This window comes from Azolla caroliniana, unplaced genomic scaffold, assembly GCF_043228905.1.
Source record: "Azolla caroliniana isolate FFs.n. ecotype wild unplaced genomic scaffold, voAzoCaro1.0.p SCAF_1, whole genome shotgun sequence".
In the NCBI taxonomy this organism is placed as follows: Eukaryota; Viridiplantae; Streptophyta; class Polypodiopsida; order Salviniales; family Salviniaceae; genus Azolla; species Azolla caroliniana.
In genome coordinates this window covers 1669621-1812135 of record NW_028230436.1, presented here as the reverse complement: position 1 = coordinate 1812135, position 142515 = coordinate 1669621, and the positions used below count along the sequence as shown (strand labels likewise).

Sequence of the window (142515 nt, the reverse complement as noted above, 5' to 3'; positions counted from 1 at the left end):
TATTTATAGCGATACCCAAGGCCCCCATACCCAAGGCCCCCATGCAAGTTCACACTTGGCCTAATGGGTTGTCTCAATCCTGAGGATTTAAAAGTAATCATCCCCTTCTTTACACTCTCGTTTAACCCTCACACTTATCCGCGTGTATAGAATACTACGGTAAATTCTCACCACGGGATATTATATGGTCATGCCCGTAACAAAGATATTCCTTAGATAGAAACCAATGTAGTTGCATCCTGAGACCAGCCCTCACAGCTCCTACCTTTGAACCATTTCAATCCTTCTTCAGCATGCCCATAGTAAGCAACACAAATGACCTGCTACCAAATGTATACATCCTAATACAACACATTTTGACAGTTTACTCCACTCATCCTCACCAGAAAAATGAGGAAAACCACTCCCCAATTTTGAAAAGTAAATGAAAACATAATCAAGCCTCCCTATCACTCCCTAGAACTACTTCATCGTCCATTAACATCATCCATCTCTACGACAAACTTAGACTAAAAAGATTTTCCTATAAGGACAGCTTCCCAGTAGCATACAATTAGTGTATCCAACGTCCCTGTCACCCCATAAAAAATGCTTCCTCCTCCCATATCATCATCCTTCTATAGAGCAAACATTTCTATAGAGTGACAGAGAGGTTTATTTCATATATTTTTATTACAAGTTACTTCATAGAGGTTATACTTTTTGATAGATTTAATTGTGGAGCTGATGGACTAGGGTGCACTACCGTTGGGCGGTTACCATGGACAAATGTTGATGGTGGAATCTAAAGAATTTACTAGTATTATAGAATATATTGAGGGGGTTTAAGGATTGGCTTTGCTTGGATGAAGTCATCCATAGAGTTGAACAACATAATAATAATTTTTTGTCAGAGAAGGATGTGATATGGGAGGAGGAAACATTTTATCTATTTCTATTAGACTAGCCATTGAGGGGGTTTAAAGATCGACTTTTCTTGGGGAAGTCATCCATATACCTGAAAAGCATAATAATGGCGCTTTGTTGGAGAAGGATGAGGTTATGGGAGGAGGAAGTATTTATATTGAGTGACATGGAGGTTTATTTTATATGTTTCATAACTTACTTCATTTTGGTTGACAGATTTTATTGTGTAGCCGATGGACTACAATGCACTGCCGTTGTACAATTACCATAGACAAATGTTGATGGTGGATGAAGCATTTACTAGTACTATTTGACTAGATATTGAGGGGGGTTTAAGGATTGACTTTGCTTGGGGAAGTCATCCACAAACTTGAACAACATAAAAATAATTTTGTGTTGGAGAAGGATAATTGGGACATTATCTAATGTATATGATGGTGGCATAGAGTGTTGGACACAAGATGACAATCTCATCTTCCATTCCATGCAAAAGTGTTTCTTTAATGTTGGTTTTAGAACAAGAATACATTTTAGGATGGTACATGTTCATTCTGTTCAATAGTTTGGAGGATGCCATGCACAAATTCCTTTGATGCTATTTGGCATCTCGAATGTGGCTAAGCATGTGGTCGCGGACACATGTTGCCAAGCAATACATGACTCGACACACCGCTTGCTCCCATGTTGAGTAGTCTGCATTCTTTGGGTCGAGTTGATTTTCTTGAGCGTCGTTGATGTCGCTCCAATACCCTTGGCCGACTAGGTATTGGTTCATCTTGTACTCCCAAGATGAATAATTGCTCTGGTCTAGCTTTTCACTAGGGAGCGAGCTACCCATTTGTGTGTTCATTTTGATGTAGTGACTTCTCTTCTTTTGCTTTTCTTCCTTCGATCACGTACATGTCCTACGTAGCGGCACTACGGTAGCCGATAGCTGGATTTTGTCGTCGGCATCTCGAACACACAATCACGGAGTCGGGTGGGCTTAGTGGATGTGCAAAGGAGCACATATGTGAGTAGAATATAGGTACTAAGGTGTAAGTTCTATATTAAATGTACTTAGGAGTGATGGAGGATCTAGAATATCCCACTTAAGTACAAGGTTCTATTTAAGGCGTTATAGTCAACACTCCTAACTAGATCCTATCTAGGTAACTACGAAGTTACATGGTTGACTAAATATCTAAACTAAGTTGAGCTTGATCTGTCAACATGCCGACATCCGCTTTGGCTTTCGTCAGCTTCGTGTGCTTCCGTCTGGCCTTCGGCTTTCTTCGTCGTGGCAATCTCGGTTCCTCCCCCTCAAGCCGGTGACGAAGGCTTGTAGTGTGTGGGCGAAGGTGAACTACTTCCACCCATCATGGGTTACGAGCCACTTCGATGGAGCACTTGGGCTCTTGTTCAGCCGCTACCTTCATCATGAAGGCATAGTGATGGGCCATGTACTCGTTGTAGCCGAGTCGAGTGACGAGGTTCTTAGCTCTAGATGAGTGTCAAAGTTTTTTGCTCGCCGATGTGAGCGCCTTCTTTGCTCTGGGTGTTTGCATGATGGGTACACCAAACTCACTGTCTAGTGAGCAAGCTGACATTTACATCTGAATCACTGTTGTTGGGGTGGTAGACTTCATATTCCGGCATCTTACCTTTGCCTTTGTCCAAGTGCAAACTTGGCCGCGATGTTCTTGGGTCGCGTGGGGGCTCTTGTGGCCCACTAAGCCTTGTTGTAATCGGACTTTCTTCGAACATGTGTTCGAAGCGATCTCCATCTTCTACCTCTTGTTCAGTAGATTCCGAGTCGAGCGGAGTCGGAGTCGAAGTTGTCTCTCGTGCATACCAGGATGCAGACTCGTTTGAAGACTAAGTCTCGACTTACCCGAACTGCTTGGGTAGAAGGGTTGTAGTACTTGTATGCCTTCTTCTTGGACGAGTATCCTACGAGGATACATTTCTCCAACTTCGCGTCCGACTTCTGTCGGTTTTCGTTCGAGATGCGTACATTCGCAATGCTTCCGAACACCTTGAGGTACGACAGGATCGGCTTCCTTCCGAGGAGGAGCTCATATGGAGTTAGCTCATTCACTCCATTAATGGTGCACCGGTTCATGAGATAGACGGTCGTGGATGCCACGTTGGCCCACTAGAAGTTCGGCATGTGCTTCTCATGTAACGTGGCCCGTGCTACCTCGAGTATTTGCCGATTCGTCCTTTCAACGACTCCATTTTGTTGGGGTGTGTGTCAGCATGATAATTCTCTCCAAATACCTTTACTTTGGAGATAGGAGGTGAATTTATCAGAGAAGTACTCCTTTCCTCCATTCAATCGTAGGCATCAAATGTGCCGACCGGTTTCTTTTTCAACTTGGCCTTTGAGCTTTTGGAAGTGGGAGAGCACTTCGCTCTTCTTCTTCATTGGAAAGATCCACGTGTGGCGGGAGTAGTCATCGATCCAAGGGGAATTATGCATGAGAGAGAGAGAGAGAGAGAGAAACAAATAAGAAAAGACACCAAAATGAGAGGGGAAAAAGTTATTTTTCATTATGCCCCATGGGTGGGGTTTATATAGTACAAGAGGTAACCGTTACAAATAAAGAATGAGACAAGTAGGGAGTTACATTACTTACCCACTTTCTCACCTTTGTACACATGCACACAAATGTGCATGTGTTCATCCTCACACACTCATTCATATTATACACATCATTACACATACCCTTATGCCTCCCCATATAATCTTACGGGTAACACATGTCACGCTTGTGGGACAGTGCTTTGCACAGTGAACCCACTCGCCATAGCAACTCTTCTCGACCGAAACTCCATCGGTCGTCTCAACAGGCAAAAATCCCTCGATCGGATCACTTCTCTATGATCGATAACTTTGATCGGAGCTTTGCTTGACTCGAACCTTCTCATTCGATCAACGCAAGTCACGATTAGATCATACACCAATCAGCTAGTTCAATGTGGCATGGGTCGTGAAATCGTGTTTTACGTTTGTGTATTCTTTCTTTTATCATGTGAGTTGTGTTTTCGAAATTTCATGATTTGTACACCCTTAATTTTTAATTTTTTAATTTTTACCCTCACGTTTTTAGAATTTTATTAGGTACCCTCTGGTTTTGGAAATCTTCTCTACTACCCTCGAGCTTCTAAAAAGCGATAGCGTGCCCTTGAGTTCTTACAAATTTTCTTTGCGTACCCTTCTCTTCTTTCGTTTCCTCTCTTCACCCTTCTTTCCCTTGTCCTCTTTTCTTCTTCTCTGCGTTTGTCTTCTTCGTTTTCCTACGTCCTCTTTTCCCCTTCCTTTCCCCTGATGTCTGTAGCAGCTACGAGTGGTTGTCTTCTTCTTCTGAGGAGGGAGAGGTGGAATGGGTGCGCCGAGTAGAGGATGTCAATATTTTCGTAAGGGAAGACAATGTCCCTCTCTATGGCGTAGCAATCTCCTTCCTCCATGTCCATCGCTTGGAGCTCGTTCCCATCAATCCATGAGAACCGGCCTCTTCCTTTGTAGACCACAAATAGTGGATTTGTGTCTGTGTATTGGGCTAAGCGGAAGTGCACGCATTTCTCCTGCCTATGTCTTGATGACTAGGAGACATAGCTTCGGTTGAGTAGGTATTGATCGAAACTCCTGAAGACCTGATGCGCATCTGAGATTTGGGATTTGAACGACTGCCATGGAAGCTCTCGCTGTTGTTGTGTCGGCTTCCTCTCATGGATTTAATTAAAGTCTCAACAGAAACAATGTCATCTTCAATGGTCATCATGATCTGCAGCTTTTTTATTCAACTGCAGCTTCCTTTTCCTCTTCAGTTTCTTCCTAGAGAGATCCAAATCATCATCATCAGCTTCGTTGGCAGCCTCTGCAGCTGGGGCAGCATCACAAACAGGGGCAAGCACTCCCGTAATGTTAACATCAACAGGGGCTCCCAGTAGAGATTCTTTAGTAATGCAAAGATGTGGTTGTACCAACGTGATACATTCACTAAATCACTCTTGGGTGGCTGAGGAAAAGCAAGATATACCAGCAAGTTGTCTTTTGAGGCCTAATACCCGGAGCTCTTCTCATCTACAACGTTGCCTGGGTGGCCACCTCTATTTGCATCGCACAAACAGACTTTTAGGAGACAATTTTAGGGTTGTCATAGAGGGGCTCTCATAGGAAATGGGTGATGAAATGTATTGTTTCCTATTGTGGGTTTTAGCAAAGATTAGGGTTTGTTGCGGTGGGTTTTAATAAGGATTGGAGTTTATACAGAGAATCTGGGGGCTTGATGAAGTGAGCTACAAGCATAAATAAAGATTTCAAGTAGAAATTATAGTTTCCTTGTGATGTGGGTGATCATAGGGGATCTGCATGAGAGAAAATGCAGAGAATCATCTTATATCATGCACCCTTCACACACATACACAACACATACATGTAGACGTAGAGAGGGAGAGATAGAGATTAGTGATGGAGAGGGAGAGGGAGAGGCTTCTTCTCTAAGGGAGGGTGGGCCGTTCAAATGGGTGGGGTTTATATAGTACAAGAGGTAACCGTTACAAATAAAGAATGAAACAAGTAGGGAGTTACATTACTTACCCACTTTCTCACCTTTGTACACATGCACACAAATGTGCACGTGTTCATCCTCACACACTCATTTATATTATACACATCAACCACATCATTACACATACCCTTATGCCTCCTCGTATATTCTTACGGGTAACAATCACCATCAATTCTTTACATGGTATCAGAGCGATTTGGTAGCTTGATCTAGCCCACTTGCCTCATAGTAACTATGTGTTGTGTCTACGCCAATGATTCAAAGAAATCCGGCTCATCGCTATGGTAGTGCCGCTACATAGCTCATATTCAAGAGAGAAGAAGAAGGAAGACATCTACATCGAACACCATGAATACTCAAATGGGGAGTGCTCTCCCTAGCGAGAAGTTGGACCGAAACAACTTCTCATGTTGGGAGTACAAGATGCACCAATACCTTGTCGGTCAAGGTTATTAGGGCTATATCAAAGGAGCACAAGAAAACCGACTCGACCCAAAGGACGCTGACTACTCAACATGGGAGCAAGCGGCGAGTCGAGTAATGTATTGCTTGGCGACATGTGTTCATGACAACATGCTCGGCTACATTCGAGAAGCCACGGCACCAAAGGAAGCATGGGAGAATCCGAGGAAGATATTTGCTGCCAATACGACGGCACGAAAACTTCAACTCCGCCAAGAGTTGAACAACATCCAACAACGGGACATGTCCATTAGAAGCTACACCTTGAAGATCAAGGAGCTTTGTGACTCATTCAACTCGATAAGCGTCAACGTGGATGATGATGAGATGGTGCAAATATGCCTCGGCGGCCTTGCACCACGGTTCGGCACGATGAGGATCGTCGTACTAGCAAGGGAGAATCCTCCCTCTTTCTTTGATCTTCAATCCATGTTATTGGTTGAAGAAAATCATGTTCGAACAAGGAGCAACACCTCAAAAGGCCACATTCTCTACACGCATTCGAACGGAGGAAGAGGACGCGGTCGAGCAAGAGGCTGATTCGGCCAAGGACGATGCGGATGAGGTTCGACTTACGACAACAACTTCCAATTTCAGCAACAAGACGGAAGTCATCGAGGAACCTTTGGAAGAAGGGGGAGCTTCCATTCCGGTCTGGGCTGACAAACCTCGATTGGATGAGGTTATTGCGGAAAAATCGGCCACCATGAAGAAGAGTGTCGAAAGAAGAAGCGCGAGTTTGCTTCCACTAGCCGACAACTCACAAATTACGCCACCAACACCGACTATGAAGATCATGGCGGAATGTTCGTAATGAGACAGAGAAAATTCTATGTCGGCCTCTACTTCGACTAATGCCTCCAATCTAGAAGATGTATGGTTTGTCGACTCCGGTGCTTCGAACCATATGACGTCCCATCAAGAATGGTTCAAAGACCTTCGAGAGCCGGACCAACCCGGTTATGTCGAGACCGGAGACGACACCACTCATCTGATTTGGCATCTTGGCACTGTCCCATTCGGGAAAGACAACGAACAAACTTGCATAAAAAATGTCTTACATGTACCCACCATAACGAAGAATTTGATCTCGGTCGGCCAATTTAATTGTGGAGCAAGGGATGCAAGTTTGCAAAGGGCCTCAAACCCGACACCGACATAGAGCTATGACATAATAGAATTGGCCATATCAATCTCAACAAACTCAAGGCGATGCAATCGAAAGGAGTCGTCATCGGGTTCCCAACCTTCAAAGAGAAAGAGATTGAAGAAGTATGTGAAGCATGCCAATTCGGCAAGCAACATCGACACCCGTTCCCGACGGAGAGGAACGTGAGCAAAGGCCTATTGGACGTAGTCCACTCGGATGTGTGGGGACCGGCATAGACGGCCACAGTCGAAGGATGTGGGTACTATGTTACCTTCATCGATGACTTCTCTAGATACACATGGATCTTTCCCATGAGGATGAAGGGCGAAGTGTTTACACACTTCCAAAAATTCAAAACCGAAGTCGAGAAGACAACTAGCCACCATGTACAAGAAGGAAAGGAATACTTCTCTGATGTGTTCATGGCATACCTTCGACAAGAAGGAATTCAGCGAGAATTCACTTGCCGACACACACCGCAATAGAACGGTGTAGCCGAACGCAAGAATCGGCACATCCTCAAAGTAGCAAGGGCCATGCTAAATGAGAAGCATATGCCCAAGTCATATTGGGCAGAAGCTGCAAATACCGTCGTCTACCTCATGAACCGGTGCACAACATCTGGAGTGCATGAGGTCACCCCGCACGAGAAATACTATGGGAAGAAGCCGGATCTATTCCATGTAAGGATATTCGGCTCCATTGCATACATGCACATTCTCGATGAGAAGCGGGAGAAGCTTGACCCAAAATCAGAGAAGTGCATCCTCGTGGGGTACTCATTGGAGCAAAAGGGGTACAAGTGCTTCAACCCCTCTACTTGGGATGTGGTCTTTGACGAATCGACATTATGGTACAAACCCAAGCCGACTCCTCCCGAACCAGCTATGAACAACCTCGACAACACAAAAGACGATGATCAACTAAGGTCAATACTTGAAGAGAGTCCAATCTCAACCAGATTGAGCGGATCACAAGAACCTCCGAGCAACCAAAGCATATCTCGATCAAGTCCAAAGATGGATGATCACTTGGATGGCAACGAATCGACTCACTCACTCGATAGTGAGTTCGATAGCTTGGATGTGCCTCTTATGAGGTTGCCCGGAGTTAAGAAAGCACTCACATCAGCAAATGAGAAGCTCCATCACTCCACCCAAGAGAAGATTCTAGTTAGCCGATTCGGCTACAACAACTATATGGCATATTACTATGCCTTTATGATGAAGGTGGCGGTAGTTCGAGAACCAGAGAGCTTTGCCGAAGCCGCTAAAGATCTGTGATGGGTCAAAGCGATGAACGAGGAGATGCAAGCTCTCAGCAAGAACGAGACATGGGATCTCGTCCCTCACTCACCGCACAAGAAGGCAATCGGTTGTAGATGGATATACAAAGTGAAGTATAATGTCAACTGCTACAAAGCTCGACTCGTAGCAAAGGGCTACGCACAAACAAAGGGAGTTGACTATGAAGAGACCTTTGCCCCGGTGGCAAAGATGACATCCGTGCGGACCGTGATAGCGCTTGCTGCACCGAAAGGGTGCCATCTCCACCAGATGGATTGTCGAATACATGTGTATAATGGACGTATTCACACTATCCCGTTTTGGCCATTTATGTAATTAGCATAAAGGGTAGTTGCCCTAAGTCGGTCACTATATATAGTGACCTTGTAACCTTTTTGTAAGGTTGGGTGTTGTATTATTGCTTTATGGAATGAGAAAGTCTTTGTGCCTCTCTGTCTCTCTCTCTCTCTCTGTGCAACGACCTACAAACTGTCATACGCAGGTACTCAACAGCAATCGAATGCTTCTTGATCTTCCGCATAGACGACCTGGTTTCCCAACATCTGGTATCAGAGCCTGCACAGTAGTCGGTCCTTCAATCCGCTGTCGGCCGTCGTCTCAGCATTCGGTTTCCTGCGTCATTCGAAGAAGAGAGAAGAAGAAGAAAAACGAGGCCTGCATCTCATCGCGTTAGATCATCTTTGTTTGGAGTAAGCCAGCAGGTTGTACTCCGTTCCTTGTGATCGTAACCGCTCGAGGTGAAATCCCCTTGTGCAACTTTGACACGATCATGCTCCATTCGGTTAAACGGCATCCGAAGAGGTCATCAAATGCTGCTCGCCGCTCATTGTAACCACTCGGTGCAGATCGGTCTCAAGACAACAACCCCAATTCGCGCTTCATCCGGCTGATCGACATTCGGGAGGATCAGTTGGATCTGTCTCTCTCGTCGCTGCAGCCACCCGAAGCAGAATCGGTCCAGATAATCGGTTTCAATAATCGGTATTCGGCATATATATCCGAAGCGAACCGGGCTCACTCCGACTCGGCAACATTCGGGAAGACCAGTCGGTTCTGTCCCTCAAGTTACCGGAGTCAATTCGAGCAAGTTCCGAAGCCGAACCGACTCGGGTTCAAATCCGACTAGAACGATATCGGGTGAGCCAACTGGCTGCACTCCAACAAGGTCCGTAGTCAACTCCGAACCGAGCTTCGTCAACCAAAACCGAACTTGATGGCATCAACATCCGGCTCATCAGAAATGAGTCTACGTAAGTTCGATGGATCGAACTTCAACTTCTGGAAGGAACAAATGCAGGACTATCTCATAGTCAAGGGGCAAATCGATCCCATCGAAAATGAAGAACCTCCAGAAGGATACAAACCAATTGAGTGGCAGAAGCTGGACAGAATTGTCCGCGCCACGATTCGGATGCACCTATCGGAATCGGTATACTTTACGGTGCAATCGTGTACGACAGCATTCGAACTGTGGAAAACACTGTCGGACACTTACGAAAAGAAGGTCGCCGCAACGAAGATGTTTCTGATCCGGCGCCTCTACAACTTGCGGATGAAAGAATCCGATTCGGTTCAAGCACACCTCAATGAGTACGAAAGCATAAGCTCCCAAATCTCGTCACAGGGGACGGCAATCGAGGATGAACTCAGAGCAATGATACTCATGAGCAGCCTTCCCTCATCATGGGAAACTTTCGTCACAACCGTGTGCAACGCGTCAACCACGGCTGTTAAATACTCCGAAGTCACGAGCGCAATCCTGACCGAAGCAGCTCGGAGAAAGTCTTTCGCCAAAGACTCAACAGACGACGCTTACGTAGTACAAGGTTCGACAGACCGATCGAACATACGAGGAAGAGATTCCTCACGACCGCCGAACAATCAGCGAAGACGGAGCCAGTCATGGGATAACCGAATCTGCAACTATTGCAAGAAACCCGGACACATCAAAGCAGACTGCCGCGCACTCAAGAACAAGAACAACAAGAAGAGTGGCCGGCATGAGGAGATCAATTACGTCAGCTTCTCAGCTGATGTACTACCGGACGACCCGAATATACTATCAATCGAAAATCCAGTCGGATCAGAAGTTCTACTCACGACTGAAGAATCGAGCACATGGCTCTTAGACTCGGGCGCGTCATTTCACGTGACTCCTCATCGATCCCAATTCCGGCAATATACGATCCGTCACTCCGACTCAGTTCGAGTCGGCAACTCACAACACTGTGACATCATCGGAATCGGCACAGTAGAGCTCAACCTTGCAGGTGGCTCTACACTTGTACTCCACAATGTCCGACATGTACCCGAGCTCTCAAGGCCATTGATCTCAGTCGGACAACTAGATGAAGACGGCATTCGTGCCGGTTTTTCTTCGGGAGGGTGGACACTCCACAGGGGGAACCTCCTGCTTGCTAGAGGACCCAAGATACACTCCCTGTATCCGTTACATGTTACGCTCAGAGAGGGTAACCTGTTTTTGGTGGATATTCCTGTGTCATCACTATGGCACCGAAGATTAGGACACCTCAGCAAGGCCGGCATCACGCACCTATCTAGAGCCGGATACATCCCCAAACTCTCCTTCTCCGACCATCAATTTTGCGAGCATTGCCAGTATGGCAAACAAGCAGCCGCATCACACCCGACATCAGCACCAAGAGAAACGAGACCTCTCGATTTGGTCCACTCGGACGTCTGTGGCCCAATGCCGCATCAGTCTCTCGGCGGTGCCTCTTACTTCGTCACTTTTATTGACGACTCGACTCGAAAGGTGTGGGCTTATCCAATTCGCACCAAAGATCGGGTCTTCTCGATCTTCACCGATTGGCTCGTTATGGTAGAAAATCAAACCGACCGAAAGCTGAAATGCTTTCGGACAGACAATGGGGGAGAGTTTAAATCCGAAGAATTCGTCAAATTCTGCCGACAACGCGGCATCCGACGTGAATTTACGGCACCACACAGTCCGGAGCAAAACGGGATTGCCGAACGCATGAATCGGACAATCCAAGAACGGACAGTTTCCATGCTCCAACACTCCGGACTGTCGGATGGCTTCTGGGCAGAGGCTCTACTCACGGCAGTACACATAATCAATATGTCGCCAAGTAGACCTCTAGGACTTCAAATTCCTCAGGAACTATGGATCGGCAGTAAGCCGAATTACGACAAGCTGAGGATCTTCGGATGCGAGGCGTACGCCCTTATTCCGAAAGATGATCGCCGAAAACTTGCACCTCGGTCCAGGAAATGCATTTTCCTTGGATATGGATCCGACGGCGAAATGGGATACCGACTTTGGGACCCCGAACGCAGACAAATCGTTCGAAGTTCGGACGTTGTGTTCAACGAGTCGGCTATGAATCCATCAGTCGAAAAACCGATCGAAGTCCGAAGGGTAACATTTTCCGATGTGCCGACCCTTCAAGAAGGCCCCGCTCTCAACACACGGTCAGCTTCACGGGTAGCTGAACCTTACACTACCGACTCGGACAACCCCGACTCGGCACAGCAGAACAATCCGCTTTCGGACCATCCGACCTTGATACCCGATGCGACCAGTCCAATCTTACCTCGCCGATCCGAGAGACTGTCGCAACCTCCGGAGAGGTATTCTCCTGGAATTTTCTTCACCGACGCCGGCGAACCGACGTCTTACGAAGAAGCATCGACATCTGTCGATTCATCCACCTGGCATCTGGCGATGGAGTCGGAAATGCACTCCATTCGGGCAAACAAGACTTGGGATCTGGTTGAATTACCTAGGAACCGACGTGCTCTTCCTTGCAAGTGGGTTTATCGACTAAAAGAGACGTCTGATTCGACCAACCCAAAGTACAAGGCCAGATTAGTTGCGAAGGGCTTCCGACAAGAATATGGCGTCGACTTCGACGAGATTTTTTCACCAGTGGTGAAAATGACAACCCTTCGTTTCCTACTCGGCGTAGTGGCAGCCGACAACTTGGAGCTGATTCAGCTAGATGTCAAAACAGCCTTCCTCCATGGTGATCTTGACGAGGAAATTTATATGGAGCAGCCAAAAGGCTTCGTGGCGACTGGCCAAGAACATCTAGTCTGCCGACTCAGGAAGAGTCTATACGGCCTCAAACAGGCACCGCGACAATGGTACAAGAAGTTCGACGACTTCATCCAATCGATCGGCTTCTCAAAAAGCGATGAGGACCATTGTCTTTTCACCAACACAGCTCAAGATGGATCACCCATCTTCCTCATCATTTACGTGGACGACATGCTAATTTCTGGACGCCACGCGGGCGAACTTGCCGATCTCATTCGGCAACTGCGGTTGAAGTTTGCCATGAAGGACCTCGGTCCGGCACGACACATCCTTGGCATGAAGATTAGTCGGCATCGCGATAAACGACATCTTTTTTTGTCTCAGACCGACTATATCCGACGTGTCTTAGAACGCTTCAACATGCAATCAGCCAAATCTGCTTCAACCCCGCTCCCCATGAATCTTCGGCTCTCTCAGCGAGACTGCCCGACATCCGGTCCGGAGGGGGAAGATATGAAGTCGGTACCGTATGCACCGGCAGTCGGCTCCCTTATGTACCTGATGGTCGCGACACGGCCTGATATTTCTCACGCCGTAGGAGTCGTTAGCAGATTTATGCACAATCCCGGCCGATCGCATTGGAACGCAGTCAAGCATGTGTTCAGATATCTGGCTGGCACAAAAGACCACGGCATTCTTTTCGGTCCGAACCGAACCTCAGGCGTAGTCGGTTACACCGACTCGGACTTCGCCGGCTGTATAGACAGTCGGAAATCAACAACCGGATACTGCTTCAAATTCGGCAATGGAGCAATCTCGTGGAAGTCGAAACTTCAGGAGTGCACAGCGACCTCAACGACCGAAGCAGAATATGTAGCTGCGTCCGACGCAGCAAAAGAAGCTTTGTGGCTCGGTCGGCTGGCGCACACGTTTCGACAAGTCGACCATGACTCAGCCCCAGTTGTCTACAGCGACAGTCAAGGTGCTGTTGCCTTGTCGAAAAATCCGGTTCACCACAACACCTCCAAACATATCGACGTTCGATATCACTTCGTTCGGGACTGCGTCATTTCAGGGAAAATCGGTCTAGAGAAAATATCCACAACCGACAATGTCGCAGATGGAATGACCAAGTGTCTTTCGGCAGACCGCTTTCGGTCTCTTCGGCATCAGATGGGCGTAACGACAAACCAGTCCGGTTAGAGCCGGACACAGAGCAGGATGGTTCCCGACAACCGACATCAGTTCCTTAATGATCGGCTTCAACTGTACAGACCCGACCAGTTCGGTCTTCTGCCTTCGGACCCTGCCGACTCGAACAAAGCTGATATGTCCGAGAACCTAAGTCTATACCTGTAATCTTAGATAACCCATGTATACGCCCATTACGGGGGAGTGTCGAATACATGTGTATAATGGACGTATTCACACTATCCCGTTTTGGCCATTTATGTAATTAGCATAAAGGGTAGTTGCCCTAAGTCGGTCACTATATATAGTGACCTTGTAACCTTTTTGTAAGGTTGGGTGTTGTATTATTGCTTTATGGAATGAGAAAGTCTTTGTGCCTCTCTGTCTCTCTCTCTCTCTCTGTGCAACGACCTACAAACTGTCATACGCAGGTACTCAACAGCAATCGAATGCTTCTTGATCTTCCGCATAGACGACCTGGTTTCCCAACATGGATGTCAAGAACGCCTTTCTTCAAGACGAATTAGAAGAGGAGGTGTACATGGTACAACCACCCGGCTTTGAATCCAATATTCATGTGAAAGCCGTATGCTGACTCAAGAAGCCTCTCCACGGCTTTAATCAAGCACCACGTGCTTCACACTCAAAGATAACACAATATCTTCACCGAATCGGCTTCCGAATGTCAAAATCCGACAATTCTCTCTATGTAGAAGCAATTCCGAAAGTTTGATTGTCATCATCCTATACGTGGATGATTTGGTCATTGGAGGTGATAAACAAGTCGACATCAACAAGGTCAAGTCCCTCCTCTCCAGCAAATTCGAGATGACGGACATGAAAGAACTCCATTACTTCCTTGGCATTGAGGTAATCTAGACTCCACTGGGGTAATGATCTCTCAACGGCACTACATCCTCAACTTGTTATATAAGTTCGGGATGACTAAGTGCAAATCTGTGACAACCCCTCTCGATCGAAACCTGAAACTGGATGTTGACTCCGGCACCACAGAGTGTGAGCCGACTTAGTATCGACAACTGATTGGGAGCCTCATCTACCTCACGATCACTCAACCCAACTTGAGCTATCCGATCGGCCTCCTTAGCCAATTCATGCAAACTCCACGAGATATCCATTCGGATTGTGCTAAGCGAGTGCTACGATACGTGAGTGGAATGATGGACTATGGCATTATCTATAAGTCGATCACACCAATTCAACTCGAAGGGTACACAAATGCCGATTGGGCTGGCTACAAAGCCGATCGACGATCAACCTCTGGTTTCGTCTTCTCCCTCGGAAGTGGAGTCATCTCATGGAGTAGCAAGAAGCAACCAACCGTCGCTCTTTCGAGCACAAAGGCCGAATATAGGGGCGCGCGGTGGCTGCATGTGAAGCCGTATGGCTCAAGAGGATATTAAAGGATCTGGGTGTTCCCATCAAAGATCTGATTCCCCTTTATTGCGACAACATGAGTAGTATTCATCTGGCTTCGAACCCGGTGTTCCATGCATGCACGAAGCATATTGAAGTGTACTATCACTTCACTCGAGAGCGCATTCAGGCTGGAGATGTCAACCTTCAACACATCAGCACGAATCTTCACTCTACTGACATCTTCACCAAAGCCCTAGGAACCGACAAGCTTCGGCAATTCATGTCAGACCTTGGATTGATGATCCCTGACTTGCCAAGCTTGAGGGGGAGTAAGTCTGAATCGGGTATCAGCTGAAGCGAACACCAAATAAGAGAGAACCGAATACCATCTGACCAAATAAGAGAGAAGCAAACAAGCTGACCAAATTTGAGCTTGAGGGGGCGTGTTGAGAATCAAGCTCAACCTAGCCTAGTGTGTGAACACACCCTTGAGAGTGTATGAACACTCAAAGGTCAAAAGTCACACCACTACTCTTTACACATTAACTATGTGTCATAGAAGCATATTCTATGACACATAACTAATGAGTTTCCACATTCCCCATGACTCATGAGCTTCGGTAGTTAATGAAGAGAGAGAGTGACTATATAAAGCACTCTTCTCCTACTTTGTAACGTGTCGGTTAATCTCTTTTGTAATATACAATCTTCTTGAGTATTTTCTATTATCTATCTTGTGTTTCTCTCCTCTCTCTCTCTCTCTCTCTCTCTCTCTCTCTCTCTCTCTCTCTCACACACACACACACACACTCACACATAATACACATCTTTAACCTATTCCGCTGCACAAGAATCACCATCGATTTCTTACACCAAGCAATACATGACTCGACTCGCCGCTTGCTCCCATGTTGAGTAGTCGGCATTCTTTGGGTCGAATCGATTTTCTTGAGCGTTGTTGATGTAGCTCCAATACCCTTGGCCGACTAGATATTGGTTCATCTTGTACTCCCAAGATGAATAATTGCTCAGTCTAGCTTTTCACTAGGGAGCGAGCTACCCATTTGTGTGTTCATTTTGATGTAGTGTCTTCTCTTCTTTTGCTTTTCTTCCTTCGATCACGTACATGTGCTACGTAGCGGCACTACAGTAGCCGATAGCCGGATTTTGTCGTCGGCATCTCGAACACACAATCACGGGGTCGGGTGGGCTTAGTGGATGTGCTAAACCACACGCTCTGATACCATGTTAAGAATTAGGTGATTAACTACGGGTTAATTAGTACCTAATTATGTGATTAGTTTATAAGCGGAAGATTAAGTGATATGTGTGTGTATGTGTGTGAGAGGGAGAGAGAGAGGGAGAGAGGGAGAGAGGAAGTTAACACTTATGAACAACACAAGATGGGGGATGATTAACTCTATATTAAATTAGCATTATCATCGTCAAATACAAAAATACCCACAATGAGGTATATATACATCTCATGTGCAACGGTGCACATGTGTGAGTAGAATATCGGTACTAAGGTGTAAGTCCTATATTAAATGTACTTAGGAGTGGAGGATCTAGAATGTCCCACTTAAGTACAAGGTTCTATTTAAGGCATTATAGTCAACACTCCTAACTAGATTCTATCTAGGTAACTACGAAGTTACATGGTTGACTAAATAACTAAACTACGTCGAGCTTGATCTCTCAACAGCTTCATTAATTAGAAAACGTGTTTCACCCTATCAATGGGCTTTGGTTGAAGGAACCAAAGCTTTACCATAGATAATCATACACTAAAAAACAATTGGTAAGTCTTAGATGGCATGGCCAAATATTACAATAAGGTAGTGTTTTGGTGCCACTTAGATTACCTATTAGTACTGATTTCTCACCCTCTTGTTTGATTCGGATAACGTGTACAATCTAAGATTGACTTGTTCATTCGACGTTTCCAACTTTGGATTTATTTAAGCGTATTAAATTTGTAAGATCATATGGTTGCTCAAATATTTAGCTTTTTAAAGGGTATATGTGTAGGAACACAATCCGGGACGAAGATATTTTGCAAAAAACGTTAGTCTCTACCATAAGAAAATGAGATTTGGATCTTCAATGACATGTAGTTAAAAGTGTTATCCTACCATCACCAAAGTCTAGAAATAGAAATTACAAGAATTCTCTCCTAACATAAGTACGTACTTGCATCCTTACAACTCTTGCATTGGGATGGAAAAGAAAATCTCAATTCTAGATTCGATCATATGGTGAATCTTGTCTTGGTAATTATGCAACGTGTTATTGTAGTGGTATGTAGGTATATCATGTTTTTCAATACGATAATGGGATGGAAAAGATAATCTCAATTCTAGATTGAATCGTAGAGTGAATCTTGGCTTGGTATCTAAGCATGTCATGGTTTTCAAGATTATGCAAACTAGACTCCATACACCTCATGGATATGATCATATGTGGCAATCATGATCCACTTTGCCCATTCATATGGCCCTTGCACCTTAAATAGTGTTATTTGTGAAAAGATTTGTATTTACGAATAGCAAAAAATTAACTCTTGAAATGTATACTACTTGGCACATTACTTGACGTATACATGATGACATTGAGTGATGCAAGCAACTATGAAAGTGTTTCTTTCACAATGGTTTTAAAAGAAAGACATTTTCAATATTGGACATGGTTCTTTTTGCATAGTTATTATTGAGGAGGAAGTTAGACACAAATTCCATAGATGTCATTTGGCGATTGTATAATAACTTTGGGCTTTGTTAACTTGAACATGTTTATTAGGAATCAGCGACGGTTCGGTTTCGGCTTAACCGGTTTGGCCTTGTCCAAACCAACCCCATTTAGTAGTATTAAGGGGGTTTATAAAAGTTTTATCAAACGCACATGATATGGACTCCATATATATACATATATAGTTGAGCCCCATGATCTTTAAAATCATTTTTAAATTCTTCAAATATATTACCATCAATTTATCATACTACACAATTTTCACATCCGTTACATTGCATAGTAATATCTTGATGAGTAATCGTAATGTAAATACATTCATTTGATAGAAAAAATGATCAAACCACAACATTGTGACATGTATAAATATGTAAAGGAGTTCATTAGCAACGTTAGACAACGACAGTGCAAGGGTGCACATAGTTAAGATGGTAATCCCAAAGATATAGGCTAGTGACAATTGATAGTTTTATGAGAACATAAGATTGGCATTTGCCTGTATATTAATAATGAAAGTTTGGCTACTCTAATTTTTGGTCGAAATTTCAGACTATAAACTCTATTACATGTTTCTTAACAAAATGTTAATGACGTTGTGATGAAGGAAAGGTTAATGTCTTTACAATAGAATCTCAATTCTATGTCATAATTGTCATTTGTCACATGTGGAACTTGGTCTAATGGTAGTACTCCTTATCACCTGAGAAACAAGAAGAAATCTTTTTTAAAAAAATCTTCAGAGAACCATACATGACTCATTCCCTTGTCCATTATTTATCCATGTCTTGACATGCTTATCATTTTTTGTTATTGTGTATTATACTTGATCCCATGGTATAATAAGCTTCCAACTTCAAGATTTTACCATTCAACTTGATGAACCAACAATGATGACAGTGAAAGAATTAATTATAATGTCTAAGTTTCAAATAACATACAAAACAATGATCTATAATACCTTACGTAGCATGACATTTTCTTGTTGCAAAGTAGAGACCTTTTCTTCAAGCTCGACATTTTTTTGTTCCAATTCTTTGGTTCGTGCCTCCAAATCACTCAGATATGCTTTCTTTCTTTCTCTCGCTTGTTGTGCAGAAACACGATTCCTCAACAATCTAAACAAAAACAATGATTTGCATGCTTGTTTCATTTACTTCATGTTTTACTCTTGTAACATGAAATTAGTTGAATAATCTAAGCTTTGGATTTGCACATTATTCTTATTCTTTTAAACAAACATAATTTCAGAGACTTAAGGATTATACTAGCATATTATTATGGCAAGGGGCCTAATTTAGAATTATGACTTTTCCTTTTAAAAATTGTGTATTTTTAAATTTTACATTTAATTTCAACAAGTTCCACAAGGTGTCATAAGCTAATTCAACGAATAGGGTACTTTCTCCTTGGTATGCCATATGAGTATATGGAAAAAATGTCACCAAAATGGGGGTGATTTTGATAGTGTTTGATACATCACTCATTATTAGATCACGTAAAACATTAAGAGTGTGAACTCACTAGAATGTTGAGGAATGTTGTATTCATTCTAGACTTGTCTATTGACAAAACTTTTAGAGTCCAATATCTCTAGTGAATAAAAGAACCACGAACTATAGTGATATTAACAAGGGATAGCAATGAGATGGTCATCGTTTATGCTAGTTAATTTTGATGAAGTTAACCAAATATGAGGTGATTCTATATGTTTACTCTCAATGATATCTATCGCGCGCACACACTCACACTCACACAATATAGAGTAACATCCTTGTGAAGCACGCGTTCACAATAGCCATTATAACCATGTTCCTGTTAATAACAACCAATGACTAACCCCAAAATTTGAGCTAGCCCCAAATTCAATACATATATCCATACCCATATGTCATATGCATTATAATTATAATGTGTGTATGATCCATCTAAAAAGGCATGGATCATGCATATATGAAGGAGAAGTGGTACATAATCTACATAGATTTGAATCAATGATTCATGAGGACAATGCAAAATTGTGTGTCCTATGTATGTACTGACATGGAGATGTGGACTCACCTCTTTATCCTCTTATGTTCTTTCTCAGCTGGTAACGCCTTCCTCTTTTGTCTGCCTTTCTTCAACTCCCCCGGACCTGGTGGTGGTGGTGGTGGTGGTGGTACTCTGGAAGTGGAGACTGATGATCTACCCACCAATATCTCAGGTACCTTCCTTTCATCACAATCGCTATGATTCTGATCACCTCCTCCCCCTGCATCGAATGAAATGGATTAAAGATTCTTGAAACATGTTTAATACTCCAGAGCCAAATTGGCGTATGCCAATGATTCAGATACAGTTGTGTCGGCGAGTGAAAATCTGATAAATTTCGAGAGAGGCACCGATCGATGTACGCATAAAAACCAGACTCAACACATGGATGTACAAACCAAAAGAATCTGTCTACCTCATTGATTCAGTACTTACCCAATAATGTGATCCTGGTTTGGGGGGTTATGATCACAGGCTTCACATCATCATCAGCGAAGATTTGGGAGCAGGAATTGCCAATCATGCCTTGCATTGTTTGAACTTTGGTTGAATCTGGTTTTCAAACTTTACGGCTTGCTTACCTCCAGAGATCACTAGAAAAACTGGCGGTTTCACAAAACCGCTCTCTGCATAGTATTATTATTTTCAGATGATCAAGCGATCATCAAAATCCCCCATTGTCGTATTCCGCACATATATATACATATATGTACATAATAGTAAATACATACATATATAATATATGTATGTATGTATGTGTGTGAGATGTGCGTTTTGGATTGTGCCACGTGGAGCATTTCTAGCCCTATATTTTTGCTTTCCTCATAAACTCTCTCTCTCAAATTTCAATAGTCTTTAAAACTCTCTCTCAATAATGTATCTCTCTCTCTCTCTCTCTCTCTCTCTCTCTCTCTCTCTCTCTCTCTCTCTCTCTTATAGTTCATTGGTCGCGTATCGTGTGTGTCCCCCACCCCCAACCACATTAGAAGAGCGTTGCGTTTTCTGCATCTATTTGTCGTCCCCCAACTCCATCATCGGGTCCTCCACCCCGACGTCCATCTCCATCCATACACCCTGCGTTTCATCCCACATACATACATACGATGGGTATCCGATGCAAATTGTTGAATCCACTCTTGAAACACACCTGAGGACAGAATGATGGAAACAAACATCGCTTGACGTACACAAGAAAAAGGAAAGTTGAATATCGTGGACAATCCGACTGAAGAACCGTCTCCCATCAACTTTACTAATTCATGACGGATCCTTGGGCATTAATACAAAAAGTCTCCATGGACCTTCATGTGCTCCAAATGCTTTTGAACAACCACCGAAATCCCCGCTTCCAACTCCTAAGGGGATTGGTCCTACTCCTACCAAGAACTCCTAACAATTTTATTAAGTTTTATCGAAAAAGTCACTGCAACCTTTTCATGTTATATTGCACCTTACTATAGATGTGTGGATTCCTTCTTGCTTGGGTCTTTTAGTGAGAATGAAGAAAAAACTACTTTCTACATTGGATATTAAAATGTCTTTTCTCTCAATCAAATGAAAACATGCTTTTATGGGGAAATTTTTAGAGTTTATTTGCGGAGATAACCCCCTCACCATAAGTCAACTAAATAAGGTGTTCCTTGGTGCATTATAACCCCCCAGTTTGATCTTTCCAATGATACTAATTCAAAATTGTCATGGTAAATCTACTAAAATATTTAAACCTCTAGCCAACGAGTCACTTTCATATTAATGGTAGGTACAAATAGAATGCAAACTTGCTTAACAAACTATTGTGAAAATGTGGGCCCTTGCCCTCTAAGCAATCATTACGAGAGTTCAACTTGCATGCCCACCTTTGGTCACAATAAATGATCTTCCAAAGAGTGATAACGATTGATCACTTTTTTGCAAGAGTGTTATGTCTCAAAAAAATATCTAATCGCGGTGTGAGTTTACCAGTTGGTCATAACCCCTCATTAAAATTAAACAATGAGCACAAATAAAGACGTCAAAATAAAAGTATAACAAGCAATAGATATATGTGTATGCACTATCCAAATTGCACCCAAAGTTAAAAACTTATAATAACACATCCTTCTCTCAAACAATATGCATTAAAACAATGTTGGTAGTTTCTGACACTAGATTTACCATGGGTGTACAACACTCTTTCGTGCAATGTTTGTGATCATGTTCATTTTCTGAAATCGATGTTATATTTTATTGTGGGAGATTTTAATGGTAGAGTTCGAACTTACCAAAATGTGGAAGTCGACGATAATGTAATGGTTTATGCATGAGTCAAACGTCAAAAGATTGTACTATATCAAAGTATGGTAGGCTTCTCATACACAGCATAAATGCACAAACTTGGATATTCTCAATGGTACCCATGTATTCGCGATGACAAATGCTTTGACATGTCTTCCAGCCTCAAGAGTAGGAAATGTAGTTGACTATGTATTAATGAAAGAATGGGATGCATCCATAGTGAATACATTTAGTATTGACTGTGACCTGACTCAAATCACAAGCCCTTACACTTGTGCATTGAACCAAAAGCTCACAATTTGAGCAATGCATTAGAGTACAAAAGGAAAGAGGTAAATTATGCGACCTCGATATGGCAAAGATCATCTATATGAAAAAGAGGTTGAGAATTATGTCATGAACCTCCCCATCAATAAAGATGTGAAAACCAATTAGGAGAAATCAAAGGATATCATTCGCAAGGTAAGGGTATCAATATTTTAGCGTACATGTCAGTAGACATTGGATTCTTGGTTTCCCATGCAATGCTTGGTTTAATGAGGAATGCAAGGCTCATCTCAAAATGTTCAATCTTGCAAAAGATAAAAATTAGAAAGCTCTAATATCGAAGAATGATGGGGAGGAAGAAGAGCCAATACTATCAAATGCAAGAGAAGAAGAAAACACAAATGTTTACACTCCAATGAAAGCCAACATGAATGAAGAGACGAAAAACTATGTACATAAATAAAGATATAATTGGCAAATTCACCAATGAAGAGATCAAACACTATGTGCATAAACTTTATTTGCATGATGCGATAATGCCTATGAATTGAGATGGAAACACCATATATGGCATGCGTATCTATTGAAGATGTTAATAGAGGGGCAAAAAAATGTCTAACGGACAAGTGTTGGTTGCGAGAGATTTTCATGCCTGAGTTCAAAATTGTCAAAATATGGAAGTCGATCAACGATAATTGATGATGTTGGGTTTTACTCATGACTCAAATAATCATAGGATTTTATAAGCCTTCTCGTGCTTCCACATATTTATAACACTAAAGCAAAGGTATTGACATAAGATGAAATACCCTTCATTTGCACTGTATCTAAAGCGTTAAAGTAAAATACCATATTAGATCCATTACATATATAAACAATTGACCTTTTGAAAAGTTTGCATTTCCAAAATTTGGCAAAGAAACACCTGTCTCAAAGTGCTTGTAGGAAAAAATGAACATGAGTGTGATGCTCATCCAAAGTATGGTTGTCATGAGAATATCGTCCAACCAAATGATCAAGTTGATCCTAGAAAGGTTAATTCATTCTTGTTGAAACAATCATCAATATATTAGTCAACCCAAAAAGCATGGCTAAATATATTTAATAGCAATAATGCATACATAATGCGATTTTAAGATTATCTTTTTTAATAATTCAGAGTTCCGCCTTATGTTTGTGTTCATGTAGTCAACCAACAAAGTGCCCTATGATTGTTTGTAAGGAAGACCTTTCATGCGAGTCAATTGGTTGCCAATGGTTCTAGACATGATGTAATTTACATGCAAAAAACGTAATAAGACTTACCACACGCAAGTCCATATTCAAAAGGTGCATAACCAAGAAGGTAGTCCACTCATGGGTGACTAGCCAGGCATGGCCAAACTTGAATCACAGTTGCTAGCTTCCAATGCTAATAATGATTGGGAATTCAACTAAGTTAGAAAATAGCTCAAGCGTTAAAGAAGAACATGGTCCACCTCATCAAAGAAGAACTAGATTTAATGCAAAATGATGGTCTCTTTTTGGATGTAATCACCTTTATAAGTTTGCTAAAGGCAGGTGGTAGTGTAGGAGTGGTTGACAGGCATAGAAAGTCATAATGAAATCATGAGTAAGACAAACAATATTGAGCTTGGAAATGCTTTGGTGGACATGTATGTTATATGTGGCAAGCTTGGAAAAAAAAAGGAAAAAGAAAGAAAGAAAAAAAAACAGTCAATGATATTGAGCTTGGCAGGCTTGGTCGGATGATGTGTTGTGGTAACGACAAGTGGCTTTTAAGAACCGATGGCAAGGACTCCAATTATTTTCAGAGACAACTGCTGGTCCAAAGTGGAATTATGCCATACCTTCTTTTATGTTGGATAGTGGATAGTAAGTACTGTTCTACTTGTTCATATATGACATCATCTGTTTGATCAGATGTACTAGCTTTTGTATCTTACAAAAAGAAGTGAGATGAAATGTCTCCTTCTATTTTTCCTATGTAGACTTTTCAAGTAATATACTAAGGTGCATCTTCTTTTAAAAAAGAAAAAGATTATGGAAGTTGGGAATGCTCACAACACACACAGGATGTATTCAATGTGGCCAAGCTTATGATGATATAAAATAGATTATTTTAGTCCACCTTATGTGTTGCTCAAGTAGGTTTTTGGACCATGTTCCGCTTCCATTTGTAGTCTCTTGGAGTGCATTGTTTGACAACCTAGCTCATAACTAGCTATACTGAACTTTACAATGCGATAAGGTTTGTGTTTATTTCAAGTTCATGATCAGATTGTTAGAAGGGGATTGGTGAGAAGGATGTTATGTGGGGCAAGGTGTGGGTAGATATGTATGTGAATTGTGTGTTAGAAATTGACGCTTTCAACCTTCACCTCTCGGCCACAACCGAGGACACACGAGTCAATGCAGCAGTAAATCGAAAACACAGAGAGAGACTCGAATGCACAGGGTTTAGCGTGGAAAACCCTAGACGGGAAAAACCACGGGAGTGCAAGACTCCAACTATCTCTATACGCAGGGAATGTACAATGGCGAGCTGCAAGGCGACGACCTTGAGCTCGTTGTCCTCGCCACAGGCGGCGGTATTACACAGAGGCGTCGACCTCTTCCTTTCTCTCTCTCTCACTCTCTCTCTCGGCTGCTCTCACTTCGCTCCCTCTAAGTGGAAAACAGAAAAATGAGCAACAACAACAAAACTGTTTGCCCTAAGTCATATTTATACACATATGACTTTCGGGCTATTTACAAATATAGCCTAGAGGGCCCTTGGCAAACATATTCACAAATATGTCCCCGCATCCGGATCCGAAACCGGGTCTTCATCATCCGGTTCCGATACCGGGTACTCCTCATTCGGGTCTTCATTCCCGATTCCCGGACATCTGACCATCCCATCCGGAGGGACCGTAATCCCAACAAACTCCCCCTTCACTTCGGCATGGGATGTCTTTCCAGTCCGACCCTCTTCCGGCACGCTTCCAGCTTGTCGGGTGTGAGCACTTTGGTCAGCATATCTGACCCGTTCTCGTCCATGTGGATCTTCGTCAGCACGAACTCCTGGTCTTCTATCCTTTCCCGGATCCAGTGATATCTTCGCTGGATGTGCTTTGTCCGGGAGTGATAGGCCGCATTCTTCGCAAGGTGGATGGCACTCTGACTGTCGCAGTAGAGTCGGTACTCCTCCTGCCGGATACCGAGCTCTCTAATGAAGTCCTTCATCCATATTATTTCCTTGCCGGCTTCAACAGCCGCCATGTACTCCGCCTCCGTGGTTGACAACGCAACCGTCTTCTGCAGCCTCGACTGCCACGAAACAGCTCCCCCTGCATACATCATCACATACCCTGATGTGGACCGGCTGGTATCTGCATCAGCCGACATATCCGAATCGGTAAAGCCGTCGAGTTCGGGCTTACCGGAGCCGAATCGGAGGCACACGTTTGTCGTGCCCTTCAGGTATCGGAGTATCCACTTGGCCGCGTTCCAGTGCTCTTTGCCGGGATTGCTCATGTACCGGCTCACCACTCCGACTGCATATCCTATGTCCGGTCTTGTACACACCATTGCGTACATCAAGCTTCCGACGGCAGAGGCATATGGTACTTTCATCATGTCCTCCTTCTCAGCCTTTGTCTTGGGGCTTTGCTTGCTGGACAACTTGCAGTTTGCCGGGAGGGTTGACCCGACCGGTCTTGCTTCCGACATGTTGAACCGGTGAAGCACCTTTGTCACGTACTTCTCCTGTGACAGCCACAACTGCTTCTTCTTCCGGTCCCGGATGATGTGCATCCCTAGTATTTGCCTCGCCGGACCCAGGTCCTTCATTGAGAAGGTTCGGTGAAGCGCTTTCTTCAGCATCCGTATCTTGACCTGGTCCCGTCCGACGATCAACATGTCGTCCACGTACAGGAGGAGTATTAGAAAGTCTCCTCCTTCGAACTTCTTCACAAACACGCAGTGATCGGACTGCGTTTTGTGGTACCCTTCGTCGGTCATGAAAGAGTCGAACTTCCGGTACCATTGCCGGGGAGCCTGCTTCAGTCCGTAAAGGCTCTTCTTCAACGGGCATACCAGGTGCTCCTTCCCTTTCTTCTCGAATCCTTCCGGTTGCTGCATGTAGATCTCTTCTTCGAGGTCACCGTGAAGGAATGCCGTCTTCACGTCCATCTGTTCTACCTCGAGGTCCATGCTTGCCGCTATGCTCAGCACCGTCCGGATGGAGGTCATCTTCACTACCGGGGCAAATATCTCGTCGAAGTCGACGCCCTTCTTCTGCTGGAACCCCTTCACCACGATCCTGGCTTTGTATCTCGAGGGGTTTCCGGCATCTCCCGGTTTCAGCTTGAACACCCACTTGTTTCGAAGTGCCCGCTTTCCTTTCGGCAACTCCACAAGTTCATATGTGTGGTTCTCATGCAGGGAATCCATCTCCTCCTGCATGGCACTTAACCACCTGCGGCTATGGGTGTCAAGCTTTGCTTCTTCAAAACTCTCCGGCTCCCCCTCGTCGGTTAGCAGCACGTGCTCTGGTTCCGGAAATCTCCGGGGGGCCCTTCTCTCTCTTAGAGGATATCTCCGTTCCGGAGCTTCGGTAACCGGCTCCTCCGTTTCCTCTTCATTCGAATCCATTTCGGGATCGGGGCCGGTTCCGGTATCAGTTTCATCTTCCTCGGCCGGTTCTGTTTCTTCACCATCTTCGGCCGGATCCTCGAGTGCTAACCGGTCCCTTGCCGGTCGGGACTGCTCCTCGTAGAGTTTATCCTCACCGGTCGACTTGGAGCTCTTCATCTTCTTCTCCGACTCCCAGTCGGCGAGTGTCTTGTCCTCCATGAAGATGATATCACGACTCCGGAATATCTTTTTGTCGACCGGGTCCCATACTCGGTAGCCGAACTCGTCATCGCCGTAACCGAGGAATATGCATGGCCGGATCTTTGGATCTAGCTTTCCTCTCCGGTCCTTTGCCACATGCACATATGCGAGACACCCGAACACCTTCAGATGCTGGTAGGATACTTCCCTTCCGGTCCACACTCTCTGCGGCGTGTCTCCGTCCAAAGGTACTGAGGGTGATCTGTTTATCACGTATGTCGCCGTCGACATTGCCTCAGCCCAAAACCCCTTGGGTAATTTCGCATGCGCCAGCATACTCCGGACCCTCTCCATTATGGTCCGGTTCATCCTCTCGGCCAGCCCGTTCAGTTCCGACGTCTTCGGCACAGTAAACTCGAGCCGGATTCCCTTCGAGCGACAGTACTCCTTGAACTGCCCCCGGTATTCCCCTCCGTTATCCGCTCGTATCGCTTTCAGCTTCTTGCCGGATTCCCTTTCCACTCTCGCGTGGAGTTCTTTGAAGACGCACAACACTCGGTCCTTTGTCTTCAACGGTGCCGTCCACAGCTTCCGGCTGTGGTCATCAATGAATGTCACGAAGTACTGGGCTCCGCCATGTGACTTCGTTTCTACTTGACACACGTCAGTGTGCACCAACTCCAATGGTGCGCTACGTCTCGTCGGTGGCCTTGAGTGGAAGGAGGTTCGGTTCTGCTTACCGGCCAGGCAATCAGTGCACTTCTCCAGGTGCACATGCTTCACTGGAATAAGGTTGTCTTCTGCAAGCCTCTTCATCCCCTTCTCACTCATGTGGCACAGTCTCTTGTGCCACAGCTCACCGGCAGTGTCGGTTGCCACGTTCAACTCCTCCGGACACAACCAGGCATTCATAAGGTACAGTGTGTTGACTTTCCGGGCTCGAGCCACTATCAGGCTCCCCTTGCTGAACTTCATTACGCAGTTCCGGATGCTACCTGTGTAGCCTTCATCGTCTAGCCTCCCGGCCGAAATCAGGTTCAATCGAACCTCCGGAACGTGTCGGACATCCTTCAGCAACATTTTGCATCCGGTCGAGGTTGTCAACCACACGTCTCCTATGCCGGCAATCCGGCACGTACCTTCATTTCCCATCCGAACACAGCCATGCTCACCGGCTGTGTAGGATGAGAAGTATCTTCTTTCCGGGGTCAGGTGGAACGACGCTCCAGAATCGACCACCCAGGTAGTCTCATCGCCGGCAATGTTTAGTTCACCTTCTTCGGTGATGAGCATGATCTCCTCTTCACTTGTCGCGAGTGCCGTCGTTCCTTTCCGGTCCTGCCCTCGCCGATCCGAACCATTCCGGTCCGTGGCTCCCCGGTAAGCACCGTTCCGTTCCGAAGACTTCTTCGAATCGGTGTCGTCGGCTCCGTTGTCTTTTCGGTAATGCCGACAATTCTTTCGGAAGTGCCCCGGCTTCCCACAGTGGAAGCATGCGGGCCTTCCTCTTGACTGCGACCGGGTCCCCGACTTCTCCCGTCTTTACGGACTCCGGTTCCGTTGTCTTCCCCGATCCGATTCGGTAAGCAGCATCTTCGGATCGGAGGCCGGTTCTTTATCTCTCCGACGCGCTTCTTCGTTCAAAATGCTTGTCTTTACCGTTTGGAGGGACAAGTTATCTTCGGTGCAGGAGGTGCTGAGAGTCACCACCAAGTTCTCCCAGCTTTCCGGCAATGTACACATCAGCATGATGGCTTGCATTGCATCCTCCAACGGGAACTTGATCGCCGCAAGCTGGTTCACAAATCCCATGAACGTGCTTACGTGTTCCACCATACTCTCGCCGTCCCGGTACTTGAGGTTCACTATCTTCCTCATCAGGGAGGTCCGGTTCAACGCATTCTTCCTCTCGTAGAGGCCCGACAGCTTCTGCCACATCTCATATGCGTTGGTGTCATTCGCCACATGTTGTAGAACGCTCACGTCGACGTATTGCCGAATGGTTGCAACGGCTTTCCGGTTCAGAAGCCTCCATTCCGTCTCAAGTACCCCCTTGGGTATTTCCGACCTGTCGATCGGTTCATACAGGTCCCGAACAATGAGCAGATCCTCCATCTTTATCTTCCAGTCGGCGTAGTTCTGCGCATTCAGCACCATCATCCCCGGCTGCCCGCTGCTGCCGCCTTCCATTTTCTGCACTGCAGTCGCTCTGATACCAAATTGTTAGAAATTGACGCTTTCAACCTTCACCTCTCGGCCACAACCGAGGACACACGAGTCAATGCAGCAGTAAATCGAAAACACAGAGAGAGACTCGAATGCACAGGGTTTAGCGTGGAAAACCCTAGACGGGAAAAACCACGGGAGTGCAAGACTCCAACTATCTCTATACGCAGGGAATGTACAATGGCGAGCTGCAAGGCGACGACCTTGAGCTCGCTGTCCTCGCCACAGGCGACGGTATTACACAGAGGCGTCGACCTCTTCCTTTCTCTCTCTCTCTCTCTCTCTCTCAGCTGCTATCACTTCGCTCCCTCTAAGTGGAAAACAGAAAAATGAGCAACAACAACAAAACTGTTTGCCCTAAGTCATATTTATACACATATGACTTTCGGGCTATTTACAAATATAGCCTAGAGGGCCCTTGGCAAACATATTCACAAATATGTCCCCACATCCGGATCTCTCTCCGGGTACATTCGTCATCCGGCTCCGTAGCCGGAGTCTTCATCATCCGGATCCGAAACCGGGTCTTCATCATCCGGATCCGAAACCGGGTACTCCTCATTCGGGTCTTCATTCCCGATTCCCGGACATCTGACCATCCCATCCGGAGGGACCGTAATCCCAACATTGTGGTATGCTTGAAAAAGCACAAAAAGTGCAGAGTGAACTTCTTCTTAGGACTCTATACTCTTCGAATCACTCATTATTAGGTATGCTCAACACATAAAGGTTACGAAGCAATGAACAGTTTCCAGAAGATTCAAAGTGAGGCTCGCTCACCACATAGGATCACTTATATTTGCATTCTGAAGGCTTTTGGAAACATTGCATTTAGTGTAAAAGTGGAAAAGATTCATGATGAGAGATAAATAAAGGTCTCTTCAAGGAGGAAGATATCTTGCTTAACAATGCTTTGGTGATTACATAAGAAGGATTGGAAAAAGGTCCTTTTCTTGGTATCGTAAATATTGTTTTGACAGCCAGATAAAGGGATGGAAAACATAATATAACGTAAAATTTGGGGACAAATCCTACTTCCATTAGATGGACCTATTTCCATTGCTGGGATGCAGACCCATCTGACAAATGGAAGAAATCATATGAATTTAGATGGGTGACCCATTTGGAAGTGGACACAATGTGAGTTAACTTGCATGATGATCAATATTACGTGTGTCACTCCATCAATTGAGGGAAAACTAGAAGAAAAAACGAATGCTAGAAAACTATAGGAGATCATTTTGTTGATTATGAGCAAATTTTAGAACTGTCTAGAGGAAGTTGGGCTTAGTCCTTTCCCAAAAGAAAACAATGTTAGGGTTGATGAAACATGGTCATTTTGGCATGTGTGGGCCATTTGGGTGAAAAGCCGATGTTGATTAAGGTAAAGAAACCATCCAATAGATGATGCTTGAATATGCATTGTGATTTCTCGGGACCAATGTCTTCACCAAATCTAGATCCAACATTTCACCTATACAACTGAGTTCATGTACCCGTTGTTGTAGTGAGATAAAAAATTGCAGTGCAAAATGTAAGTCAATCAGACAAAAGGGAAATTGAAAAGACACTATAACTCACACTAGGCAAACCGTCCAACATGATAAAGAAAACAAGAAACAACATGCTTTGCACACTAGGCAAACAATCAACCTATTTGGGATGGAGCCAAAGTCTTGCACCCATGTCATGAAATTATCCAGTAAAAATACAGTTTTGCAGGATTGTTATCATCATAAAGACTAGCATCAAGTATTTAAATAGAATGATGGCAATAAAGACATTGGTTACATGTATAGGGGATCTTTGAGCATATGCAAATTCATGGTAGTATTTAACAAGCTTTCAGTCCAAGAATAGGTATCTTGGAATGATTTGATTGCAGGATATGATGAGAATGGGAAATTTGATGAAGTGCTCAATCAAGTCTATCAAATGATGGATTCATGGCTACCCATTGTCTTACACAAGACAGGCTTGGGATGGATAATCGCTTCCTTTCCATCAATTTGTATTTTGTAGCTGATATGCTTTTTAAAACTAATGGAAGAATATGTTTTTTTGAAAAAGATAAAAAAAACTAGATTCATGGATGTACCACTATAGATGTGTTGTGCCCGATTGGTACTAAGTGTTGTGATGAAGATTGGTTGATTGTGTCCTATTCCACCCTCAAGTACAATTGGAAGGGCTACTCTCTTTACAAAAATTCGAGAGGAAGTATCTCCATTTTTAAAATGATGCAAAACTTTCACAATGATAAGAGGAAAGCTTTAGAAAAGAGGCAAATATAGTACCCTATGTGGATGCTACACCATGATGCTGAACAAACATGTTATTATTGGGGGCAAGCATACAACGATTAATCAAGCACATTGTGGGAGTGGGCATTTTAGTGCTAGTTCCACCTCAAGGAAAACACTACTATGGTGGTTAAACTCTTTATGCACACTTGCAAGTGCATCAAACAATGTGAAGAGTGTCCCATTCAAGACAAACTTTAACCCCCCATTAACTAGTAGTTTTCTAGAAATCATTCAAACATTGGGGAATCGGCTTCGTTGGACCACGGTCCACAACTTCAAACAAAAAATAAGATATAAACATTGCCACTAATTATTCCATGAAGTGAGCTAAGGCTAAGGCATGTACAAAAGTGAGAGGGAAACTCCCTAATCCCTTGATTCAAAACCATGGAATAGCACATTAAGCTACACTTGCTAAAGTTCCAAACCTTTTTTATGGAGAAACCCCATAAAAAAATGTGGCATTACAAGTTACAACAAAATCAAGGTCAAGTATCTAGATGAAGTTGTTATGGCGGTTATGCTCTCATCCAAGCAACATGAAAAAAAAAAATCTTAGAGGTGAAGGCCCATACATCATCACTCACATCACAATAATTGATTTATGCAAAGATCACATATTTCATGTTCAACAACCATATTGAGCATGTAATTGGTGAAAGGAAGAGAAAAAGAATTGACATTTGGCATATACTTGGAGTTTCTTATTCTTCTTTGGTGCAGTCACGATTGGGTTAAGAGACTAGGTGCTTTTAATGAGCTAAATAAAACACACATAAGTGCTTATCAATCTCTTCTTGATGTGGGAGGGGGCAATTTTGTTAATTTCAAATTCATCACAAGGGTCACAAAATCTAAATGTTTTGCATTCATTTTGCAAATGCAAAGCTAGTGGCTTCAATAATGAACTAGTGTTCCATTAATTTTGAGCTACAACTTATGTTCATCAAATCTCAAATTCAATCCATGCATACCATTGCATGACCATGTGAAAACATTTTTGGGTCTAGGAACTATAACCATAAAGGTGAGGAAAAGCCTTCGGCGATTGGAATGTTCAATAAAGCATGGTTTTCCCACGAAAACCTAGTTGATTTCCTCTAGTTCGATGACCTACACATGGCTCAACTTTTGCATTTCATGGTCAAGGGCATCATGGTCCTTAGTGATCTATACAAGGGAGTCCCAATTGATTTATGGGAGAAGCTAACTTGGGGAGTCGATTGCTACTCCAAGGTTCAAGAGTAAGAGGGTGGTTGTGTTTGTGTTGGAGGCAATGACCATCATTACTATGTGGCCAGTTGAAGCACATTGATCTCAAATAGATTGATAACATGGGGGTGTTGGCCTAGGTACTCTATGAGCTTTGCTTCATCCATGTGAAGGCCATTGGCATGATAAGGTGTGATTGTCGAGCGCTTCATGGGGTCCTCATTGAGTGGATAGTTTGATTTTTTGTTTACCCTTGAAAAGGAAATAGTCAAGTATTGTCGATCATGTTTGATTTTGGCCATGAACATCCACAATTGGGCTAAAGGGAGAGGGTTGCAATTTTTGGAATGAATATTCGTAAGCATGAAAGGTAAGATGACGATAAGATCTCAATGTGTGACAATGCATACTAGACTTAACAAACACTTCGATTAGCTTAATTAAAATATGTGGCAAGCTTGAAAAAGCACAAAAAACTATCAATGATCTTTCAGTTCGAGATGTAGTCTCTTGGAATGCTTTGATATCGGGATATGCTGAAAAGGGTCATGCTGAAAAAGCACTAGATTCATTAAAGAAAATGTAATTGAAGGGTCAAATCTTGCCGGGTGTGGTCACGTTTTTGTGTGTGCTAAATGCATGTAGCCATTCAGGCTATGTGAACGAGGGTAAATATCATTTTGACGATATGAAGAAAAGTGTTGAGAATCAAGCTCAACTTGGTCTAGTGTGTGAACTCACCTTGAGAGTGAATAGACACTCCAACGGTCAAGAGTCACCATTATGTTACCACTTTGTATTCTAGCATTTAGTATGAGTCATAGAATCATATTCTATGACACATAACTTATGAGCTTTCACATTCCCCATGCTCCATGAGTCTTGTAGTTAATGAAGAGAGAGGGTGACTATATAAAGCACCCTCCTCCCACCTTGTATAATGTTGAGTCTTTCTCCTTTGTTAATATACTTTACCTTGCGTATTCTCTGTGTCTTACTCCTTATCTCTCTCTCACACACTCTCTCTCTCTCTCATACACACACATAGTTCATATCTATTCCGCTGCACAGAATCCATCTCGTGATTCTTTACAAAAAGGTATGGGATCACACCTGACATTCAACACTACACATGTAGGGTTCATCTTTTCTGTCAGATAGGACACTTTGATGAGGCGATGACATTGTCTAAAGAGATGCCAACTTCTAACTATCCATTCGGGTGGGCTAAACAATGGATGTGAAACCTATGAGCCGTTGACCAACCAATTGTTTAATGCATTTCGAGATTATTTAAAGCATTCATTTTGCATTATTCAAGCCCTTCAAATCAACATAATTGTTAATGCTTGCATTTGCTGAACAATAATTGATGCCCGAGAGCTTCTTGGTGAATTATTGTTGATTGGAGATGTGGTACAAGGGATTGCCATGTTATTGGGCTAAACTGAGCATGATAAGAATGAGGATGTTATACAATTTTATCCTCAAATGTGTTAGGAAACAGGTCCCTCCGGATGGGAAGTGAGAAGAACAGTACTGATGAGCAAACTCGGCCGAGGCTGAAACTGGATGACGAGTACCTGGCAACGGAAGACCTGGTGAGAACCGGATGAGTAGTACCCGGCAAGAGCCGGTGAGAACCAGATGAAGAGTACCTGGCAACGGAAGACCCGGTGAGAACCGGATGACAAGTGCCCGGCAAGAGCCGGATGATGCAGGCCCGGTGAGGAGTGCTCACCGGATGAAGGGACATATTCGTAAATATGTTTTCTGAGAGTCCATCGGGGCTATATTTGTAGATAGCCGAAAAGTCATATTAGTATAAATATGACTTAGGGCAAACTCTTTCTATATGTTGATGTTGTTGTTGTTGCCATTCTTGTTTTGTGCAAGATTTGAGCGTGTAACTGTGTACAGAGAGAGAGAGTGAGAGAGAGTGAGAGAGAAAGAGGTTGTTGCCTCTGTTGTAACCGCCGCTTGTGGCGAAGATCGTGAGCACGAGGTCGTTGCCTCCGTGAGCTCACTATTGTAATCATTGTGATATAGCGATAGTTTGGAATCTGTGGACTCCCGTGGTTTTTCCCTCTCAGGGTTTTCCACGTTAAACATCCTGTGTACTCTTCTCTCCTTTTGTGTCGTGTGTATTCATTCCCCGTTTTTTGTGTTTGATTCTAAGCTCGGTTGTGGCCGAGCGGTGTTCATCGGAGCGTCTAGTTCCTGTCAAAATGCTTGTGCAAGGCTTCCTCTTACCTAATATGATAACATTTTTTGGTACGTTGAAAGCATGTGGCGACATGGGAGAATTGATTGTACATACTAAAATGAAATTGGATTTTGTTATGGATGGAGGAGTTGTGGTATAGATTGGCTTCAATAGTTGCACAACCTCTACAGAAAGCATAACATTGTAGTTGATGTGCTAAGGCATTCCGAGATTATTTAAACATTCATTTTGGATTATTCAAGCCCTTCAAACCGACATCAACAGTCACTACTATGCTTGCTTTTGCTAAGCAATAATTGAAGCCCAAGAGCTTTTTGATTAATTATTGTTGGTTGGAGATGTGGTACAAGGGACTGCCATGTTATTGGGCTATACTGAGCAAGATAAGAATGAGGATGCTATACAATTTTATCCTCAAATGCTTGTGCAAAGGCTTCCTCTTACCTAATACGATAACATTTTTTGGTATGTTGAAATCATGTGGCAACATGGGAGAATTGGTTGTACATACTAAATGAAATTAGATTTTGTGATGGATGGAGGAGTTGCAATATAGATTGGCTTCATTAGTTGCACAATCTCTATGGAAAGAAGCATAGTGTTGTAGCTGATGTGCCCTTTTTTTAAACTAATGGAAGGATTTTTTTTTTATTAAAAAAAAAAAGAAGCAATACAATTAATCAAGCTTGAAATACTTAAGATTGAAAATTTAAGTATGTGGGTGCTTGACTACATTTGGGAAGAAAGAAAGCAAGAGGGACTAGAGTGAAAGAGACCTCTAGCTAAGTATTCAAGTGAAGGACTACAAAAAGTGACTTTTATAGGCTTTCACACTACAATGGCCACAAAACTTTATATCCCTATCTTTTTTTCTCTTTCCCTCTTTTCCTAGCATGTATGCTTGGTTCCAATTTCAATTGACTTGTTGTTAGAGACTGTGGGACTTAAAGCATATGACAAGTCATGTGCAAGTTTTGTTTAAATACATATGTTCATCTATGTTGCCCCTATGCTACCTCTTGTTGACTGCCACTCACAATTCTAATATCCTCCTTGTAAATTACATGCCCTTGGTATCACTCTAGCCCCTACCCTAGCCCTTTAATAAACCAACAATCACCAAAACAACAAAATGGACATACACTCTTTAGAAGTAATTATGTATACCAAAACGCACATGTCCTCTAAAGTGAGCACAACCTCCAAGACATACAACACCTTTGTTAGATATTTTTGGTTTTAGACTCCATCCCACAACTATTCTAGGGTCACACTATTCCCCTACACACTCAGCAAAATCTAGCCCCCCCCCCCCCCCACACACTCATGCAACAAGACCCCATTCTCCCGAGGTCTCCACACCTGTGCCAATAAGCACAACTAATCGTGCATAGAGACACAAAGACACGACCCTAAAACCCTAAACCACCCAGAGGATGCCTATGGTTCCATTCTTGGAGTCATTGGAGGTAGGCATTCTCGCTTCCAGTATAGGCAATGTACAGGAAATGGATGCTCAACTTGCGATGTTCAATGACGGCGCAGAAGTAATAAGTCTATCGGCACTACAACTAGTGGAATACAACTTCGGACCTAACGGGCACCGTGTATCTAGAGACACCACCCCCTCCCATGCAACACACGACAACATGTTAACAGTGGTTCGTAAATCATTTCGAGAATGATGTGCAAAATCACAAATGGTTTGCCATTGAATGGGGGAGGGGAGGCCAAGTCATTGTGTAGGATGTTGGTCATAGAGACGGACAAAATAGCAGCTTCCATGATGTATGTATGTATGTATGTATGTATGTAGGTACATAGTGGTAGGATATTGTATGTGAACCTATCCTATCCTTTTCCTCTTCTTCTTCATCTTTTTCTTTGTTCTTCTTGTGTGAGTGTGAGTGTGAGTGCGTGCGTGTGCGCGTGTGTTTGTTTTAGGGAAAGTGGTCTCCGTTTCATGGAAGGAAGGAAACAATGGATGAATAGGGGCCTCTCCTAGATCCCACAGAAAGAAAGAAGACAAAAAGGAAAGAGAAACAGGGGAGCTTTTTAGGGTTTCCTGTGCAACTGTCTGCAGAGGAAGAAGGAGAAGGAGAAGGAGGAGAAGAAGAAGAAATAGACTCTGTGTTATTTATCTACTTATCTGTTTTCTGTTCTGATTTCGATCTTATAGGGGTGAAGAGGAAAAAGAGGGATATGTCTTCTTCTCCGCAGAAATGGATGGCTTTCTTAGATGATGGTATTCTCGATGACCCTCCTCAGCCCAACTCTCTGTATTGGTGTGGATTCAATGAACAAGCTGATCTCAGGTGCTTTTCCTCTTTCTTTATTTGCGCTTGTGTTGCACCCAACTATGTCTATTATGCTATTTCGTCAAAATTTGCGTAAATCTTCCATTTATAGGGGTCTTTTAATCGATCGCAAGGTGATTTTCTTTTGGTTAATGTCAATCCTTTGTTTTTAGGGTTTTATTTCCGAATAATTAGCATTATCTGGCAAATTAAACCTTTGATTCAATATATTATCACGAGTGCTTTTTTCCACTAAATTATTAAATCATTACCAAAATCTATGATAGATAAAGTATTAGATTCATATATCGTTCTCAGTGAAAGCCAAATTCGAAAGATATATTAAGCATAAGATTCATATAATTGTCAACAAGAATAGGAAAATAGAGTTAAGCAGTAGATTAATATAATATGTCAATGAGAAGTGATACCTGAAAGATAGGTTAAGTGTTAGATTCAAATAATGTGTCACTAAGAATGCATCTTGAAGCATCAGATTCATTTATTATGTCAACGAGAAGCGATATTTTAAAGATAACCTAAGCATTGGGTTTATATAAATGTCATTAAGAAGAAATTTTGAAAGACTGGGTAAAATTGTAGATGCTTATAATATTTTCAATGCCAAGCCATTTTTGAAAGGTAGATTAAGAACTCGTTTCATATATTATTCTCATACAGGTAGATATGTGCCTCATTTTGTGAATGCATCTTGATCAACTCTAGCAATATAGGTTGCAACAAATTTTTAGTGTGAATGTAGGGGTGCAGAGAGTAGGAAGTTTTTATATGTATGCATTTGTATTGTGAGAAACTAAGAAGCTAAGCATTTTATAACTATCCAGTTTGTTTTTAAATGGTGCTTTGACAGTGTTGATAATAGCTCTTCCAAAGTCCATGTAGATGACCAAGAAAAATTAAGCTCGAAAAAAAGGTACAATATCTGCATTGTTTTAAGCCATATTTTTGAAAATTTCTATTACATCTATTCCATCACTGTTGTTGTGGTTAATGAAAGATCCCGAGATGAACCTGGTGGTGGAGTTTCAAGCAAGGCATGTCGAGAGAAATTGCGCCGGGATCGTCTTAATGATAGGTGAAGACGTATATCCATTTGCTTTTTGCTATATCGTTTTCCCTTTTGTGCCATATTTTTTTTCTACTTTGTGTTTTTCTTTGTTTGTCAATAGAAGTCACATCAATTGTAAAATATGATGAGGTTTTCATTGGGATGACAAAAAACCAGATTCTTGGAATTAAGCACCCTTTTGGAACCAGGAAGGACCCCGAAAACAGATAAAATTGTGATTCTTGCTGATGCACTGCGTACCCTCAAACAGTTGAAGGCGGAAGCTCAGGAACTAGGAGAATCAAATGAGAAGCTCCGTGACACTATCAAAAAGTTTAAGGTTTTTCATTCCCTTTTCTAGTCTTTCTTTTTTGGGAGAATTCACTCTTATTTAAAGAGATTTTAGTAGCATTGTTCAATGTTTAAAAACATTTGCTGAATATTTGGTTAAAATTCTAGGTTTCACTGTCAAAGAGTAATTTGGATTAAATAGTTAGTTCTATCCTTTTTTGCCCTACTGGTTAGATCCTCTTGAAATCCATAAATGCTCGTATTTGTTATCAAAGAACTTAAACATAAATGTATTAAAAACATTTAAAAATATGACACTGCAAAGTTATTGAAGAAATATAGTTAGGACCATGGATTTCAGATCTTGTACATATATATCAACTGGTTCTTTTTGTTGTTATCCAGATGGAGAAAAGTGAGCTTCGGGATGAAAAGCAAAGGTTGAAGGCAGAAAAGGAGAAGTTGGAGCAGCAGATCAAATTAACTTCGATATCCCCTCATGGGTACCCACCACATCCAGCAGCTCTGCATGCTGCGGCAATGATGGCCTTTTCACACTCCCAACCAACCAGTGTGAAGGGGGTCTCACTACCGAACTACCCAGGGATGGGAATGGGAATGGGGATGTGGCAATGGATGCCTCCAGCAGCCCTCGATACTTCCCAAGATCACAGGCTCAGGCCTCCTGTCGCGTAGCCAAGTGCAAATCCTCGTATTGGGCATTTTCAGATTCTGTTGTTTTGGGCTCTGTCATTTCGGTCTCAGACTGTGCCAGACTTTGTCTCAGACTCGGATTTGCTCTTTGGGTTGTGCCTTCACAAGGTAGTTGGGTAACAATGATAGATAGATCTATAAATCTATACTATTGATTTTTTTACCCTACTTACAAGGAAACAACCTTACCTACCAATGTTGTCAAGTACGCCTTCAAAAAACGTGCTGATGAATTTTCGGGCCTTTCAAATTGGGTCGGTTTCTTCATCTTCCTGTCTTAATGATGTGGTTGGTATCCTATGCATTTTTGTGAAAAAACACTCTTCTTGTATTCTCTCTTACCCCCCACCCCCCACCCCCAATCCCCCTCTACTAAAAACCATGTCTCATTCTTGTGCATTCTCTTGAAGCAATTTGTTTTTGGTCAATTAAAATTCCATGATGGATCATTCAGTACAGTTACGGGTAAAGTTCACATGCGTGCCTGGAAATATAGCCAAAAATAGGTCTTTTTAACTTGCAAAACAATAGAGGTGTTGAGGATGTCTTTGGAACTGTTGAGTGAGGTTTTAATGTGTAGAAGGCCATATTTTACATGTTGCCATGCCCTGAAAAAATATCTTCTAAAAGACGTCCTCTGCAGCAATGCCCTTAAATCTCAAGTATTTTGTGTCTTGTTTACTTGGAAAGAGTCCATTTCTTGGGGATATTTAGTTCAAGGCACCTATACATAATCATTGAATCTCATTGATTTGTGCTGTTTTTGTTGATGATAAAATTAACCATTTATGGTTTGGATGAAGCTATATTAAGTTATAGGAAGCCTTCACAATGAGGTGTGTACAACTTGTGTTCTTTTGTCATGTATGCAATAATATGTAGTCATTATTGATTTGGATTCTTTTGGTTTTTTTTTATCTACATCATTTGTAGTTTATTGTTATCATTGGAAGGCAAATTGGAGGAGTAACTTTCTGTATTATATTTCTCTTAGAAATGCATTCGTGGTGCTTTCAATATTAAAGTAACGAAACAACATTATCTCGAAAAGTTTGAATGTAGCGTATACATTGGAAAGCTTTTTCATACATGGCTAAAAATGCAAGATTAAATGTAATTGAATAGCGGGATTGAAGAGGGATTCATGCACATGCATATATACACACAACTATATGCCAATATAGCAATTTGAGTAAAGATTCAACCACATAATCATTCAACATTTTCGTTTTCATGCACAAACGAATGGAAAGTTCAGATATATAAAGTAATCAAACTCTCTAATGGTAGTAAACTAGCTCATTTGCATTTGATCAACATTTTATGTAGAAATCCCTTCATCCTTACATTAAAATTAGAGTTATTAGGACTTTGTATTACATAACTTCCTTCTTTGGCTACTCACAAAATTGTGAGTGCCCTAGTACATAATATACTCGAATGTATTGGACAACATTCGTTTTATACGAATGCGAAAGAACGGTATGCTATCAAAACATTCTTATGTTTTTTTGTTTTACCTTAATTTTCTTAGCTTTAAAAAACATTTACCTTATAATAAATAATGAATACAAAAGTATGGTATTTACCATACCTTGAGGGTGTTTACCATACTTGAATTATTGAAACATTCTCGAATGTGAATGCACGTATGGTTCATACTATGTTGTGTGCCTTTGTGAGGTTTCACTGAAATCGTTTTTAATCTGTTGAATTTGTGGTGTGGGTTATCCTTCCATGAACTTTGTGAAAGTGACTACTTATCTGTATTTACAAAGTCAACAATCTCATTTTGTATAAAAGGTGCACATAATTGATTTATAATAAAAAAGAAAAGAGAATTGGGAAAGTGAATCATGTGTTATCATGCTTACGAAGCTTAAGCATGTGCAAGACATGGTTGGGTGTGTTCTGTCATAACATTGAAGCCATATATTCTATCAAGGGAAAATGATCTTTATTGAGTTATACCCAAAGTAAACATGATGGTTGTGTCCAAAGTAGAATATCAATATATGTGAAATACATGAAAGATAAAGGTGAGTTACATTGGTATGGAAAATATGTCTGGTGCAACATTTATTTCCACAACGCAAAGTTAGATTCTTAGGACCTGATTGCTATTTATCAGTTATCTTACAAGAATTAATTTAGACAATGAATAGTTAATTTATGAATTTAGACAATAAATACAAGAATCAAGTAATAGAAAAATGATTAAGAAAATAATTTACATTGGCAAATATTTACCCATGAGGTAATGTCCACTTGTAATACGTGATTAATTGCATATACTAGACACTAATCAGCAATAACCCTTGTAATAAGTGAATCAATGGAGTGAGTCAAAGGAGTCATTTGTGGGATGAAGTGACTTGCATTAACCCCATCATTCTTTTCAATCATGTATCCTTTTTTAATCTAGGCCGATGATAACTGTGAACAATTTATTGTCGAATGTTTATGTAACCATGTTGAACAATCACAAATGCTTTTGACAAGTTTCTTGAATTACAAGGCAATGAAACTTACATTACGCATTTGACCAAATTGTTTGAGATGGTTTGTATGAAATGGAACTACAATGGTTAGGTAGAAAAAGGGTAAGTACTCATCTGAATAGTTTGCGGTTCACATCTCATGTGCCCACATCCTTGTGAAGTGTCCTTTAAGATAATTGTGGATTGAAAATAAAACCCTTCAAAGCTTGATTTATTTTGTGAATAAGTTCTCACCACACTATCCTCAAAACACTTTCTTCCACTCCTTGGGCCCAAACTAAATTGGCCTCCTTGGACAAGAGTTAGTTAGTTTTGGGTAAATATTACTCTTATCTGGGCATCAAGTAAACAAATAAGCCCAAATGCAAATCTATATTGACTTAGTGAGTTCTCATCTAGCACAAGGAAGGTAAGATAGACCCAAGCATATAGCTAGATCGATAGATTGTATGTTAGTATGCATCAAAAGAAATGTGTTTTCCCTATTTCACCCAAGGCCCTTGAGGGGGAGCTATATGTGCTATATGCACAAATACTAAGACGACCTTTTTCTTTCTCAAATTATATACTCAATAATTATATGGTCTCCTCTCTCTCTCTCTCTCTCATTAGTGATGTGTTAATTACGAAAGTCAAATTACAATCGATGGAATATCATATCTATCCTATTGGTTCACTAGAAAATCAATGAGGGTGCCTAAGAAATGCCTCATCTCTAATGCAAATAATGCACATGATGTTTTGCCAACCTACAAATCCCTAATTCCCCCTATGACAACCTCCCTGGAGTTTCCAGCAAGGAAAACAAAGTTGCACTTGTGTGCACATGTCTATCAACCAACCTAGTTGCAAGTTGTTAGACTACCCGCTCTTAAGGCCTTGGCTTCAAGGCTGAACTATCACGCCAAGTGTTTACTAGATGCCCCTATGGAATGTGTAGGGGTTGAATGCATGACCTTCTAGTCTCTGATGACAACATTACCAACAAAGCTACATCCAATTGGGCTCTCTCTCTCTCTCTCTCTTTGTCCGAGTTCGGGCAGGGGTTGAGTCACATATACTTCTTTATGGACAAGGGGAGCCCATTTGGGATGTTGATAAAGCCCGGGAAGGAACTTGGGCTCTATCAAACCAGCACTTCCAGATAGATATTCATATAAAGAAAACAGCAAGAGGGTTATTTCCAGAATTTTGGCCCCTCATTTTGTTGATATTTTTTACCTTCTTTCTATTCATCTGCCCAGGGCCGATGGATGGATGAGAGAGACTGTCTTGTCTGTCTGTGTATATGATGGAACTACTGCTAGCTACTACATAAAGAACTCGGGGTCATATGTTATGGAGGAACACGTTGAAGATAGTTTTTGAAGCGCTCTCGCTCTCTCGCTTTTGAAGAAGAAGATCAAGAGGCTGTGGAATAAGAACCCATGATTCTCTCAAACCCTAGAATGATTCAGAAAACTGAGATGAACCAAAACTTCTCTGAATCCTTGCTCACTTGCCAGAGCTTGATCCATGGGAGAGGTATTCATAGCTCCATCACATGCTTGGGTCTTGACCAAGATAGATATCTGCGGAACACATTGCTCATTATGTACTCCAGGTGCCATGGTTTCGAAGACGCTCGGCATACTTTTGGAACGATGCAGAGCATGAACATCATCTCGTGCAATGTCATGATCTCTTCTTTTGTTCAATATGGTCACCCTGCAGACGCTGTCAAGCTTTTCGAACACTTCCAGAATGAAGGCATAATTCAGCCCGATAAGGTAACTTTCCTAGGAATAACAAAGGCTTGTTCAGCCCTCAGCGACATTAACCGAGGTATATTGATCCATGCTTCTATCATCAGTAATGGTTATGGAAATGATTTGGTCTTAATGACATCATTAATCCATATGTATGGGAAATGTGGGGACACAATAAGTGCTCGTCGAGTTTTTGACAATATGAAGGGTATTGGACGAGATTTGGTCTCTTGGAACGCGATGATGGGTGTATATAATGATTCTGAAGAAGGTAAAGAAACCCTTATACTCTTTGGGAAACTAAAATTAGAAGCCCTTGAACCTAATAGGGTTACATTTATCCATGCCCTAGGCGGGTGCTCCTCCTTAGAATCAGGTAGATCTATTCATCAGTGCATTGTGGATAAAAATTTCGAACTTGCTTTCGATCTGGTTGTGGGGACTGAGCTCATTAGTATGTATAGCCGGTGTGGGAGCTTGAACCATGCGTGGTTAGTATTCGATCATTTGCCAACCCATGATATTATCTCTTGGAGTACCATGATCGCCGCCTGTGCCCAGCATGGCACTGGAAAAGAAGCTCTACAACTTATTGACCAAATGTTCAAGGAAGGTTTCGAGCCCAACGAGATCACATTCATTAGCATTTTGAATGCATGTAGCCATGCTGGGTATGTGAAGAAAGGGTGCTCCTTCTTTCTATCCATGATTACAAGCTATCAGATCCTGCCCACCATGAAGCATTATGGTTGTTTGATCGATCTCTTTGGGCGGTCAGGAAGGATAGACCATGCGGCAGATGTCATCAACACCATGCCATTTCCAGCAACTGCACTTCTTTGGGAAACTTTGCTTGCTTCTTGTCGGGTTTACGGAGACTTAATTCACGGACAACTGGCCGCCGAATCAGTGATCCAATTGACTCCGGAACGCTCCTCTCCATATGTACTATTATCCAACATTTATGCCGAAAAAGGTCGATGGGATGAGGTTGAGAAGATTAGAAAAATGATGATCGAAAGAGGAGTTAGGAAGGAATGGGGTTGGAGCAAAATCGATATCGACGATACCACACACGTGTATCATGTTAGGGATACATCACATCCACAAACTAAAGAGATTCATGAAAGCCTGGAACGGCGGAATGTGCAAATGAGAGATGCTGGCTATGTTCCCGACGCAGTTTGTGCTGCAAGATGTGGAGGATGAGAGAAAAGAACGATTGCTTCTTTATCATAGCGAGAAGCTAGCCGTTGCATATGGCCTAATGGTCACAATGCCCGGAACATCTCTCCATGTCGTTAAAAACCTTCGAATATGTCGAGATTGTTACACTGCAATGAAAATCATCACAAAAGTTGTTGAATGAGAGATTGTCATAAGGGATGGTTACCATTTTCATCATTTTCAGAAAGGTGTATGCTCGCGTGGAGACTATTGGTGAATCTCTACATTAGTATGGCTTTCCTCGTGTAATCCAGCTATAGTACTTGGGGCTATTTTACAAAGGGACCATTGGTAATTGCTTTGTCAGCTACCCCTAAGAGTAATATATAAACTCTATTCCAGCAATTCAAACAACTTCTTACATGGGGCTGAGATGGGGAGTTCGTGGGGGACACCTCAAAGAGTGAATGGGGGGGGATGAACCAATTCATATGTTCTAACGAAACATTTCTAAGATTGTTAGAAACGCATACACGTTTGATCCCGATAAATAATAGACTTTATTGACATCCACTTTTACAACTTTATAATTGTGATCCTCTAATCCAATGCCCTAGCCCCTACCACTTTCAAAACCTTGATGACAACTGTTTAATATGTTCCTTGTTACACAAATAAGTTGATGGTTGAGACTCTAGAGTTGTTGCAAACACAATAAAGTTAGATTTTGAGATAGTAAAACCACTTAGAGCAGAATATTGCCAGTATTTTCAGAATTCTTGATCAATGTAGTAGTGTTCATATTTTTAGCATTATTGGATTGAACCCTAATATGCAAAACGTTGGCATTATTAAGGTCCAAAGATGTCAAGATTATTATCCCTTGGAAACACTATTGTAACAATTGCTGAATTTCATATTTATTTAATGTTGGAAATACCTATTTTAAATTTGGGGCATTTGTGTAAATCCATAAACTTTGGTGTTAAAAAAGTGTTGATAATGGGCAAGGTCCATTTCAATGGTTTTCTTGACAAAATTTTAGTAGTGTTTTTAGAGTGAGATTTTCATCATTTTCAACCTCAAACAACCATATAACTATTGAAAAGAGCCTAGTTTGTAGCAATGTCTACAATGTAGAACACCCTAACTTGATATTGCCTCTCTTCCTAACCCTCCTATCTTGTTTGAACTTTGTGACAATTTTGTGAGCTCGATGGGACTCAAGCTCCACGGCACTCGGGTGACTGTGGTGGGACAGTCCCAATCTAAACTGCGACTCACCGGGGAAACCAGTTCCTACTGAGTCACCACCCTAGGTTGGGACAACCGGTCCCAACGGGTTACAGTCCAATCTAAATTGGGACTCGCCAGGGAACCCAATCCTAATCCATGTCCTTGTCCGAAAAGGGGGGCCACCCAATCCCAATAGACTACTCAATGGGCCACCTCTTGGCCTTATATAAAGAGGAGCTTGTCGACCTCATTGTTGCTCATTCTTGACCTTTGACTTCTATTCTCTCCTCTTGTAACCTTTGAGGCGCTCTAGTCCCTCAACATCTTTTTGGGAGGTTGTCCGGACTAGGCTTGGCTGAGTCCTCACTCGTCCCAACCTCGTTTTTGGTTTGTCCCTACTCGGGCCTATTGTAAGCTTGTATCTCTTTATATTATATATATAAATCACCTTTTGTCCCAAATTTCTTTGTTCCGGTCGTGTTTTCATGTGGTTTTGAGACTCCCATAAAATAGGGGCATGACCACTAACTTTAATTCCTAACTTTGATTATGGGGAGCTACATTTTGACTCTAAATCCTTCATATCCATGCATGGTTGTCCAATTGGGACATCTTGATCCTCAAACTATGCTTTTGATTAATTTATCACCCTTGTTTTTCGTTATCCTTTATACTTGGGGATGTTAGAGCCTTTGTTGGTGGGCATGTTTTTAACATTAAATGGTTCCCTTATGCTTATTTTAGGTGCCTTGTATTTCCTAATTTTAGACTTGTATTTCCTTTCCTTTTCCTATGCCTCTTAGTTTTCAATAATGTGTGCCTTCAAATAATCAAAGACTTAGTAACTTGATTTGAATGATCAAGTCATCGTTATCAAGATTGAGAAAGGAGTACGTTGTGCAAAGCTATGGTATTCGGTGATTGAGCAACAATAACAATAACATATACAACGAGACAATAAAACCAATTGAGGAACTTTGCCTCGTGATTACTATCAATTTTTTTGTGAAACTAGTCATTGAGGAATACATGCATGTAGAAACATATGTGTTTGATATATGCTTTAGTATACATGTGTTTATATCAACTAACCTATATGTTGCCTAGATAAAAAAACACACATATGGTGACAAAACTTTACAAGTTGCATATTTTAAGATGTTCTAGGCTCGTGGAACATTAGAATAAACACACAAATATGTTTGTTCTTGGTTAAATAAAATTTAGATAGAACACTTAAGCTTCCAACAAATCTAACATTTATTCTAAGCATAGAAACATTGATATTACAAATCAAAACTTCACAAATATGATATTCAAAAGGTGCAAATCATGTAAATTTAAATTTTACAACAAAAAAGAAATGCAAACTCTTGTATAAGAATTAATATGTATCATCACAAAGTGTCAGGTGTGTTAGGTGCTATTTTTCTCTTCTGAGTATTATGATGTTGGAACTTGATATTTTCCCATCGACCTTGTAAGAAATAGACTCCTGCCATTAATGCAATGGACACAGAGAATGCAATGTTGATGGATTTCACGCTTGTCAACGTCCTTTCTTCCCACATGTGAAGCCCAACATAGAAATCATAAACTCCTAAGATAACACTTGTTGTTCCCACCAACCAATGTGCTAGATACCATGCCGTCCTCGACTTTGTTCCCCTATAGCAAAATATTTTGATGGAATTAAAGTACCTTTAACCTAATTATGAAAAAACTACAACAGTTCATTTGCACATCTTCCTTTAATAGTTATATCATGCTCAAGTGTTATGGCTTAACATTACTATTTGATGTTCGCATTAGTCATGTGCTTACAATGAAGGCCTCATCGAAGTCAATGCTTGTAACCAAATTAGAAACCACAAACATAGCCCGAGGCGACCATGGGTGTGGATCATGTAGAATCCAAAGTCATAAAATGATAGAATAGCTCCAATTGTCATAATCGTGATTCCAAGCCACTGTTACACAATGAGAATAACATTAGAATGATTCACTGTCAATTAGTAGGTCGGGTGCATTCCATAGATGGCAAGAATATTACGAATAATATGTCAAAAAGGATTAGCAAAAGCATGACACAAGGAGTCGAGAACGTGTGCTTATGCATATTGTAATGAGAACATGAATCAAGTATAGCTAGTTATATTGTGTGAGGACTCGGGGGGTTGGGGGGTATATGTAGTGCCAAGTGAATGCACTATGTGTTAACCAAAATTGGTGTTGATTTGTGGTGGTAAGTATTGGGTTAGTACCTGAAGGGCAAGGTGGGTGTTGAAGAGGAAGGTGATGGTGGAGGGAGGGTGGCCATGTTTCCTGGCGTGTTGCATGAAGCGAGCGAGGATGATGCCAAGGGGGAAGAGGAGCCCGAAGGGGACGTACATGAGCCAGCCATGCACCACCAACTCATACCTCATTGCACTACTAGGATTAATCCCATCAACCCCTACAGCCATACTACTACTACTACTATTCACCACCTTCATGTAACTATGAGACTCATGCATTTTGCTTGGCTTGGTGTTCCTTCTCTATTGTCCCCAACACACCTACAACACACATACCCCATAGCCTTTGCTCGCCTATTTATAATCATTCTCCTCTTGCTGTTTTTTGCTTTTGTGCTTTTTTCTTTTCCGTTTTTGTCTGGATTGTTTTGTTTGTGTTGGGGGAGGAGGGGGATGTACTACGTTCTTTTTATTCTATTTACTTTCCTTTTTCCGTTAATCCAGGAAAAGGGAAATCTCGAGGGCTGCCTTTTTTCGGTCCACACACGACCCACATCCTCTCCTCCTTCCCTTTTTTTGCCTTCTCTTTCTTTACCTTCTTTGGGCGGGGCATGTGTTGGTGCCACTCCTTCTCCTTTATTTCTGGCTTCCTTTTGTTGCCTCCCATCAAAAGCTTCTCATGTGCTTTCTCTCTCTCCTTCTCTTTTTCTTGTTTTGTTTGTCCACCACACCTGCTCCCCTCCCCCCCCCCCCCTTTTCCAAAACAAATCTCTCTTTGTCCGAGAGAGGATATATACTCGCCTCAATGAGAAACCCCATCCCATCAACGAGAAGGATTTGGATCAACTACCCCACAGTTTTCTCTAAACAAAAGGGTTCCCAACCTATTGAAACTCTATATATATACACATGACGTTGTAGAATAAAGTAATTAGAGGACCAACTCATGGATTGCTTGGATTCGAAACTTCGCAACTGTATCTCCCTTTTTTCATAGTGTTTCATGCAAAACCTTATGTTGGGCATCGTTTTCTTTTGTGGCATGATCATTGGATGGTCAAGTTTACGTAACATAGTATGCAAACCTATGGATGATCTCTCAAGCCACCTACACCAAGTCTTTTCATCATAGCTATCTTCTTAGCTAGTTGGGACTGTGTTTTTATCACAAAAATATGAATTCTCCCCTCCCAAGTTCAAAACCCCACTAGAAGATCTTGAATGGGGTGAAATTTTGTAGAAACATTGTTCATTTTAGATAGTATAAGATCTTATCATTCCTCCAAGCACAAGACATTGGTTGGTAGTAAGCTTTTTACACCATACCATTCGCATGGAATGTATTATGGATCTAATATTTCCCTTTTGGACATCATTATTTCCATAAACAAATTCGCTTATCAACAAGAGTGCATTTCTAGTAGGAAAAAACAGTTTTACACAAAACATTCACATGCACATGCACATGCACATGGGTGGTAAACGGTATGGACAATTATGCCCTATCATCACATAAAAAATGTATTGTCTTCATTAAAGTTTTAGTCATGAAGAGAGAAATTGATTATAGGTCAAGACACTACCATGGAAGAAGGCTTGCCTATTTTCAATAAATAATTTAGTGCCTAAAGAGAGAAATTGCTCACGAGTCATCATTTTATCATTGAAGTAGGCTCCTCTAAGTAACTACCTCGCAACCAAATATCTCGCGCTAAAAAAAATTATGGCACCCCGCATCTCTAGAATTGGTCTACTATGGACATTAAAAAGATATATATCTTCTGCCTATAGGCTATCCTCGACTCGCTACTCTTCTAGATAAGTCATCTTTCTTTACTCTCACTAGCTGCCATTGCCATATTTACATCATTGTAGTTTACCTTTTCAATAATATGAAGCCACAATGGCAACCATGCCCAATATTTAGAATTTATTCTCAAGTTTAGGTTCCATACGGTTTAATCATTTATCAATTATAGGAAGTTTATGGAACGCACTAAATTATTAGTTTGAACACAAAAACACAAGAATCTAGCAAATTTCATCCATCCCTATAATCATCCTACTTTATCTCACTATGGAATTGCACAATTTGGATGTGATACACTATCAAGTTGGAAAGCTACATTGAGCGTTATCATAACTCTAACAAACTATTTCGTGCACATGGATTCATTCAACATGCCAACTATAGATTTAAAGGCAATAAAAGGTCAAGATATTGAAAAAGGATAATGCATGTGTGCTTGACCTATTTGGAGATAGACACAACACATCTATAGAACTTGTTTTCCTAGTGATCACAATGCAATGGGTTGTATCAAAATACAAACTTTTATGAGTACATACATCTAAGTCATGAATGATAGAAGTGCATTCCATACATATGCTTGGCTAAAGGTCTTATAGAGCATATCACTTCCCCATGTGAGATTGTTCTAGTACCACTCTTTGCTAAGTGGTTGGAGGATCACTCTTCAATGTGTAACCGTAGCACAGGGGGTCAACTCACATTATTGGAAAAGTGTGCTTCTTAATTATGAGAACAAGTAGGAAGTGCATTTTATTGGGATTCTACATTTGCATATCATGGTCCAATGTAGAATAATCTCTAAATGTGCATTAAATCCCTTCAACTTTGACAATAATATGGATTCATGTAAGCAAATTTCATGAAGAAGTTTTTGTAAAGGCAAATGAGTTTGTGATGACTTGTTATTGAGACTTGAGAATAATGTCCGTGATTTGCATGACGGATATGCATGCCAAATATGGCATATTGATTCATTTGACATGGTTTTACAAAAAATACGAATCTAGCCTTTCTATATATTTGAAAACCGTCTTTGTTCTAAACAACCCTTGATCATTTGGAATTGCCATGTCTCCTCACCAATAGATTCGTGTACATAACATACCTTACAAAATGTTTGTTTTTCAAAAACCTTGCATAGCTCATTCAAACAAGAGGTAAATGTTTTCAATCATGCGTCATTGGAAGCCAAATGTTTTGCTTCATCTCATTGTTGTTATAAAGCTTAAACAATTCTTATTCACATTCAATCAACCACCCGTATATTTTGCAAAGTGTTTTTTTTTTTCAGCTTTTGGACAAGATATTTGTGATTCAAACCAAATGTTAAATTGGTCTATGCTCAGTTTTCTTGCCCTGCTATAACTACCATATTCCTCCCAACAAATACTGCTCTTTTACCTCATTATACTTTCAACCACTTCCAAATTTACTACACTTCAACCACTACAGTTCTTAATCTTTTGATTTTTTTGCATTCAAAGGACCTGGTTTTGCAGAGGTAAATCTTCCCAACAAATACTTGCGCTTTTACCTCATTACACTTTCAACCACTACAGTTCTTAATCTTTTGATTTCCTTGCATACAAGGGAAGATTTTGCAGAGTGAAACTCAAATTCATATGATTGTACTGAAACAAGTCAAACAAACAAATAAATTCAAGACTCGTTCACAATGCAAACTAACATTTTCTGTATCTTTTTAAAGCAAAATTTCAACACAAATCAGATCATCATGCAAGCAAAAAATTTGATTCATTAACATTTTCTGTTTCTGCATTATCAAGTCTGATACCATTCTTTGAGCAGACAATAAAATAATCCCATTACACTGTTCTCATAACTGTACACAAAAACATTCGCCACAGGTTTCCTTTAATAGTATTCTTGGTCTCGTCAAAATGTACACAAATAAGATTGTCGAGGAACAGTAAGGTCTTAACAAGAACTACAAGAACCATGCCGAGAACAATCTTCACAATTATCAATTATTTCCCAATTCTGTGCAAGGATATCTCCTAGTGTACCATCACACCATCAACATTAAATCTGCAATAGCCTACCAATAATGTTCATTTTAGGTAGTAGCTTCATGATCACTCAGAATGACTCTTATAGACAGTTGCACATATAACATCTACATTACCAGATTTCAATTTGAAAATCGCATATTAAAATTCATATACCTAAATCATTTGGTTGCCTCGTATTAAATAATGAGAAATGGAAAAACTCGCCTAAATGAACAATTGAGTTTTTTATCATTAACAATCACATACAGGTTTTAATGGGAAAATTACTGATTTACTAAGTGAAGTTATGCAGCTAAATCATTTGGATTTAGCCTCATGTAGCTAAATCATGAAAATGGAAAAAGCACTCGGAATAATAATTGGGTTTTTCTACTTCCAGATCATTTCAAAAGGCAAGATAGACAAAGATTATATACTGTTTGCGTAAGAATTTTAGCACCTAAACAAGCACGCCCCACTTCAGATGTGGAGACTATTTTTCCATGATTTAAAATGATAATATCTACAAGATTCCCTCTCTCTCTCTCTCTCTCTCTCTCTCTCTCTCTCTTTCTCTCTCACTCTCTCACCCTATGTATCCCTGACAATGTACCTGTTTCAATTATAAAGGAGAAAAAAAAAAGAAAAAAATATGTCACCAGGAAAAACTCGAGTTCCCCAATTCTCCAAATAAAGGAAAACGGACAATATTACAAGGGAAATTAGTTTCTTCTTCATTAATTAACCCCAGAAATGACCATCAAATATCCTCTTTAGTGCCACCTCGGCTTGAACTACCTTCTGCAAGAGCAACAGCAGCAAGGGATGACGATGACCATCCAGGTACAGATAATAACACTTTACCAGTTTCTTGTGTTAAATCTTTTCTAGGGCTTTTCCCTTTAGCTCGTCTGGAAGATCCATTGGCTGTTTTTTCTTGCTCAAACCTTCGGAACACAACTCTCTCTAACAGATTCCTACGAACTCGTCTCGAAGCTCCCTCTCGAGTCAAATACTTCTTTAAAATGGCAAATAACTTCGGTAGTATGTGAAAGAAAGCCCTCAGTGTCAGGAAGACAACGGATAGACTTAGAAACATATCATCATGCAATCCTCTACTCTCTAGGAACGTCTTTGTTGACAAATCACCTTTTGAAGCTATTTCTAGATTCTTAACTCTTTTATTTAGTTCAAGAGGCTGCAAACCTGTGAAACAAATCCACAACATGATAAACAAGTTTGCTATGGGTCATGAGATTGTGAATGGTTTTGCACACAGAAATGATAAATGCTTGCTATGTAGAAATGATGCTCACCTGTGAACTCTTTGTAGAAGTCGCTCAAGGCTTCAATCGAGCGAGAACCATGGTACCGAACCCTTGCAGTCTTGTTGTGCAAGAAAAGCGCAGGAAAGCTATGAACTCCATAGTAAGAAAAACCACTGCAATTAAAAACCAACGTTAGGATAAACAAGCAGAAAAGCCCGGACATCAAGCATCTAAAAGATTCAGAACTTTACAGATTGTGTAATGAACTTAGGCAATAATCCAAAGCATGCAAACTGTTTAGGTTCATGGTAAAAACTGTTGCAATGTTGCACTCTGAAATAACTAGACACTTTTACGTCTTTAAAACATACGTAAAACTTACAATGTATAAAAACAATGAATTCTCAATGTGCCCGTAGAACATCTCATTTGAACCCATTCTTCATCTTGGCTAGTTATTTTTAAACTTCCATTAATTTTAGCTGGTTGATTTTACGCTTATGCTCCTAGAAATTAACGATTCATTATGTAGAGACAGGCCATTACACAATTATGTAGTCACAGAAATATGATCCACTGAAAGTATGAAAATACAAAGCTGTAGGGCAAACAACAGATAAAAGCAAAATATGCGGTCACATAGTTCAGCTATTTTCCAACTTCTATGTTGATTTCCCGAAGTATGTCCCACATATCTAAGGAAAAATGATATAACCAGCCAATTTTCCATTGAAATTCTTCATATACAAACAAGGTCAAGCTATCTCATGAACCTTTAAATACAGCTGAAGAAAAAATACTCATTTCCTGATGTGTCCCATGTGACTGCAGCTATAAAACAAACCATCACATTTCTCTTGATTGTTTTTCAAAAACAAAGATCTAAAAGGAAAGGGATATCATGATTCCAATTAACGAAAGTATAAACCAAAACACATTCAAATTGGTGACACAAATCTCCAAACTGAGAGCTTCACATATGAAAGGCAAAGGCATCAGTAAATCATACAAGCCCAAACATATATTTAAAAAACCAATTGAGGTTTCAAACTCGATCCCATTTATGCATCAGTAGGAAAGTTTATTGTAGGTCTTTCTTCACTCTTTATGCTTATTTCAGCATGTGCATCACTGCTTTATGCACGAACAAGGCAATGGTATTTATCCACTACTTTTCAGTCTCTTCAGGAAAAGAAAGTCGAAGAAGTTGCATCTACTTCCCAATACTTCAAATCTATTTATTGGAGGCAGGATTAACATCACTCCTATTGATTTTGAGTGAAGGATTATATCAGTGCATATGTCCGTAAACAAGGTTATGATACTTATCAACTTCTCATCAGTCTCTTCAGTAAAAGACAATCGAGAAATTTGCATCTACATCACAATACTTACTTCAATATATTTATTGGATGAAGGATGAATATCACTCCTATTGATTTTGAGGAAAGGATTATACCAGTGCATATGTCTGTAAACATAGACGTGAGCTAGGGAAGGTCTATTGGGTATTGGGTATTTGATGTTGGAGCCACTTACACATCCAACTCCAATTACATCATATCCTCAATGTAAACAAGGCATATTGATCCTTCTGGATTCATCTGAATCGCAAATTAGGAAAATATTTCAACATATGTAATTAGAAACATAGATTGGAATACTTATTTTACCTTGGTTGGAGAGCTGATTCTTCCACTGAAAAATGGTAAATTGAAGGAAACACAGAAGAAAGAGTTTCAAACACTGGTCTCAACTCCCTTGAAAATGGACACCATTTTGCATATACGAGAACAGCAGCATACATAGTTTCTTTAGTTTGAAGTATCCGCAAAGACCTTTCCAGAGTTGTCCCATTAGTCTGGAAAGGAGAAAGAAAGAACAATAAATAAGCATAAATGATGAAGAGACCAATATTTCATGAAGATTATTTAAACCAGACTGTTATTTAATGTGGCAAAAAAGATTTCCAGATAGGAACATGATAAATTGACACATGATACAATGCTTTGGCATGCAATCCTGAAAAGCATCGTGATACATGATATAGAGACTCATTTCATACGATTCATGAAGGCTATATCGGTGATGAATTGTGGTAAATAGATTTCTGGATGGAATATAATACAGAATGGCGCTATGCTAAATGACATAGCCAATACAACGTTTTTTTGCAGAAATTACAAAAAAAACACATACATAACGATCAGTTATACATATTACAGACGGTATTGAAATTATGAATGGGTTACATGAAGTTTATATAATGTTGCAATACGAGATCAATAGACAAACATCTAAATGGTATAGAATACATTGTAAACCATTAAATATATAAAGCCAAACCATGAATGCAATGTTTTTCTCGCTGCGAAGAAGAAGCATTATGCTGAATGTTGTGAACCATTTGTTAGTGTTGTAATGGCACATGACACAAACACAATCAATACAAAGGTTAAAGCAGAAAAAACAGCTATTTAAGCACATCGTAGAAGAATGTTATTCGCTGCTATTTAATATGTAATATATAATGGTGCCGTCACATATTTTACAGCCACACGCAAAGACTGTTTTCGTTTATCTTCTCCGACTACAAAAGAAAAAAAGAAAAATCTTCACGAGAGGATTGGAATCACTATTATAAGGCGTCGTCAGTATATAACACTGTCAAAACCGTATACAACAAAATATTCTATTGCACTTTCTACCAATGATCTACGACCATTAATACAGACACAGGGTTCTATCTAGGAATGGTTCTCCATTATCTCAATCTCAGGAGAGGGAGAGGGAGAGGGAGAGAGAGAGAGAGAGAGAGAGAGAGTTGAACATATCATGTCAAAAAACACCGAAACACATTTTCCAACTGCCTATCCATTATGTCCCCCTTAGAGAGAGAAATGGAGAGTTAGAACACAACATATCCAAACGCACAGGAGCAGTAGGAACATACCTCCGAAACGCCAAAGGAGGAGGGGAAATTTCTGTGGACCAAATATATATCATGATAAGAGCACTGATTATCCTCAATCAGAACAGAATCTTCGAGGTTACGCTTCTTACAGACACCAGGAACTGAAGAATAAATTGATGCAAAAGAAGCTTCGCAGAATTGAACAAAAAACAGCAAAAGGAGAAGCAGAAATAGACCTGCTCGGATCGTCATGGGATTCCGTTTCTTGAAAGAAGAAGAAGAAGAAGAAGAACACAAGTCCCTGTGACGTTTCAAAAGGAGCGGTCTGTGATGTCAAAGAAGAAGAAGAAGAAACCTACGGAAAACGCATGCTCTCTCTTTATTTCTTTCTTTTCCAGTGCACCAGAATTTCATGAGGAAGGAAACGCCTGCGGAAATGAGAAGGGAAACAAAATGGCTGAAGAGAGAAACTAGAAGATAGAGAAGGGTACGCGATGAAAACAGAACTGCTTCTTCTCAGATCGAGAAGACGAAGATGAAGATGAGGATGATGATGATGACGATGACGGGGGGCACTCGCCGTTAAGAGAAAATTAACGGAGACGTTGGGGAATAGACGGCTCCGTCACTTGTGAAGAGCCACACGGGGAATTGATTCAATCACCATTATTGTACGTTTGCGTGTGTGTTCCACATTCACATGTCGGCCAAAGACAACACACACACACACACACACAATATGATTTCCGAGCCTTTGACTCCTTCACCCTACAAACCTCCCTCCCATTCACTAGTACAGATAGATCGCCCATTCCAAGAAACGTACATATCGCACTCTCCTTGTATCTCTATGTCAGGCATACATTTTCATGTGTACCCCCGCGCATCGAATTCCATGGGTGTGTTGTGTGTACTCTGGGCTCGTAGTCACACTTGTACACGTGGAGGATGCATAGGCTCACAACTTGATCATTTGTATGAGGAAGTATAAGGGTTAATCTACGGCCCACATGGCTTTACAACTTGTAGGATGTCCCCATGCGAAACCACAAGTTCGATATGTTCAAAGCAGCAAGTTGTGGAATACGAAACTACATTATATCCCCTTATGCATGCACCTAGGCAATGTAGGGAACTTCATGTGATTACGATGGCCATGCTCTCTTCTGTTGACAATGTCACCATATGCAATTGAATATAATAGCTTCTTGCTTGGCATACCAATGGACTATGGTATATATATGTTGGCCCATGTGCCCTTAATATGGTACCATTGATGGGATTGAGAGTACAATTATTCATGTTACATGCATATAGATAAACCTATGCCTATGTCAAAACCATATTTTTACACAATATGGCCATTAGGTGGACCATCGATAAGATACATTGTAGGACCTTTGGTCCAAGTATGTAGTTAACTTTATGATGAGGACTACTAATAGATTCGAATGCATGTAATCAACAAATGATATTTTTGTTTGGGTGTTGGTATCTAATCATATGATACCAATACATGCACACTAAATCATATATATACTTATGGTGCATCCCCTTCCTCACACACACACTCATGGTAGGATCACAACTTCTAGGCAAAACCGACACAAGATATCCTCTCTCTCTTATCGTAATTACCTTACCCTATTGGTAAGTTAAGTTGTTACACTACAAGCATTGCGTCTTGGGTACAAAACCAAATTTTCTCACCACTTTATTATATACTCCATACATATCTCTTAATTCACTAGATGTCACTGTGGAAAGTAGTGACTGAACCCATGACCTCGTAGTCTCCATTGAGCAACATTACCAAGTGAGCTACATCCATCTCGGCTCTCTTTCTCTCTCTCTCTACCTTACCCTAGTGGTAAATTGTTGCACCTACTTACACTATGTGTTGGGTTGCAAACCCAAAATTCTCATCCCTTTATTACTCCATACATATCCTCTTAATTTACTAGATGCTATTGTGGAATGTAGGGGTTCAACCCATGACTTCCTAGTCTCCATTGGGCAACTTTACCAACTCATCTAAGCTCTTTGCATATTATTTTACTGTGTGTGTGTGTGTGTGTGTGTGTGTGTGTGTGTGTGTGTTATCTATCTATCTATCAAATAAATTTTGAAAAATACTCATTAACAAGTTGGAATAGATATAGGAAGATACTATCATACTTGAAGGACATTGTCAAAATTTGCGTAAAGTTTGGCCAAGGATTAAATTAGTGTGATCCACCCACGTGGGAGATTTGAATAACAGAAGGCCAAGCCTCCAAATTTTGATTCGCTCTATGATACCATTTTTTTTTGTGAACCAACAGGAAACAATCAAGATTTTTTATGCCCTTAGTGAAATAACATGCAAGGTATGTATGCTACATGAGACGTGAAGTAATGTGGTTTAGGAACCTTTTCAACAATGAAATGGGGATGTGGATTGAGGGGAAACGATAGAAGAAACGTGACAACTAAAATTGCATAGCTATTTCAAAGAATACGGTGTTCTACAAGTGGACCAAGAATATTGAGATCCAAGGAAGACTCAACTACCCTATTCATATCGAGAACCGAGTACCAAATTCCAATACATTACATACTATTCAAGCTTGCGCATACCTTCTCATCATCAAAAATTTCGCAACAGATCTCATCTAATCTAGCAACGATAGTTTTAACCAATGAAATTTCAAACTTTACACTGTTTAATTGTGCTGTCAATTGCAAAATCTTAGCATTAGATACACTTGAAAACTTATGCAATGCACTTTGACATTTCCTACATGGATTTACAAGCTCTAAGATGAAGATTAATTGAGCATAAGAAGCCGTTGTTCCAAATCAACATCTGGCGAACCCTATACGAGCGTGACAAAACATCTAAAACCTATAAACCCTGAACACACTTTTCCGAGAAATAGATGCGTTGCTGTATGGAAATGCCAGGGAGGCACGGCCCTGAGAAACCTCAAGTGGCTATGGCTACCGTGAGCAATAACTGCAGATCTATCCCCCGACAAGAAGATTAACTTCTATACTGAGTATACTACATCTTCCACCTCGTGACAACAGCGGTAGCAGCAGTCGCCATGTCCTTCGTTTTCCCAATCATCTCTTCATCTTCACAGGTTACGAATGGATTTATGACATTATTATTCTCCATCAACAGAAGAAGTCGATCTGATCTGATGAATATACAGCAGCCGTAATCCACGATAAGTAGCATATGAAACGCCATGCTTTCTCGTATAATCTGATGCGATCTGATTCAGCCATGGACCAGATTATATTGCCGATGGAACGCCAGCCTTTCTCAATAGAAAGACACAACCGTCCAGTCATTGATCAGATTATGTGCAGATGAAACGCCATTCTTCCTCAGCAAGCAGACGCAATGATCCAGACATTTATCAGAAATCGAAAATAAAACGTCATTGGTCAGCTGCGGAAAGATCTGCAACAGACTTAATTCAGAGGACATTGCAGATTAAACGAGATTCTTCGTCGTCACCAGAAAAGCCCGATTCAGGCCTGATTGAGAACATGTTGCAGATGAAACGCCAACCTTTGTCAGAAGCAATTAGGTCTGACTCAAAATTAATTCAGAACATGCTGAAGATGAAACGCCAGTATTCCTCAGCAGATATTAGGTCTGGTTCAGATCTACTTCAGAAGCTCCCGATGAAATGCAATTCTTACTCTGAAGAAAGATGTGATCATTCCAACATTCCACAGAAAACAAAACGCAGATTATCTTTCAGTAGCAGCAGCACCTTGACATTCTCCAACAACCTAGAAGATGAGGAAAGAGAGTTTTTATTGTCGACCAATATATCAACTACGCCTACTTCTGCTTCTGATCATGTTACTGGAGCTGTAGAAAAGAAGCAGAATTCTGTGGAAAAAAGACCAAATCTTTTTAATGATTCACTAAGTTCAAGATCATGCACCAGCAATAATGACCCTATCACGCCATCATCAAGTTATCAGAGTAATCGAATCTTGATCGTGGAGAATTTAGCTGCTCTATGGATAGATCAACAGCTAAGTCACGCAGGAAGCACCAGCTATGGCGGCAAGAGTGGCTCACAGGTTGCGATACTGGCAGAAAAGCTATCGAACAGTGATGAACAATTAGACGTTCTAGAGCTCGATGCCATGGAACTTCTAGACCATGATCAAGAACTCGCTGAATCAGTTCTACGAGATCCAGACACATTTGCAACAGAAGTAATGGACCATGTTCTTAGTCAACTCAATTCTAACGATCAGTACCGATCAGATATTCTGCTCAGGAACCAAGCGAAGCTTTATGTAAATGATTCATGTTTGTCAGATATTGTTCTTCCTGCTCGCGGCTCTCGGCTTTGGATTCGTCTCACTTCTGTTCCCATTCCTCTCCTTCCTGTCGAAGCTTTACATCGTCGCTCTGTAGACTTGACCTCTTCTAGTTACAGCTTCAACGAGGACATGTCTAATTCCCGCATATCGCAGCTTGTTCACGTTTATGGCATCGTGTATGCCATATCGAGCATTCGAAGGACATATCCTGAGATCATACATATTCTTATTCTGTCTTTTCTTTAGCTTAATTTGTGCTATATATCTATCTCTAGGTTACACGTCTGATTCCATAGCAAAATAAAATTTACTGTTTTTCCTCAGCATTACATGAAGTTTCTGTCTCTCTTTTCTGAATCATTTGCTTAATAATTAATTTGTGCGTCGACCTCTCTGGATAATATTGCCTATTCATTTTGACAGAAGTTTTACTAAATTTTGTTTATCATCGTTATATCTAAACGAGTTGACCTAGACGATCCGCAAGGAACGATTGCTAGAGACTTCGCTGTATTTATGCTTCTTAATCCTTGGCAGAAGAGTTGCGGTTTCCTCGTGTTCAACTTTAGCTTCTCAGCTATAATATGCCGGCCCTTCATTTGATTTGTGTTTCAATCGCAGCATTAAACGTCTACTTTCATGGCAGAATAAAAGGTGCCGGTATTTTTTCGTGAGTACGATATCTGAATTCTGTCTGCTAGTTCTCTGAATGTCTCCCTCCATTTTTATTTTCTTTTGGTGGCGATCTCTGGATATGTCTTCTTTGACAGATGACGGTGTGCAGTATTTTGGCAGTGCCATGTCTAAATTCTATCTGTTTTCTTGAATCTTTGTTTCAAATTCTGGATATAGCTACTTTATTTCGGCATAGTTAAGATTTTGTGAATGGCCTGCTTAACTTTGTTTAATCAATATCATTCATAAAGGATATTTTGTGCTGTATTTCATTAGCGTCATATCTATATATTTTTGGCTTCTCGTGCAGCTTAATTTGTACACTAATATCTGTGTACTGCAAATATTTGACTAATTTTTTATTATATGCTACTCTGATTTCATTGATTTTCATGTTCAATCTCTGGATAATATATAAGTCAGTCTTCCTTGACAGAAGGAAGATTTGGCACTATATTTCGCCAGCGTTTTATTTGCAAACTCTGCAAATCTACTTACGATTTGTATTATGGAGCTGAGCTTATGCTTCCTTCTTCTGGGTGCTGCCGCACATGGATCCTTGAAGACATTGAATCACATGATTTTCTCCGCTATCAAGTCGTAAAACAAAAAAATCCTCTCGTCATAAGATTGAATTGTGTATATAATCTAATGATCCTCAATATAGTGCGCATGAGTATTCTATGTTAATCAAAGCTCTTTCCATTCATTCTGTCGAAAACAGGAAGTTCTTCTTGGTCCAGTGCGAAGCGTCGCTTCAGATATACCTTTCTCGCAATCAACATTCCTGGTTTCTCTCTTCGACGATCTGACAGGAAAGCTTGAGATAGGAGATTCTGTATCAATCATCGGCCACGCTTCAATGGTAGCAACTATTTCTTGCAATAAATCTGTAAATTTGCCACCGAGTGGCTATAGTTTTGCTGAAGTGAAGATCATCGCCAACAATATCTTCACACCTTTCAACTTAAATTCTATTAAAGTCTTCCCCGCCCCTTCTCTCCAGAAGGGGTCGATTTTCAGCACCAAAGATGGTCTTAATGTATCCTTGGATAAGCTCTGCAAGGCCATATGTCATGGCCGTAATACATATGAGGTATGGCCAAAGCTTTTACCCGTGTCTCTTCTGCTAAGCCTGGTATCAAGCAACCTGAACGTTAATCCCATTAAATCTGATCAAAGTCAGAATATGCCTGAGTGCTTCAATCACTTTAGTCTTCTTTCTGCATCTGGACAGAAAATAGCCGCTTCTCCTTTCAGCTCAATTAGGAAACAGATCCATATACTTATTTCTACTGAAGGTTTTCCTTCTGCTATGTCAATGAGCTCGTTTCAAGCAGCAGGGTTATATGCTTCCAGAAGTGTGTATGGTTCAGAAGGCATGTTTAATAATAAGCTTGAGTCGAAGTTAAAGCAAGAAGATTCCTCAGGAGACACACAAATTTTATATGCAGGACAACTTGATTTAGCTAAAGGAGGAGTTCTTATTCTTGACATCTCTGTGCTCTCCAAATCTAAAATAACAATACTATCCGATGCAGTAAGAGAAACAGGAAAATTTAGATTTGATAATTGGCAGACAACAGGTGCAAATGAGTATCGATCCGGTGCTACTATCTGGGCTACTCTTGGAAGAAATCACCAACATACAAACAAATCTTCGGAGAATTCAACTAATATGCTAGTGAAAGGATTTGATATCGTCTTACAAGAGTCTTTGGATTTGTATTCTAATGATAGAGAGCTTTTACAAGCTCTTATCAGCCGCTTGGATAGTAGTAATATGAAGAATCAATATCTATCTGCAGATTTACAACATCATTTAGTGGAAGCCACGAGAATCGGTTCAGTGAGCATTAGTGACTCAGCTCGTAAGCTTATTCAATCGTACTATCTTGCCTTGAGACGTGACCAGGAATATGTCATAGATTGTGTTGAGGATAAGTGTGAATATCCATCCCTCGTGACACTCCACAGCTTGCTGCGAGTTGCAGAAGCTTGTGCTAGATTATGTTTGAAGAATGAAATAAGGGAGGTATGTTAACATGGATATCCCTAATCATCAACTCACTTCAATGCAGATCAATTATATGTTGTTTCTTCTTCTTCATCGCTATCATACAGTATACTTAAGATCATATGCAAATCTTTTTCTTTCATCAAACCTCAAGTGTAAATGACGTATAATTTTTTTATCATGGCATATCTGAAGCATATAGGTATACTGGTTGTAATATTTTATGGTCATCATCATCAAGCCTCAAATAGGTCACAGTTTTAACTTTTAACTATGTGTAAAGCTTTTATCTCCATCATTATATTGGTTGTAATATTATATGGTCATCAATGATCATCATCAAGCCTCAAATATATCAGTTTTAATTATGCGTAACGCTTTTATCTCCAGCATTATGTTGGTTGTAATATTATATGGTCATCATGATCAAGCCTCAAATATATCACAGTTTTAACTATGTGTAAAGCTTTTATCTCCATCATTATATTGGTTGTAATAATTTATGGTCATCATCATCAAGCCTCAAATATATCAGTCTTAACTATGTGTAAAGCTTTTATCTCCATCATTATATTGGTTGTAATAATTTATGGTCATCATCATCAAGCCTCAAATATATCACAGTCTTAACTATGTGTAAAGCTTTTAATCATACCTCAACAACAGATCAGTCAGATCTATTGTGGTTAAATGATGCAGATGCCAGATGCAGCTCTAGCAATTCTCCTGTGTGAAGAATCACATTACGGAAAAGTAAGTGGAAAAACGTCAGAACGTGCATCTTAAACTAATGCTAGCAGTATTTGAAATATTTGCTGTTGCTAACTATATTGATTATTTATGGGGGATTGAATTTTAATGTGCGCATGGTAGTTTGGCCGGTCTATGATCATTTCACACGACAAAGGCTTGCCTAGCAAATGCAAGGTGGACATAGGGTTAGAGGGTGAGTTGTATGACTTCTACACCAATCTTCTCCGTTTCCTCCACTTAGGGTAAGTATGATGTTCTAAACTCACATTTGTTTCTTCATTTACATGATTTACCTTCTTGGTGTGTGGATTATGGTTATACAGATCACACTAACCTTAGGTAATAACGTATGTATTGTGGGCTAGAGTCTAGCCTTCTTTTATATAGAAATTTTATTCACCTATTTAAGTTTTGTTTTTCTCTATGTACAATGGAAAAGCTAGTAGAGGTGTGTTCTCCCATGGTTCTTTCATATTCCTTTGGGTAAGCCACAATTTTCTTTCTAAGCTAGTATCTTGGAAGTGACTCCTATTATGCAATCCACCAAAACAACAATTCAGCCACTTGGTGCTCTTCCATTCTTGAAAGTGACTAGATGGTTAATTCTAGAGTGATTTGTTTCTAAACCACCTAGACAAATGTAAAGTGTATGTATATGTTTCTTTGCCCTTACAATGATCTCCCACAAGTATATCCCAAAATAATATGCTATCACCTCCTTTAGAAATGGGAGTTCAATCTTTTTTTTTCCATTCCAAAGCTTAAGGGTGCTTAGACATTGTTGATCAGTAGAACATTCATGAGTAGTGCTTGAAAATGTATGATAATACATATTGAAATATATATTTGTGTTTATAGTAAGGACATGTTCACTTCATTTGTTTGGTGCCATTTTCCTACACTTTCATTCTTTGAGAAATGGAACCATGTGACTATTTTGTCCTCCCTCTTCAATTTGAATCCTCCTAAGTTAGTAGCAAGGGACTTATATCTAAAACAAGTCAACCTAGCAAAAAAACATTTCTTTTTCTCCTTCCTATAATCATAATAATAATTTACTCAATGAATTTTATGTTTGACTTTGTCAAAGCTAACTTGTGCATGCTGCTCATGAGACAAATTGTGGCTCCATTGAAGGTCTAACAAACGAACCTTAATGATCATTGATCACAAAAAGCAATCTCAAAATTCCAATCCATGACTTCCATAATGATATTAAGTACTAGTAACATAAGTGTTTGACGATATGGTAAACCATTGGCATAAACACCTAATTGATGCCCATGCTTAATAAACTTATTTTAGGGTGGACGTAAATTATTGTGATGGCTCCCTGTCAATGCTCAATGATCGTCGTATCATCATGTTGAAGTTAAGTTTTTTGTTAATAATTCAAATTAGCTTTGCTGGATAAATTGTAATGATATCGTTTTCACTCTATGGTGTTCTGGAAAGTATGTGAATCCCAAGGTTTAATTAAAAGCTATTTTCTCCCAAGCAACAACTGTTTCATTCGCTCGATCTCAAACAGTATGAAAAAGTTGTTTTTACACTTCACACGAAAGAGCCGAACTCACAGAGTCACAACCTTTTTGGGTTGGTTTACAGGCCTTTTTTTACTAAAGCTAAACTCTCTCTCTCGACAGCTTCTATCTTCATCGATTGAAGATTCTCGCTGGTTCTATCTGACATAAACATGCAGTTCCTCTATTTCATCCATTTTTTGCACATCATATCCATTGTCCGTTATTTCATTTAAAAATAATTCTATTGTGCCTTATCTGCTACCGTAATGACATTGCTTTGCATTGGTTGAATTAAACTCTCGCATGGCAGCATTTTCGTTCGTAATGAATGTACCCATGCACGTTACTCTCCTTTGATAACACATTAATGAAGTATCCCTACTACTTGGATAAGGCGAACTTACACATTAGAGCTAGGTAGGTAGGGTTAATGCATAGGACATATTATTTTAGGGTAAGATCTTCTTCGGTTGTACATACAGTATTTCCTCTTGCTTACATGAAACAGGCTATGACTGAGCTGTTATATATTCTTCTGCTGCTGCTGATTCTGGTCCTTCAAGATCTGTGAAAAAAATAAAGACAAACTCCTTCTGATTCCTTGTTCCAGACTCCGGTGTGAAAAATGAGTGGCTTAGAGTAGTAGTTTACAAGAACCAGAAGACCTTGTTCCTTATCGTATCGTATTTCTCTCTTGCATTCTGAAAAGACTGATGATTGACAGTCGTGTTCAAGATACATCAATTTTACCATCACGATGCATATTGTCCAATAGAGTAAAAGAAGAAGGAACATGAGTAGTAATAGACGTTTGAAATCGTTACGTATTTCTCCTCTTGAAAGTAAAGTAAAAGTTGGGGTATTTCTCCTCTTGAAAGTAAAGTAAAAGTTGGGGTATTTCTCCTCTTGAAAGTAAAGTAAAAGTTGGGGCATTCCGAGAATTGAACTCGGGACCTCTCGCACCCTAAGCGAGAATCATGCCACTAGACCAAATGCCCGCTTGTATGATAAAGACAACATTTTATAAAATAATAAAGTAAATCACTATGACGACAACTTATTTGTTACCCATGGCATTTGTTACCCGATACATAATCTCATCCCATATATATAATCAAAATTCCATCTGATATATAATATCTTATATCAAGCTTCTCTGCATTGTCTCTCATTTAATCAGTATGCTATCAATTGATATTGGATGTTCTTGAGTTGTCAAAACTTCGTAACATCTAGATTGTGTTCATGATAATAAAGCATTAGTGTTGCCCATTGCAAATATTTGATTTGTTTGTTGTCATTGTTAATGTAAATAATGATTGTTTGTTAACCGTTCCAAATTAAAGAGATATTTCAAAAACAAATCTTAGAATGAGATCTTGATGCATTTTACCTTGAAATCCTCCATCACAATCGCCAACTATATAATTTTATATTTCCAAAAATAATTCGTCATACTTTAAGCCTCTCTTTTGAATAAAATAAAAGCAATACAATTAGCATTTTTAATAGAAGCACCATTAACATGTAAGAATGGAACTTGATCGAGTGAATCCGCACCCAATTCTTAGGATACAAAGTGACGATGGATTATGTGTTGATCGAAGTGACTAGTTGTTCTCTGATAACAACCATAATTGTCTCCAACTTTGGTGTTTTTGGGAATTTAGGGGGCCAAAGTGCTTGAATAACCACAATTCACTACAATTAGAATGTTTAATAGAAGCACCATTAATATGTATGAATGGAACTTGATCGAGTGAATCCACACCCAATTCTTAGGATACTGAGTGAGGATGGATTATGTGTTGATCGAAGTGACTAGTTGTTCTATGACAACAACCATAATTGTCTCCAACTTTGGTGTTATTGGGAAATTAGGGGGCCAAGGTGCTCAAATAATATCGAGGTTAACATCAAATACAATTCAATGATGATTGATCAACGTAGCAAACATACTTGCAACATAGGTTAGCAAATATATTCAGAACATGCACTTGTACAAAGAGGACACATTAGGTTAGACTCTAGAACATACTTGTTAGACAAGGAATATAATATTATATAGTGTATATATATAATGTCACAATATCAAATTCAACTTTCCAACAAAATGTATGATCACACAAGTAGTGGGGAAACTAATGAGTAGTTACAAAATTGCAATCCCCTTGAGCCTGAGCTCTCTCATTTCCAATGTTGATATCAAGAGAGTAGTTGCAATCAACGATGATAACATGAGAAGGTAGCGAGAAAGTAAAATTACACTCATGTTACCCTCTCTCATACACATACACATAGTCTATGTGTTGTACAAAAACTATACATGTGATTCCTTAATTGTTTATACATGGTCCATACACATGTGTGACCTTATAAGAATCGTGTCACGTATAAGAATTATAATATTGTTCCTCGTATTTAAGAATTCTAGCCATGTAATCAATATTTTATGAGCTCTTCACACCAATGAAGAACTAGTTTTGTAGAATAATTGTGACCTTTTTTTTCATAAAAAATTATCCTCCATTGGTATTAAAATTAAAGTGACCAGAGGCAATATACAAGATAATCCAATATTACAATGAATATTGTATAGCCATGCTGAATGGCTGTAGCCAATCTTATTCATGTTCGACACGTCCAAGCATAATGTTTTCATCCAATAACCCCTTTCTTTCAATCTCAACATGCATCTCACGCCCCATCAGAATCTCCTTGCATTTTTAGTGTCATTGCTCATGAAGACATTCAAGTCATAACCACTTTCAGTTGTACAGTTGTGTATTAACTTGCATACTTCACAATCTTTTAAGATGCAACACACTTTTATAGCATTACTATAAATATCTTAATCTCGTTCAATATGAGACTCCCTCATCTTATTGTACATTTCAAGTGCTTCACAGTCTTTTAAGCTACAACACGCTTTTATAGCATTAATATAAATATTTGAATCTGGTTCAATACGAGACTCCACCTTATTGAACATATGACAAATGAAGAAATCACAACATTCCATGGAGATACATTTTCCTCAGGCAAAATGATGAATATTTCATTAACTTCAGAAAAACTTCCAAGGGAGGACAACATGTCTATCATATGAATAGCAATAGTGATGTATGATAACAAACCATTTTTATAATAAGGTTTTGTAATTGCTTAGCACAAGCCAAGTTTCCTTCTTTTTTGCATCTCTTTGCAAGGAAAAGTAATGATTCATTTGGAACAACTTTTCCTTCGGTAGAGAGTGTGACCTTATAATGTGTGACCCTACAATTGTAATAAATTTCCCCCTCTTCAAGAATCCCATTCTCCTTTCCATATAATTGATATTTGATGAGCTCTTCACACTGATGAGGAACTGGTTTTTTTAAAGTTGATTTCCAACCCATTGATATAGTTAACAAAGAGGAACACCTGAAGGAATGATTACGTGAGTCACGTATAAGAGAGAGAGAGAGAGAGAGAGAGAGAGAGAGAGAGAATATACCATTGAGGCGATTATGAGATAAACACGAGATGTACCAAGCATGAGATGTTTATCTGTGTATGTGTGTGTGAGATAATTACTAAATGCATGTTTGGATCTAACAAATAACTTGTGGAACCAACATTCCACAAATACTCCTCACCTCGTTAATGGCACCCAACATCATACGACCTATTGTGTTAGGGGCATGATCATATAATATCCTGTGGTGAGAATTTACCGTAGTATTCTATGCACGTGGATAAGTGTGAGGGTTAAACGAGAGTGTAAAGAAGGGGAGGATTACTTTTAATCCTCGGGATTGAGACAACCCATTAGGCCAAGTGTGAACTTGCCTGGGGGCCTTGGGTGTCGCTATAAATATGAGACCTAGCTACCCTCATTTCATCATATCTTGACTACGTCGAGACTTTGTTATTGTGGTGGGTCAACTCTTGTAGCGAGCACGCCAACACTAGGTACGATTGACGCCACGACGGTGGTATGGGACGCCGATCGAGGCTCCAGTCTGTCTTGATCCCTTCGCTCGGGGGTGGTCAGGTGGATCGGCACCCTTCTTTCTCTCGCACCTTTCTTATTTCTTATATCTTTTATCTCATCATATGCTTACGTTAGACCATAACTCTAACATATTGTTATTGATTGATTTGTTGTTTGTGTAGGTTATTATATACATATAAGATTGCATGCATGTTGCCCTAGATTTGAAGTTAACTCGATGTTGCATCACATGAACTTGAAAAGATAGGGTTCCAAAACAAATTTTTCAAACTATGCTTTTACAACATGGTATCATCACTGAAACATGTAATTACCTGATATTGACATGCTACAATTTAATTTAAGTTTGACATACTTGAAAATATATTTTCGCCAACTAAATAGTGTGAATGTGAGGGGCTAGAATAAATTCACGACATAAGTTGGTTGCTTGCATAATTAAAAAGATTCAAGTGTGCATATTTTGTTACGCCCAATGAAAAAAGCGTCAAAGGTTATGTTTCAATCCTACCAGGGGTCGAACCTAGAATTTTTGGTTTCGTAGACCAACGCCTTATCCATTGGGCCATAGGACCAACTCTAAGAAACATTTAAAATACATTAGATATCTTACTAGGACCAAATGGTCGAAACAAGGAGTGCGTAGGGATAGGCACACGACGATTAGAGGGTGCTTAAGCTAAACAAGAGAAAGTAGGCAACATACACTAATGAGAGAGAGAGAGAGAGAGAGAGAGAGAGAGAGAGAGAGAGAGAGAGAGAGAGAGAGAGAGAGAGAGAGAGAGAGAGAGAGAGAGAGAGAGAGAGAGTGATGTTTTTAATTCAAAGAGGGTAGTGGTCTTAGGCAAACTAGTTTCACTCAATAATGGAGCTCTTCAGTGCAAAGACCATTACAACAAGAGAATGTGATTTATAAAGGGGTGGGAAGGAAGAGGGAGTGAGAGAAAAGGAGTGGGGAGGATTTGATTTGTGTAGTAGATGAGATAGAATAGAATGTGGTGATGAGAGAGAGAGAGAGAAATGTGTGTAGGAAAGTGATAGGGAATGAGAGAGGGGGAATTAGTATAATGATGATGGTGAGGGGGGAGTTCTTAATGTGATGAAAAAGGGGGATTTAGGATAATATTAAGTGGGGGATGTGGGTGAATTATTTGAAAACTTAGTGTTAAGTGGGGGATTTGGGTGGATTGTTTGAAACTTTAGTCTTAGTTTTAAGTGGGGGATTTTGGTGGATTGTTTGAAAACTTAGTCTTAACTAGGAGGGCATGTAAGGACTTAGATTTTGTCCAACATACGAAAGGGCGTGAGATGCTTGTAAGCTTGGGATCTAACATTAAGTCATTATAGAGATTTTTTAGAAAACTATGAATGCCTAGTTTTGGGGTATGTTTGGTGTATCTAAGTTAAAAGATTGTGGGGTTAAGGGAACTAATAGTTTTGGGTTGATATAGGAGTGTTTTTCTAAGATTAAAAGGTATTTTCTTATAGCTTTTTAGTATAAAGGACGGAGGGTAACCGCAGTTAACTAGTCTATTGAAAAAGAAGAGTTTTTTCATTTGGTAGAAACCTAATGGGGTGCTTTCTCTAATGAGATATCTCTTCACTTCATTAGTGATAAAGTCTAACATACTTGAAAATATATTTTCGTCAACTAAATAGTGTGCTTGTGAGGGGCTAGAATAAATTCACGACATAAGTTGGTTGCTTGCATAATTAAAAAGATTCAAGTGTGCATATTTTGTTACGCCCAATGAAAAAAGCGTAAAAGGTTACCGTTTCGATCCTACCAGGGGTCGAACCTGGAATCTCTGGTTTCGTAGACCAGCGCCTTATCCATTGGGCCATAGGACCAACTATGAAAAATGTTTAAAATATATTAAACTAAACACTTTGACCTTTAAGCTAAAAATCACTGCTTACAAATATTTATACCTTCATTACTACCATCAATGTACGAAGAAATGGTTCACAAACAAAAGTGATTACGCTACTCATTGACATCTTTTAAACGCAACTTAAAACATTTCACAATTTCCAAACCTAATGATATAAGCTAACGATAGTCTCAATCATGTGCATTTTTATATTGTCACCTTGAAATGCACTAGAATGACACATAATGTTGTGGTGAGATTGTAGGTCACATTGTAACAATGTTGGGTGAAATACCTTATTTTTCACGAAGGATGAATATGAGGCGACAACAATGCAACAACAGAATATGTATGTTTAGAGATGAATTATTGGCTCATATAATTGGTGTGTCTGATTGGAACTATTGGAAACATTTTTCATACCAACGCATTTATTTTAAATATAGCATGACCATTCCTTCCAATTTTCTTACAAAGGATTGGTTAATTTTTTGAACCATTATTATCCTCATCTTTAAGGGTTTTCATATAAGGACACAACATGAGTACTATAGTTTATGCTTGTACAATTTATTTTTGATGCATTGCTTGTGAGAAAATTGTTTGCATTGCTTGCAACCCTTCCCATTTCTTATTAATTCAAACACTTTTCCACGAATAGCCAAGCTAACCATGGGCAATGGCAACAACATTCCAATAAACATAACTACTATAAATGTATTATTCATGTCAAGTGATGTAATACATATATTCAAGAAGCTACATAATTGGTAAGTTGAATAAAATTGCAAGAAAACACAATAGGAGGTGAAATTTGATATGCCTAAACCTTGTGTTTCTTTTTGCGCCATAATGTACCAGGGCATGCATGAATAACACAACAAGTTAAGATCGTAGACTTAGGTTTGACTTCATTTTTGTTCACTTTATTGAAAAGTTGTACTATTTATTTGTATTCCATATGCTTTAAATCATCGTAGTAAATTTGATGACATTTTCTTTCTATAAGTTCCATATAGTGAATTACCTTGATGAGGCAAGGTATAATTACCATCATGTATCCCACTTTTCATTGTAAATACAGAGCTTCACACGGAGAACCTTCTAATGTCAAATTTGTATGGAAACATTGGATTCCAACAATAATATTCAAAGTCTTTTTGTACATTTCCGTATGATGTAGACAATCTAATATAGATTGTTGAAGAAGTTTAATTCTTGGAGTTTGTCTTGATGGAAGGCCTTGTGATCATGAACCATCTAGATGGTTATGAGCAATCAACGTGTCACCCTCTTTGTATTATCTCATTTAACAATATTTCATTGATGAGATGAGATGATGCTCACCACCATGTGATATGCAACACAAAATTTTCGATGTGCAAATTTGTCACACCCTTTCTAATTGGGTGGAAAACAAATAACACGATGGATTGTTCACACAAGATTATTGTTTGTGATGATACTTGCTACCCTTAAATTGAAATTGCATAACATGGACACAAATATAACCTTCTTGAAAAACATCACATCATGTAAAAAGGCTATTCGTATCCATATAATAAGACTTTAGGCGGTTAACCACATCGCTCTTACGAAATCCAAATCAATTGTTGTTGCTCAATCTTGAAAATGATCACATCAATAACCAATGTATCCCCAACTGTTGGATCCATCCTAACGTGCCAAAGTAAATATGCCATGGAAAGCCAATGGAGGCTTGACAATGGCCAAGAGGGCAACAAAGCGCATTTCGAAGGTCATGACCCAACAAAACCAAACAATCGAGAAGCATACCTTATCATGAATGTTTTGGCCAATGTCATCAATTTCGACAAAGTCCACCCAGTGAGTGCATGTTGAGTTCCATAACGTTGAGGAGGAAGGAACGAGGAGGAGCGGAAACATTATTATGCATACCAAGTTTCGAGCATTGTGATTGCTCGCATCCATCACACATGGAGTGCCATTGGGTCATTGTTTTTCTTGGGGGGACACCTTGTACATACATACATACATACATACAACTTAGTTACAAGTTAAGAACCCGAGGAACATATGTCCCCCCCACCCTCCCAACCCCAACACAAATGTATCCATTCAATCCATCTCATCTCACTCCATACACTCAACTCACTTCACTCGCTTTCTTATATTTAAGTTTTTAACTGTACTCAAATTCCAACCCTAATCTCTCTCTTTCAAAGATGAGAAAACACTTAAGATGTAATCTCTTATTTGGTCTTATAGGCCATTTTGGCCTCTTAAAAGACGTTAATAGATCTTTCTGTCTTTCTCTCTCTCTCTTTCTCTCTGTCCTAAAATTCCAACCCTAATAATCTCCCTCCCTCTCTCTCTGCCATTCGTCCTGCGAAGGTAATGTTTCTTTCGCACATCTCTGAGCCTCTCATTCTCCCCGCAGAATGCGCCGAACCCTAACTAAACGTGGGCCTGTTCGACTTTCACTAGATCGCCTCCCCATAACCATATCTCACCGAATACTCTTAGTTGTGTACCATGCAAGAATAATCTGTTTCTGGTAAGCAACAAATTAGTAGAATACAACGACTTATTGCAGTAACTGTAACATATTGAATGATGTCTGTATTATCAAGTAACATACACGCATGAAATTTTCAATATCTGGCCGACCTAAATTTTGCGTTATTGCAATGTTTGATGCAAATATTTTCTGCATTATTGCTATATTTGATCTACGTAAATCCTGGTTTAATCTTTCCATTATTTAAACATATTTAACTAACATAATTCTTGCATCATTGCAATACGTGGTCAAAACTAAAATTTGAATTGTGGCTTAGATTTTAATTTTAAAGTCCACTTTTATTAAGACGCATGGCATTTCATTGTACGTAAAAAAAGGAACTATTTCTGCAAACATGGACAATTGAATTAAAATCAACATGATTATTGCATGCCTGCAACATGTGAACGAACAAAGGTGTGCATTATAGATTGGAATTTAACGTGGTTTAAGTTGTTTCAGTTTTGATTTTCTTAACAATACGAGTTAACATTTCTGTGATGTAGGAATATTAATCTTTTTCTATAAAAAAGAATCAATTTGGAGCTTGAGGAACTTAGAGTATGTAAAAGATCTCAATTCTGGTGGAGGTTCGTTTTTTCTACTCTCAACACAATAGTTGCACTGCGTGGGTTTCCATCATTGATTTCAGATGACAAAGAGTTTCTGCCTCATCAACTCTTCATTCGCAGGTGAAAATATGCCTTTCTCTTTCTTGTTGCTGTCATTGGCATACGAAACAACATCTTTTTTTCCTACAGTAAATGTCTTTTATCTATCCTTACCCATTCTATCGATAATCTAAAAGTTTTTTGTTATTGGCATAATTGTTTTTCAAGTACGAAGAAGATTCTAAACTAATGTCATCATATTGCGGTGCCATGTTTCTATATAGCAAACCCTAAGATGCAACCATCATGAATCATAATATGAGCAGGTGAAACTTAGGATGAAAATTTTGAACACATTTTCCATTGTTGTTTCCTTCTCTGGGAGTATTTGCATGTGAAACCATGAATTGTTTGCTTACCTTGACATGATTGCAGCTTTGGTATATGGTTTGCATATCTGTGAGCCTGTCTCTAGTTTATCCGTAGTTCATAGACGGAATTTAGAGGTTGGCATGTTGATGTAGGAATGAGATACACATGCACATAGTTTATAGACGGTCATCTACTCTCAGTGTCACTCTGAAAATAGTAATCCACATGCTGCAATGAGGTGGTGGAAGAGGGTATATAAATATTGTAAAAGATGGTGTCATTAGAACTTGGAAGAGGTCCTCAGTGTGGAGAAATGCCATTAAGCTTTTTAAAGTAGCTTATATTAGCTGATAAGGGGTATTTATTAGGAAAGTTGTTCTGAAAATACACTTTGACAGTATACCAAGATCTATCTTTGTTTTCGTCTATATTAACATCTAATTCTCTGTCTCAAGTCATCCTCAAGAGATGATTTCACCATTAAAAGGGATGAATAAAAGGCTTGGGGTTGATGAAATGCCGAGTCTGTGCATACTAGTGCAAAAGGATTCACTGCTGGCATTGATTCAGCACATTATGAGGTTTTTGAGGCAGGACAGATACTCTATTTCAGCGCAATTCAGTATCAAGAAATGTCTGGAACTGGAGGGTTAGTTGGCTGTAGAACAAATTACAGATGGAGCAAAAATAAGGAATTTATGATGCCAATGGTGTTTGTCTTGTCAAGAACTAGAATTAAGACCTTGAAATTGTGTCAGAGTACTCCCAAAAGAGCTTGATGGGAATCACCACAGAGATTAGAAGAGCACCATTGTTTTTCAAAGAGCTAAATTCATTTCTCATGGAGAAGAGATGTGACTTGGCAGTATATGTAAGATCTTATGCATTTAGCTCTTAGAGAATCATTGTAACCGATGGAGTTTGGAAAAGAGAAGAAGACTTAAAAATTGTCAGGGAACTGTCGTAATGGCATATTCTCAGGAGATCCTTGGTGAAATGATCATGGCCATTCTACTTCTTCTTCAATAAGAAATCAGCTCTGATATTTCTCTGATGAAATGATACAAGCACTTATGGTGATACTGTATAAGGAGTGTGTTACAGTTGAAGTGTTCTCAAATAATTGAAGCTGGACTGTGGAGTCTGCTGGATAGCTAATGTTGGATTAATTCAGTTTGTTGCAGATAACTTGCAAATATTTCAAGGTGCCTGTGTTATTGGGAGGCTTTAATATTCCAAAGAGCTGAAAAGGATTTAAAGAATTCGAATCAATGTACTGAATTATTGAAGGAAACTTTCCATGGAAATGTCATTTATGCTGCAGTGAAATTTTGGAGCTTATATTTAAGAAACCAGGGCATACATTTGGGTTGACAATGCTGAAAGACATACTTTTGCATTGATAGTATAATCAAATGGATTGGAATAATCCAAATCTGCTCTTGAGAGATAGAAAATACTGACAATGGTTTGTCAAGGTTTGGATCATCTAGCTGGCCGGAACAGAATCAAAGGAATTAGTATAAAGAACCAAACATTGAATTCCAATCAATGTGGATGCTGTGGCTGTGATTCATTTTTATATTAACTTTTGACATATGTTTTCTTGTCATATAAGCTACTATATGTTCTTATCTTGAAGTAGGTCTAATATTCTGGTTCCTTGGAGAAATAAAAAAGTAAATGATGATTAAATTCAATTTTAGGCCTGAAAAAAATGACCTAATGTATTTCTATGATTTAATGGCATATTTCTCAGGTTGCTTGATAGAATGAATAAGGACCTTGCAATCCGGAGAAGAATGTTGAACATGTGAGCTAGATTTTCATTCTGTCCATATTTATAGTTATAGAATGAAACAAATGGAATCTGGTCAATTCTTGACATATTTTGGTTTATTTCATTGTCCTTATATATTTGTGCAAGTCTTGTAGATACAACAAGCGAGAGGAAGATTTTCCCAGTCTTCGAGATTACAATGACTACCTGGAAGAGGTTGAGGATATGAGTAAGCAATCTTTTGTGAAGATGGGAAAATATTGTGCTCATCCTCTCTACAGTGAAGCTATGCATGATTAATATGTTAAAACAGCTGTGAAAATTCTGCTAAGATGGGAAAACATTATGCTCATTCTAATGTTACACTCATCCTCTCTACAGTGAAGCTGTGCATGTTAAATATGTAAAATATCTGTGAATGATGTCGGTATTAATTAGGTCTGTAAAATTTTGAATATGTCATGCCTTACCAAAGGTTTCTGAAGCTGATAGCCATGTGCCAATGCAAGAGAAGTGGACACTCTTTCAGAATTTATGGGTTAGGTTTTGAGGAATCACTCTTAAAAATCCCAGGAAACTTATGAGTTTTAATCTGTGAATAATATCAAGTTGCTTGAGCAAAATTACTTTATTGTGAGGGACCAACAATTTCTGCAGCATTTTATATTGATTCCAATGAAGTAGGATTCTATAGGGGTCACGTAGAATTCAAACACTGGGGTTAGCTATTTTGAACAAGTTTCCACCTAAATTTTCCATGAATTTTTCATGTTTCATTATTCCCTGTGCAATGTTTGAACCTATGGACTCCAATTTCTCAGTACTTGATGTTTAATGCAGTCTTCAAATTGATTGAAGGAGTGGATGTTCAGGCAATTGAAGCAAAGATCAAGTTGTATCAAGAAGAGCATGCAGATCAGATAATTGCAAACAATGCTCGGAAGGTTATTGTTTTATGCATTTGTGTTTGAATGCTGAATTGATAATGTATGCATGAATGTGGCGTAAGAGGTTAAGAGGAGACAGGAATTTGTATTCTAAATTATCGTTATAAGCTTCTTGTACTTGGATTAATATGGTGCAAAATTTGGTGATTTATTCGTCAGCCAAGTTTTTTTAAACCTAATCCTCTCTTCTGACATTTGCAACTCGTTTTAATACCTTTATATGATAGTTTCCAATGCAAACATGTATAATATTACTTGTTAGGCCCTTCTCTTTAGTATAAAACTTGCAAGTGGGTTTTTGTTAATCCTTGTGGTTGCTTTGCATAGTAATATAGCTCATACATATTTTATTGACCCTTCTGGTTGCTATGCATAATAGTATACTAGTATGGAGCTCCTGGAACCAAGTATATGAGCTCATAGTGACAACTTCATACTTCGCTGTTGGGGCTGAGTCTTGGAACACATCCTCTATAGTCCTTTTAATGCCTGCATACCCCCTAGGGAGTCTGTGCAGTTCCTCTCATGGAGAGATGGGTCCTGAGAGGCCAGCTATCAAAAGCCAAAACTGGCCCATGAGGCAAAGCATATATAAATGTCTGCTAAGAGGCCAAATGGCATACAAGACTGAACGAGAGATTATATCTGTAAATGTCTCATCTTTGAGAAGAAAAAAATCAAAAAAATCACATGATCCAATCCAAGATATTTCAATCCCTTAACTGATATGGAGAGATCCCAAGTGGCTTATCACACAGTCTTTATCAATTTAATGATATCAGCTCACTCTATACTCTTCCACTTTGGCATGTCCAAGTGTGGACAATCAAAGCTATATTGGAATGGGGGTAGTACATTTATCTTTATGCCTTGTGATTGGAAACATTATTTCATTGAGCATACCGTGTTCTACCTGGTATGCTCCCAAATCTGTTGGATACTGATCATTAATTGGAATTGTGCCTCGGTCACTGTTGTGGCTGTTCACATCTCAGCCTGAATTATACCATGGGGTAGAGAAGGTCTCGTATAGGAAGAACTGAGGCCCTATGCATGTTATTCCTAAGCATTTGTACGATAATGTGTATGCGTCTTTCCCTCTCCCTATAGGAATTCTGGCTTTGATCTCTCTCAATAATAAGAAAAGAGGGGAGAGAGAATAGAGTTTTAATTGCAGGCAGAAGAACGATCAGCTGCTCTTAGAAAGCAACCCCTACAACCTTCTGCAACTACCAACACGATGGCAGAACAGGTAAACTGATATTTGGAATTTTGAACTTATACTTTGTGGGTTAGATGTATTCATTTGGCCTTCTTGGGTTTGGATGTTCTGCGTTACATTTTCATCTTGTAAGGCTCTCATCTGCATCTAATCTCTCTTTGAATTGTATCTCCTTGGTGGTGTTGAATATTTTTCTTGCTTTTGCACATTACAATCACTTTATCTTAAGATCTTCAAGGCTTTCCTAATTGAATAAAAAGTCTCCCCTCATGCTTGGAGCTCTTCAATCATAACTTCTTGAATTCCCATAATTTGAATATGTTCCGGGATGTGTAAATCCAAAGAAAAAATTTAAAGCTCACGATGATAAGTTTGTGATACAATTATAAGGGGACGAACTTAATCATGTTTTAGCATTGATGTTATTATGTCCACTTGTAATGATGTTTTCGCATGAACCTTCTAGTTGACAAGGGTGTTTCTCTTCTCTGCCTTCTAGAGACTTTGTGTAGTTGTCCTTTTAAGCGTTTCTTGATGTTGAGATTAAGGAAATCTCAGTTCCAGAACATTAGAGAGGCATTGAGAATTTGGAATCACAATAATATATTATTCAATTTTGATTTTTGTGGAAGTAGACTAGTAGTCACATATATGCAAGTTTAGGATCATAATAAACTATAGTAAAGAGGAGCTATATATGTTTTGATTTGAATGAATTATTAATAATTTAGGTGCAAGCTGCTTCTGTACAACAGACGAGTGGAATTTATGCACCAGCAGTAGCACCTGGCAGTGTATTTGTGCAACCGAAGCCAACGGTGGTTGCATCTAGCCATGATCGTGACTTGTATGAAGATGAAGACACAAGGAAACAAAGGCAAGAAAAGGGTGCAAAAGCAGGTGGTTGGACTCCTGAACTGGGTCGTCGAAGAGCTTTTGAAGAAGCTTTTTCCAGTCTCTGGGTTGGTTGAAATGTATGAAAATTTCGATGGAATTAGCTTTCATCATTGTAGCCTCTAAATTGCTTCGATGATTATTTTTGGAAGTGCCAACAGAGCGTTGTATTTTTTGGATTGTAATCAGGTAGATGCAAATTCTGAGGTACTTATTAATTTACTCTCATTTGCAGAAAATGTAGCAACTCTGTCTCTGTCTCTTATTGGTACTGATAGCGGTAATCTATATATATTAACCTGTAGACTAACTAGGGTTCAAATTTTGACAACCTTTATAATCCACTAGATAACCTTGTGAAATATAGGGAGAACATTGGGAAGGCATCCTTTTATTGAAAGAAGCACGAATTTCTCTAAACAACTAATGAAAAAGACCATACCATGGAAGTAGAACTCAATTATGCATACATGACTAGTATGAATCTGAATGAATTTGTTGAAACACAATGTACTGGTGTGTAAATAAATTGTGCACATGGCCTGAAAGGAACTAGTAGTATTTGTCAATTGAGGTGTTCTTTGCAGTCACATCCTGAAACTAAGTTAATGATAACCAACTTATTGGTGGTTGTCGGTAGAAACGAGTAGCTTGTGAGCAGGTTAGATTCTGTTGGTCTGTTTACTGTATTTATTTATTGTAGTCGTAACTACGCTGGAATTAATTGTACTTAACACATTATCAATAATTTTTGAATTACTTGTACTAGAACACCATCAATAATTTGACACTTAATGGCAAGGATGCTCCGTTGTTTTATGTACAAATGATCATTTTAATGATATAATTTAAGCTATAGATGGTAAATTACCACATGGGCTTGAATCCTAACAACCATTGGCTCAATTCAATTCAATTTCCTTTTTCCCTTCTAGTAAAATATATTCTAATTTATAGTGAGCCTTGGATGCAAATATGATTTTTTCTTAGAACTTCTTCAAAGCAACTCCATTTCTTCTTAATAGCTTTTGTAATCTTAGAATGATGAGAGGCATACTCTTTTCTTAGAATGTAAACAATTCCATGCTATCCTAGCCAAAGTTTTTAGTAGACAATGTTCTACAACTATTAACATGTAGGTCAATTATTTAAGGTTCAACATAGGTCAAAATTCGAATTATGGCCACTTGGATCTACAATAATGAAGCTAAAACAATGTATTATATTAACATTATGTGCATATAATAACTAAAGAGGATTGGCAATCCTTTCTCGAAACCAACTCCTCAAGCAACATGACTTGAGCCACAACAACAAAGTCCAGTTGCGATCTTTCATATGGCTGGAGAATCTCTGAATCCTCATTCTTGAAACAACTCAAGAAACATAACATAGACCAAAGCTGATATTTTCCTCATTAAGTTGGGTTTCAAATTGATATTTTCATTAGCCAAGTGTAATAGTGCATGATGGAAAGAGTAAAAGAGCCACCCCCCCACATATACAAAAAAGAAGTAATCTAACTACAATATGTACATACAAGTCATTACTAATGTATTTTGCCTATCCATCCCTCCAATTTAAGTAGTTATCCAGTTTTTCAGTCAAGGTGGCAGGTGGCAAGCAACACATATCAATGCCATCAACTTTCTAAGCACTATCAGAGAAGTCAGCTTCAATGACATCATCACCACTGCTGGGATCTTTTGAAGTTCCGTTAGTGCTTGGGCCTGCAGGCCCGCCTTGTTGACTGTAGATAGATTGACCAATTTGCATTACCTCTTGGTTTAGCGCCGCTATGCTATCTTTGATGGCCTGAGTCGAAGTTGATCCTTCCGCAACCATGCCTTTGAGCTCTTCAACTTTCGCCTCGACTTTTGCCTTTATAGCTGGATCAATTTTCTCACCTAATTCTTTCAGTTGCTTCTCTGTCTGGTAGATTACAGAATCTGCCTGGTTCTTTGTATCAATGGCTTCCCTCTTTTCCTTGTCTTCTTTGCTATGTTTCTCAGCTTCACTCACCATCCTTTCGACCTGAAAGAAACACAACACGAATATTCCGTCAAGGAAAAATTACCAACAAACTGAAGGGCCTTGGAAGGTCGCATACCCTAATATGCATGCAAATGCCAATAACTTTCACAGATCACATAATAGAGTATCACATAATAGAGTATCATATAGCCTCATGCAAGCTCAGATTTTATCTTAGTACAAAGCAAAAGAAAATCCTCCACAAATAGAGCATGTTTTCTTACCTCATCCTTTGGAAGGGTACTGGCACCAGTGATGGTTATGTCTTGCTTTTTACCTGTGCCTTTGTCAACAGCTGTAACAGACAATATACCATTGGCATCTAAATCGAACTTCACTTCAATCTGAGGTACTCCTCTTTGAGAAGGGGGAATTCCATCGAGCCTAAAACTTCCTAGAGATTTGTTGTCTCTAACAAATTCTCGTTCCCCTTGAAGAACATTGATCTCAACACTGGTTTGACCATCAGCTGCAGTTGAGAACACTTCTGATTTTGATGTAGGCAATGTTGTATTTCTAGGAATGATTTTCGTCATTACTCCTCCCAGAGTCTCTAATCCAAGAGAAAGAGGGGTCACATCAAGGAGCACAATATCACTAACTTCTCCAGCCAAGACACCAGCCTATATATAAGAAATAAAAACCAATAATCAGTGATTGTTAGAATAGGTTTATTTGCTGCCCAAACAAATTAGAATATATGTATGCAAGAATATATATCTTGTAAGCAGCACTACTAATACATCCAGAGTTGTTGGGAAACTTGACTTAGATATATATGCGACATTATTAAGTACACCTTCTCCAAACAGTTACAAATGACATCTGAATTGGAATTAAAATACTGCATGCGTATATATGTTTTTGTTTTTTATTCTGTTATTATACACCAAACTAACCTGAACTGCAGCTCCAAGGGCGACAACCTCATCAGGGTTCACCGTAAGGTTTGGTTCCTTTCCAGTCAACTTCTTCACCAACACTTGCACTGCTGGAATCCTTGTGGAGCCCCCCACCAGGATCACTTCCTTCACATCACTGAAACTCAGCTTCGCATCTTGCAGTGCTTTCTCAACAGGCGTTTTACATCTACATTAGGAACATATATTGTTTGTATATTACACTTCAATCGAAACAAGGTTGTTCCACAGCTAGACTATATAATACGAAAATGCAAATCAACTTTGCTCAGTTATTGAAAAATATAAATATATAGACAGAACAACTTAGTCCACCTAGAATTTAAAAGAAAAAAACTAACCCAATATCAGAAAAACAAAACTGGCATGTTGAAGAAAATAAACAAATATAGACTGTTATATCGATCAGAAAAGGATTACAAGAATGAAATGGAAAATAATATAAGCTTACCGGTCCAATAAATCAGCACACAACTCCTCAAACTTAGCTCGCGTAAGACTTGTATCGATGTGCTTTGGTCCTTCTGATGTCGCAGTTATGAAGGGGAGGCTATATTCAAGAAACGATAAGATATTATGATGTTGAATTTTCACCTGTTGTCTACTTAAGTGGCCTCATTCTATAATGCATAGGTTTTTTATTGAAACACACGTTATGAATTAAATAAATTAATAAAAATGGTTCGAGCACCAAGTTCGTAAAATGGTAAAAGACAATCAAACAAACCTCCAGGATTCAGTAAACAGTAAAGAAATTTAAAATTTTTAAACCAACTTCATTATGAACTAAAGAAAGAATGGCCTATGTTATACTACCATCTAAATTGAACACCGCACCTTATATTGGTTTGAGTCAACGAAGATAATTCCATTTTGGCCTTCTCAGCTGCTTCTGTAAGCCTTTGCAATGCTTGCTTGTCTTTGAGGAGATCAATTCCCTCATCTCTCTTGAAATTTGATGCCAACCAATCCACAATGCGCTACACCAATGACAGGATAGAAAACTTCAAAGTCACTCAACCATGCAATATGAATTTTAAAATAAGAAACCCAGAGAAATGAATTGATGATGGTATAGAACTAGTCACAAAATCTACCTTATCAAAATCATCTCCTCCTAAATGAGTATCACCAGACGTTGAAAGAACCTCAAATACACCATCTCCAACCTCCAGCACTGCAACCATGTCTTCCCATTAGCAAAGACCATACATAAATTGCAATTTATTGCTGTAATATATTGAACAAAGACATCTAGGGATGCAATGTATTTATATGAACTAGAAACGACCATATACAAGGCGAGATTGGCATTATACTACATTGAACAGAGACATCTAGGATCGCAATGAATGTGTTAGAACTTTCTGTGAAATGACGATGAAATACTGACATTAATCATATCTTAGCACTAGCAAAGATCACAGACATGCCGTAATTTGTTGTAATACATCAAACAAAGATATCTAATATTGCAAAAATGTATTAACCATGAAATAACTTGAAATTATGCGTATATGGACATCAAGGCTTGCCAAAAACAAAACTTTATAAAGCTTTCTGACACCATACCTGACACATCAAAAGTTCCGCCACCAAGATCAAACACAAGGATGGTTTCATGGCTCTTCTTCTCGAAGCCATAGGCAAGAGAAGCTGCTGTAGGCTCATTAATGATGCGGAGGACCTCTAGAGATGCAATTCTACCAGCATCTTTTGTAGCGGTTCTCTGTGAGTCATTAAAGTATGCAGGAACAGTTATAACTGCTTTGTTAACCTTGTCATTGAGAAATTTGGATGCATCATCGACTAGCTTTCTCAACACCTAGAAAATTTAAGCATATTTTATGAGATAGGAGGGATTCAGAATCACAATCTCTTTAATTTTTATTATTATCAAATGACCTTAAAAATGAGAAATATCAGAGTGGATTGAATTGTGGAATGAAATCTGTTTAAGAAGAGGGACTAGCACATTTTCCACAAAACCAAATCATTCGTTGTTTTGGGGTTTAACTAGAAATTACATGATTATTGCCCATATACCTTAGTACAGTTTCTATATCTTTTTAAAGTATTCGTGGTGTTTAATCTTGGTACATTTCGTATACCATTTTAAAGGGATTTATAGCCAGGGTTTAATCTGCTGTCTAGAAAAACCTAGTGCAATCTGTATACCATTTTCAAAGGTTTAACCATCTTTATGAAAATTTGTATATCATGTTTGCAGGTTAAGACTATATTATATAAAACCTAACAGTTAATTTTCACCTATTTTGATCTTCAAGTGCCAAGTTTCAATTATATATAGTTTTGTATGCTTTATCCAACAATCTGTAATATACAATTTCCCCCTTTTTCTAGTGTTTAACCTAGTTTCCGACAATTTGTATGTCCATCTTTCGAGATTTAACCTATTTTTAAATATATAACCTGGTATTACATAATTTCACTCTGGTTTTGTACAATAAATAAATACTCCTAGGGTTTAACATATTCCACATGTGCTTATAGACCTGGCCCTTAATTCTCAAAGTGCATGCAGATTAACCAAAACAACAAAAAATGCACATCATAACATGCTATACAAAATGCATCAATCCAACCAGTGAAAAAAATACAGACAAAGGAAATTGCTCAAAAAATACACAAAAGACCAAACTAAACCGTTTTGAGAACAAAACTCCTTTTTCAAAGAAGAACACATAAAATCCCAGCTACTCGAGAACAAACTACACACATTAAGATCTATTTTAAAAAATCATAAAGTATTCTAAAACCACACACACACACACACACACACACACACACACATCCAACAATCTAAAATAATTAGTGCACATCGATCCAACTATTTTGGGAAAGAAAATACAAACAAAAATCTAACAATTTTAATCCTACTGTCTGAAAAAGGAACACAAACTAAACCCAGCTATCCTAAACGTAATCCAACCATCCTTTAAAAGAAAAACAATACTCAAATGTAAATATAAATCCAAACCAATATATTCCACGAACAAAATGATACACATCATCATAATTAACTAACTCAACTAACCAGGGCAGAAATCTCTTCGGCAGAAAACTGCTTTCCAATGGCAGGGCAATCAAGCTTCACATTCCCGTTCAAATCTCTAACAACTCGATAAGAGACTTGCTTCGATTCTTCATCAACTTCGTTCATCTTACGACCAATGAACCGTTTGACTGAGAAAAACGTATTCTCTGGATTCACAACAGCCTGCCGTTTAGCAATTTGTCCAACAAGACGATCACCATTTTTTGTGTAAGCGACAACAGAGGGGGTTGTCCGGTGGCCCTCTGAGTTAGTTATTATGGTTGGTTTTCCACCCTCAATGGCAGCAACAGCCGAATTGGTTGTCCCAAGATCGATACCGACCACTTTCTCATTTACCACACGAACAGGTCCAGCAGAAAATCGATTTCTACGATTTGATGGATGCGTTGAGCAGAATTCATCGAGTTTCGTGCGAAATTTATTCTGGCCATTTATTCTGGAAATTCGATGCTGAGAAACACTACATGCTGAAGAAGAAGACTTGGTAGGCATCAATATGGAGGGTACATGGGAACAATAGTTCGTTATGGTAATTGATGATATTGCAGCCATAGTCACCATGCAGGAAACAGAGGCAGAGGCAAACAGAGAGAAAGAGAAGAATGCAGAATTATGATCTTAGTTTGTGTTTGTTTTTAGAACCTTCTGGAACCTTCCAGGACCTTCTAAGTTTTTTTTACTGCCTTTGAAATCTTCTTAAGTCTTATTTTACAAGAAGATTGGCTAATCCCTAGTTCCGGAGCCGGTGGGTTGGCATGGTACAGAACACGAATGATGCGAAGAAAATGTAGATACGACCAGTTTTGAGTGATTAGCGTTGGGGTAGGAATATTAAGCATTGTGGTGATTTTATTTTCATGGCTGATGTCCATTAGCTTGTGACAATTAAGGACATCATGTTGCAATTGGCGATGGGGAAGGTAGCATGACCATAATTGTTTCAAATACTCCAAAAACCTTTGTTTCCACAATTACGACTTTTACAACACAAAAGGTTCCATATGGCTTGATGATGCGTAGTTTGATCATTGTTATGAAATGGCGATAACAATCCCATTCTTGCATGTCCTTCGTACACAAATGAGAGTTGAGTTTACAATATCACCGTGATATGGGCTCTTTGCTCTAAAAATTGGTGAATAGATTCACCTCTTTGCATGTTATTGTTATCATCATCTTCTTCATTGCTATGTTTTGCTTCCTAATGGTTTGTTATTTGATCCATTACGTGAACATTATTAATTAATAGTGTGCATTGATTTGAACACAATCCTTGTGAAGCTCTTTTTACACTTCTACGCCTTTGAAAACCTAGTTTGGATCAGATGGGTCTTCATGCATGATCATTGCACAATCGTAAACAACTTGCATTGGGGTCGCAACTATTGTATGGGCATGTTTGAATCCCTAAATATAGACCGTCTTCACCAATTCTTGTTGAGAACGCATTTGGAATGTTGGCAAGTAAATAAATGATGCATCCTCTTTACACCCCTTGATATGCACAATCCTTTGACAAACAATTGACAGGGACAACCTCAACTTGAATCATACATTTGCCTAAACTTGTTGGTTTGGAAGAAAGTAGAAATCTAAATGTTGGACCTTGCGCAATCCACATCGTAGACATACAAGGTTAATGCATTTGTGCCATTAGTGAATTGAAGTAGAATCGAGTGGACACCCTGTGATCCAAATGGTTCAGCTGTCTAGTTTCTATGTGGGCTATTTGGTATGCAAGGGCCATCAATTGCATCGATTATATATATATATATATATATATATATATATGTATGTATGTATGTATGTATTATAAATTTATATGTACATATATGTAAAAAATTAAAATGTATGTATGTGTTTTGGGTACATACATATGTGTAGTTCGGGAAGAAAACAGATGAAGGCGTTCTGTTAATTAACTAATAATAATAATCATAATAATAGAGGTGTGAGACATCGGCCATTTACTGAGCTGCAGAGACGGAGCGAGAGAGAGAGAGAGAGAGAGAGAGAGAGAGAGAGAGAGAGAGAGAGAGAGAGAGAGGAGATCAGCAGCAGAGATGACTATCGTGAAGACGAAGAGTTGGTCTGACGAGAGTAGCAGCCGCCCAGAGAAGCCCCCCTCCTGGCTTCAGAGGACTTGGGACGACTGGTCCTCTTCCTCCATCGGTAAAACGAACCTCTCTTTCAATCTCTTCTTTTGTCCGTAAAACGTTGTGTATATGTATATATTACGGACCTTGCTTATTCCTCTTACTGAAATAACGAGGATCTTATGGCAAGGTTAAACCTCTGATCTGCTGTAAGACCAAAGGCAACTCGTTATGGTTCTACCAAATCAATTTTCCTTTCGGCCTACATACATTTTGCGGTACTCTATGGGGGATAGAGAGAGGTCTAATTTAGGAGAAAATAGCCCCCAAAATTTTCTCAGAAATCCCTAAAATAGTCCTCTCGTGTTTCTGAAACTGCCTGCGAGGATAGCAGTAATACCCCTTCCTCTCTTAGTGTTTTTACTTCTATGTTGATTCTTAGTTTTCTCCCAAAATACCAGCTTTCTCTCAATTATTTTTATTTTTATTAAGGAAATTTACCAAATGTACCCCAAGATATTTCATGAAATACTTCTCCCACAACACTCCTCAATGTTGAAAATTCTCAAAATTCTTCTCTCAGATAGTTTCTATAGAGAGAGTATGAAGAAGGAGATGAACGTGGCAGCGCAATAGAGTAATTTCGAGAATCTGGAAAACGGAGGGTTGGTTTTGTGAATTTTGGAAAGTATGGGAAGTATTTTGGGAGTTTGGGAAATTTTATGGTAGAGTTTTAAATGGACAAATCACTGGAAACCTAGGGGACAATTACCTTGTCCTTTATTATGTACACATGTTATCTATGACAGTGGCATCTTGTTTCAAATTGTTCACATTTTTTTTTCAATTTCGTTTCTTGGCATGTCTTAAATTGTTTTACCAGGTAATGAGCTATCAGGCGCTGCACTACTGCACTACTTACCCGATCGCCCTTCACGAATGTTCCCTCTCATGTAAGGTATCTATTTTTTTAAGCAAATAGATAAGTTTAATATTAAATATTATTCTCAATGGTGTGAGTTTAACATATCACATTTTATAATATCCATTTTATTTTGCGCATGCTTTACATTTGAAGGATATTGTATGATAATGCAGTATTTATTTACAAATTGATTACAATATTGGCATGTTGAATTCATAAAAAATTGGCAAAACTGGGGTTAGAAACTAGGCCTTAAATGAATGGGGTATAGAGGGCTTTCTTATATCAAAATCTTTGTTGAGTCATATAAGTATGTCACAGGGGGTGTTTGTTTTCTTTTTCTTATGGCATGATTTTATTATTATCTTACCATTGTAATCAGGCAACTCAATATTGCATGGTGAGTGCCAATTGTCTGAGATGGAGTCTTGACAGGATTGGCAATGCACCTGGTGGATAGACAGGAGTGCCTGCCAATCCACAATCTCATTGTGGGACTTGAGTTATGGCAGAACAAGGATGAGAGAATGATTGGGAGACATGATGATATTGAGGACAATCTTTTTTTGTCGCAAACTGATATATTGCACTTTGATTATCACAGTGTAAGACTGGAGCTTACTGTGGAAGTCTAAGATTGATACATAGGTGAGCTAACAGATGGTTTCCTTGGAACCCTCTATAGTCGAAATCTTCTCAGCTTTTGTGATAGAAAACGTGTCATCATTTAACCTAGGAGCTCCATAAACTCTCTCTTCCTACAAGACTGAATATATATCCATTAGTTGACTTCCGAGTATCCACATTGCTGGCCATGTCAGGATTATAGTAGCCATGGAGATTTAGATCCCCTTCGCTATGGCATTAGGTATTTTTCCTTAATGCTGTGAAGATACCTGATTATGAACTTGACTGCAGCCCTTAGGGTTTGTCCAAGTTGAGACATGAATCTACTCATTAGTCCTGCATATGTGATGTCTGGAGGTATATCAATGATCTGCAAGTGGAAGGATCCAAAGTGTTGCTACAATTATGTATATCAATGAGATAGAAACAACAGCTCTTTTTGTCTGTCCCGCGTGATCCTCAATGCCAAGGATATGCTCTGCATGTCCATAAGTCTTTATAGAGAACACAAAATTGAGTATGTCTTTTAGTTCAGGCAGTGTGTTGTCATGTTTTCCTGCATTTAATAGAGGCTCATATATTTCTATGAGGATGCTAAATTTGATGAAAGAGTCAAGAATGTAAGTGGGGCAAGTATCCGTGGAGTATGCTAGAAGCTAAAAGGGTAGAACTTATGAACTTATTTTTTTTCTTTAATTTGTAGTGTTTCCCCACAAAAAAGAAAGAGATAATCTTTGCATGCAGTTGATGTTTGTGGAATTCATTCCAGAGTTTTTCAGGAAGGCTTCTCCCTGTGTCCACCAGATTTCCGCTTTATTGTGGATGGAGTGAAGGGGAAAACTTTACAGAATGACTATTTCTGGTTAGGTGATGGAAAATGTAAGATATAGCAAACTTGCTCTCAAACGAAAGATCAATTTTATTTTCCTAGAAACGTGTTATATGTAACTTGCAAATGTATATCTTTGATATGTTGACCAACACTCTTTATCTGATTTTTCTTTGTATATGCATGTACAAACAGATCTTGTTACCACAGTAAATGAGCCTTATTTTAATGCAAGGCGCATGAACTCAACAGTACATGAGGGCGAAGGGGCAATCATTGCGTGTCTTCCATCCTTCATCTTGATAACACTGTATGTGTATGCAATCATTTTAAAATGTGTGTTTTGCGTGTTTGAATATGTTTTGAATTTTTTTACCAGTCATGAGTGTTTTTCTGATGAATAAAAGGATTCTTGTATTAAATTATGTAATATTGTAGGTACGAGGGTTCACTTGGTGCTGCTGCTAAGGCCATGGCTGTCACTGGTCTTCTAATGGACTGTTTGAACCAGAGGTATTGATTGTGATCCACCTGATGGAATGTGAAACTAAACTGAGGATAAAAGGATGGGAAAAACGATGAATCAAAACAAGGGAAGAAAGAAAACAAGCAGAAGAAAATGTATCACTGACCTCATTTCTAAAGCTGGTAACAATTGATTTATTTTGTTTGGTTTGATGCTGGTCTCAAAATTACATTAATGAATTTCAGCCTCAGACATAATCTCTCAACGTGGAAATGTAATGGAGCCATTCAATGTAATTGAACACACAGATATAGATGTACATTGGTTTATTCCTAATCCTTAACAAATGTATATTCAATTTATGTATTGATGTACATGCACGTGTTCAAGTGAACTTAATTGAATGGGTGTTTCTAATTACATGCATGTTGGGACAAGAAATTGGGAATCCAAGTGAGATTGTATTGATGTGCACCTATGCAATTGGAACACTATTGTGAAGTCCGTAGTTGCAATTTTGTAGCCATATGTGGTATACTGGTCATGGATGATGATATTTGTGGCGAGTGGCATGTGGTTTGACATTTAACAATAACATAATCGCAATGGGGGGTTTGTTTGTGTTCCACTTTGAAATGAAGTGGAATGATAGAAACAAATCATAGCTTGCAAAAGTGGGGGGAACGAAATCACAGAAAGGAGTTTACCAATTCCAGATGCTTAGAAATGAAAAACCTTTTGACTTGGAAATGAAAATCTTCTAAGTTAATAACTTTGATGCGTAAAGCTTTGATAAGGGTTTCAATTGTTTATGATGCTTAAAACTTGAGCACAAAGGATTTGCTCGATTATAGCAAGATGCTTGATAAGATTTGACATCACTGTTCTTAAGAAATGCAAGGGAATGATAAATTGAAGTAGGTCCTTGTTTTTTCCGAGTTAGAAGTATATTGCTTGGAGAATTGTTTCAAGTTCTAAATCATATTGGAAAATAAAAGTTTGCTTAGGATGAAGTTTCGAATAAAGAGAAGTATTATGTGTCTATGCATATATAAACACCCCCCCTTTTAAGAAAAGCCTTTTGTACAACATTTGTACAAAGACTAACTGCATCTCTTTCTCATAGATTCCCTTGTTGAAGGTTTGGGAAGCACTTTTGGCTATTTGGACAGAAGTATGATGTGTGTGTGCTCATTCACTAAGACATTTGTACAATTAGTGTGTCATCTCTTTCTCACATATTTCTTGGCCGGAGGTTTGGGAAGCACTTTTGCTATTTGGACAGATTTTGTGCGCCCTATCCAACAATGGCTATTTTCACTTAGTACTTCTAAGCTCTTTACTGTGTAATCAACACTTGTATACTTCTCTTTATTCTTTGTGGGCTTTCACCGCACTTTGAGGTTTCCCACTAGTAATAAAAGTGTTACAAAAAAAAAGAGCCTTATGTTGAGAGGAAAGCCTTCTAATTTTCTTATACAACCTCAAATGGATATTTTTGCACAAAATCCTTTCATGACCTCAATGACATCAAATTTTCAAGAGTCAAAGCATATTAATTTCTTCAATAAATGCAAGAGAAAGATGACAGGAAAGATCCTTTATTATCTTTTTTCTAATTGTTAAGTCACTTTCCCCGTACATCTTTCACAAATGAATATGTCTCTAAACAAGAAAGCTTTCTATAAATATAGAAGAAATAAGCGACATGAGCTTATGCTTTTGCTAGTTGTGAACCAAAGTTCACACAACATAAATGATGGGTTTATTAGATAGAGATAGTCTAAAGGGTCACTCAGGTAAAGATTTCACATCAACATGTCAACTCAACAGTTGGGGTATTTGAGGCTTTTTCTTTTTTAAAGTTGGATCCATGGTTGATCAGTGCCACGATTGTGTTAATCGGGGCCTCCACTGTCGCCCTTTGCCTAATGTGGCCTCGTGTAGTGACTATCCACATAGTGTGGCCCCATCATGTAGCTAGAAAGCATACTAATGCATGTATCAGTTTGAGATTGACCCAAACATAGAGACAACGCCATAGTTCCAATTTGTGCTAGGGAGTGTGTCGCGTGAGCAAAGCGGCCCATACCTTTGAAAGTCAGAGTGGGTCCAAGTACCAAACCCCATACGCCGAACAAACGCCGAGGGCAGGCGAAGCGAAGGGGAGTAAGCGCGAACAAAACGATCATAATGCAGAATAATGTATTATCATTGACTAATGAAATGTTATGGTGGGCATGTACATGCATACATCCGTATATTTTTTTCATTTATTTGTTTGTAGGTTCAATGTATGGCGATATGATTAAATAAAGGAAACAGAAGAGGGGATACATACTACAAAATCGAATCCATTCTTGAGAAGGCAATTTGAAGGTGGAAAGTCAATCTTCTTGCTCCAACAAACCCAAAACAGAGAGACAAGAGAGGGATACTCTGAAAGAGAGAGAGAGAGAGGGAAGGAAGAAAGGAAGGAAGGATGAGCAAAGAGCTTCTATTGAAGAAGATCGATGACAGATATGGTAAAGAAGAAGAAGAAGATGATGATGATGATGATGCAGAAGATTCAGAGAGAAGGGAAGTAAGGCTGAGAGTGAGAGGGGGACATGGGATAGATAATTACGATGGAAATGGAAGAGGGGTGGCTGCTAGTGCTGAGACAGTGAAGGTGAGAATTCAGAATCTGTGCCGGACGGTGGAGGATACGGGTGCAGTGATTCTGAGAGATGTGTCGCTGGACGTTTCGGCTGGCTCTGTGGTGGGGATCATGGGGCCCAGTGGGAGCGGCAAATCTACGCAAATCTACGCTCCTCCGTGCTCTCAACCGCCTCTCAGAGCCTCCCCCATCCTCCGTCTTCCTCGACGGTGTCGACATCACCACCCTCGACGTCCTTTCCCTCCGCCGCAGAGTCGGCATGCTCTTCCAACTCCCTGCCCTTTTCGATGGTAACCCTAACCCTAACCCTAACCCTAATCTTATGCTCTCCGTACCGTTCCGTTCCGTTCCGTTCCTTAGCAACCTTCTTCTTTTACTCTGTCATCTGAACTCCGAGGGGAGCGCGCCGCCACCAGCCATAATAGTAATGAAAAATTCTAATGTATCTATCTTTGCACTTGTACAAATCTTGGCATGCTCAAAAACGGATATGAGGATCATGCGGGGACACTGAATAGATCTGTATTGTCTTTATTTGCCATCTCCGTTGACCATTACAATACCTTAATAATATTAGGATGTGATCATAATGGATCCCATGTTGTCCCCCCCATCCTGGAGGTGTATGCCAGACATTGATCTATCAGAAGAGGGAATGGAGTGGCCCCTATTAGCCATGGTACTCCTTAATTGCTTAACGATGGTCCCCCCTCCTTTCTTTCCCAGCCCTTAGCTGGGTAGGACCATAGGCCTGGTTGCAAGGAGATATATCTACCCCTATCTACCTTTCTTCCCCCTTCTAATCCTAAAATGAACTTCGAGGAACCTGATACAGTATCTGCTTTCCATTCCTTTTGTACCATATGTTTTTGAACATTTTAGCAAAATTTGGATAGAAATGAGTGTACTGAATTATGGGGATTGTGTGATTAGGGACGGTTGCTGATAATGTGCGGTACGGACCTAGTCTTGTTGGCATTAAACTCGAAGACTCGAGAGTGGAGGAGCTTCTTCGAATAGCGGATTTGGAACCTTCATTTGCCTCCAAAGCAGTTGGTACTCTCTCAGTTGGACAAGCTCAAAGAGTTGCACTGGCCCGAACACTTGCAAACAATCCGGAGGTACGAAATGAATGTGTCTACAAATGTGTGTGTGTCTATCTCTCTATCTTTATCCCTCTCTCAAAAACCATGACTGAAATCAAAACTTTTTTCCTACATGTGAGTTAGATGACGAAGTCAAGAATGGTTTTGATTAATCATGATGAGGGTATAACTAAACTATGTTAATTAGAATGCGTATTTTATCGGAACTTATCTTTCCTGTCACATATTATTTTGGCTGTTCTCTTGTATCTTGTGTTGTCAAGGATTTGTCGTTTCTTGCAACTTTTAATGTTTTAAACATGGGGCATTAAGAGGGCATGTTAAATTAGTAAACTATTAAGGTTGTTTTGCGCATTCCTTGATTAGGTTGGATTACTTATTTGAAATGAAATAAATGGATGCTAAATTGTTTCCTTGGGAGGGAAAATAAAAATGCTACTTCATCTTTATGCATAATGCAAGTTGCAGCAACAAACTAGACCAAGAGCAAAATATGCAGAGCATTTTTATGATAATGTAAAGGGTCCAAGAATATCATAAGTGACAATTATGTACTGTAAAGCATATGGTACAAGTTTATCAACTAACCCTTTTCGAGTTGTACATGTGTGCCATGTAGATCGTCTCTGTTTTTCACTAATATATTTCTTATGTTTTTTTGATGTATAGGTCTTGCTACTAGATGAACCCACAAGTGCCTTGGACCCACTATCTACATCTAATATAGAAGATGCGGTGACAAACCTAAGCAAAAATGGGTTGACAGTTATCATCGTTTCCCATAGCATCAAACAAATACAAAAAATTGCTTCCATTGTGTGTGTCTTAGTGAATGGTGAGGTGGTGGAGATTTCAAAGCCAAGTGAACTTGGGAATTCCAATCATCCTGTAATTAGGCAATTTATTGAAGCTAGTTAATTGACAATTGAATCATTCATTTGGGAATTCCTTAACATTATCCATTGATTGGCAAAGGTTTTAATTTATTATAAATAGAACTCATACACATTTGTATAGTGGAACACAAGAGGAGTCGAAGTTGAACTTTATTTTTTGGTATGACAATAAAGGAGATGCTTTTATATTGTGCTTTAGGATGTAATGTTTTGTCTTCGATGTTTCAATACTTTTTGAAGTCGGGAAAATGTATTTTTGCATGTCTATCCTTTTACAATCTGACTTTGTTTCAATTATAAAATGTGAAGCAATTGCAAAAAAAGAAAATTTTAATGATTTTTGAGTGAGTTTTGATCATGATGATAGGAAGGTATAACATTCACACAATCCTTGGACAAATAGATTAGAGGAGAAAATTTGTTGCTAATCATGGTCATTAGTTTTGATCTTGGTAGTTTAAGGACTAATTACAAGGGCTAAGAACCCATAGGGCATCACCGCAAATGCCACATCCCCAAACAAGGAGCAATAGAGAACATGTGAAAGAAGAAAGTGTGATTCAATCAACTATATGTTTATAGCTTATATCGATGCCTATCCATAAACCGACTACCTACCCACTACGGCAATGCAAGACTTCTACGATCCTAAAGTCATGTGGGCACTTTCATATAAAATTTTCTCAATGCAAAACAAACCTCATCTTTGAGGTGAGAACAACCCATCTTTTGGTTTTTGAAATTAGGCATAGTGTGGATGTAGTGCAAATTAGATGTGGTTTGTTGAAGTCATATCTATGAGGTGGGAGCAACCCCTCTTCTGGTTTTTGAAATTAGGCATAGTGTGATGTAGTGCAAATTGGATGTGGTTTGTTTAAGTCATAGATGAAAATAGACAATAAAACCATCTGTCTCAAACCTTTGATGAGGGGTAAACTTCCTTGTCAAAAGAAATATGAGCCAAATGACATCTTCCTCATGTGGGTCACCACTCCATTTGGACATGTGTCACCTTTTGAGCTATTGTCAATGTCATGGCGATATATCTCGTTGCTTCCAACACCATCATATACTATTTACATTGATGCATTGAAGGTTCAAGGTTCTTACGAGGCATGTGTTTGAGATGACACACACCCTTTCAACAAGTCTGAAACCAACAGAAAGGGGCAAAATCTTTGTCTGCTTCCACCATCTTGTGGGTCTATTTCCTTTTCTATGATTTCCACATCAATTGATAGCTCAATTTACCACAATCATGCAAATAGTCAATGACCATCACAATCTCGAAACTTCTGATCCACCATAATGTGAATTCAGTTGGTCAAATCCACCTATTCATTGGATTTCACTATTACAGAAGGGGTGTTACACTATACACGGCATACTTCATTTTGACCCATTACATTCTATCATACCTGTGGTTACTTTCATATCAGAAAGAAACCAACATTTTATTGTGTCGATCTTGTCGAAATCTTTGGGTGGTCATTTACATTGATGTGATCTGTATATTCCCTCCAACAATAGCTGTGATACTGCTCCTTACAGTAATATTATTGGAAATCATATTCATCATTTAGCTTATTTGACTGCAGCTTTGGTTCTGGCTCCTTTACCATATGAAGTGTGTCACCACTTGCACATATGTTTGCCATAATGCTATAAGAAGTAGCACAATCTGGATCTTTCTGAAGAAGTTCATAGAAGCATTTTGAACCCAATTCTGCTTTCACGAAGGTCTTGCAAGCACTTAACAAAGCTGTCCACAAGGCCATGGAAGGAGGACAAGGTATGGTTTGGAAAAACTTCTCGGCTTCATTTAAACGGCCAGATCGAGCAAGTAAATCCACCATACAATTATAATGATTAATAGATGGTTCAATGCCATACTGATCACCCATCACTTTGAAAAGCTCTCTGCCATCAGCTACTAAGCTTGCTCGACTACATGCCGTAAGGAGACAAGTGAACGTAATTGCATCTGGCTTCACCCCTTGCTTTCTCATGTCTTCAAAGATTTCCATAGCCATGTTACCATCATGATTCAAGCCATATCCCTTTATTATTGTATTCCACGAGATAACATCATGATTAGGTAGCTTGATAAAAGTCACCCATGCCTCTGAAAGAGCCCCACACTTAGCATACATATCGAGTATTGTGTTACCCACATATAAGCCATGCTTAATTCCTTTATATGTGATGTCCGCGTGTATGGCATATCCCTTATCTAAAACCCCTACATTTGCACATGCTCTCAAGGTGCAAACGAAAGTAACATCATCAGGAGAGAGACTGACTATTTGCATCTTCCTATACAAAACTAATGCTTCTTGATCAAATCCACATTCCACACATCCCGCAATAAGAGCATTCCATGAGGCAACATCTTGATCAGGAAGTTTGTCGAAGACATTTCGAGCCTCGATGAGTAAGCCGCATCTGGTATACATATCTACCAGGGCACTACCAACAAAAGGATCCTCTGCTAATCCTTTTTGTGAGACCTCTTTGTGTAAATCTCTACCCTTGATGATATCACGTTGAGTTGCACATGATTTCAAAATGCATGCATAAGTGACTCCATTAGGATTGGTTCCTTCTGCTAGCATCTCACCCAAGCATTGTATTATCAAACTGTGGGAGATCCCTTGTTCTGCATAGCCAGCAACCAACGCATTCCATGACATGACATCGTGAAATATCAACTCTTTGAAGGCCTTCTCAGCTTCAACAAGTGAGGCACACTTCGCATACATATCAACCAATGTACTGCCTACAAAGAGATTTCTCTCAAATCCCTTTTGTTTGATTTTCTGGTGTATTTCGTGACCCTTGTCAATGTTTCCTAAGTTAGCGCATGCTTTCAAAGTGGAGACAAAGGTAGTGGCATCATGAATAACATCACATAGCTCCATGTGATCAAAACATTTTAATGCTTCCTCAAAAGGCCCATGTTCAGCATACCCTGAAATAAGGGCATTCCAAGAGACCACATCATGAGAAGGCAATTCATTGAAGGATTTTTGTGCATCTAAAACTAAGCCACACTTAGCATACATATCTACCAAAGTATTCCTGACAAAAATATCCTTTTTCAGTTTCATCTGCATGATTTGCATGTGAAACTTGGATCCTTTTGCAGCATCGCACAAGTTAGCACATGCTCTCAAGATGCAAACAAATGTAAGAGGATCCGGAAAGATTCCTTCCAGCTGCATCCAATTGAAACATTTAAATGCTTCTTCACAAGATTCGCTATCCGCAACTAACCCTCCAAGTAACGTGTTCCAAGACACCACATCTCGTGTTAACAAAGCATCAAAAGTCGCCCAAGCTTCTAATAGCGAGCCAGATTTGCAATACATATCAATCAATGTATTTCCGATCAAAAGCTCGCTGTCTAGAAACTTTTGTACTATCTCAATATGTATTTCTCTTCCTTTCACAGTGGCTTTTAGGCTAATACAAGCTTTCAATATACAAACATAAGTAACCACATTTGGAGAACAATTTCCTCTCAACTTCATTTGATCAAAGCATAACAAAGCATCTTCATTGTGACCAAGTTCAACGTATCCTGTAATCAACGCATTCCATGACACCACATCGTGAATAATCATATCATTGAAAACCTGTTGAGCCTCAGAAGGTGAAAAGAAATTAAAGTACATATGGATCAAAGCAGTGTTCACGAAAACATCATTCCGGAACCCATTCTGTGAACTTTCAATGTGAACACGTTTTCCTTTTTTCACGTCTTTCAATATAGTACAAGTTTTTAATAGAGCCACAAATGTATGACTACAAGGATGAACACCATACTCTTTCATTTTTTCATATATTGGAAAGACATGTTGAATTTGTTCAAACTGAATATGTCCACACATGAGTGATGTCCATGAATACACATTCTGTTGATGAAGACCCATCTTCCGAAAAGCTTGTGTTGCCTCGAATAAACATCCATTTTGAGAAAACATAGGAACAATGTAATTACCAACAGTTGGCTGTGTTTCCAAACCACTTGTGCATAAGAGATAATACATTTTCTTGGCTTTGAAAGCATCTCTGGTTTCTTTACATCCCTGCAATATGGATTCCACGCATGGGAGCTCAATCATCTAACTGAGTGAAGGCATGACGAAATCAGCATTACCATGTCTCGAATTTGCAGGGATTTTGGAAGTAATAGTTAAACAGAAGGGGTGTCTTCGAGGGAATTTTCAAATGTGTAAGAGCATTTGTGGGAATTCCATAAGAACAGAGGGGTAAATCTCGCTCACATTAATTAATTCCACCATTGAGTGCCCTTCAAAAATCCGGTAAGATTGCCCTTTACCACCACTTATCGAAGATGTGAACACTATGATGAAACGGCATTACATTTGCAATTGAAAAACAATAATGGTTTCATGGTGGCTCCTGCATACCATGAATCCTTTATAGTAAGTACATTGTGCTGCATATTTGAGGGAGGTCATCGTGAACATCTACATCATCCCAACTTTGAGTGCTATCAAATCCTAGACCTATTACACGGTGTAGGTTATATAATACCTCGTCCACAATGTCAATACATACAGGAAGATGGGACCAAGGTCCCGTGTATAAGTTTGTAAATTATCTCCACAAAGGTCCCTTGATGTATCTTAAATAGAAATATATTTGATTAACGCATTTTGTGGTTCGAGAAAGGGGATGAAACTATCTCGAAAGAGAATGGGAGTGCATGAGGATGTCGTGATATTTTTGTTCACTAGGTGATGATGTGCTCTTTGATCGCATTGTCCCTTGGGACATAACTTGCCTATCCTCGCCCTTCATATATGTTAATGCTTCTGATACAAAACAACTTCTATCTTTAGATAGAATTAGGACACACGCATGACAAGAACTTGCCTCCTAAGTCTTACCAATCTTGGAGGCAATATGAGGGTGTGTGCATTTAGTGAGTCATTAGAAAAGGAGATAGCTTGTCCACACTGACATTGTGCAAAGGATTAACGAGGACTCAAATGAAGTGTACAAGTAGCATGGATCAAGCATCGTGGCATGCTTACTTCACATATATCTATGCGGAGGGAGACACTAGGTCTTGTGCACATCAAACACAATCGGTTGTGCACCTATATCTCACTCTCATTAACCTCACGTGCGTTGGGCCCACACACACAAAGTGTGTGTCCATATATACCCCACATATTTGTACGAAGGGTATTATCAGATATTTGTGAAAACGGAGGGGTATTTTTGTAGATTTCAGAACTCCTAGAGAATTTAGTGAAGGACGTTTTGTATGTAGATACTCTGTTTTGACAAAGACGGAGACGGAGAGTGAAGCGATGGCAAAACGAGCTCGAGAAGAAGAAGAGGAGGAGAGAGAGGAAGAGAAGCCAACCCAAGTAGGAGTAGAAGAAGAAGAAAACGAAGAAGAAGAGGAGGATGAGGAAGAAGAAACTTTATCTGACTCTCCTCCACCTCCTCTTTCTCTTCCTTCAGCTGAACGAGAGACCATAACTGTTCCTCTTCCTCCTGGTCATAGGCGTGCAAAGCAAGGGGATGTTGATGTTTCCACACGGGTACCATCATTACCTTCTCTTCCATGGATGCGAAACCCCATCGACGTCCACTCCTTCCCTACTCTACCTCTTGAACGTGTCCCTGGATTGGACCCCAGGTATTATATGTGCCATATATATGTATGTGGTCATTTTTCAAACTTTCCCTGATTTTATTTTTCTTTTGTTTGTTTATTAATCTTAGAATTTGGCGGATAGTGTATTTTTTCTTCTTCCGTGAGCTACCCACAAGTGCATGTGTGTGCATGCATATATGTCAGACTGTAGGAGTAATTGAAATTACTTGTGGGAAGGTGTATATATATATATTATAGTTGTTTATCATAAAAACTTATATATATTGTGACAAAGTTAATATGAGGTGAAAAGACCAAGTGCATAAATACATATGTTTAGTTATTATGAATAGTGGTAATGGAAAACTTGAAGATAAAGTGGAAATCCATGAGTAGATAGATAGCTATGCTTAGTTTGTCTAGTAGTAACTTACATTGCCTGTGGGAAACCTCCAGATGAAATGAGTACCCAAAAGTAGCTAGATTGATATATATAGTTTTCTCAGTAATACTTGTATGCTATACTGCCAGTGGAAACCAAAACCAATGCAAGTTGCTAGTTTTCATAAAGAATGCATATGATACAGTGAAGCACAAGTAGTGATAAACTCAGAGCATCATCTTAACAAACTTTATACAATATTTACACTGGAAGAGTGCATATGCTTATTTTGCAACATTTGTTTTCAAGTGAAGTGAAATCTTTGCTATTCTTGAATACAAATGCCTTTAGAAAGGCCACTATATGGCTCACATAGTATCACCTACGAAATTGAGGTGTAAGGGATGCTGTTGAGCTTCGAGTTACACCTGCTTAAAACTTGTAAGACTCCTACACAACTGGAAGTCATCAAGTTATTCTCCAACGTTGTGATTCTCTTTCAAAGTACAAAGTTTCTAGAGTTGCGGAATTATAATAAGTGTCCATGTTCTTCAGAAATGGAATTTCTTAAGAACCACCTATTTGTCCTAGCTAGAATATGTTTATAAAATAGTTGTTGTATCTTCTTGTTCTTTCAGATGGGCTCTGTTCTTAATTTTTTATAATTTTTAGTTCTGGGGAGGTCGAAATCATTTTATATTCTGTACTAAAATACCTTTATGTATATTGTCGTGAAAAATTATAATGAGAACTGAGCTGCTTACATGTTAGAGTGGCAAATCCAGTGATATCATCAAGGATAATTCTCTTGTGGACTTTTGGAACACCATATATTCTAGATTTTTCACCACATTCTAACTGTCTAGAGAAGGTGCTCTCATTGGCCAAAATCATGGTACAATCATATAATTTCCTATTCTTTCATGCAATCATGCATGATACAGAAACTTTGACAGATTACCAAAGAAAATATCCCAAACACTGGAGTCTTGTATATGATTGATGATTCACTTTCGTGCCTTGCAGACTGATTTCAGCACTCCATAAAACTGGGGTCAAAAGTCTCTTTCCTGTTCAAGTGGCTGTATGGAAGCAAATCATTGGACCAGGTGGAGGGGAGAGAGACTTATGCATATGCTCACCTACAGGGAGTGGAAAAACATTGGCATATTGTTTACCAGTTGTCCAGATGCTATCTTCTCGTGTTGTAAAAAGGCTACGAGCCCTTATTGTTCTACCGACACGTGATCTGGCAATTCAGGTTTATATTTCCATTACATACAAGCAAATTGGATGCTACATACTGACATTAATTGCCTTGTCTCTTTATGAAAGAATGCAATATATCATATGTTTTTGTCATCTCATGGAACGTTATTGCAACTACTATAATTTTGAAATTCATGCAAATTTGCATTGCTTGAGTGTGTATGTGCGCATGGATGTGGACATGATTCAGTTTTTTGTCAAAATTTAAATATAATATTATTTATGTTCTGACTTGTTTTGTCTATTTTTGCCTTGGCATTAAGCCCTAAAACCTTGTAGCTCGTGCACAGCTCATGCTGTAGATACACAATGGGGAATCTATGCAGTATATTAATCAATGTCAAGACAAAGGCATGCACCTAATAGGTTGCTAGAGTTAGTGGGGAATCTATGCACCATATCCCATCTTTATATAGAGGAATTATCTTACTACATAAATATAGCAAATTGTTGTGCACCTAGGGCACATCCATCTAGACCATGACCTCATTACCTTTGTTACCTGGACTGTGGTGCTTGCCTCACTTTAGAAATCGCTCCATCATGAATTAACCCATGTTTGAGATATTTCAAAGGCAAAACTTTCTATCCATCTAAGTGCATAACATTAAGTGTTTGGTTAACTGGAATATTTGGTATCTTAGACAGTTTTGCTGATCTAGATACTTGTTTTGGTTTACTATTCTCAACAATCAGACAACATTTTAAGATATAATCTCTCGTTCAGTTTCATAGGCCATTTTGGCCTCTTTATAGTTTATATATCTCTCTTTCTACTTAGACTCTAGACTGTCTAGGATCCATTTCTTGCCTTACTTTTGTTAGCAACATGTCCTCAAGTACCCTAAAGGGGAGTGCATCTAGTCGAATCTTATCTCATTTATGTACAAAAGTTCTCATCTGTTGTTTACATTTGGTCTATACATCATAAGATTTATTAGTTAATTGATATGGTGGCACAATTTTATTTCCATGTATATTTGCTTTCATCAATCTAACATGGAACCCGTATAGTTTTTACTGCTTATTCATGATGAACTTCATATAATGAATTTAGATTGACAATTTTGGGAACCTTGATATATGTAAACTGAGATATAAGGATCCTGGTAGCAATAGTGCAGCTGAAGGTCTTGTTAGTCGCATAACTGATATTTCCATATTGAAGAAGCTTTAGTAGGAGGGGTCAATGCTTTGCTGGGAGTCATATTTCCCTAATCTCCATACTGATAAAGTGGAGATTGTTGATGCCCCTGACACTTGGTTCCCAATGCCTTGGCGTCCTCTGATGGGCGTCATTTTTCTTGCTATCATATGGAATGTTACCTTTTGCTGTGTAAGAACCTCTGATCAGTCGTTTGAAGTTTGTGGTAAGGTCACATAGTTTCTATTTAGTTTTGTTGAAAAATTAATTTCACTCCTAACCTTTGTCTCTCTTCCCTTTTTATGTTTCTTCTATTTTTCATTTTATTTTGATTTTCTGCGAAGTCGTTATTTTTAAGTTCCAAATTATTAATTTAGTTTAAATTGTTGTTTGTGTTCAAAGGTTAAGGGAGTGTTAGATAGTATTGCATCAGCGGTAGGTTTATATGCTGGTTTAGCCATTGGACAAACACAAATGGCTAATGAAGCTGCTGAGCTTGTTAAGGCACCGAAAAAGTGTGTAGACAGTTTCAGCCAGGCAGAAGCTGAATTGCTGGATTTTCCTGAGAGTTGTGTGGATATTCTTGTTGCAACACCAGGACGTTTAATGGATCATATCTCAAGCACAGAAGGATTCACATTTGAACATTTGAGATATCTTGTAAGCATTACTATCCTTCTTTTGCTCTTCTGGATTATGTAGTGAATGGTTGAATGGTATGTTATCACATTTATTGCTTAAAATGGAAGTGCATAGCATAGCATTTTCTTCTAGTCACTCCTAAGTATAAATAATACTCAGATCAAGTGTATGGGGTAATATCATATGTATTGCATTGTGAAGCTAGTTATGAAAATGATGCAATTCAATGTTGATAAACAACTTCTGCCTTCTAAATATATGAGAATGTGATCATCGATCATCATTCCCATTCCCATTGACTGAATTTTTGACCACTTTGATGGTGGTCCAGAGGCCATACTTAACTTTGTATTATTTAATTTCAGTTAATAATAACGAATGAATACTACTTTTCCTCTTTATTTGCACCCCTAGCTAGGCCTGCCTCTGTTGACGAATATTTGTGGAGAAATTATTCAGTTATTGGGACATTGAATTCTCACTAAAAGTAGTGCTACTCAAGAGTCAGACTGACGTTCTTGGTCACCTTCTGCATTTCCATTTCTTTGCTCTACTGTATCTACTTATATGGTGTGCTGAATGATGCATCTCAACAACCAGAATCTTTGTTGGTTGCATGATTGTGATGACCTTCATCATATATATCTTAACCTTGACAAATGCGTGCAATGATATGACAATCATTCTCGTAGAAATCAAATATTGATGAGTGTTGTTTGAAGAAGAAAGCTTATGTACTACTTTGCATTATTTTAACAATTTCTGGCCTTTGACTGGTTAGGTAATTGATGAAACTGACAGGCTTTTAAGGCAGGCATATCAAGATTGGCTACCAAATACTTTAGATAGAATAAATGCGAAAGGTCAATTCAGAGATATGTTCTTGAAGTAAGGTTCTGATCAAGTCTTAACATAGGATATGATATGGTACAGTGATCAAAATTATGAATGCAGACTTTCATTGATGAACATATTCCATACCTATAGGGGAATCGAAAGGGGTTTCAACGGGGCTAATCATCATCGTGCCATGAAGATGGTTTTATCAGCAACGTTAACCAGGGATCCAGCCAAAATATCACAAATCAAGTTGTGTTATCCGATGTTTATATCTGGTTCTGCTGAAGATAAACGCTATCAATTACCATCACAGTTGCAGTCATATAAATTGGTATTACTATTCATCTTTGTTATGTCTCATAGTCCATTATGGCTTTTTAAAAACCTTTAACATATCCTCTATCTCTTTCAAAATTAGTTTTAACACTCAATACTGTTCATGTATTATTTTCCTTGTGCCGGTTCTTCTTCTTGAATAAATCATCTTGAAGATCAAATAGGCCAAGTTGAGATCAATCAAATGAAGTGGACATCTTTAGATATATAATGCTATCCAGTATTTAGTTTGACTTGGATTTCACTACCAAGGACGTAATTTCCTTTTGCATTAGCAAATGCATCAGCAAGAATTTAGAAAGAAACCTACTATCTTAGATGAATACAAACTCTGTAGTAGATAGTGTTGATGGAATTTTTACATGTTTTCTTGTAGGTGACTGATTCTAATATAAAGCCATTGCAGCTGATAGCACTTCTACAACTTTTGAAGAATGAGAAGACCATTGTCTTCACTGCATCCATTGTTTCAACCCACCGCTTGTTTTTGCTTTTAAACTGTTTTGAGAGTCTCTCTTTGAAGGTTGTTGAATATTCCAGTTTGCAACATCAACATGATAGAAGGTATACCCTATTTTTGTATATATTTCACATTATAGAATATATTATATTATGGAATATTCCAATGCATTCACAACCAATTATATTTGAACTATCCATTCTTTGAACTACTTGGACAGAATCTAGACAAATACTATGAATATTTATTGGTCTTACTAATTGGGATCATGGATTTTCCAATATGTTTATTTCTCTGTCCAGTATTTATCTAACTATCTTGCTATGATTAGAAATCATTTTTGAACATTTGTGAAAACTCCTTTCATCTCATCTTATTTTTGCTTCAGTAGACATCAATGCATGCATCTTTCATTTTTTTCTGTCCAATGATAAAAGAACTCTTGGATTATCTTCTACATTCCAATTGGTTTGCTGGATGCGAAAGTCAAGTTTGTAAAGAGTCATTCGTGCAAAGCATCCGTTAGCCTCAGTCCCTCATATAAATATCTCATATTTATAATTTTGAAAGGTAATAAAAACCTTGTGTTGAGGACTTTTTTTACTTCATTTTACTCGTTCCTAGAGCTCAGCTTGTAGAGTTTCCTTTGGTGTTTCGGCAGCTATATATCTTGTATTTTTGTTTCCCCTTTGAAGGTTGTGGATATAATGCTTTGTTTCAGTCACATTGATAAGGAATATGATAGAATTAATGCAAATGCCGATTCTCATTGCCTTTATTTTCAATTCATTTCCAGCACTGTTTATATAGAAAAGAAAAGATGTATGTGGAAGCTATTCTAAATCTATTGTTGTTTCTATGTACTCTGTTTTGTATATGTTAAACCTGATTTTTACTTCAATACAGTAAGGCCTTGGAAGCTTTTAGGAGAGGAGATGTCCCGGTGCTTGTGGCATCTGATGCTATGACTCGTGGCATGGACGTAGAAGGCATCATGAATGTCATTAATTATGATGTGCCAGTTTATGCAAAGACATATGTTCATCGTGTTGGCCGAACTGCTCGTGCTGGAAAATCAGGATCTTCGTATACATTGCTTCGCAAAGAGGAGGTAGTGCTAGAAACACACAGTTACCGTGTCTTCAAGAAATAGAATTTTGTTTTATTTTGTTTTTGTTTTGTTTTGTTTTTAATAGGTCAGACATTTCAAGGAAATGTTATTGAAAGTGGAGAATAGTAAGTGTAAGAGGTTCAAATTTCCTGCTTCAACAATAGAAGAACTATATCCTTTGTATCTTGAAGGTCAGATTGTGTTTTTTTTGTATTTATGTTTAATACTGTCTTTCGTTTAGCCTGTAGGATATTCTGTTTAGTACCGTCTTTGTATTTGCCTGTGTAAGAATAAAAGACAAGGTTGAACCAAACAGTCTCTTGAATGCTGAAAGAGAAATAAGACAGTGCCTATAAAATGCATGTAGATGTTCTCTTGTTTGAAGATAGATATAGAGGTCATTTGTTTAACCCCTGGTCTCGATGTAAACAGTATTCTGACCATAGCTTCTAGGCAGGGTAACTCAAGTTCCCTTATCTTCTTAATATCTACTGAATGATAACGAGTGACCTTGAAGCCCGGTATCCAGGGGCGTTTGGTTCATGCATGACATGTGAAGTATAATCAGCTACTTCTCTTTCTTGATAAGTGTACGTTTGTGAGAGCTGTGTCCTGATCCACCTCCGATGCCTGCATATCACCACCTCTAAATGAAATTTCTTTAATTGCACATTAAGGTTTTCTTGCAAAAAAAGTGCTACAATCATACCACTGATTTGATTAATGAATCATACATAAAATATTAACTAAGAGGAGGATTCCAAAGATGCTCTCCATAAAATTGAAATCCAAGAATTGTCCATGAACTGATAGGCCTATATATGCCCTAATTGCATTCATAGATATCATTATGTGAATGGTTATAATGACTAATCATTTCCATAGAAAATTTACCAGTTCTGAGGTGAATTGAAAGTGTAATTAGAAACATATGATACATACACATGCCCATTCACCTTTTTGCCATCAAGACATGGGTCACATATACAGCTTTTTTTAAGTGCCATTTAATTCACTAGATTCTTCCTATCTAATCTGCAGTCTAATGTAAAAATATTCTCTCTGGCATTTCAGGCCTAGAAAAACTGAAAGAAGCAACAGATTTAGAGGTTGCTGTGGGTTTGTAAAAGTAAAAACTTGTGAAGGAAATGCTCGCTATTTTTTTCATTCTGCTCATAAGGATGGATTCAATGAAGTATCAAAACATAGGTGAGTCTTCATTCCTATGGCCCTCAATTTCTAGATTTGAATGTATGTTGATTTTTTGCATATGGTTGCAGAATTTGACTTTTATATACATATCTGAAAAAAGAAGGAAAAAAGACGGCAACATAGAAGGTATTGGCAAGGCCGTAAAACCAAAGCTTTCTCTTTGACTGCAGATCTGAAATGGGTTGACAAAAGGCACTCTTTTGCATATAGGTTGACCATATGTTAATGTTGAGTGTGGCAAATGCTGTGAGAGAAAGCTATTTTGTAGCATCCATTGAGCTCATGCAGTGAAGAATGAGTGAAACATCAACCATACATGTCTATACTGAACTTCCATTGAAGACTAGCTAGCAATGCTGTCATTTGCAAAGTTTCTGACGTAGATAACTTGATTTCACTTGGACAAAACAATTCTCAGATTTCCACTCTTTATATTGGTTTACGAAAAATACATATTTAATAATGCTGTTTCAATCCTAATTTGATTGGCTTCATATGGAAACAAAATGTGATAAATGAAAAATTGGTAACTTGTAACCCCTTTGCCTACTTATGGCATTTTTGAGGCCATGAAATGGGATTCCTTGGGAATGGATGAGCATGGTGGCTGCAATATAACATCGCACAATTTGCAACACTGTCAGAACCTAAAGTGAAGTCTTTATTTTGAGAATGCCAGCTTTAAAGTGTGAAAATTTTCATTGTAGTCTATTAATGTGATATTTGTGTAAAGCATTACAGAGTAGGGTGGTAATCTTACTTTGGCGATTCTCTGTTCTTTCATGAATGTGTCTTATGACCATAAAACATGTTTCCTTGAGACTCTGAGACTATAGCTCAAGAAATTGTAGTCCAGAGCTCAACTTATCTGGAAGTTTCTTTAAAGGGCATCCTCAATAACCATCAATATGAAAAAATGTATAGAAATGTCATAACTATTCCATAAGAGTCATCAATGTTGTTATTTCTGACGTCTAACCTTACTTATTTCTGAGAACTTGTTCAGTTAATGTCCTTTTCCTTTCAACAACCGAAGGATTTCATTGTAACCATGCGATGTTATAAGTTAATGTTCCAATCAGGTGTATAAATAGCCCTATTAGTGCTCCCTTGAGTCACTAAATTTAGTAACAAGGCACTAGGTGAAGCTTAACATCCTCTCTGATTCTGAGGTAACCCAGAGGTTGTAATGCATCATCTAATCATGTTCTACTTCAGGAACAAATTGAACATTGAGTCCAGGTATCCAAATAATGTTAGATTTGTTCCTGAAGTAGATACATGCATCACCAAATGAGTTCCATGTGATTTAATTCATGTTTCTCACATTTTGTAATTTGATTTAAATATTTCTATCACCATCCACTTCTTAACTTTGCCTGTTGCACTTGACTGCACTATATTAATGATGGTAAATTGGTACATTCACAGTCCTCAATATCTTGATCTTATTAGTAAGGACAAAATGCAATGCCCATCATAATCCAAACATAAAACAAGACAGCTTTGGACCCACGGCTTAATTTAGGGGGCAAAGCAAACACAAGCTTTATTGTGACCAGTTAAACCAATTCTTAAGGAAGAATATAGTACAATTTATATCTCATGTTTCACAATATTTCGTCCTCATATGAGCAAAAGATGCTTTTTAATATACAAGTTGCTCATGGCATCTTTCTCCCATTTTGGATGATTTGAATGTTTTGCAAGCTGTAAGCAAAGCTCGCTGAGCATCCCTAGCTGGATAACATGGCATAGTTTGCAGTAATTTTTCTGCCTCAGATAAATTTCCTGATCGACCCAAAAGATCAACCATGCAACTAAAGTGATCTACATTTGGATTAATGCCATAGATTTCTCCCATATGATTGAAAAAAACCCGGCCCTTGTCCACAAGGCTCATTCGACCACAAGCCGTGATTAAACATGTGAATGTGGTAGCATCAGGTTGGACACCCTGATCTTGCATGGCTTGGAAAAGTTTCATGGCCATTTCACACTGATGGTTCAAACAATAGCCTTTCACCATTGAATTCCACATTACAACATTTCGGGAGGGAAACTTCTCAAAAACCGCCCGACCTTCAGGAAGCTTCCCACATTTTGAATACATGGCAATCAAAGCACTTCCAACAAAAATATTCCCTTCCAGTCCCTTCACTACAATATCCTCATGTATTAGTTTTCCCTTCTCTACAGCTGCCATAATAATACACGCTTTGAGAATACCTACATAAGAGGTTGCATCACCTGAGACACAATTCTTCCCCATATCTTCAAAACTATACCAAGCCATTTCCCCATATCCACATTCCGCATAGCCTAAAATGGCAGTATTCCATGTTATGACATTGTCTTTTGGCAATTTTTTGAAGACTTCTTCAGTTTCAGCTAGCAAGTCATATTTCCTATACATATCCATCAATGTGGTTCCTATGACAATATCAGTTTCAAACCCCTTACATATGATTTCTATATAGAAGTCTTTGCCCATATCCACTAAACCCAGGTTACTGCATGCTTTGATAATGCAAGAAAATGTGAACATATCTGGAACAACACCGTCTTGTTGCATGTGTTTCACACAATCAATAACAGATTGATTTGGTCCATGTTCAGCATATCCGTCAATAAGAACATTCCAAGATAACACATCTTTTCTATTTTCAATATTGTTAAATACTTCTAATGCTTCCTCAAGAAGACCTGATTTTGCATACATCTCCACTAGCATGACGCAAAGATGATCATCTTTCTGCAATCCAAGCAGCTCAATTTGAATGTGTATTGCTCGCCCTCGATCTACGGATCCTATGTTGCTACAAGCTTTTACCACATATACATATGTGGAGTGGTTTGGCATGACACGTTGTGCTTGCATTTGGCATAAGCTTTCAAGCACTACCGTTACATGGCCTTGATTGGCATATCCAGCTATTAGACTATTCCACAATACTATGCTTTGAGTTGGTAAACTGTCAAATATTTTTTGTGCATCAGCTAGTGAGCCGCACTTTGCATACACATCAACTAATGCACCAATAACTAGCATAACTCCATCAAACGCTTTATACATAACTTCTACATGAATCTCTCTAGCATTTTGTAGAGATCCCATGTTACCGCAACATTTTAGAGTGCAGGCAAATGTGATCGGATCTCCAGTAACCTGTTCTGCTTTCATTTTCTGAAAGCAGTCTAATAGGTTCCCTAGAAGTCCATATTCTGAATATCCGGTCATTAGAGCATTCCACGATACTACATCACGATATGCAAGTTTATCAAAGACTCTTTCTGCCTCAAAAATCCAACCACATTTCGCATACATGTCAACTAGAGCATTTCCTACATACAGTTCTTCATCAAATCCTACTTTTGTGATTGACATATGTATTTCTTGGCCCTTATTTCTTGCCTCGAGGTTTCCACAAGCCTTTAATGTGCAAGAAAACCCATGCATATTGATACAAATGCCTTCGTTATGCATCTCATAAAAACAACTCATGGATTCAAGATCTAAACCAGCTTCAGCATATCCTCCAATCAATGCACTCCATGCCACATCATTTTTAACTATTAATGAATTGAAAACCTTTTTTGCTTCATCAATTGAGCCATTTTTGGAATACATATCTACCAGATTATTACCGATTGCAATCTCGGTTTCAAAACCCCGTTGTACAATCTCATTATGGAATTCTCGGCTTTTGTCTATATTCCTCGCATTATTGCATGCTTTCAAAGTGGCAAGGAAAGTGACCACATTAGGTGAGATATTTTCCAATTGCATACGGTTAAAAAAGATCATCACATCACTTAGAAGACCCTCTTTGGCATATCCGGCAATAAGGGTACTCCATGCTACAACATCTCGGATTGACATCCTGTAGAAAACTTGCAATCCTTCACAAAGTAAACCCAGGTTTGCATACATGTCAAGCAACATACTACCAACAAAAGGATGTCCATCATAACCCATTTGTACAATGTGACCATGAATCATTCTACCATTTTCTGCATCTTGAAGGTCGTTGCAAGCACTCAGAAGGGCTACAAAAGTATATGTGTTGGGGGTCATGATACCTTCTTGATGCATCATTTCCTCGTAAAGGCAAAAAACCATACGTTTTTCACCAAACCACAGATAACCCCACATAAGGGATGTACAAAGGCGGACATTTTGAATACACAGTTTTTTGTAAAGACGGTGGGCATCCACCACGTTACCTGACAACACGAAGGCCAACACTAGGTCGCCACCAATTGCATGCTGTGAATCTAGCCCATCATTGCATACAAGTGAATACACATGCCTAACATGTGATGGGTCTTTTTTCTCTTTGCAAATTTGTAAGCGATGAATGTGGTTTTCTATCGATGATAGGACAGAGATGGTTTTATTTATCGAGCTTATTATATTATCTTCTCCTGGGGGTAGAAGAGATGAAACAAAAGAAACAAAAGGGATATGGAACCTTAAAGCTTTGTGTTTGAGACTGAACAACACCTTTCGTTCACAGTAACCATGAAACATTCCTCAGTGAGTTTCCTGTTCTGATACATTTTTATTTTTTATGAAAACGCACAATTATATGTGATTGTATGTGAAAAGCACTACAGTGATACCAGAATTCATATCTAGATTAATACATGTGTAGTCTAATCTAGACTAACTAATGTGTAGTACAATGTTGATATGTGAGATATATATGATATGTCCAATCTAATTAAAGTGTAATATACGGGATACATGTCATTCAACATTTGTGACCCCCCTTAAAATGTTTGGATCTACACTATACTAGGAGCTAGGTATGACATTATTTGGGGTTCAGCGTATAAAAGGTGGCATTCATGGGAACCAAATTCCTCTCACTTTTACAAAACTTGAATTGGACTGGATTTATGATACATTGGTAGATGTATTGAATATAACAATTGATATGATATATGTAGCCAATATACTAGTTTCCGGATGTGTTGCATACTGCAAACAAGCTTGAGAATAATGGATTTAATAGTTAGATGTATTAAGTATAACAATGTTAGGATGCCTCAACTATGCAATGTTTGCCAAAAACATTGAGAATGGAATTTGGCAATGCAACAATACAATTGAATCTAAATGTTTTTGGACTTACTGCATACATATATATGTGCCTTGTTGACCGGCAATGGAGTTGGCCTCCAATGTTGTCTAACCAAATGGCATTGTTATTGACTCTTGCTGTTGTGGTATAATGTATGATGCGTTGTACAAGGATCATCTCTATCGTATTAATGGTATTTAAAGAAAAGGCATTGAGGAAAGCATATCATAAAGGGCTACTATGTAGATAGATCACATGCAAGGATTTGCATTTCATACTAATCCCAAATCCATAGAGGATGTCTTGAATAACTGCCATGGATCACATAAACTCTAAGAAAGATTTCTCAGGAATTGTTCTAAGGTTTATGAAAGAAGTTCACAAATTTGTGAAGGGTTGGTGTCACTTATGAAAAGCACTACAGAAAATCATTACCTTTTTTGCTACACATGAAACTTTAATAAAGGAATGGCTGCAATCACACTGCTCATAAGATGGATAGAATTCACACAATGTTTACCAGTTCAGATCAATGAAATAATGTTTTGGTTATTTAAGCCTTGTGGCCAAATGCTGTATTTTACATCATTTGTTTTCTCATTTTTACTGTCAATTGATTCCCTTTCCATTTTACTCCTTTCAATTCATTGTTTTCTCTTTTATGTGACCATATATACAGTTCAACCTAATGCAAAACACACCTCTTATGTTTCTTCTGTGATTCAAAAACATGTGCACAAATTATCGTTTTTTTCTTTTTCGTAAAAAGATTGTAGAATTAATTTCTGTTTGTGTCAGCATCATTGTTCAGACTCTAATATTTCCCAATAACCATCCATTAAATTCCACCCTAGCAATAAATGGTATCCTCTTTTTCGTTTGGTAACATGAGGTAGGCCTTCACAATTTGAAGAACGTATAAATACATACCTTTATTTTTTTCTAATTATCCTTTCTTTGAAGATTGATAATTAATACTTGGTCAAGCCATCTTAGATGTTGGCCAAGGAATGACAAAACTGGTAGTGCCAACAACCATTGGCAGACTTGTTTTTTAATTTGAATGGCTTTTTTATGTTGCCTTCGACTTTATACATCAACTGTAATGTGTCCATACAATAAAACTTTTGAGCACAAGTTTTTTCATCTCAACTGGCTTTGAGAGCATAATCTACAAGTCAAGATGACATATTTTGAGCCCAAGCTTAAGGTTGTGTTGGAGAGTTATCTCAACATTTATCCCCACACGAACAAAAACCGTCCTTGAAACGATGCACTTGATATATCTCCCTCACAATTATCTCCCGCCTCTCCATCTTTGATATGGCCTTTGCTCTACTATGGCAATCAGTACACATCCTCATATTCTTCGTGACTCGTAAAGTATGACCAGATGGTGTGTTTAGGAGCCCAAACGCAATTGCCAGTTTTTCAGCATGATCACACAATGCAGATTCTTTAGCATCATCTGAAAGTAGACCTAAAACCAAGTCTAGATTAGGAATACATCCTTCCTTCTCTAAACGAGAGTTGAGATTCTCGAGCATTGCTGATATGTCTTTATTTTGGTTCTCGCCCACAACAAACTCATGAACTTCTTTATTTACTTCTATTAAAGCACATGCTGGTTTCTTTTTAGCCCCTGCTCGTTTCCTCATCTCCTCGATTCTACGCGCATCCTCGAACTTCCCGGCATTTGTATAGATATTAGTCATGAGGACATAAGGAACCGCCCATTCTGAATCCATTCTTAGGAGCTCTTGAAAGCATTTAAATCCTAATTCTATCTCAGCATAGCTTTTGCAGGCATTCAACAATGCTGTCCACATATCACTCGAAGGTGAACATGGCATAGATTTGATGAACCTAATTGCCTCATAAATTTTCCCTGTTCGTGAGAGTATATCCACCATACAATTGTAATGATCCATTGTTGGAACAATATGATATACATTTGTCATTGCATCAAACATATCACGTCCTTTAAGGGCTAAGCTTGCATGACTACATGCAGTTAAAACACATGTAAATGTAACACCATCTGGCTTTACATCTCTTTCTTGCATGTCTTCGAAATAACGGATAGCATTCTTTCCATCATGGTTCATGCCACATCCTTTTATGATTGCATTCCATGATACAATATCACGAACTGAGATATTTTCAAAGACTTTTTTAGCATCTGAAACGAGGCCACATTTGGCATACATATCGACTAGAGTGCTTCCAATAAAGGAGTCATTTTCTAGACCCTTACATATAACATCAAAATGGAGGTTCCAGCCATTATCTATGGCACCCATATTCCCACAAGCTTTCAAGGTATAAACAAATGTAACATCATCTAGCAATGTTCCTTCTGATTGCATTTGTTCAAGGCATTTCAATGCTTCTTGATCAGGACCATGCTCCACATAACCCGAAATCAATCCATTCCATGACACAATATCTCGAACCATAAGCTTATCGAAAGTTCTGCGAGCCTCTACCATCGATCCACATTTCACGTACATGTCCACTAAGGTGCTTCCAATAACATAGTCTCCTTCCAGGCCTTTCTGGACAATTTCCATTTGCATATTTCGGCCATGGCAGAGAGATCTAGAGTTTCCACAAGCTTTCAAGACACATATATATGTCACAGCATTTGGAGAAATCCCATGTGATATCATGTCTTCAAAGCATTTCAATGCTTCTAAATTGGGTCCATGTTCAGCATACCCCGATATCAAAGCCGTCCAAGAGACAATATTTCGAGCTGGAAGTTTAAGAAACATGGCGTGAGCATCTGGCAAAGAACCAAATTTTGCATATACATCAATCAACGAGGTGCCAACAAAGAGATCTTTTTCAAATCCTTTTTCAGTGACCTCAATATGTGTCAGCACCACATCTTCTACTCCATAACATGCCTTTAATAAAGCCACGAGCGTGTAACTATTAGGGTAAACGTTATCGCTGTCTTGCATCTTGTGGTACAAATTGAAAGCATACTCATGTTGGCCTAATTCAATATAAGATGATATCAATGAGGTCCAAGAATGTACATTTCTGTAAGGCATGTTCACGAACACATTTTTCGCATCGACTACATTTCCACATTCTATCAACATAGGCACAATATAGTTCCCCACATCTCTATGGGATAGAAAACCCCCCTTCTGAGCAGTTATATATACACGGTGTGCATAGTCAGAACTTTTGCTTCTTCTACATTGTTGCAATAGATGAATGAAATCAGAAACAGAACAAGAAGGCTTACTTATTTCTTCACGATCAAACCTTGAAATGGCATCTTCGATGCATACACTTACCTCCTTTCTGCAGGACTTGGATAGAGCTTGGGATGTAGTTTTTCTATCGACAAGAGAGGTAATACAAGCTCGATCATCAGGATGCTGTGCCTCTTCCTCTTCTTTTTTAGCGATCACGTGGAAGCTACCAGAATCCAAATGTTGTTTTCTCTGCAGCGTGATTCTTACATCTTCTCCCTCGTTGACAGGGTTAGGGTAAGGCCATCTGTTAAGCCATATCTGTGACCTATGTCCATATCTGTGAGCTACATTAACAGCCATATTCTAGTTCTTCTTCGTCTGCTTCTTCTTAAGACTAACTAACATGTCATCGTCGAGATCCCAACAACAGGCTAAATGTTTGTTCTTTTGCACTCATTGGTTTGGTTACTGGTATGAGTCCCATGGCCGCACACACGTGACCTTTTCCCGTCCAAAATTTAAATTTACCGAAAAGCATTCTACATACACGTTTTGTGGCATGCCACATCGCCCCCAATATCAAGAAGCATATCGTCCCTAGTTATTATACATACCTAAGTGATTATTGACTAGTGAAGGCTAGAGTAATTCCATTAGTCGGAAGACGATCTTAGGTTTACCATAGACTAGTGTGTTATGGTCCAACTAAAGATCCTTAAGTTTTCTAGATACACATGCATTTGTGGGAGCATTGTCCGAACAATTTGCACTTTGTCGAGATTGGTGAGATTCTATTACTTGCATGATTGCCACTAAAGTGCCCATTTGTGTGTTTTCCTACTCCTAATGACCTTGTCTTGGAACCTTTAGTATTGTGTCTAGCAATGGGTCGGCTGTTGTCCTCCCTTGGTGGCTCCGCCCTTCTTGGACCCCACATCCCTAGTTTTAGATATTATGTCTAAAGAACTTTAATCAACAATACTCGACCCTTTGAAGTTGGAGCTATAAGTTGGCTATGACACATTCCCCTAGATTAACCCCCTCTTGTAACTCATTTGAGTAGGACCATAAGTCATTGTCTTAATTGGAGTACTCCTAAGTTTTATATGACACATGCCCCTATATTACCCCCCATGTGTAGCTAATACCAGTGAATACATGCATATACCGTATACCTATAATACCCCCATGTGACAACATGAGAGTCAAGAGATGTCATCCTATGGACTGCATGAATCACTGGTTATGCAAAACATGAGCATGGCGACGAAGCTCTAAACCTCATGAAGGAGATGCAAACACATAATATCTCGCTAAATACATTTGTACTTGTTTCTCACTTGAAAAATTGTGGTGATACCAGAGACATCAATCGAGGTAGTGTAATATATGACGATATTGTGAAGAAAGGGTTACATAATGAGACCTTCATTGCCAATACCAAGTCAATGATATGTATGCCAAACGTGGTTTTCTCTCAACAGCATAGGAAAATTTCGATGAACTTCCTATGAAAGATGCAATTTCATGGATATATATTGACTGCAGGATATGTGGAACATGGATATCTCTCCCTCTTTGAGCAAATGCAAAGACTGGGCATCCCTCCAAATATTGTCACACTTGTTTGCTACTCGAAAGCATGTGGTAGCATTAGAGCTACGTTAGCATGCAATGAAATTGTACAAAAAGCAGTTGAAAGAGATTATTTCATTGGCAATACATTGGTAGATATGTATGCTAAATGTGGGTAACTTACCGAGGCACAAGTAGTATTTAACAAGCTTTCAATCCAAGAACATGTCTCTTGGAATGCACTGATTATAGGATATGCTGAGAATGGAAATTTTGAGGAAGTGCTCAATCAAATCCATCAAACAAAGGATTCATGACTAGCCATTGTCTTACATAAGACGGGCTTGGTAAGGATAGTCGTTTCCGTTCCATATATTTGGTATTTTTGTAGCTGACATGCTTTTTAAAACTAATGGAAGGATGTGTTCTTTTGAAAATAAAAAAAAAGGGTCATTATTTTTTAAGCAATCCTTGTATTTTGAGTGCATGTTGATTTTGAAGTGATTGGGACTTATTCAATAATTGTCGACTTCTAATAAATAAATAAAAATTCTAACGATTTTGACAATTCATCGAAATTTGACTATTGTTTGTTTCTAAAATATCTTGACGATTCATTTAAATTTGGACAATCATCATTTTCTCTAGATTTGGATGATCCATTGAAATTAGATTAATCATCTTTTTCTAAAGAGTTTGACGATTCATCAGATCAATTGCCATCTTCTAAAGCTTGCCCTTGTCTAGTGATGGCACAAGAACCGGGTAGGCAATCAACAAACTATCTTCCCAAATTTCATGTCGACTCGAAGATAAGATCTAGCTTCTACATTACAACATCATGAATGATTGCCTTTGGGCAAAGTTGGCCTTCAATGGTTTCATACATTCACGTTTATGCTTTGAAAACCATAACATTAAGTTATGAATACCAACCCCTAACAAAGTTGGCCTTCAAGGGTTTCAGACATTCAAGTTTATGCTTTGAAAACATCACTTTTGAGATTTAAACTTTCTAGGTTTGAACCAACAACATAAATATTAATCCAAAGTTGAGCATCACCAATCAAGCAACTATTTTGCACACAAAACTTCACCATATATGCTTTTGCATCATCATGCATTGACTGAGCTCTTGATTTTCTCATTAACTTTCATGTCCAAAATTGTTGATGCTTACTAGAAACATGTTATAATTTTTTTATAGATGTATGTGACCATGAATGTCATAGAAGAAAACTAGATCATTCCTTGTTGTCTATGTGATACCAATTCAAGCTATCCAAGTTTATTAATGGAAGTACAATTATGCGAGCAACCAATGAAAGTAAATAATTTTTTTTTTCTAAACAACATATCCTTCCATTAGTTTTAAAAAAGGCATATCAACGACAAAATACAAAATAGTTGGAAAGAAAGTAAATAAATTCATAATACAAGCTCACCAATTATTAGTAGACATTGTAGATACTTTTCATATTCAACATACATATCAATCAACACAACACATGTGCCACAAAGATAGAGAGATTATAAGCACATATTGGGACAAATTTTGCTTTTAGGTTTATGGATTGGTGATGCTTTTTACTTGTAGCATTAAGAAATGAGGAGCTCATTGTTGGGGCCACTATCTAGGAGGGTGTGTATGAACCCAGTCTCATTGACCACGCAGATGGGGTAGGTTGGCCCAATATCACGATATGTAATGATGATGGGGAGGTGGTGGTTTTGGAAACATGTTGTTTTCGAGGGTTCTTTGGCCACCCAATGTGGGAAGAAAGCCGTAGTGTCCATGGACCGCCTATGCAAGTCCACCACTTGGACGACACAAGTTCCCGTGGGCTCCGTCCAGCTAACCATGAACATTGGACATGATGCCCCCGATAAGCGCCGAATGTGAACGCGCTGTCCTTTGACGTAGCGGCCAGCCACCATCCCACGGAGCACCCTATAGTCGATGGTGCTCTTGTTCTTGTAGTACACCTCATACTCCCACCCATTCTCGTATGTGTAGATGATATGCTTCCCCACCAACTCGCCCACCACTGACCCCTCCTCCTTCTGCAATGCCATACCATCAGTCCTCACAACAAACTCTCGTGGGTTGTCAATGCCAATCTCTTCCATGGCTTCAAAGTTTAGACTCCTTAGCACAACTAGTGACCCTGATACGTAACAGAGGACTAGAGAGCATCAAAATATTCTCCTAAGTTCTGATCATGAAGTTACACTCCTTTATCCTATAAGTGTTACACTGTTTATATAGATTGCCGCCAGTGCTATGTTGTTTATGTAGATATAGAGCGAGAATTCTAAAATTTTGCCTAAATGGCCAAAGCTTTTTATTTCAACAAAAAACATGTAAAGCTAGAATCTAGGTTTGCTAATGTTTTATTCAAGACCTTTAAAATCAATTTGTTTATGCTACATATCCTATCCGTGTAGTCCTACTTCAGTCTATCCAATCACATTTTGATCTTTCACATAATATTTTGTTTATTTTTGAGGCCCCGAGAGAACTTATACCTTTAGTTCAATCATGAAATTTGCTTGTGAGCTAAGTCGACCTAAATTCCTTTTTCTTTTGGCAAGTTACAAGTACAACTTGATCTTCACAACCATGTTATTGTCTATCAATTTTGCTTTTTTGGAAGATATTGAATATTTTTGCCAATATTGTTAGGACTCATGAGCATGCTTCTAAGTTTGTGTGTAAGAGAATATCATGATTGTTCATGCTCCAGCTTCAAAGCTCAAACTAGAAAGCAACAAATATTGTGCCATAAATGCAAGAAGACAATATTCTTGAGACAAGATATATGAAAATGTCATTAAAGCATTCTATATTAAACGGAATTTGTGTTGTTCTAATATTGTGTCGTTAAACACTTTTAAAGTATTCTATATGTAGTGGAAATTGCATAGTTTTACGATTCCCTCAAACCACTTTTTTCACCATAAACACACCAATATCGAGATGCAGTGAGATAGTTAAAATTCAAAGTTTCTAGTATAAAACAAGTTTAGGAATTTTAGATTACATAGCGCTTATAGAATCAATGGGTTGTAAAGTTTTATGCCAAACCTTTACAGTAACTTTAGTTTTAGCCAACATGGAATCAATATATATATGTGTGGGTTCTCCTTGAAGAGTCGATACTCCACATGCACCTCCAATGCATATCGACTTTGTTCAAAATAAAATTCATGATCAAACTAACTTTATAGGACTTGTCAAGGGCCTTTAAACATATATTATATGATTGAATTATAGACTAATTTAAAGAGAATTACATTGATACTATGTTGGTTAAACCTAATTTTACACACACTTAACCACTAATATAAATAGACATGTTCCCCCCCCCCCTCTAAAGAGATACGCCATGGTATTATAAAATCATAAGAAATACAAAAGTTGTGTTAGATAAAGGAGTATACCAACCGACTCCATTGTGCTCTCATCATAGCTGATTTGATTTGTGTGCACCATATCTCCTAGATTTTTATGGTCTATTCCTCCCAACTTGCAACTAAGCATGCAATGTAACCTATACCACCAACATTTGTAGCAACAGAGTCCACAAACAAAGTTAGCAGACATTGTTTCCCAAAATGACAGGAACAATATACATCCATATTACATGATCTCCATCTTCCCTAAAAATGAGCTAGATTGAGTTCATTTGTTTGCAAATACAAGCAATTCCTCAAAGGTGTTTCTCTATTGATAAACATTACTCATGTTTGATTGCTTGAGAGTATTGAGGATTTCCTCAACATTGTGATATGTGTGATTGAATGTTAAGTGTATAAGACAATGTGAAAGCTTCTTGATGTGAAAACCTTTGCTACTCGAGCTACAAAATAAATGCGAGGAAAAATAAGTACTTCAATATTGAGTTATATCAAAACCATTTTAATACCTCTAAAGCACTCTATATTAACTATAAATTGTGTGGTTTGATTGAGATTGCCTTATCAAACTCTTTCAAACATTCCATGCTTTTTATTAACTAGAACTCCCTCTTCAATCACTTCTTTTGCACTCTAAATACTAGCCTTGAACACCTCTACTTCAACATAAGATGAGAATGTGAAAGTTAATGTGATGAGCTAGTTTTATAAATAAAGAATAGGTAGAGGAAAGACTCAAGAGATATGAGCAAACATTAGTCACTTGAGGTGACCCTTGAATTTTTATTTTACTTTACTTTTATTTATTTTTTAAATAAAGATTCACCTTTGTATTTATTTAATTTTTAATGGAAAGCTGCCCAAAGACTGCAAAGAAGTCCTACAGTCAAATATAACCCTTAATATACCCACATCAACTAACATGTCGAGTAGCAAAAGCCCTCATGCAGGGTCCTTCCAAAACAAGGGGTGGAAAAAGCAATCTTGGTTGAGCGTTGTCGCGTTGTTACACGCGTGCGTGGAGAAAGGCGAGACCACGAGGGTCTTGGACTAGGGAGTGATGGAGCGTAGGAGGTCGTGCTTCACTGTTTCTGGGGCATCCTGGAAACACACCGGAAGCAACCGAAGGGAGAGAGAGAGAGAGAGAGAGAGAGAGAGAGAGAGAGAGAGAGAGCTTAACACCGACTCACGCACACACACACACACACACACACACACACACACACACACACGCGCGCGCACACACACAACCCGACCCGAATCACGCCCTTATGTACAGAAAACGCAGGAAGGGGGAAACACCCGACACCAACATCGACGCGAATATACACAGACAGACGCAAACGCATATATATATATATATAAAAGAAGAATACATTTCCGGCTTCGAGCTGGACCAAGGTAGGTTACAGTAGTCGTCAGCTGCCAAGCCGCCGGTCGGGGAGCTCACGGGCTCGTCGCGTCGAGCGGGGTCTTGCGCAGGAGATGAGCTGAAGCAAACACCCTAAGCGAACACGAAGGGGAAGAAGAAGAAACTAACTCTAAACCTAACGGTATACCCTCTAATGCAAAATGGGCAACCCTTTCACAAAGGGCGTTCCCTTCCTTTTATAAAACAAGGAGAGGGATGCGTTACAATGTGGGATAAATCCCGACTTACATGGGATCGTCTGTCCCGACTTGACTACTCTTCGGCGCCATAAAGGCGCCCTCGATATCCACACTAAATGTACATGGGTGCGTACACACGCTGCACCCCGCCGATGTAGCCAATGTTTCCCGGTTTCCACCTCTGGCCGAAATTCTTCACGACATCCGCCCCCACCTAACCGCATGTCCACCGGTACGTGCCAAATCTAGTTGAAGGGTGAGAGATTTCGGCCGGTGAGAAACTGGTCTCCCGTGATCCGCATCTCGGCTCGCTGCTGGTTTGATCCGTCGGCTTCGATTCTTCCTTCGCGCTTACCTCCCCGTAGGCTCGTTCGACCCGTCGATGGGTCCTCTGCCACGATCTCTGTAGTACGCGTCCTTCCGTTGGCCCTTGTTAGGCCGTATGAACGCCCCGCTCCCGTTGTATGCCCGATTTCCTCCGCTTGAGGCATGCCTGTAGTGGCCCGCTTGGCCTCCATTGATCATTCGTGTCGCCCTGATTGTCGTCCCTTGTCGTTTCGTGTTGCCCTCGTCCTCTCGCCGCCACCTTCCTTCTCCATGGTCTTACATCACTGCGTCGGCTCGAACCGCCATGGTCTCCAGAACGGTGTGGAGGATCCCCTTTCCGGCCTTCTCCGCGCTACTTCCGAACCGCGCAACCTATCTCCGCGCTCGCCTTTCTGCTCTGGCACCTCCGTGTGCCACATACCCTCATCCGTTGATTGGCACTGCCTGTGTTGCACTCCTTGTCGGCCCCCTTTCCGACCAAATCGTGCATCGCCGCTCACCCGCATACCGGTGTCCTTTGCATCCGAGGAACACTCGTAGTAGCCCGCTTGGCCCTTCCCGTCTTCGTGCTGCTGCAACAGGTTCTGAGTCTCCCATTTGCCGTCCTCCCCTCGCCCCCACTAACTTGTCACCCCGGGCTTGCCGTGTCAGTCTTCGCAACTTCGACGGAGCTCCCGAGATCTACGAAGCGAGTGTGGAGGATCCTCCTCCGGCCTCTCTTGCCATCCCCTGACTCTGACCCTGTGCAGTCCACTAGGCACTTGTCACCTCGTTCTCGGCACCTCCCTTGTGCCGCCTTCCGCTTCCTTTGTTCGGCCCCGCCCGCGCCGTACACCGTCCCATAGTCACGCTTCAATCCGGCCCGCGATGGCCACTTGCGAGACCCTTGTTCTGTCCCAGGTGTACCTTTCCGGCCTGACACACCTCCCCGTGTTTGCCCCTACCGGCTCCTTCCGAAACCTCGTGTTGTCGGGTCCCGTTCCTTGCCGCCACCGTCCTTCTCCATCGGTCTTACGTTGCCGCGTTGGCCGATCAGCCGAGGTCTCCGGATCGGTGTGAGGGTCCCATAGGACCGGACTCCGTTTCTATGCCTGCCATAATTCGGGTGTCTTTTGTTTGAGTCCCTCACGGACTCTCCTCGTGTCTTTCGCGTAGTCGGGTCCCGTTTCTCGCCGCCACCTTCCTTCTCCCCCGGTCTTACGTTGCCACGTTGGCCGAACGGCCGGAGTCTCTGGTTAAGTATGGGGATCCCGTAGGACCAGACTTCCTTCCGCCCTTGCCTTCATCACCTCGCCGCCACCGTCAGTATCTTGGTCTTACGTCGACCGCGTCGCCGACTGCCGAAGTCTCTAGAACCGGTGTGAAGGATCATCCGTAGGCCTCCGATTTGTCTTCCCGACCCTGTCCCGGGTCGTCCTTTTCGGCATGCCGAGTCCCGTTCTCCTGTCGCCACCGCTCTCTCGTATAGGACTCACGCCGGCACTCGGGCCGACAGCTGGATCAGTGTAAGGAACTCCTTGGACTGGCTTTCATTCTCTTTCCATCTCTCACCTTCGCCCGATCGGTCTTTCTCCCCATGTAAAAGAGGGCGGCTTGTCCCGCACCCTCTTCCGTTTCGACACTTTCATGTCGAATCCGGCCCCGATCGAAAAATCCACGACCGGATCACGCTCCACCCGTATCGAAATGCCGATTTCCTCGTGCCGCTTCTGTCCTCGGCCTCCTCGCAGGCCGTTTCCCATCCGTCTTTGCTGGCATCGTGCCATGAGTCCTCGGTACCGCCATCGATCTCCTCGGTCTTACATGGGCATACGGGCCCGAATGCCGAGTTCTCCGGAATCGGGTCCGTGGTCTTTCATCCGCTCCTTCCCCATATCGTCTCGCCAGTGATTCTTGGCCTATCGCCGCCGCCTTCCTCCGCTTGGGACTCACGTGGGCACTCGGGCCCGACTGCCATCGTCCCAAGAGCAAGTGTGGGAAGACACAAAGAATCGCTCGTTCGTCTTACGCCCTTGTCCGTAGCCACCGACTCTTCGTGGTCGGCGGTCGTCTTCTTATCGATCGCGCATGCCCCGTCTGGTCTTGCTTCTTCAATGACCGGGATCTCGGGCTGACACGCCCGAAACCGCTGGTCCCAATGTTCCGGTTCCGCGATCTGTATCTCGGCCTCGTCCTTGGCCGTTCTTTCTCCGCAAGTCGAGAGGGCGTTTCGTTCCACACCCTCTCCCGTGGTACCGACGTATCGATCTTCCGCCGTCACGTGGGGCAAGTCCGTCTTCTCAGTCTCGGCTTGCGGCCCCCGTCTTTCCTCTTCCTCGAGCATCGCCTCGAGAGTTGCGTACACCTCCGCAATCCTGGCCCCAACGCCGACCCTCGCCGACTCTTTTTGCCGTTCGGCCTCTTCCCGCTGTGATGGCACGCCGTCGCGTACCTTCCTCTTAGCCTTCTCGGCTCGCTCGTTGTCCAGCCGTTGGCACACCCTTTCGACCTTCGACTAGTCCTCCATAAGCCCATTCGCTCCATCATCGTCTTCGAGCTCAATCCCGATGGCCTCCGGTTCCGCTCGGTCGATCGACCTGACGAACAATAGGACCTTGTCCGCCCCCACCAAACCTTGTTCCCGTTCCGGGAGCCGAGCAAGCCGCCGCTCGAACTCTCGAAACGCCTTGGCAGCGCCCCGGTGGGTCTTTGCCGATGCTACCCACTGGTCGAAGTCGTGCCGTCCCCGGCTCTTCCGTCGTCCTCCGTATGCCTTCAGGAGCGCCTCTTCGAAGACCTCCCACGAACCATGAGCCTCACGGAGCTCCTTTACTTCCGCATGCATCCGGACAGCTACGACCCGACAGAAGAACTCCAGCCTCAACGCCTCGTCTACGCCACACTCCTCCATTTCCGCGTTGTAGGCTTCCAAGTAAGATGGGACTTTGTCCCCGTTGAAACGGCCGACTCTTTCGACCACTCGCTCAACCGCTTGTTGCGTTGCTTCTCGCCTCATCACCACTCGTGCCGACTCCAACACCACTTCGGCCACCATCTCCGCAAGGTCGTCGTCTTCCGACTCCATCCTCCCTTGCCTCCTTTCACGTCGGGTTCACCAAAGATGTCGCGTTGTTACGCTTGTGCGTGGAGAAAGGCGGGACCACGGGGGTCTTGGACTAGGGAGTGATGGAGCGTAGGAGGTCGTGCTTCACTGTTTCTGGGGCATCCCGGAAACACACCGGAAGCAACCAAAGGGAGAGAGAGAGAGAGAGCTTAACACCAACTCACGCACACACACGCACACACACACACACACACATAGAGCCCGACCTGAATCACGCCCTTATGTACAGAAAACACAGGAAGGGGGAAACACCCGACACCAACATAGACGCGAATATACACAGACAAACGCAAACGCATATATATGGCTTCGAGCCGGACCAAGGTAGGTTACAATAGTTGTCAGCTGCCAAGCCGCCGGTCGGGGAGCTCACGGGCTCGTCGCGTCGAGCGGGGTCTTGCGTAGGAGATGAGCTGAAGCAAACCCTAAGCGAACACGAAGGGGAAGAAGAAGAAACTAACTCTAAACCTAACGGTATACCCTCTAATGCAAAATGGGCAACCCTTTCACAAAGGGCGTTCCCTTCCTTTTATAAAACAAGGAGAGGGATGCATTACAATGTGGGATAAATCCCGACTTACATGGGATCGTCTGTCCCGACTTGACTACTCTTCGGCGCCATAAAGGCGCCCTCGATATCCACACTAAATGTACATGGGTGCGTACACACGCTGCACCCCGCCGATGTAGCCAATGTTTCCCGGTTTCCGCCTCTGGCTGAAATTCTTCACGACAGCGTATCTCCACTTTATTATTTCCCTAAAAGAGGTGAAGGCCTCTGCCTTTTTCCAAATATCTCGAAAATGTTGTTGCTCACAAAACACAACATTGGGCTTACCAGTTATTGCCTCGTATTGACCTCTTAGAGTATGCAGGAGCATCAACCATATCTTCTTGACTAACTCAACCGCATTTTGCTTAACTTTCTTAAATACATAACGTGACCCTTATAATTTTATTGGTCAAAACCCAAATATTATGATTTGTTTGGGTAATCTAATAATTCATTGGTGTACAGTTGTTAGTGTTGGGGACAAGGCCATCAATGCGGAAGTACAAGCAACATTCGAATTGAAGAAGAACCTGTGTATGCATGAGCAAGATAGACACAGAGGAAGAGAGAGGCACAAAGGAAACGTTATATTCCAATAGCAACAATTACAAATGACAACCAACCTTCACTAAAGGTTACAAAGTCACTTTATATAGTGACTATCCTAGGGCAACTGCCCTTTATGCTATTTACAGAAATAGCCCGAACATGGGCTGTCCAAAGGCACAATGTGAATACGACCATTATACACTCGTATTCGACACTCCCCCGTAATGGGCTTATACATGGGTTATCTTAAGGAATTACAGGTATATATACAAGGTTTATCGGACATATCGGTTTTGTCAGAGTCAGCAAGATCCGAAGACAGAAGACCGAATTGGTCGGGTCGGAAGAGTTAAACCCGATCCTTAGAGAACCGATGTCGGTGGTTCGAAACCATCCTGTGTTGTGTGTCCGACTTTAACCGGATCGATTTTTCGTTACGCCCATCTAGTGCCGAAGGTACCGGAAACGATCCGCCGAAAGACACTTGGTCATTCCATCTGCGACATTATCGGTCGTGGATATCTTCTCGAGACCGATTTTCCCTGAAATGACGCAGTTCCGAACGAAGTGATATCGAACGTCGATATGCTTATAGGCGTTGTGGTGAACCGGATTTTTTGACAAAGCAACAACACCCTGATTGTCGTTGTAGACAACTGGAGCCGAGTCGGAGTCGACCTGTCGAAACGTGTGCACCAGCCGACCGAGCCATAGAGCTTCTTTTGCCGCGTTGGATGCAGCTACATATTCCGCTTCGGTCGTTGAGGTGGTTGTGCACTCCTGAAGTTTTGACTTCCATGAGATTGCTCCATTGCCGAATTTGAAACAATATCCGGTTGTTGATTTCCGACTGTCCACACAGCCGACGAAGTCCGAGTTGGTGTAACCGACTATGCCTGAGGTTGAGTTCGGGCCAAAAAGAATGCCGTGGTCTTTTGTGCCAACTAGATATCTGAACACATGCTTGATTGCGTTCTAGTGCGATCGACCGAGGTTGTGCATGAATCTGCTGACGACACCTACGACGTGAGAAATATCAGGCCGTATCGCGACCATCGCGTGCATGAGGGAGCTGGCTACTGGTGCATATGGTACTGACTTCATATCTTCCCCCTCCGGATGTCGGACAGTCTCGCTGAGATAGCCGAAGGTTGATGGGGAGCGGGGTCAAAGCAGACTTGGCCGATTGCATGTTGAAGCGTTCTAAGACACGTCCGTGTAGTCGGTTTGAGACAAGAAAAGTTGTCGTGTATCGCGATACCGACTAATCTTCATACCAAGTATGTGTCGTGCCGGACCGAGGTCCTTCATGGCAAACTTCAACCGCAATTCCTGAACGAGTTCGGTGAGCTCTCCGGCATGCCGACCGGAGAGTAGCATGTCGTCCACGTAAATGATAAGGATGACGGGAGACCCGTCTTGAGCTGTTTTGGTGAAGAGACAGTGGTCCTCATCGCTCTTTGAGAAGCTGACCGATTGGATGAAGTCGTCGAACTTCTTGTACCACTGTGGGGGTGCCTGTTTCAGGCCGTAGACTCTTCTTGACTCGGCAGACTAGATGTTCCTGGCCGGATGCCATAAAGCCTTTCGGCTGCTCCATATAGATTTCCTCCTGTAGGTCACCTTGGAGGTGTTGGGATTTCGGTCCCTCCGGATGGGATGTCCGGAGATGAATGACGGCAAGCCCGGTTGCGGTTACGGAGCCGGATGATGAAGACCCCGGCTACGGTGCCGGATGATGAAGACCCCGGCTACGGAGCCGGATGATGAAGACCCCGGCTACGGAGCCGGATGATGAAGACCCCGGCTACGGAGCCGGATGATGAAGACCCCGGCTACGGAGCCGGATGATGAATACCCCGGCTACGGAGCCGGATGATGAATACCCCGGCTACGGAGCCGGATGCTGAAGACCCCGGTTACGGAGCCGGATGACGAATGTACCCGGAGGGAGATCCGGATGCGGGGACATATTTGTGAATATGTTTGCCAAGAGCCCTTGAGGCTATATTTGTAAATAGCCCGAAAGTCATATGTGTATAAATATGACTTAGGGCAAACAGTTTATGTTGTTGCTCATTTTTCTGTTTTCCACTAAGAGGGAGCGAAGTGAGAGCAGCCGAGAGAGAGTGAGAGAGAAAGAGGAAGGAAGAGGTCGACGCCTCTGTGTAATACCGCCGCCTGTGGCGAGGACAGCGAGCTCAAGGTCGTCGCCTTGCAGCTCGCCATTGTACATTCCCGCGTATAGTGATAGTTGGAGTCTTGCACTCCCGTGGTTTTTCCCATTTAGGGTTTTCCACGTAAAACATCCAGTGTACCCTTCTCTCTATTGTTTTTCGTGCATTGTTGTATTTCCCGTTTTCTGTGAATCGATCCTGTTCCTCGGTTGTGGCTGAGCACGGAATTCCGACAAAGTGGTATCAGAGCGACGGTAACACAGAAAATGGAAGGCGGCAGCAGCGGGCAGCCGGGGATGATGGTGCTGAATGCGCAGAACTATGCCGACTGGAAGATAAAGATGGAGGATCTGCTCATTGTTCGGGACCTGTATGAACCGATCGACAGGTCGGAAATACCCAAGGGGGTACTTGAGACGGAGTGGAGGCTTCTGAACCGGAAAGCCGTTGCAACCATTCGGCAATACGTCGACGTGAGCGTCCTACAACACGTGGCGAACGACACCAACGCATATGAGATGTGGAGGAAGCTGTCGGGCCTCTACGAGAGGAAGAATGCGTTGAACCGGACCTCCCTGATGAGAAAGATAGTGAACCTCAAGTACCGGGACGGCGAGAGTATGGTGGAACACGTAAGCACGTTCATGGGATTCGTGAACCAGCTTGCGGCGATCAAGTTCCCGTTGGAGGATGCAATGCAAGCCATCATCCTGATGTGTACATTGCCGGACAGCTGGGAGAACTTGGTGGTGACTCTCAGCACCTCCTGCACCGAAGATAACTTGTCTCTACAAACGGTAAAGACAAGCATTTTGAACGAAGAAGCGCGTCGGAGAGATAAAGAACCGGCCTCCGACTCGAAGGCGCTGCTTACCGAATCGGAACGGGGAAGACAATGGAACCGGAGTCCGCAAAGACGGGAGAAGTCGGGGACCCGGTCGCAATCAAGAGGAAGACCCACATGCTTCCACTGTGGGAAGCCGGGGCACTTCCGGAAGAATTGTCGGCATTACCGAAAAGACAACGGAGCCGACGACACCGATTCGAAGAAGTCACCGGAGAGAAACGGTGCATACCGGGGAGCCACGGACCGGAGAGGTCCGGATCGGCGAGGGCAGGACCGGAAAGGAACGACGGCACTCGCGGCAAGTGAAGAAGAGATAATGCTCATTACCGAAGAGAGGGAGCTGAACCTTGCCGGTGTAGAGATGACCTGGGTGGTCGATTCCGGAGCGTCGTTCCACCTGACCCCGGAGAAGAAATACTTCTCATCCTACACAGCCGGTGAGCATGGCTGTGTCCGGATGGGAAATGAAGGCACATGCCGGATTGCCGGCATAGGAGACGTGTGGCTGATGACATCAACCGGATGCAAGATGCTGCTGAAGGATGTGCGACACGTTCCGGAGGTCCGATTGAACCTGATCTCGGCCGGGAGGCTAGATGATGAAGGCTACACGGGTAGCATCCGGAACGGTGTCATGAAGTTCAGCAAGGGGAGCCTGATAGTGGCTCGGGCCCGGAAGGTCAACACACTGTACCTGATGAACTCCCGGCTATGTCCGGAAGAGCTGAATGTGGCAGCCGACACTGCCGGTGAGCTGTGGCACAAAAGACTGTGCCACATGAGTGAGAAGGGGATGAAGAGGCTTGCAGAAGACAACCTTATCCCAGTGAAGCATGTGCACCTGGAAAAGTGCACCGATTGCCTGGCCGGTAAGCAGAACCGAACCTCCTTCCACTCAAGGCCACCGACGAGACGTAGCGCACCATTGGAGTTGGTGCACACCGATGTGTGTCAGGTAGAAACGAAGTCACATGGCGGAGCCCAGTACTTCGTAACATTCATAGATGATCATAGCCGAAGACTGTGGACGGCACCGATGAAGACAAAGGACCAAGTGTTGTCCGTCTTCAAAGAACTCCACGCGAGAGTGGAAAGAGAATCCGGCAAGAAGCTGAAAGCGATACGAGCGGATAACGGAGGAGAATACCGGGGGCAGTTCGCGGAGTACTGTCGCTCGAAGGGAATCCGGCTCGAGTTTACTGTGCCGAAGACGCCGGAACTGAACGGGCTGGCCGAGAGGATGAACCGGACCATAATGGAGAGGGTCCGGAGTATGCTAGCGCATGCGAAATTGCCCAAGGGGTTTTGGGCTGAGGCGATGTCGACGGCGACATACGTGATAAATAGATCACCCTCAGTACCTTTGGACGGAGACACGCCGCAGAGAGTGTGGACCGGTAAGGAAGTGTCCTACCGGCATCTGAAGGTGTTCGGGTGTCTCGCATACGTGCATGTGGCAAAGGACCGGAGAGGAAAGCTAGATCCAAAGACCCGGCCATGCATATTCCTCGGTTACGGCGATGACGAGTTCGGCTACCGAGTATGGGACCCGGTCGACAAGAAGATATTCAGGAGTCGAGACATCATCTTCATGGAGGACAAGACACTCGCCGACTGGGAGTCGGAGAAGAAGGTGAAGAGCTCCAAGTCGACCGGTGAGGATCAACTCTACGAGGAGCAGTCCCGACCGGCAAGGGACCGGTTAGCACTCGAGGATCCGGCCGAAGACGGTGAAGAAACAGAACCGACCGAAGAAGATGAAAACGATACCGGAACCGGCCCCGATCCCGAAATGGATTCGGATGAAGAAGAATCGGAAGAACCGGTTACCGAAGCTCCGGAACGGAGATATCCTCTAAGAGAGAGAAGGGCCCCCCGGAGATTTCCGGAACCAGAGCACGTGCTGCTAACCGACGAGGGGGAGCCGGAGAGCTTTGAAGAAGCAAAGCATGACACCCAGAGCCGCAGGTGGTTGAGTGCCATGCAGGACGAGATGGATTCCCTGCATGAGAACCACACATATGAACTTGTGGAGTTGCCGAAAGGAAAGCGGGCACTTCGAAACAAGTGGGTGTTCAAGCTGAAACCGGGAGATGCCGGAAACCCCCCGAGATACAAAGCCAGGATCGTGGTGAAGGGGTTTCAGCAAAAGAAGGGCGTCGACTTCGACGAGATATTTGCCCCGGTAGTGAAGATGACCTCCATCCGGACGGTGCTGAGCATAGCGGCAAGCATGGACCTCGAGGTAGAACAGATGGACGTGAAGACGACATTCCTTCACGGTGACCTCGAAGAAGAGATCTACATGCAGCAACCGGAAGGATTCGAGAAGGAAGGGAAGGAGCACCTGGTATGCCGGTTGAAGAAGAGCCTTTACGGACTGAAGCAGGCTCCCCGGCAATGGTACCGGAAGTTCGACTCCTTCATGACCGACGAAGGGTACCACAAAACGCAGTCCGATCACTGCGTGTTTGTGAAGAAGTTCGAAGGAGGAGACTCTCTAATACTCCTCCTGTACGTGGACGACATGTTGATCGTCGGACGGGACCAGGTCAAGATACGGATGCTGAAGAAAGCGCTTCACCGAACCTTCTCAATGAAGGACCTGGGTCCGGCGAGGCAAATACTAGGGATGCACATCATCCGGGACCGGAAGAAGAAGCAGTTGTGGCTGTCACAGGAGAAGTACGTGACAAAGGTGCTTCACCGGTTCAACATGTCGGAAGCAAGACCGGTCGGGTCAACCCTCCCGGCAAACTGCAAGTTGTCCAGCAAGCAAAGCCCCAAGACAAAGGCTGAGAAGGAGGACATGATGAAAGTACCATATGCCTCTGCCGTCGGAAGCTTGATGTACGCAATGGTGTGTACAAGACCGGACATAGGATATGCAGTTGGAGTGGTGAGCCGGTACATGAGCAATCCCGGCAAAGAGCACTGGAACGCGGTCAAGTGGATACTCCGATACCTAAAGGGCACGGCAAACGTGTGCCTCCGATTCGGCTCCGGTAAGCCCGAACTCGACGGCTTTACCGATTCGGATATGTCGGCTGATGAAGATACCAGCCGGTCCACATCAGGGTATGTGATGACGTATGCAGGGGGAGCTGTTTCGTGGCAGTCGAGGCTGCAGAAGACGGTTGCGTTGTCAACCACGGAGGCGGAGTACATGGCGGCTGTTGAAGCCGGCAAGGAAATAATATGGATGAAGGACTTCATTAGAGAGCTCGGTATCCGACAAGAGGAGTACCGACTCTACTGCGACAGTCAGAGTGCCATCCACCTTGCGAAGAACGCGGCCTATCACTCCCGGACGAAGCACATCCAGCGAAGATATCACTGGATCCGGGAAAGGATAGAAGACCAGGAGTTCATGCTGACGAAGATCCACACGGAAGAGAACGGGTCAGATATGCTGACCAAAGTGCTCACACCCGACAAGCTGGAAGCGTGCCGGAAGAGGGTCGGATTGGAGAGACATCCCATGCCGAAGTGAAGGGGGAGTTTGTTGGGATTTCGGTCCCTCCGGATGGGATGTCCGGAGATGAATGACGGCAAGCCCGATTGCGGTTACGGAGCCGGATGATGAAGACCCCGGCTACGGTGCCGGATGATGAAGACCCCGGCTACGGTGCCGGATGATGAAGACCCCGGCTACGGAGCCGGATGATGAAGACCCCGGCTACGGTGCCGGATGATGAAGACCCCGGCTACGGAGCCGGATGATGAATACCCCGGCTACGGAGCCAGATGATGAATACCCCGGCTACGGAGCCGGATGCTGAAGACCCCGGTTACGGAGCCGGATGACGAATGTACCCGGAGGGAGATCCGGATGTGGGGACATATTTGTGAATATGTTTGCCAAGAGCCCTTGAGGCTATATTTGTAAATAGCCCGAAAGTCATATGTGTATAAATATGACTTAGGGCAAACAGTTTATGTTGTTGCTCATTTTTCTGTTTTCCACTAAGAGGGAGCGAAGTGAGAGCAGCCGAGAGAGAGTGAGAGAGAAAGAGGAAGGAAGAGGTCGACGCCTCTGTGTAATACCGCCGCCTGTGGCGAGGACAGCGAGCTCAAGGTCGTCGCCTTGCAGCTCGCCATTGTACATTCCCGCGTATAGTGATAGTTGGAGTCTTGCACTCCCGTGGTTTTTCCCATTTAGGGTTTTCCACGTAAAACATCCAGTGTACCCTTCTCTCTATTGTTTTTCGTGCATTGTTGTATTTCCCGTTTTCTGTGAATCGATCCTGTTCCTCGGTTGTGGCTGAGCACGGAATTCCGACAGGAGGAATGTTGTTTTTACATCTAGCTGAATCAGCTCCAAGTTGTCAGTGGCCACGATGCCGAGCATGAAATGAAGGGTCATCATTTTCACCACTGGTGAAAAGATTTCATCGAAGTCGACGCCATATTCTTGTCGAAATCCCTTTGCAACTAATCTGGCCTTGTACTTTGGGGTGGTCAAGTTGGACGTCTCTTTAAGTAGATAGACCCACTTACATGGAAGAGCACGTCGATTCTTCGGTAATTCGACCAAGTCCCAAGTCTTGTTTGCCCGAATGGAGTGCATTTCCGACTCCATTGCCAGATGCTATGTGGTTGAATCGGTAGATGCCGATGCTTCTTCGTAAGATGTCGGTTCGCTGACGTCGGTAAAGAAAATTCAGAGAGAGTACCTCTCCGGAGGTTGCGACAGTCTCTCGGATCTACAAGGTATGACTGGACTAGTCGCATCGGGTGTCAATGTCGGATGGTCGGGAGCCGAGCCATTCGGTTGTGCTGAATCGGTGGATTCGGTGCGAGAGTTGTCGGTTACCCGTGAAACCGATCTCGTGTTGTGGGCTGGGCCGTCATGAAGGGTTGGCACTTCGGAAAATATTACCCTTCAGACTTCAATAGGCCTTTCGGCCGTTTTATTCATAGCCGACACGTTGAACACGACGTCCGAACTTCGGACGATTTGTCTGTGCTCGGGGTCCCAGAGTCGGTATCTGACCTCGCCGTTGGGTTCATATCCAAGAAAAAATCATTTCCTTGACCTTGGTTCGAGTTTCCGGCGGTCGTCTTTCGGTATGAGAGCATACGCCTCGCAATCGAAGATCCTCAGTTTGTCATAATTCGGCGTGCTGCCGATCCATATTTCCTGAGGTATTTGAAGTCCTAGAGGTCTACTTGGCGACCTATTTATTATGTGTACTGTCGTAAGTAGAGCCTCCGCCCAAAAGCCATTTTACAGTCCGGAGTGTTGGAGCATGAATACTACGTGTTCTTGAATCGTCTAATTCATGCGTTCAGCAATTCTGTTCTGCTTCGGACTATAGGGTGCCGTATATTCACGTTGGATGCTGCGTTCTCGGCAGAATTTGACGAATTCTTCAGACTTGAATTCTCCTCCATTGTCGGTTCGGAGACATTTTAGTTTCCGACCGGTCTGATTTTCGACCATTGCAAGCCATTCAGAGAAGATCGAGAACACTTGATCTTTAGTTCTGATGGGGTAAGCCCACACCTTCCGAGTCAAGTCGTCAATAAAACTGACGAAGTGCGAAGCACCGCCGAGAGACTGATGTAGCATCGGGCCACAGACGTCTGAGTGGACCAAATCGAGGGTACTCGATTCTCTTGGTGCTAATGTCGGGTGTGATGTGGCTACTTGTTTGCCGTACTGGCAATGCTTGCAGAATTGGTGATCCGAGAAGGAGAGTTTGGGGATGTAACCGGCTCAGGATAGGTGCGTTATGTCGGCCTTGATGAGGTGTCCAAGTTGTCCGTGCCATAAGGATGACATGGGGATATCAACCAAAAATAAGTCACCCTCTTTGAGTGTGACATATAAGGATACAAGGAATGTACCTTTGGTCCTCGAGCAAGCAGGAGGTTCCCTTTGTGGAATGTCCACCCTCCTTATGAGAATCCGGCACGGATGCCGACTTCGTCAAGTTGTTCGACTGAGATCAAGGGTCTTGAAAGCTCAGGAACGGGTCGAACATTGTGTAGTACGAGTGTAGAGCCTCCCGGAAGATTGAGGTCCATGGTGCCGATTCCAATTATAACACAGTGCTGCAAGTTTCCGATTCGAATTGAGTCAGAGTGCTGGTCCGAGTATTGCCAAAACTGAGATTGGTGAGGTGTCACATGATACGATGCGCCCGAGTCCAAGAGCCATGTGCTTGATTCCTCGGTCGTAAGCAGAACTTCTGATTCAACTAGGTTCTCTATGGACAATATGTTCGGGTTGATTGTCAAAATTTCGGCTGAAGAGCCGACATAGTTGACCTCCTCATGTTGGTTACTCTTCTGATCCGCTCTCTGAGCTTTGTCGGTTTTTGCTTTGAGTGCTCGGTAGTCGGCTTTGATGTGTCCCGATTTCTTGCAGTAGTTGCAGATTTGGTTGTCCCGGGACTTGCTCCAGCTTCGCTGATTGTTCGGCGATCGGGAAGAACTTCTTCCCCGATTGTTCGATCGGTCGGTCGAACCTTGTACTACGTAAGCTTTATCTGCCGAGTCTTTGGCGAAAGACTTTCTCCGAGTTGATTCAGTCAGGATTGCGCTCGTGACTTTGGAGTACTTAATTGCAGCTGTTGAAGCATTGCATACGGTTGTAACGAAAGTTTCCCATGAAGAGGGGAGACTACTCATGAGTATCATTGCTCTGAGTTCATCATCGATTGCCGTTCTCGAGACGAGATTTGGGAGCTTGTGCTTTTGTACTCGTTGAGGTGTGCCCGAACCGAATCAAATTCTTTCATCCGCAAGTTGTAGAGGTGCCGGATGAGATACATCTTCATTGCGGCAACCTTCTTTTCATAAGTTTCCAACAGTGTTTTTCAAAGTTCAAACGATGTCGTGCATGATTGCACTGTGAAGTACATTGACTCCAACAAGTGCATCCGAATCGTGGCGTGGACGATTCTGTCCAGCTTTAGCCACTCGTTTGCCTTGTATGCTTTTGGAGGATTTTCATTCTCAATCGGGTCTATCTGACCCTTGACTATGAGATAGTCTTGCATTTGTTCCTTCCAGAAGTTGAAGTTCGAACCGTCGAACCTCCTTAGACTCATCTCCGATGATCCAGATGTTGATGCCATCTGCTTCGGTTTCGGTTGGTAAGACTCGGTTCGGAGTTGACTACGAACCTTAGTGGGGTGCAGCCTATCGACTCACCCGATATCGTTCTAGTCGGTTTTGAACCCGAGTCGGTTTAGTTTCGGATACTTGTTGCTGAACTTGCTCGGAGTGACTTCGGTAACTTGAGGGACAAAACCGGTTGGTCTTCCCGAATGTTGCCGAGTCGGAGTGAGCCCGGTTAGCTTCCGATCGTATGCCGAATACCGATTACACGAAACCGATTGTTTGGGCCGATTCTGCTTCGGATGACTGCAACGATGAGAGGGACGGATCCAACTGATCCTCCCGAATGTCGATCAACCGAGTGAAGCACGAAGTGGTTGTTGCCAGGAGACCAATCTGCAATGGGTGGTTACAGTAAGCGGGTGAATAGCGTCCGGTGACCTATTTGGATGTGGTTTAGCCGAATGAAGCACGATTGGGTCGGTTGTTGCTCAAGGAGCTCCCCTCAAGCGGTTACAATCACAGGAACAGAGTACAACTGACTGGGTTACTCCAATTGTGATTTAACACAGTGAGATGTGAGCTTTTTTTCTTCTCCCTTGTCTGTTCTTCAAAGAAAACGAAAACAGAATGTTGTGTTGTGCGATGACGGCCGACAGCGGGTTGAAGAACCTCCTACGCTCTGATACCAAATGTTGGGGACAAGGCCATCAATGCGGAAGTATAAGCAACATTTGTGATGAAGAAGAACCTGTGTATGCATGAGCAAGATAGACACAGAGGGAGAGAGAGGCACAAAGGAAACATTATATTCCAATAGCAACAGTTACAAATGACAACTAACCTTCACTAAAGGTTACCAAGTCACTTTATATGGTGACTATCCTAGGGCAATAGGGCAATTGCCCTTTATGCTATTTACAGAAATAGCCCGAACTTGGGCTGTCCAAAGGGACAGTGTGAATACGACCATTATACACTCGTATTCGACAGTCACTTGGTCATCGGGGCAACCATTATAGTGGTAATCAGTGAGCCCACCAAGAATATAAGAACTATTGTACTTACCAAGTCCTCAAACACCAAGGATGTATCACTATATTGGTAGTATGGGCTTACAACTATTGGCAATCGCCACAACTCAACATCCACACCAAGAGTGGTGGTATGGCCAACTTCCACAATGTTATTCGACCCATTTTGCACGAGCATTCTGCATTTCATATGATTCATAAAATTTCATTCCATGGCCTTTATACATTGGACCCAAAAGTAGGCGATGATGTGAAATGCCTTTAATATCAATAAAAGTCATCAATTAATTCTCATTTAAGTACCTTTAGCATGGAAATTTAGTATGAAATGCATGTATTAACAAACGTATTATTAAGGGATGGCAAATAGCACATTGATTTAGCATGTCCTCTCATGCTTGTAATAGCTGGGCATTGCCTCATGAAATTTAGCGTATTCTATATTTTTTTAAGTTCTATTGATTTCTAAATGATGAGAAACATCTTGATTAGTTGCAACTAGCTAGGAGCCTACATTGTAGATTAGAGTCATTAATAATTATATAGTTATGTCACGTTATGTGTATACCATATCAATTATGGCATATTGTTTTGGACGGGCATTTTCCAAAGTTACTTATCCACGGATGGGAATTGTATACCATATCAATTATCTACTGAACGGCAAATCTTCACTCGAAAGAGGATATCTTGGAAGGCCTTGTTGTTTCTGAACGACTAATCCTCGGTTGAATGAAGAAATCATGGAAGATCTTGTTGTGTCTGCACCATAATTTCTTATATTAGTAATGGACCCACCTTGGCCTTGTGCGCATCGTGAAGAGCTTCCTTCTGTGGAGAAAGCGGTAGGCATCTTGCAACAGAGCAGGAAACAGAGTACCCTCTCTCATGCCGTATCCCATCACACCTACTTATGCTCTCTCGGGCTTGAATCTCATCCACACATTGGTAATTACCTCGTCCCTTTATTTGTTGAGTATGGAAACCTAGACCTAGCTCACCAGACCTTCCATAGACTCATCCAACCCAATGAGTTTGGTTGGACTTCTCTCATACAAGGCTATGTAGACAAAGGTGAACCTCAGATTGCTGTTAAATTGTTCCAACACATGCAAAAAGGTGTTTTTTTTTGTGATGAGGATGTTGTTGATGGTGATGACATGGTGATATGCCCTAGTGCCCATACATTTGTTGCCATTCTCAAAGCGTGCGGTAAGTTGAAATGCATTGATTTGGGTAAGAGAACACATGCTGATATCATCACAAGAGGCATTGAAGAGAATGTATTTGTGGGTAGCACTTTGGTGGATATGTATGTGAAATGTGGGTCACTTGTGGAAGCAGAAACGATCTTTGATAAGCTCCTTTCCAGGAACATAGTATCATGGAATGCCCTTATTTCTGGTTATTCTGAATATGGATATGTCAATGATATTCGGATTTGTTTCAATAAGATGCGATTAGACCATATTGTTCCCAATGCAATTAGTTATGTAAATTTCTTGAAAGCTTGTGCAAGTTTAGAAGCACGAGAGGATGGCATGGATGTTCATGCTGAGATCGTCAAGGCAGGGTATGATGATAACCCCTATGTTGAGAATGTGTTGGTAGATTTGTATGCCAAATGTGCTCATCTTGCCGAAGCTTATGCCTTGTTTTCTAAGATCTCCAAACATGATAATGTGGTCTTATGGACCTCATTGATTACAGGTTATGCTCGATGTGGATTGATCAATGAAGCATTGCATCTTTTTGAAGAGATGCAAATCAAGGGTGTTTTGCCCGATATAATTTCTTGGAATTCTATGATCTTAGTTCATATCGAACAAGAGCTTTATGACAAGGCAGTAAGTTTTTTTGGGCAAATGCTAGAGCAAGGCTCGTTGCCCAATGATGTAACATTAATGACCATGATTCAAGCATGTGGAAACATGATGAACATAGAGATGGGAAAACGGATGCATTCTCAAGTCTTTAGATACATTGGCATTTCTATGGAGCCGGATTTGAATAATGTGTTGATTGATATGTATACTAGATACGGAAAGATGAGGGATGCACATGATTTATTTGATACTATGCCCATCAAAGATCTTGTAACTTGGAATTGTATGATAGCAGGATATGCAAGGGTAGGAGAGAGCGATTGGGTTTTTAATTTGTTCAATTTGTTGAGGGTGCAAGGAATGCATCCTGATGAGATAACTTTTCTCAATGTTTTTAATACCTGTAGCCATTTGGGTCTCATTGATAAAGCCAGATGCTATTGGAAATTGATGACCATTGAATATGGTCTTAATCCAACCATTGCGCACCACAACTGTATCATTGATATGCTTGTTCGTGCAGGAAATCTCAATAGGGCTATGGAATTGCTTGAAGATATCCCTTGCCAAGCTGACCTCCTCTCTTGGAGTGCGATCTTGAGGGCATGCCAAACGTGGAAGAATGTGGAACTTGGAAAATATGCATTCGATGAAGCAGTGAGTTTAGATGCAAACTACGATGGTGCCTTTGCAATTATGTCGAATATTTATGCGCAGGATGGGATGTGGGAAGATGCCAAAGATCTTCAAACATTTCAAGAATTTAGAACATGTGGTTAATGATTACATTGAGCATTTTTTGCCAAAGCTCTTTGATGTGGGATTATGTCAGAAAAGTGCCAATTATGCAGTGATTGATTTTTCTAGGTCTTGATAGTATCAAATGTTTATGCTTAGGCTTGGATATGTGAGAATGATAGAAAACTTTCGAACAAATTTACGATTGATTTGTGTGGCTCATGAATGTCAAGTATTTTCCTCTGAAGTTGAGATGAGAGGCTGCTGGACACTTAATACAAAATGCAATGCTTGATAATGTGCTTCTGTACAGGCTCACACAACATTCCATCAAATCATGAATATGACATGTTTGGGATCTGAATCAAACTTTATATTGAAGGTTTACACGAAACCTGTATCTGAGAGAGAATTGAAGTGCATTTGAAATGCTAGCTACTCCAAACAGATGAAACTCCTTCACTCCCTATGTTGGAACATTACATCTGTGAAAGGTGTTGCTGTGTCTGGTGGATTGGTCCAATGAATCCCTGTTTACAGAAACGACTTATGGTTCTCTCCATTTTTACACATTTGACTTAGTTTGGGTTCATTCTAGATCCGGATTGGTGGATATATGGGATTTGTACAAGTCGCTGGATTTGGTTTGTACTAGAGTCAGGTTCTTGAAATGCACCCGAGCTAGGTGTTTGTGCAAAGATTCTAGAAGATAAGGTTATGGATTCAATTCATGTTGAAACATTGCGACCTAGTGTGCATCTGTAAGAGATGCTTATAAAAGTCAATGTTCATGTTG

The 142515-nt window shown here is 40.6% G+C and overlaps 15 protein-coding genes and 1 non-coding gene across 20 annotated transcripts in view; 8 read left to right on the top strand and 8 right to left on the bottom strand.

The window, feature by feature from the left end:
* Positions 1 to 17931: 17931 nt before the first annotated feature.
* Positions 17932 to 20323, bottom strand: LOC147868212 (transcription factor HY5-like). Of its 2 annotated transcripts, none has more exons than XM_087332083.1 (4): positions 20191 to 20323; positions 19783 to 19975; positions 18683 to 18839; positions 17932 to 18424 (listed from the first exon to the last, which is right to left on the bottom strand). In XM_087332083.1, exons 1-4 carry the CDS (start codon positions 20285 to 20287, stop codon positions 18377 to 18379), a joined length of 495 nt encoding a protein of 164 aa, XP_087188209.1. In that variant the 5' UTR covers positions 20288 to 20323; the 3' UTR covers positions 17932 to 18376. The 2 variants fall into 2 exon arrangements, with proteins under 2 accessions (XP_087188209.1, XP_087188290.1); XM_087332164.1 differs by having other exon boundaries at positions 19783 to 19966; positions 20191 to 20311.
* A 16873-nt stretch (positions 20324 to 37196) lies between these two features.
* On the top strand, positions 37197 to 39726 carry LOC147868211 (transcription factor ILR3-like). Its single transcript, XM_087316580.1, has 5 exons — positions 37197 to 37403; positions 38257 to 38319; positions 38404 to 38481; positions 38632 to 38794; positions 39151 to 39726. The coding sequence occupies exons 1-5, from the start codon at positions 37291 to 37293 to the stop codon at positions 39439 to 39441; spliced, it is 708 nt and encodes a 235-aa protein (XP_087172706.1). The 5' UTR covers positions 37197 to 37290; the 3' UTR covers positions 39442 to 39726.
* A 3561-nt stretch (positions 39727 to 43287) lies between these two features.
* Positions 43288 to 45230, top strand: LOC147868210 (pentatricopeptide repeat-containing protein At1g08070, chloroplastic-like). Its single transcript, XM_087316567.1, is given in 2 exon segments — positions 43288 to 44886; positions 44888 to 45230. Coding segments are annotated over 2 exon segments (1764 nt in total). The 5' UTR covers positions 43288 to 43387; the 3' UTR covers positions 45153 to 45230.
* Positions 45231 to 47508: 2278 nt separating this feature from the next.
* On the bottom strand, positions 47509 to 48606 carry LOC147868209 (cytochrome b561 domain-containing protein At2g30890-like). Its single transcript, XM_087339747.1, has 3 exons — positions 48376 to 48606; positions 47981 to 48081; positions 47509 to 47779 (listed from the first exon to the last, which is right to left on the bottom strand). The coding sequence occupies exons 1-3, from the start codon at positions 48604 to 48606 to the stop codon at positions 47509 to 47511; spliced, it is 603 nt and encodes a 200-aa protein (XP_087195873.1).
* A 3939-nt stretch (positions 48607 to 52545) lies between these two features.
* LOC147868208 (5'-adenylylsulfate reductase-like 4) lies at positions 52546 to 56837 on the bottom strand. Its single transcript, XM_087316554.1, has 4 exons — positions 56395 to 56837; positions 55115 to 55302; positions 53490 to 53614; positions 52546 to 53379 (listed from the first exon to the last, which is right to left on the bottom strand). The coding sequence occupies exons 1-4, from the start codon at positions 56605 to 56607 to the stop codon at positions 52934 to 52936; spliced, it is 972 nt and encodes a 323-aa protein (XP_087172680.1). The 5' UTR covers positions 56608 to 56837; the 3' UTR covers positions 52546 to 52933.
* Positions 56838 to 59715: 2878 nt separating this feature from the next.
* On the top strand, positions 59716 to 64456 carry LOC147868207 (uncharacterized). Its single transcript, XM_087339480.1, has 4 exons — positions 59716 to 60858; positions 62096 to 63406; positions 64088 to 64141; positions 64262 to 64456. Exons 1-4 carry the CDS (start codon positions 59716 to 59718, stop codon positions 64385 to 64387), a joined length of 2634 nt encoding a protein of 877 aa, XP_087195606.1. The 3' UTR covers positions 64388 to 64456.
* Positions 64457 to 66593: 2137 nt separating this feature from the next.
* Positions 66594 to 66665, bottom strand: TRNAP-AGG (transfer RNA proline (anticodon AGG)). The gene has a single exon. It is a non-coding gene; the product is annotated as a tRNA-Pro (tRNA).
* A 7244-nt stretch (positions 66666 to 73909) lies between these two features.
* On the top strand, positions 73910 to 80127 carry LOC147868205 (cyclin-dependent kinase-activating kinase assembly factor-related / CDK-activating kinase assembly factor-like protein). Of its 2 annotated transcripts, none has more exons than XM_087316533.1 (7): positions 73910 to 74041; positions 74698 to 74775; positions 76826 to 76879; positions 77002 to 77075; positions 77687 to 77790; positions 78971 to 79045; positions 79747 to 80127. In XM_087316533.1, exons 1-7 carry the CDS (start codon positions 73962 to 73964, stop codon positions 79984 to 79986), a joined length of 705 nt encoding a protein of 234 aa, XP_087172659.1. In that variant the 5' UTR covers positions 73910 to 73961; the 3' UTR covers positions 79987 to 80127. The 2 variants fall into 2 exon arrangements, with proteins under 2 accessions (XP_087172659.1, XP_087172668.1); XM_087316542.1 differs by having other exon boundaries at positions 73985 to 74077; positions 74590 to 74775.
* A 1268-nt stretch (positions 80128 to 81395) lies between these two features.
* LOC147868204 (stromal 70 kDa heat shock-related protein, chloroplastic-like) lies at positions 81396 to 86550 on the bottom strand. Its single transcript, XM_087316591.1, has 8 exons — positions 85922 to 86550; positions 84436 to 84688; positions 83961 to 84040; positions 83701 to 83843; positions 83315 to 83413; positions 82843 to 83032; positions 82168 to 82566; positions 81396 to 81943 (listed from the first exon to the last, which is right to left on the bottom strand). Exons 1-8 carry the CDS (start codon positions 86501 to 86503, stop codon positions 81560 to 81562), a joined length of 2130 nt encoding a protein of 709 aa, XP_087172717.1. The 5' UTR covers positions 86504 to 86550; the 3' UTR covers positions 81396 to 81559.
* Positions 86551 to 87975: 1425 nt separating this feature from the next.
* Positions 87976 to 91325, top strand: LOC147868203 (Profilin family protein). Of its 2 annotated transcripts, none has more exons than XM_087316602.1 (5): positions 87976 to 88114; positions 88922 to 88991; positions 90360 to 90469; positions 90615 to 90729; positions 90858 to 91325. In XM_087316602.1, the coding sequence occupies exons 1-5, from the start codon at positions 88006 to 88008 to the stop codon at positions 90937 to 90939; spliced, it is 486 nt and encodes a 161-aa protein (XP_087172728.1). In that variant the 5' UTR covers positions 87976 to 88005; the 3' UTR covers positions 90940 to 91325. The 2 variants fall into 2 exon arrangements, with proteins under 2 accessions (XP_087172728.1, XP_087172737.1); XM_087316611.1 differs by having other exon boundaries at positions 87978 to 88114; positions 90335 to 90469.
* A 2024-nt stretch (positions 91326 to 93349) lies between these two features.
* Positions 93350 to 95732, top strand: ABCI17 (non-intrinsic ABC protein 3). The gene is given in 4 exon segments (XM_087316520.1): positions 93350 to 93685; positions 93687 to 93834; positions 94478 to 94665; positions 95320 to 95732. Coding segments are annotated over 4 exon segments (903 nt in total). The 5' UTR covers positions 93350 to 93367; the 3' UTR covers positions 95569 to 95732.
* A 519-nt stretch (positions 95733 to 96251) lies between these two features.
* On the bottom strand, positions 96252 to 99838 carry LOC147868201 (pentatricopeptide repeat-containing protein At5g27110-like). The gene has a single exon (XM_087316509.1). The coding sequence runs from the start codon at positions 99671 to 99673 to the stop codon at positions 97103 to 97105; it is 2571 nt and encodes an 856-aa protein (XP_087172635.1). The 5' UTR covers positions 99674 to 99838; the 3' UTR covers positions 96252 to 97102.
* Positions 99839 to 100856: 1018 nt separating this feature from the next.
* Positions 100857 to 109256, top strand: RH1 (RNA helicase 1). 2 transcript variants are annotated; one of them, XM_087316498.1, is made up of 11 exons: positions 100857 to 101229; positions 102596 to 102830; positions 104385 to 104642; positions 105406 to 105512; positions 105612 to 105795; positions 106177 to 106364; positions 107167 to 107371; positions 107457 to 107562; positions 108446 to 108580; positions 108652 to 108709; positions 108794 to 109256. In XM_087316498.1, the coding sequence occupies exons 1-9, from the start codon at positions 100895 to 100897 to the stop codon at positions 108496 to 108498; spliced, it is 1671 nt and encodes a 556-aa protein (XP_087172624.1). In that variant the 5' UTR covers positions 100857 to 100894; the 3' UTR covers positions 108499 to 108580; positions 108652 to 108709; positions 108794 to 109256. The 2 variants fall into 2 exon arrangements, with proteins under 2 accessions (XP_087172624.1, XP_087172618.1); XM_087316492.1 differs by having other exon boundaries at positions 108652 to 109256.
* Positions 109257 to 110116: 860 nt separating this feature from the next.
* LOC147868199 (pentatricopeptide repeat-containing protein At2g33680-like) lies at positions 110117 to 113231 on the bottom strand. The gene has a single exon (XM_087316479.1). The coding sequence runs from the start codon at positions 113115 to 113117 to the stop codon at positions 110232 to 110234; it is 2886 nt and encodes a 961-aa protein (XP_087172605.1). The 5' UTR covers positions 113118 to 113231; the 3' UTR covers positions 110117 to 110231.
* A 971-nt stretch (positions 113232 to 114202) lies between these two features.
* Positions 114203 to 117279, bottom strand: LOC147868198 (pentatricopeptide repeat-containing protein At2g03880, mitochondrial-like). Its single transcript, XM_087316468.1, has one exon. The coding sequence runs from the start codon at positions 117246 to 117248 to the stop codon at positions 114903 to 114905; it is 2346 nt and encodes a 781-aa protein (XP_087172594.1). The 5' UTR covers positions 117249 to 117279; the 3' UTR covers positions 114203 to 114902.
* Positions 117280 to 139817: 22538 nt separating this feature from the next.
* The window catches only part of LOC147868197 (pentatricopeptide repeat-containing protein At5g16860-like), a 3384-nt gene continuing 686 nt past the window's right edge, over positions 139818 to 142515 (top strand). Inside the window, exons 1-2 of the mRNA XM_087316456.1 lie at positions 139818 to 141791; positions 141907 to 142515. The exon at positions 141907 to 142515 is cut by the window's right edge and continues 686 nt beyond it. Of these exons, the coding sequence (XP_087172582.1) occupies positions 139944 to 141761 (1818 nt within the window). The 5' untranslated portion in view covers positions 139818 to 139943 and the 3' untranslated portion in view covers positions 141762 to 141791; positions 141907 to 142515. The remainder of the gene's footprint in view (positions 141792 to 141906) is intronic.

What these genes read in the sequence shown, in the direction of transcription:
- LOC147868212 (XM_087332083.1), bottom strand. Translation starts at nt 20,287, where the DNA reads ATGCAAGGCATGATTGGCAATTCCTGCTCCCAAATCTTCGCTGATGAT. An exon ending in AACCAGGATCACATTATTGG is followed by an intron (nt 19,976 to 20,190) that starts GTAAGTACTGAA and finishes CATTCGATGCAG; the next exon opens with GGGGAGGAGGTGATCAGAAT. An exon ending in GAACATAAGAGGATAAAGAG is followed by an intron (nt 18,840 to 19,782) that starts GTGAGTCCACAT and finishes GTTTTTGTTTAG; the next exon opens with ATTGTTGAGGAATCGTGTTT.
- LOC147868211 (XM_087316580.1), top strand. Translation starts at nt 37,291, where the DNA reads ATGTCTTCTTCTCCGCAGAAATGGATGGCTTTCTTAGATGATGGTATT. An exon ending in AATGAACAAGCTGATCTCAG is followed by an intron (nt 37,404 to 38,256) that starts GTGCTTTTCCTC and finishes GTGCTTTGACAG; the next exon opens with TGTTGATAATAGCTCTTCCA. An exon ending in CGGGATCGTCTTAATGATAG is followed by an intron (nt 38,482 to 38,631) that starts GTGAAGACGTAT and finishes ACAAAAAACCAG; the next exon opens with ATTCTTGGAATTAAGCACCC.
- LOC147868209 (XM_087339747.1), bottom strand. Translation starts at nt 48,606, where the DNA reads ATGAAGGTGGTGAATAGTAGTAGTAGTAGTATGGCTGTAGGGGTTGAT. An exon ending in ACACCCACCTTGCCCTTCAG is followed by an intron (nt 48,082 to 48,375) that starts GTACTAACCCAA and finishes ATTGTGTAACAG; the next exon opens with TGGCTTGGAATCACGATTAT. An exon ending in CGCCTCGGGCTATGTTTGTG is followed by an intron (nt 47,780 to 47,980) that starts GTTTCTAATTTG and finishes ATTTTGCTATAG; the next exon opens with GGGAACAAAGTCGAGGACGG.
- LOC147868208 (XM_087316554.1), bottom strand. Translation starts at nt 56,607, where the DNA reads ATGACGATCCGAGCAGGTCTATTTCTGCTTCTCCTTTTGCTGTTTTTT. An exon ending in CCTCCTTTGGCGTTTCGGAG is followed by an intron (nt 55,303 to 56,394) that starts GTATGTTCCTAC and finishes TCTCCTTTCCAG; the next exon opens with ACTAATGGGACAACTCTGGA. An exon ending in CTTCTACAAAGAGTTCACAG is followed by an intron (nt 53,380 to 53,489) that starts GTGAGCATCATT and finishes TTTGTTTCACAG; the next exon opens with GTTTGCAGCCTCTTGAACTA.
- LOC147868207 (XM_087339480.1), top strand. Translation starts at nt 59,716, where the DNA reads ATGAAACGCCATTCTTCCTCAGCAAGCAGACGCAATGATCCAGACATT. An exon ending in TGAAGAATGAAATAAGGGAG is followed by an intron (nt 63,407 to 64,087) that starts GTATGTTAACAT and finishes TAAATGATGCAG; the next exon opens with ATGCCAGATGCAGCTCTAGC. An exon ending in AAGAATCACATTACGGAAAA is followed by an intron (nt 64,142 to 64,261) that starts GTAAGTGGAAAA and finishes TGCGCATGGTAG; the next exon opens with TTTGGCCGGTCTATGATCAT.
- LOC147868205 (XM_087316533.1), top strand. Translation starts at nt 73,962, where the DNA reads ATGCGCCGAACCCTAACTAAACGTGGGCCTGTTCGACTTTCACTAGAT. An exon ending in CATCAACTCTTCATTCGCAG is followed by an intron (nt 74,776 to 76,825) that starts GTGAAAATATGC and finishes CATATTTCTCAG; the next exon opens with GTTGCTTGATAGAATGAATA. An exon ending in CGGAGAAGAATGTTGAACAT is followed by an intron (nt 76,880 to 77,001) that starts GTGAGCTAGATT and finishes CAAGTCTTGTAG; the next exon opens with ATACAACAAGCGAGAGGAAG.
- LOC147868204 (XM_087316591.1), bottom strand. Translation starts at nt 86,503, where the DNA reads ATGGTGACTATGGCTGCAATATCATCAATTACCATAACGAACTATTGT. An exon ending in TTGACTCAAACCAATATAAG is followed by an intron (nt 83,414 to 83,700) that starts GTGCGGTGTTCA and finishes TCTTGAATATAG; the next exon opens with CCTCCCCTTCATAACTGCGA. An exon ending in CCCTTGGAGCTGCAGTTCAG is followed by an intron (nt 82,567 to 82,842) that starts GTTAGTTTGGTG and finishes TCTTATATATAG; the next exon opens with GCTGGTGTCTTGGCTGGAGA.
- LOC147868203 (XM_087316602.1), top strand. Translation starts at nt 88,006, where the DNA reads ATGACTATCGTGAAGACGAAGAGTTGGTCTGACGAGAGTAGCAGCCGC. An exon ending in TCACGAATGTTCCCTCTCAT is followed by an intron (nt 88,992 to 90,359) that starts GTAAGGTATCTA and finishes AATTCATTCCAG; the next exon opens with AGTTTTTCAGGAAGGCTTCT. An exon ending in TCCTTCATCTTGATAACACT is followed by an intron (nt 90,730 to 90,857) that starts GTATGTGTATGC and finishes GTAATATTGTAG; the next exon opens with GTACGAGGGTTCACTTGGTG.
- LOC147868201 (XM_087316509.1), bottom strand. Translation starts at nt 99,673, where the DNA reads ATGATTGAGCTCCCATGCGTGGAATCCATATTGCAGGGATGTAAAGAA.
- RH1 (XM_087316498.1), top strand. Translation starts at nt 100,895, where the DNA reads ATGGCAAAACGAGCTCGAGAAGAAGAAGAGGAGGAGAGAGAGGAAGAG. An exon ending in TTGAACATTTGAGATATCTT is followed by an intron (nt 104,643 to 105,405) that starts GTAAGCATTACT and finishes TTGACTGGTTAG; the next exon opens with GTAATTGATGAAACTGACAG. An exon ending in AGTTGCAGTCATATAAATTG is followed by an intron (nt 105,796 to 106,176) that starts GTATTACTATTC and finishes GTTTTCTTGTAG; the next exon opens with GTGACTGATTCTAATATAAA.
- LOC147868199 (XM_087316479.1), bottom strand. Translation starts at nt 113,117, where the DNA reads ATGTTTCATGGTTACTGTGAACGAAAGGTGTTGTTCAGTCTCAAACAC.
- LOC147868198 (XM_087316468.1), bottom strand. Translation starts at nt 117,248, where the DNA reads ATGGCTGTTAATGTAGCTCACAGATATGGACATAGGTCACAGATATGG.